The sequence below is a fragment of the Cinclus cinclus genome, chromosome 16 (genome assembly GCF_963662255.1).
Source record: "Cinclus cinclus chromosome 16, bCinCin1.1, whole genome shotgun sequence".
Taxonomy (NCBI): Eukaryota; Metazoa; Chordata; class Aves; order Passeriformes; family Cinclidae; genus Cinclus; species Cinclus cinclus.
The window spans coordinates 7,150,632-7,276,456 of NC_085061.1; the positions used below are offsets into that span (position 1 = coordinate 7,150,632).

The 125,825-nt window shown below is 41.2% G+C and overlaps 6 protein-coding genes and 1 non-coding gene across 12 annotated transcripts; 2 read left to right on the forward strand and 5 right to left on the reverse strand.

Annotated features, from left to right (window-relative positions):
• Positions 1–748: 748 nt before the first annotated feature.
• OTOA (otoancorin) lies at positions 749–33,502 on the reverse strand. 2 transcript variants are annotated; one of them, XM_062503572.1, is made up of 28 exons: positions 33,424–33,502; positions 33,066–33,094; positions 32,945–32,975; positions 32,824–32,851; positions 31,881–31,968; positions 30,319–30,450; positions 29,475–29,710; positions 29,153–29,256; positions 26,650–26,756; positions 26,042–26,181; positions 23,526–23,649; positions 22,945–23,160; positions 22,264–22,431; positions 21,815–21,955; positions 21,166–21,221; positions 20,685–20,802; positions 20,039–20,112; positions 18,701–18,836; positions 17,644–17,834; positions 16,153–16,246; positions 14,882–15,011; positions 11,247–11,434; positions 7,115–7,270; positions 5,554–5,696; positions 5,027–5,163; positions 3,945–4,042; positions 1,907–2,099; positions 749–816 (listed from the first exon to the last, which is right to left on the reverse strand). In XM_062503572.1, the coding sequence occupies exons 1-28, from the start codon at positions 33,500–33,502 to the stop codon at positions 749–751; spliced, it is 3,405 nt and encodes a 1,134-aa protein (XP_062359556.1). The 2 variants fall into 2 exon arrangements, with proteins under 2 accessions (XP_062359556.1, XP_062359557.1); XM_062503573.1 differs by lacking the exon at positions 749–816 and adding an exon at positions 1,313–1,362.
• A 5,168-nt stretch (positions 33,503–38,670) lies between these two features.
• METTL9 (methyltransferase 9, His-X-His N1(pi)-histidine) lies at positions 38,671–56,241 on the reverse strand. Of its 2 annotated transcripts, none has more exons than XM_062503707.1 (5): positions 56,068–56,241; positions 52,397–52,587; positions 50,029–50,238; positions 49,412–49,596; positions 38,671–39,003 (listed from the first exon to the last, which is right to left on the reverse strand). In XM_062503707.1, the coding sequence occupies exons 1-5, from the start codon at positions 56,239–56,241 to the stop codon at positions 38,801–38,803; spliced, it is 963 nt and encodes a 320-aa protein (XP_062359691.1). In that variant the 3' UTR covers positions 38,671–38,800. The 2 variants fall into 2 exon arrangements, with proteins under 2 accessions (XP_062359691.1, XP_062359690.1); XM_062503706.1 differs by having other exon boundaries at positions 38,671–39,006.
• On the forward strand, positions 39,720–45,966 carry IGSF6 (immunoglobulin superfamily member 6). The gene is made up of 6 exons (XM_062503642.1): positions 39,720–39,819; positions 41,388–41,738; positions 42,643–42,743; positions 43,841–43,894; positions 44,476–44,559; positions 45,686–45,966. Exons 1-6 carry the CDS (start codon positions 39,753–39,755, stop codon positions 45,722–45,724), a joined length of 696 nt encoding a protein of 231 aa, XP_062359626.1. The 5' UTR covers positions 39,720–39,752; the 3' UTR covers positions 45,725–45,966.
• A 4,620-nt stretch (positions 56,242–60,861) lies between the features above and the next one.
• On the reverse strand, positions 60,862–75,870 carry LOC134050608 (transmembrane protein 180-like). The gene is made up of 7 exons (XM_062503763.1): positions 75,756–75,870; positions 73,111–73,289; positions 71,662–72,396; positions 68,594–68,748; positions 67,032–67,115; positions 65,855–65,998; positions 60,862–60,994 (listed from the first exon to the last, which is right to left on the reverse strand). The coding sequence occupies exons 2-7, from the start codon at positions 73,261–73,263 to the stop codon at positions 60,862–60,864; spliced, it is 1,404 nt and encodes a 467-aa protein (XP_062359747.1). The 5' UTR covers positions 73,264–73,289; positions 75,756–75,870.
• A 1,136-nt stretch (positions 75,871–77,006) lies between these two features.
• On the forward strand, positions 77,007–89,335 carry CDR2 (cerebellar degeneration related protein 2). Its single transcript, XM_062503741.1, has 5 exons — positions 77,007–77,085; positions 82,292–82,404; positions 86,877–87,025; positions 87,181–87,345; positions 88,468–89,335. The coding sequence occupies exons 1-5, from the start codon at positions 77,007–77,009 to the stop codon at positions 89,333–89,335; spliced, it is 1,374 nt and encodes a 457-aa protein (XP_062359725.1).
• A 2,854-nt stretch (positions 89,336–92,189) lies between these two features.
• On the reverse strand, positions 92,190–116,419 carry POLR3E (RNA polymerase III subunit E). Of its 4 annotated transcripts, none has more exons than XM_062503306.1 (20): positions 116,384–116,419; positions 115,230–115,280; positions 114,447–114,524; positions 112,850–112,965; positions 112,472–112,554; positions 111,609–111,716; positions 111,104–111,153; positions 110,686–110,805; positions 110,052–110,137; positions 108,994–109,038; positions 108,822–108,913; positions 107,981–108,101; positions 106,328–106,409; positions 104,073–104,132; positions 102,953–103,110; positions 102,612–102,676; positions 100,632–101,128; positions 96,067–96,144; positions 95,102–95,164; positions 92,190–92,868 (listed from the first exon to the last, which is right to left on the reverse strand). In XM_062503306.1, exons 1-20 carry the CDS (start codon positions 116,417–116,419, stop codon positions 92,812–92,814), a joined length of 2,046 nt encoding a protein of 681 aa, XP_062359290.1. In that variant the 3' UTR covers positions 92,190–92,811. The 4 variants fall into 4 exon arrangements, with proteins under 4 accessions (XP_062359290.1, XP_062359289.1, XP_062359291.1 ...); XM_062503305.1 differs by having other exon boundaries at positions 95,102–95,227; XM_062503307.1 differs by lacking the exon at positions 115,230–115,280 and having other exon boundaries at positions 95,102–95,227; positions 114,447–114,467.
• A 4,130-nt stretch (positions 116,420–120,549) lies between these two features.
• On the reverse strand, positions 120,550–120,631 carry TRNAL-AAG (transfer RNA leucine (anticodon AAG)). Its single transcript has one exon. It is a non-coding gene; the product is annotated as a tRNA-Leu (tRNA).
• Between the last annotated feature and the right edge of the window lie 5,194 nt (positions 120,632–125,825).

Here is a 125,825-nt window from a genome sequence, read left to right on the forward strand (position 1 = left end):
CTTGTTAATGGTAAAGCTATGGCAAGAAGATAGTTTCTCATAATGACGGAAGATGCAGGTCTTGCTTGTAAGAATTTAACCACTCTGCACTCAGGAATCTCAGAGCCTCTTGATTCTACTGTTCAAGCCGAGCTGACACTCTTTTATCTCTAGCATCTCTGTTGTAAACTCCAGGATACTGAAAATCAAAGCAAAGAAAAATATTAAGTCTTTTTGCATGCCTTGCTTTGCAATTTTAAAGACTAAGGAGAATACTTGAGCACTTAGTTTGCCTAACTGGAATCTAAGCTTCAAGCCCCCCAGTGCTCTTCTTAAATATAAGCCTGTCAAAATGTTAAAATCCAATGAAAGTTAATGGCAATATTCTACTAAATAGAAGTGTTTGTGGAATAAAATCTTATAAACAGCCTGGAACAGACAAACATAGAGTAGAAACAAGAATATGTTCCAAATAACAATGCAGCAATTGATTGGTGTTACATGGAGTTTTAAATATACCTTTGTTATGTTTGGCTTTACAATAAAGATAAGATAAAGTGTTTTCCCTCAATTAAAATCAAAGATAGTCTAACCAAGGTACAAGGCACCTTTGCAATACAGAAAAATTATTCAATAATTGTTATCACTGTATTCAAAGCAGAAAGAGGGTCCCACAGTCCTTCTTCTCTGTTACAGGTGACCTGCACTTCTGTTATAAAGTTATCTCTAACTGAAAATATAACTTACCTCAAGCTCAACACTTGAGGGTTCAGAAAAGAAGGTGCAGTGTAAACACAGCACACAGCCAGATGCCAAAGCCACTCAAACAAGGAGCACCTGGAAAGCAGAAGACTTTATTCCTTACTGTCACGCTACAGCTCAGGCCTAGAAGTCTTATCTACACCACCCCAAAGAGGTGCAGCAAATTCCAACAGTTGAATCCTAGTTACATTCAGCACTTGAGAGATGTCACTTCCAGTGAAACATACACAGCTCCAAAGAGAAGCATTTCATAGGGAGATGGGAACAATGGACAAGAACTCAGGTGATCTTTACCCGGAAAACTCCTCCCTTTGGCAGATCTCCAAAAGGAACAGGTCATACCTGAGAGGGAGCTGGGTTAAGAGCACTTCCCAGGTGCTTCTGGGAAGGTCTGCTCTAATTCCAGCAAGGGCACCATAGCAATTTAGTTCCCCTTACTCCTATTTCAGCACTTCAGCTTCCCTCTCTCTCCTCCAACAGCTTATGTCTTGCTGGTGTCACTGGAAGCAACAGTATTTGCTGTTTGATAGGGATAAGTTCTCAGCATTGTCTTGACTATGTGCAAACTCTCTCACTGTAACACATCCATTGACATTGCCCGTGTGACTTGCCCAGTATAAACTGAAATATGAGGAAGTAAAAGATTAAACCAGTGAAGTAGAGGTCCTAATAGACTTTAATTCCAAATGGGTGGGAATGGCAGGAAAAGCTATTCAGTGGTCCTACAGTCTGGATAAAGATGCTAATCCACCCCAGTACTACCTCCTTTCCCACTTGCATCTCTGCAAACAACATTCTGCTGCACATAATGGTTCTGGCCTGAAGGTCCAGAGATGGATATGGGAAAGAAGGAGAGGGAAGAGCTCAGTGTTTCAAACTACCTTTTATACAAGCTAGTACTTAGCACAGTGTAATGCTACTAGACAGCTGCTAATGCCATCTGACAGTCTTCCTCCATTACCTTTTGCTGTGGCTAAATCCAACATCCTCCTGGCTGTTTGTGTTGGTCAGGAATGTGATTTGAGGCTGACTATAGAAGCTGATTAGTAAATTCACTGTAACCCACCCTCAGAACAGAGGCCTGACCCTGATGCACGCTGTGAGACCTCACAACCCACTGGTGTGTGCCCTTCCCCTAGGCAGGAGCAGGCAGGACTCCACTCACTGCTCTGAGCTGGGGTTTGCCCCTCCTGCAGAGATCCTGCAGTGCTCTGTGTCCCTGGGCTGCTGCTCCTGGCTCCATCCAGTGCCAGCCCCAGGCTCTGGAGCTGTGATGCATCCAGACGCTCCCGCTGCGATCCTGTAACCATGGCGGCGTTCTCAGGGCCCAGGTTTGCTATTTGTTCTGGGGACAATGCCTGGGAGGAACAAAAGACAGAAAAATTGGTTTAGGCTGTCAATTATAGAAAGCAGGTAAGGAATCAGAAATCAGCACTGCCTTGCATTTGGAATGAAGGACAGAAGCCTTCAACATTGTGTTGCTATAAAAGAGCTCAATAGAGCTTAAAAGAATTTTCTGTATTCATCTACTTCCCTGACCACTCATCTATCTGTCACCTTTCTCTTTGATGCAGGGAGCTGACAGCTTGAGAAGCTTTCTATGCCAGCACTGCATTGTACATTTCTTCAATATATTGCTGAAGTTTAATTTTCCAGCCATTTCTTTTCTGATTTGTTCAAAGACTGATGGTATTGTGCAACCTCTTGTGTTTTCATTTATTTCCTCTTATATCCTCTTATCTGCTCCCAAGCAACCTCACTTGAACTTACATTTGACCTTTGATTACAGTTAGCAGTAGAGCAATGAGATGAGAAGACCCCATGCTTTAATCTTATTATTCAATTCTCTCTCTTAGATTGAAAATCTTCCCAGTTTGTTCCTATTAAATATAAAAATTAAACATGGCAATCATAATCTTACAGTAATTATCTTAAATCACACAGCAATTAACCAGTTTGTACAGCCTGCATTATTGGGCAGTTGAATTGCTTTAGATCTAGTTAACATTCTGCAGTCACAAGCACTTTAACCCTCCTACAAAACAAGCTTTTTTTCTTGCAACAGTTCTGCATCCAGGTTCTACTTTGGAAAGACAAAATTCCCCTTGCAAGTAGGTCAGATGATGGAGCAAACCCTTGTCCATTTTTTACTGTCTACCAAGTAGTGTGCTGGTTTAAATGAAGCAAATTCATGGAAATCCCTATAGGTTCAGACATTTTGAATTGAGCATGTTCTTAACACACTTGAAGTCCATAACACAATGTCATTTTTCATAAATCAAAATCTGAATAATTTATACAGCTGCAAAATGAGGCCATAAAAAACCTGTGTAAAACTAAAATCTTTGAATCTTTCAAATACAGAAAACTCTTCCAAAGAGTTTTAATCACTTTTTGTAGTATCATTACTACTACTAACAAAAATGTTGTTTGATAGAAATTCTACAACATGGTATAGAGCTGTTCTGCAGAGAAATAGTTTCTGAAGGACATTTGAGGCTTATCTGAACTGTCAGTGGTACAGTGCACAAGCAGTTAGTGCTCAAGGAGTTTTTCTTTTTTATGGGAGCTGACACAGTTAACTCTCTGTTTAGCTCATGTGTCCATAAGTACACTGCCTGCCTGAGCATCTGAAAGAGACCAGCCCAGGCAGAGCATTAATCTTGTCACTAAGTCAAAGAAAGTCAGGGGCAATGATCTCAGGATCCCTGTTCTAATTTCTGGTCCACATTCAGTACTGCTGTAATTAGATGTAATTCCTCTCTGATCTGTATCTGCCTGCACAATCTGTTTTTCAGAGCTAACACAGGAGAATGGTGCCAGATTTTAGGTTAATAAAACAACTCTTGCACAGTCAGCAGAGAAATCTGTAGCTCTTACAGCATCCTTGCAAATGTTAATAAACAGAGACAAAAATTCAGATCTGAATAAAATTTTGGAAGATACAGTGTCCTTACCCTGTTTTGTGATACTTGCTTTTTCTTTGGGATGCATTCTGAAGGATGAATAAAGCTTGTCTAGCTTATTTCATGGGCATCACAAATACAGATGATACAGCTGAAAGTTAATGTTCCAGACCCTTGATGGTCTCTCACTTAACTGACCATAGAATTTTTTTGCCAAAACACAAAATGCTGCAGTTTATTTATACTAGAGGAAAAATAATAGAAATTTAGTAACTTCTTCAGTAATCAAGCTCTTACTTGGAAAATTTCAGGAGGTATATGTCTTACTGCTGATGGCTGGAAATATGGCATCAAGCTTTTATCAAAAGCTTTTAATTCATCCTCATTCATACCACCTAAAAAAACCCACATAATAGAAACAAAACTCAGTTAATGTTATTTTTATTAAATTTGTTTTGAAGGTAATATAAATTTAAGCATTTACAAAAAATACATAATAGATTGTTTATTCCAGGGTGTCATATAGAGAGATGCTGGTTCTTTCCATGTTTTGTTTCTTTCATTATATTTCAGCATTACAAATCATCTGACCTTAGCCATCTACATGGAATGTACTCTACCTGAATTACTTTATCTTGGAAAAGAGAATTATAAAAACCTATAAAATCATAAGCAATGTTATTAAAGAATGCTCATTCACAGTCTCTTCTGATCCATAGTTAGGGAGCATAATCATGCAATGGGAGTGACTTCTTCACCACTAAAGTAGTTACAGAATTATTATACATAATAATTCCCCAAATTATTACAGTGAATAATTTGGGGAATTATTGACACAGGCATTGGGGATGCTAAAATTATGAGAGTTCAATGTGCAATTAAATGGTAACAGGGAAACCAATCCAGGAACAAAACTGGAGTAACCTCTGGCTCAGGAGATCTCCAAGGCCTCAAGAGCACTCTGGAGAAGGATCATTCCAGGCCAATCCTGCCAGTGTGCTCCTCCCTGGGCAGCCCATTCTTATCAGGCAGGATGCTTGGGCAGCCAGAACACAGCACCTCCCAGGACAGCCTGGTTCACAAAGAGTGACTGGGTCTGGAATCCTGATTGGTTTTGCCCTCCTTGATTTACCCTTTCCAGCTTACAGGACCCAAGTAACTTCAGGCTGTGCTTCCCAAGGTCAATTTGACCAGATTTACAGAACCTTACCACGACTTTTCCTTAGTGCTTCTGAAATTGCTGGATGTTTGTCCCTGCAGGTGACTACCCTGTGGAAGAAATGTCTTTTGCCAATCTAGGAAAACCCCCAGCTAGGTGAACCCATCTCTTAATAGCAGTGCTTCACAACTATCACCATCAGGAGTCGTAGTTTTGTTACCTGCTATAGTACCAATTTCCTGTAAAACTGAGCCATTCCAGCTGGTAGCAGCACCAAACACGGATTCTGTCATCTTCTTAAACTGCCTCAGAACAGGGGTGGTACAAAACAACAGGCCAATTCTTGCAATTGCAGCACTGCAGAAGGTAACAAAGTCATTGTTACAAGCTGCATTTACATGCAGTACTAAATAGGCCTGGAATATACTTAGCCTGCTGTAAAAAGACTGTAAAACCCATTTTCAATTTAAAATATATATACACAAATTGCATACAAATATTTCAGGTTTTGAGCAAAACCCTGGTTTTCTTGATGCAATACTTAAATGGTGGGATATAAATGGCAGAGGAAAACTATAAAAGAACATGCTTTAAAAAACAGCTGCATGCTTTCTGCTTTTCTAAAAGCATTTTAAATGTGAAAAGGACTCCTTTAGGCTCTGAAAATCTTAATGGAACAAAAATGGCACAATAAATTTTATCAATAGAGTTACTAATAAATATTTCATTAGATATAAAATACAGTACCTGAATTCAGCAGTACTTATGGATGTGATTTCTGTGGAGTTCAAAGCACAGAGAATAACTCCTAATCCAACTAAGTCAAAACTTTTTAGTGTGCTGATGGTCTGGCCAGAGTCATTTAGAAAACCTTGCAAAATAGCTCTTGCCTACAAAAGCAGTAAGATAGTATGCATGAACAGGGTAAATACAACTGAAGAGTTTTTTACTGGATGCTTAAAATCTTATCAGAAGCTATGGAGCATAAATAGGTATCCTGAGCCTCCCCAGTGTGTGGCCATGGCCTTCAGGAGGAGCACTGTCACCATCTACATGTGACACTTAAACAGAGCACTGTTATCCAACTACTTGCTAAATGCAAATGGTGTGAAAACACTCTGTACTTCTTCTGCCAGGTCACAAGGAAAGCCTTCAACAGAAGTAATGGTGCTGGATTGCCTCACAGAATCAGTTAAATTGCTACAAGAAAATATAAAATACCTAAGGGGATCAATATGCAATTTTTATTATTTTAATACTCAGGATTACTTGTTTTATTTAAGTGCCATATATGAGTGGTGACCTGTGTTTAGGATTAATTAGGATTAATTTTCAGATATGAATGGGATATTTGTACCAAAGTGCCTTTGCAAGCCAAAGTAATTTAGGATGGTGCTCATTTTAAACTAACCCTTTAAAAACTGAATCCATCTCAAGCATGTCACCAAGGCATCCTCCAAAGCCAGTGAAAGAAACAAGCATCTTCCAAGATTTCCTAATCTATCCAAAATGCTGAGCTTCAACTAACTAGCTTAACTAGCTACCTAAATTTTAGACAACTGAATTTCAGCAGGATTAATCTATTTTAACTAACTACTCTTACTGACAGCAGGAAACCTCAAAAGCAAACTGGTTCTGTATAAAGTCCTCCCAAGTGCTTCCTTCTTATGGTACCCTTCAGAATATGAATCTATTAAACAGATTTGTGATATTCTGCCAGAACTGCCACCATGCCAGCATCTGCACAGTGACAGACCGCTGATGGTGTAGGCCACAAAGTCAGAAATATGCTGCCAATTGCATATATAAATCAAAGTTTTAAACTCTTATTATGAAAGCCCCACTGACATAACTAGAAATATTCAAGGAAAGGATCATGAGAGGAGTGTATTTACTAATAACAGGGCACATCTAGGGCACTGGATGCTGGTTTGGGGCACACGACCTACACTGTGATTGTTCTTAGTTAGGAAGGACTAGTACTCCTAGCAGTAGTGTCTGTTCCAGGGACACTGTGAGAGGAGCTGCTGACCTTTTTCCACTGCTCTGGGCTGAAGAGCACACTCATCCCCACCCCAATTAACAGTGATTGATGCTGTCTTGGCCACCTCCCCAGGGAAGCCCCAGCCAGGCAGACACCAGTGCTGACCTACCTGGCCACTTACACTGGGGTCACAGCTGCAGAAAAGCAGCAGGGAGTAGTGTGGATCTCTGGACCTGTTTTCTAGGCAGTTCCAGGACCTGAGTCCCAAAGGGTGTGAATCCAGAGCCTGTCACCAGGAGTACATTCAGTAACTCACTCACTCACCTGGGTAAGAGTCCACTCTGTTTGCTGACTAAGAGCGGCAACGGTGTCGATGGAGTGCAGGTCCAGCTCTGTGATTTCCTGTTCAGTGAGTGCCAGAGCAATGTGGCCCAGGGAGATGATTTGGTAACTCCTCCAGTCTGGCAGAACCCCCCAAACCTTTAGATGAGAGTCATTATCTGTCAGATCATTATGACTCTTTCTCTATATACCCCATTCTCAAACCCCTTGGTTTAAAAGTCCTAAACCCTGAATACTTTTCTTTGTACAGAAAAGACAGAGATTAGGTATTGCAAAGGTTTTTGAGGTTCTACACCATTAATGATTAGTTAATCTAAAAATGATGCAATTTTTACAGCTTGGACTCGTTAATGAGACAGAATAGGAACTGCTGGAAATGTGGCTGTAGGAGCAAAACCACGAAGAACAATAAAAATGGGAATCTGTGCCTAGATCCACACTGTTATACTGCCAAAAAAGCAGTACCTGGACTACTCAGGCTTCTACTCAGCTGCAATTGCTCCAGGGGACTGACTTCAAGTTGCTTTTGTGACCAGTCACCCTGGCTTAGTCACTGACAAGGAAAGACAAAGTAGAGATCAAGTAATACAGACAAAGAATCAGTTCCCAAAGTTCTGATTTCTAGATTGTGTTCACATAATGTTAAAATAAAAAATAATTTAAACATGTTTGTACAGATACAGTTAAACTTGTAAAGCTTTGTAAAAATCCCAAAGAAATAAGCAGGGGCTCTTTTAAACCAGTACCAGCATATTTAAACTGACAACTTCCCCTGCTTTTAACTTTATTTGTGCTAAAGTTACAGTGATTGAAAAGCTGTCACCGAGCAGCCCGAAGGAAATTTTGGATTCAGGAAAAGTTCTGCCTGAGTTAAGAACAATAAAAGTCCATCAAGAGCAGAATTTTCAGAAGCCAGAACTGTCAATGACATTTGGTTGACAATGGTAAAAGACTGTGGACAGTGGTCAGTATCTCCCCAGATGCAATTGCCTTTACAGAGAAAGACACTACGTTTTGGCAGGAAGAAGTGACTTGTACAAGACAGGTGCACATTAAAAAATGCTCACTTTAAAGCTCTCATGTACTTCAGCAACTCTGCTTTGTGTCAGTGAATACATGACAGGTTTCTAGTATAACACTGTGCTGCTAATTCCAACTAGAAAATTAAAACTAGAAGCCCAGGGCTGGGCTACTGTCTGAGTCAGAAAAGCATTTACTCCATTTTCAGGATAGCTACAATTTAAGTTTTGTTCAAAAAGTTAGAAAGGACAAAGCTAGTGGGGACTTGTTGAAGAGCATCTCTGCAGTTGCCTACTAAATAGTGTTTGCACCACCAGATAGTCATGGAGCTGAACAATCTCCAGAAAATATAAAACTAGAGCTCAGGAATCCAGATCTCAGAAATTAAATACTCCTTACACAGAGCTGGAGGCTCTCTGCTGTTCATACCAATGTGCACATTCAGCATAGAGCAGCCTCAGAGCTGCCAGGGTGTTTTCCCAGCTATTACCCTTGGGTTAAGCATTTGTTTAAGAGATGCATTGCTGGACTTGTACCTCGCAACTGAGTTTCCACCAGATCTTTTATGTTGGTTTTACAATGTCATAAAGGGTCTAAGTCTGGGAAATTTCAATCTTTTCCAAAGAAAATAGATGGCAAAAAGCATTAGCCCAATTTTAAAGCTTTTAATTCTCTAGCTTAAGAGATACATGAAACACGTGCAGGCAAAAACTGTCAAGTATCTGTTTCCTGATCTAGGCCATAAACTACAGAATTTGAAGTACTTCATAAATAGCATCTGACAGTGCTGAGTGAAATCTCAGGCAGAATGATATAAATAACACCGCACATGAAACTGAAACACTCCTTTGTCCTCATTCACCTAGAGACTACAGATCCATACAACTGTCTCTGCTGCAGAGCTGGGAGACCTTCCACTTACAAGTGAGCTAAGCTTCTTATTTTCATTAAGACAATCTGATAACTAGACTTTTTGAATTAGTTTGGAACAATGAGTAGCTCAGGCTTAATGAAACCTTTAATCAAAGATGTTAATAACATACCAGTATCTGTGCACATAATTTCAAAGAGCTTTGCCTGTCCTGTCTCATTTCTCATGCTTCATGCCCAGTGTAACACCACATTGTATTTTGAAATTAATATACAGGAAGTCTGTCTTTGTCTAGAAGAAATCTTTACAAGCACTCACAGACAGAATATACTGTCGTTCAGTGTACTACATATCTGTGTGTCTTTAAATACAGCCAGAAATGTGAATGTATCAACCTTGTTGGCAATTTCCCTACAACTGATAACACTCTCCAAGTATACCAATATGTTGCACTGCTGTAAAGAACCGTAGTTTCCTCTATGTCGGGGGGAGCACTATTTTTATTTTCTTCTAGCATTACATTTTTCCCCTTTTCCTACCAACCTGTGTCCATGTTGACAGAGGGAAGCTGACTTGGGAAGAATACATGTGCTGCAGTTGTCCTCCTGCAACAAGGCAGCAGAGACACAACTGCAGAGTCACCATCTGCTTTCAGAAGCCTGGGCAGTGCCACTTCTCTTCAAGCACCTGCAGTTCTGTCACATTGCAGCTAGCCTGAGGCTGCAGCCCCAAACTCAACCAGCCTAGAAATAAACAGGTCCCTAGGTAAGTGATGAAAGGATGGATCTGAACACATACAAATGATCCCAGCCAATTCACTGAACCCTAAGTGCAGATGTAGCATTGGCCAAAGAAATGGGCAGTCTGAACTCCCAAACAATCAACTGTCATGAGCTGGGGAATTCAAACCCTCTATTTAAGACAGGTTCAGAACAATAAAGAAAGCTTTGGTCACAAGAATCTCTACAGGGTTGTGTCTCTGTCTCCAACCACAACCCCATTTAATATTATACTGTTAAAACACTGTTCTAAAAGCTGGGCTTCACTGCTAAAAATTGCACAATTGGTCTTATTTACCCCAAATCAATCCTCCACTACTGGCTGCAGGTGCTGGTTTAAGGAGATGCTGCCCAGGCTCACGCTGTCCCCTGCTCCTGCTTTCCTCTAGAGATCACAGCCCTCAGGTCTCCAAGCCTCCTGCACTCCGTACTCTGCTCTTGTACTTGCAGCCAACTGCAACTTGTAGATGTTTCCCAACCTCATTCTGTCAGAATGATGTGATGGAACCTAAAAAGGACTTTTGCATGTTGGATCCTTTTGACAGAAGGGAATTACAGAGATGGAAGCAGAGAACAGATAACCTCCAGCAGATGCTGCTGACTGGAAGCTGAAGCCGGACTGGGGGCAGTATCTCCTTCACCTCTTGAGTTTTCTGCAACTAAAACGATTTGTCTCACCACACCCTAAGGCTTTTCCATGCTGAACCAAAAGTATGTTTGGGAATTTGCCTGCTCTCTGGCAGTGCAGGCAACCACAAAGCAGCAAGAGGAGGTCACCCTCAGGGAGAAGTGCAATGGTAACAACAGGGATGGAGCAAAGTTTGACTTCTCTGCCAGCCCACACTGGCTCAGGCAGGGCTGCTCAGAGCTCTGTCGATGCCCCAGGCCCAGCCCTCTGTCCAACTGTGCTCCTCATAAAGACAATTACTGATTGTAGGTGATTACTGACAATGTAGGTGGGTTTTTTCCTCCCTAAAATTTCCCACTGATGGATCTGTCCCTGCCTGTGAGAAGGTGGAAGAAAGAGCTTTATTCAGCCAATAACTGCCTTTCAGTCAGTTTGGGTTTAACCCACTGTAAGCTATATTTAGCATCCATGTAGACAGTTTAACATGCCAAGCTTAATTCTCAGCAGGGCAATCAACAGCCCCTAGTACTGCTTGCTGATTTTTTAATTTATGAAAGTGAGAAGCAAGCAGAAAAGCAATTCAAAAGTAAAAGCACTTCACTTTTCCAGGTGCCAATAGCTCAGAACTACTTGCCTGTTGACTCTAAACAAGGACAATAGTCTTCTATCACCAACTCACATTATTTTTCCAATAAACTATAGATATTCTTGTGGCAGTAGTGACATTGACATAGCACAGTTATTTTAGAACTGCATAGTTCAATAACACCAAATCAAATTACAAATTTAATTTTCCTTCACAGACAGGATAGTTACCTGCTTGGCTTTTTCCTTCAAGGCAGTCAGCTGGGAGCTGTTAAAACCTGAGACAGCCCCAAGAAGTGCCACATTTTTGTCAAAAGTCCCTGGGTCCATGCATTTCAGTTCCTGAACTGACCAAAACACATTTGCTTCTCCTAATTTAATTATTTCATTTGAAGAAGGAGCTCTGGTTCTCAGGCAATCTGAAAAAGGTCAAATAACAAGAGTTTTCATCAAAGAGACAACAAAATAAATCAAAGCAATATTGATATTTAAGAGAGCAACAGACTATGAAAATTAACTGCTGCTGATGTGATATTGATAAATTAATTATTTTGTAATTGAAGAATTTAAAAAATATTTCTATTATTAATGTTCTGGGTATAAAACTAGAATTTGCCTAATTTGCAAGACATTGGTTATATTCTTTGTACTCCAAAGGCAGTGCATGTTGGACAAGAGCAGATATACATTTCAGAACAGTTACAATGCAGGGTGCCACAATAAAACTAAAATATGGATGTGTGCAATAAGAACTACCAGTATCTTGCAAGTCTAATCTCTAAAGGCATCTCTCTTTCAAGTCTAATTCTCTAAAGGCATCAAAACCTAGACAAGGACTTGCTCTGAGGTAAAGCCACCATTTGCTGGGAGCCTTGGTTCAATAGGAGTGAAATGCAAATGTCTGCATTCCTGGTGGAACTTCACCAGAAAGAGCTTCAGCTCAATAATTACATTCAAACAGTGAATCCAACTCAACAGGAATGTAACAGACATGAGAGGTCCTTGCACTCTGAAATGCCTGGTAGAGATCTATGTCTTGTAAGACTTGCCTGACATTTAAACAAGGTGAAGACAGAAGCTGGATGTGTCAGAGAAGCACGGTGCTTGTTCGTTATGTCAAGCCTGTTGTTAAAATGTCAGGATCTAGAGAGGGCTGTTCACTTATCACAGCACTGTTTGGACAGACAAACTGCCTTTAAAAATCTTATTTACAGTCAGGTTCCAGGCCTATGCATTATCAAACCAGACAGTTTCCACTGTGTGTTTTAACAAATCCTAGTCTTTGTTGGCATAATCTACCTCTAATGTTGATGGAAAGCAGAAATAAGAATCCTAATGTGGTTGTTTACTGCTCCCTCTCCTGTCACTTATTAAATAATTATTTAAACCAAATAATCCCTACATGTCTTTGGATACGGTCATTACCAGTAAAGAGCACAAATTTCACAGATGCTGTGCCTCAGCTAAGCTCCCCCAGATAAATAAATTGAGGATGTACAAAGTAGATTTGTACTTTGGAAGGAGGCAGAGGAGGGATTTATTTGTATCAAAGGAAGCTGTAGTAGTGGGTAGAACAGTGAAAAGATTGAATCTGTTGAGCAAATGAAAATGCTGTTCAGCTTCTACTGTACCAGCTGATCTTCTGCTCTCCCTTTACCTCCCTCTTGTGAAGCTGCATTGTTTCCCTTTCTCCTGCTGCAGAAGGTCAGCTTTTCTCATGTAAATACTATCCATGCAGACACAGTGCAGCTCCCTTCCCCAAGTCATGAAAACCTAAGACTTCATGTCCTTGAAAAAAAACATTGATTTTACAATTTTTAAGACACCAGATGCATTGATGCAATTAAAGAGGGAAATACTAAATAGATTTTTGACTTGATGCCACTTTGCTCTTCCTTTCGCTATACATTTGATTTGATGAAAAACATATGTATACATTATAACATCTCAGTGCTTGTGGTGAGAAACCTGAATTATTTCTCCAGCACCGACACTGCTCACTGGTAGCACCTCAGACACACAGTTCCCAAGTTTTGCTTTTCATGTTTCATCTTGCCTTAAGCACATTAAAACCTTTGTTTTTAATCCTGATATAGACATAGATGCAGGAACTCTGTAACTGCTGATTGCTAATGTTATTAACATTAGCTCACAATTGGTTTGTGAGAAATGCAAAATAGCATTGGTGGCATGAAAAGCATCAGTGTTATCATGGAGTAATTTTCATAATATCCAATTTTTTAGTGATTTACAAATCAGTAATTAAACTTCATTCCTTACTGAAACGACTGTGTAAGTTGTGTACAGCTGCTGAGATTATGTTTGGTAACAGAAGTTCAATAGTATGTTTGGGCTGCAGAAGCATTTCTTAGCACAAACAATCCTTCAGCTTCTGGTATCCCAGATTCCCCCCAGCTGAGCTCGTGCACCCCAAGTGAAGACTGAGGAGCCTGCACAGACTTGGAGCCAAAGTATCCTTTCAAAAATACCACCAGCTTCCCTGGCAGGTTTGCATTGGTCTTGCAATGCAGATGAGAGAGCTCTGCAACTGCCCTGGACATGAGCTGGGATGATTAGAGACATCTTTGGGACTCATGTAGATCCAGAGGCTTAAAAAAGAACACAAAAGCACACAGGTAAACTGAAATACTTGCTGCTGAGCCTTTAGTCCTGTGGCCCATGTCTAAAGAAATATGGCTTATGATCTGCTGATTTACTTGTTGAAGGAAGAGTGAATTTCATGCATACAGGTGAACTTAACAACAGTAACACCCTGCTATTTCACCAGCTCAGTCCTGCTTTTTTTAGAGTCTGAGGATCATGTAATGACTCCTCTGATCAACTGAAATCATGTTTTGTTTCAGGCTATGAAAAAACACAACTCTTAGAACTCCCTTTACCTCTCTTTGCCTATGAATACAGCATTGTAAGAGGCAAATTAATTTCCAGAGAAAAATAGCCATCATTCAGAGTTCCTGCTACAAGCAGATGGATCTCCATGGTGGCCCAGGGCTTGCTGAAAGCTTGAACCTCTATTCTGCTCAGCAAAAAACCAAGGGGGAGATTTTCAGAGACAAAGGCAGACAATATCAAACTCCTTGAATATGTTTGGGTCTAAATTCCCATTGGTGCTTTTCAAAAGCTTCCCCCACAGCAGGATTGTTTTCCATGGCACAGGATGGCACAACTTACAAATTCTGCCTGGGTGAATTTCAGATAAGAGAAAGAATAGTTGATATTACAATAATAGAATATTGTCAATGTATTTATCTTATACAAAGAAAATTATCCATTTGGCATCAGAGATTCTAATAGGTTAGTTTGGTTGATAATTAAAATACCTTTTAGATGATCACAAACTTTGTCCATTTGGACAGAAAAAACACAGTGCCACCACTGTCAGATTTAAGAACAGATCAGTCACCATATGCTCATGTCTGGCAAAGGATTAACTACGTGCAATCTTTTGGCACAATGGTAACTTCTCACCTTCACAGATCTTAAATTAAAGGGGTTTCAATTAGATAACAAAGCAAAAATAAAAAAAAATAAAATAAACAAATCCCTCTAATTAAAATAATTTATCTTTTTCCTTTGTGCACTCAGAAAGATTCTAGGAGATGCTTAATTACGCAATCCTGTAATGAAAGTGTTTCAGCATTAGTGCATTATACAGCTCTGATGAGCAGCAGAATGAAGACTCTCACTGTTTTTTGCTGAAAGTCTATAAGTAACTCAATACTTGACTTTTACTGTTCAGCTTCTCAGAATGCATTTGATGACAAAGTGAGACAAAGTCTGCTTGAATTGCACCATCTCAGTCCCAAATGGCAGCACTTAGCAGAGGCCCCCAGTGCAATACTGACCAGCTCTGCTGAGAGACAGGAGGATGCTGCCAGTGCTGTTGGAGACTGACTGGAACACAGCTGATAGAAGCTCTTCAGCTGAAGAAACTGGTCCAACTGTCTTTGCTATTTGTAAAATGATATCTGGGAACTTCAAAAGGAAAGAAAGAATAAATAAGGCTTCTCTCACTTTTAAAATAAATCAATTTGTGGAGAAAGATTTGTGCAGATCTTAGCAAAGCACGGGTTAGTAACTGTTCAGTCTCATCCCATTGGGCATATGCTTCAGAAAAGAGTAACTGGCTGCTACTGAAAGTTCACTGGCACACATTTGCGGGGGAAAATATTAGGAACAAAGCAAATTCTGAGTGATTCTCCCTCCAGTATGCCCTCTCAGCTTCTGGCAACACCTGAGCACTGCCTGATTGGCATCTGTGTCCAGCTCCTCCTGGAGCAATGAGTTCCACCATTTTAATTCAGGCTTCATTTCACTTGTCTTAAATTTGCCAAATAGGTATATGAATTGAGGAGAGGGACCCAACTAAATGATGAGAAATAACTTTAACCTGTTTGCCTTCTTTAGGCTTTTCTGACCTCTCTCCTCCACCCTGCTAGACACTTCTCTTTCCCTTGAAGTGCCCTATTCTGTCTGGTCTATTATAAGCATTATCTCCAGTGGAAAAGCTGCTGACTGTGTTCACATATTTCTGCTGAAATATGAATGAAGAATGAATATGAAGAATGAATCCCTCATTCCAGTATAGTTTACTCCTATGCATAAAAAAATTAAGAGTATATGAACTAAAAAGGGCCAGGAAACTACAAAGTACAATGCTGAGGCCATCAGATACTGTAACTTGTGCTACACTGGCCCCAGGGCAAAGGGTCACATGAGTAAATGCTAATTTGATCAGTATGATTCCATGAATAACAGGATAAGAAACACAGCTTTTATGGTTGGAAGGCAGGAGGATGGAGTAAAGAGCACTCCAAGGTGTAAAGTACTAAAAATAAGTCTGCATCACTATAAATGCCCCCTTTTTTTCCCCATTGTGACAATGCACAATTGTCATTGCACACATGTAAGTAATTGTTTATGGTAACATTACTCTCAAAAAGAAATCTCTTTGATGGAGTCAAGAATATATGAAACATTAACACAGGGTTCCTTGACATAAGAATTATTTACCTAGTTCAGCATTCAGATTACATAATTTAGACTGCATTACAACATTCACAAATCCAAGTTCTAAAATATCTATTACAAATTTAAATTTTTTATAAAAGCATACCTTTTCAGCAAGGACATTTAATTCCTCTTTTGACAGCAGATGTATGAATGGCCCAACATCCAATGTTGTTTCTGCTGTCCAGTTGTTTGAGGAGCTGAAGAAATATTTAGAAAAATTATATTAATAAAGAATGTTACAATAAAAATAATACTACAACTTCAGTGTTTTTATGATTTTTATCATGCAGAAAACACAGACAGTTCTATGCCAATGTGATCATTCATTGTTATAATAATCAGATTTCATTTTCTCATCTCTCTGAGCACAGGGCATTAGTGGAACTCACAATATAATCAGAAAAACTCTTCAAATATGGTGGTGATGGAACTCTCCCTCAACAGTCAAGTGGTTTTAGCATTATAGTGCTTGAACAAGGAGAAATAATTGTTTCTTTGAAAGAAAATTTATCATTTTCTGTCAGTTTATATTGCACAGTAGTCTGCAAAATGGTTATCAAAAGAGAAGTAGAAACATCATCCAAATCTGACAAATGTTAGCCAATTCATTTGGTGGGTGACTTAATAAAGCACTTAGGTGAGTTATTTTCAGTCTGACAGAGCATGCTACTAGCTCAGGTTCCCACAAACAACTTTGCTCTCTTGCTCCACTATGAGAATGTTGAAATATCTTCAAAATTAAATGATACAAAATATAGTAAAATCTTATTTAGCACAGTGCGCCACAACTCAATAAAACTAATTCGTATCCAGATCAATGCAAGGATGGAATCTGCTGGAAAATACAGCTATCCTATCACAGAAAAATGCTGACTAGCAGGAAGCTCAAGAGCATCTAAAGTGATTAGGTGGATCAAGTGACCGACTTTGGGGAGAAGGATTGGTTAGAAACTGTGCATCCAGTCTCCCTTTTCAAATGCAAGATACTTCCAAGGAACAATGCAAGAGAGAAACAGTATATTCTTGCCTGGTAGGATGGCTTTGTTCTTTACATGACTGATACCAGTGAGGTTTCCATTTGCCCTCCTAATCTGAGTTCTTAGTGACACCCAACACTCTGCCCACTCTGCTGCTTCAGATGCTCGAACTTTATATCCCTCTGCTTCTTCTCTACTCTCTCCTATAGCCACAGGTGCTTCCAGTCTTCTTTACATGTCTTCCCACACCAGTACACCAAGTAACCCACTTCCATTTCCCCATTCTTGGTGTTCCTGCACCATTCTCTGCTTGTAACCCCTTTCTCTTGCCAGGGCAGTGAGTCTATTTGCCTGCCCCCCTCAAACATTTAATTTTCTCTCCTTTTCCTCTGGGACTTAAGTCATGCAGGGTGTCCCTGGGGTTGCATTTTGTTCCACAGTTATCACATTACATACAAGAACAGAAATGTCATTCTAGTGGACAGGACCCTGAACTTGGGGAGTGACAGAAGCTGCTTTGTGCTGTTTTCACTGAAGTTCATCTGGGCAAAGCAAATGCTTGGTGTTTGCATGGCCTAACCACCAGCATGACCAAGGTTTTATACCCAATACCTTACCCATATAACTGAAGGAGTTTGTATTTAATTTCAGTCTTCTGCTCATGGTTGAGCTGTTGGCAAAGTTTGAATTGATGTAGGGCTGCTGCCATTGCCTTCAGGGACATTCTGCCACGTAGAAAGGCTGGAGGCAAGTGGCAGATTAGATTTCCAAGGAGATCAACATCATATTCATCAGAAATGGAGCTGTTCTGAAACAAGAAGCATTTGCCCTGTTGGCAGAGCTAACCTTGGCTCTTGCCCTGTACCACTCCACTGCATCACAACTCATTTAAGCTGCAAGGAACAAAACAACAGTTTGCACTGGCAACTTAATCTACAATTTCTGCTGAGACTGACTGCCTTACATTTTTTGTTTTACCAGTCCAAATGGTGAGATTTCATAAGCACTTTTCAGAGCTTTCAGTATTCTTTATTCCATATTGAATCATACATAAAGAATGTGACCACCCAGCACCTGCAGAGCTGGTGCAGTTATGTCTGGCAGCACAGCCCTCATCTGGCCCCTTGCAGCAGAGGGGCCCCAGGCTCTTGCTGTTAGAAGGCTGAGCTCTGAGGGGTTTCTTAACCAGCTGCCAAAACACTGGGGATTTTACAGCTGGTACTGTGTGTAAGGACAGGAATAGCCACAGCCACATCAAAGAACTAGTTTCCCTGAAAAACTGGTGAGTGCTGCAGCGCCCAGACAGCAGAAGTCACAAAATCCTCCTGGTACCACCACTTCTCCCATGGAGCTCCCTGTGCCACAACAGCTCCGCTTGGACTGGCACTACTTGGAGCCAGGGGAACTGCTCCAGGTGCAAACTGGTCAGCTCCAGGCTGCCCTGGCCAGCAATGACATTTCATGAGAACACTTTGTAACTTGCATGGAGTCAAGGAAAATTGCTAAGCAAGCTATAAAAAGGTTTCCTTAAGGGGCAAACAATAAAATGGAAACAATACATAACCCCCCTCAAAAGAATACAGATGAATGGGTGAAGAACCCATGTAGGTTGTGACTCCCTCCTCCTCCTCCATGGTGTCTCCTCCTCTGCTGACCCCACTCAGCCATACCCACCAAGCACTCCTGTATTTTTTGCAGAACAGCATCCCTTTTGTGATGGCTTGGGTTCAGAAGGTCCATTCCAGTCTTCCCCAGACGTTCAAGGAAAGGGACACACAAAGGGCCTGTAATGTACTTCAGGTACTCAGAACTGCAGAAAGAATTCAGAAGGTCTCAGAAGGCAAACCTGACCTTCATACACCCACAACCATATCCATGAAATCTGTGATGATAGAAATATTTACAGACAAGGCTGGACTTGAAAAATCATAAACCAGACAGGCCAAAAAAAAACTTGCAATTAACCCTTGCCTTACTTCAACATCCATCTTCTTCCAGTCCCTCAGGACATGAACTGAACTTCAAAAAATGGCTAAGAATTATAAACAGCTGCAAACAGATGAAAGGGCTCTGAGATGCTTTAACACCATATGAAACAAGGCTGTCTACAGGTCAGAAGCTTTTCCCCTTTCTCTGTTTTATTAGGAATAATTCTCTGGTGAATGAAGATGTGGTGGGTGGCCTAAGAACCACAAGTAGTTTTAGAGTTGGTTTCCTTTTTATCAAAATCAAAAAATCCTGCCAAATTAGACAAAATTATGCTCTTCTCCCCAGAGACTGGCAGACAACCTTTGCAAATAAAGCCACAGCCCACATCTGCACAGGTCCAGCCTTGCCAGGGTCTGTAGGCAACAGCACCAGTAACTTTTGATGGCCCTGAACAACCAACATGCAATTGTTGCCAAATAACTGAGTGCTACAGTTTGTAGGAAGCCTTGCATTAAAGTCTTCCTTTTATTATTTTAGAGCTGTTAAATAGAGTAAAGCCTTTTCAAACTGAATATTTCTCTTACTTTTTACAGTAAAGAAATATTCCACAAGAAGAAGGGTTCTCAGTCTGTTTTATCCCCCTAGGCACATAGAAAGAAAGAGAGAAAGGGCAGAAGAGACAGAAAGAGAAAGTGAGAAAGAGACAAAGAAAGGAAGGAATTAACAAGCTTTACAATTCAGGAGCTCTCATCAACATACAAGTTATTTTTCCTAAGGAAAAAAGCTGTCACTGAAAAGTTTTTTGGTTTGGTCTTATATATCCACTCTCAAAAAGATCCCTAAACAAATAAGCAAACCTAAACCAAATAAGCCTACCTGGGGGCAAAAATCCGCAATTGTGACAAAAATGTGCTGTCCTAAAAGACACAAAGTACAACCAACCTGCACTTGAGACAGATCTTGCCTACAGTCAGTGACCACTTTTTGATAAATTACCGTTTATTTGAATCATCAGTTTTCTTAGGACTGACGAGATTATTTGAAAAGTGCTCAGAAGTTAAGATGGACTAAGACGTAACTCACGGAAGTGCCAGTAGGAGGAAGGGAGGAATGGATGCATTGGAGACTTCCCAAAATTTCCAAGCCAAACAATTAACCTAAAAGCAACAAAAATTTAGGATCTTAAATCCCTTGCAATTTTGAAGAATAAAAAATTTGGCTTGTTTATTGCACCCTATATATAAATTAACATATATAAGACTGTGCATATTATCTTCAGAGAGCATTTTTGTCTGGCTTTTTTTAGTTTTCTTTTCGTAGGCATCAGAGATGAAACATTCTATATTTGGGAACATGAGAACATTTGTATGTTTCTGAAACTTCTATGTATTTCCAAACAGATTACTCATTAATTAAAAAGTCAGAAGGGCTGTAGGAATTTCTTGCAATTTGTAAGTGACAAATTAAATTGTCAAAATGAAGCATGATAACAAACAAATTCACACATAAAAGATTAAAATAAAATATGCAAACACACAAATTGAGACGTACAGGAAAAAAAATCCCAAAAAAACCCAAAGGCAAAATAGAATGAACCAAGTTCTAATCTACCTAACTTGGATATTGGGTAGTATGTTTATGTACATGAAGGTTTTTAGTTTGGTTGGTTTTTGTTTTTGTTTTTGTTTTGTGTGTGTGTTTTTAGGGGGTTTTTTGTTTTGTTTTTTACCTGATAGGGAGAAAGCAGATAAAGATTCATTTCAAAGAATTTAAAGTTGTTTAAAAATATGTCTGTGTCCATACTTTCAATGAGTTGACAAGTTACTCCTTTCACAAGCTGTCCTGTGCTGATAGGAAAGGCAAATTTCAATCTTCAGAATATTTAAGAGGATCTAGTCCTTATTCCCCATGACCCCATCCTAATACATAGTTTCTTCACCTCTCCCATTTCATGTAATTAAAAGGCTCTTGAAAGTGAAAATGCAAACAAATTGAAAAATATAAACTAAGCCTAAAACACCCAAACCTCTGCAATGCTTTGATCCTGATTTTGGTTTTGAAAACCCTTTTTATTAAGGTTAATTATCCTGTGGTATCCAGGAATGAATAAACATAAGGTAATATATAATAACCACGTATTGTTTACCTCGAAGTTGCTCTCATCATAAAACTAGCTTTAAACCCCATTTCAAAAGTGATACAGTCCATACCTTAGAAGATCAACAGGATCGTTCTCCTTGGACAGTAATTCATACAGATACAAAGCCTGAAAATAAAATCACTATAACTAAAGGTAACTTTAGTTAATCCAGTTGTAAGAGACAATAACTATGGCAAGGTTTTTGTACGCTGAGCTCTCTCTTATGTACTCGAAAGGTACTTTGATGGCCCAGCTTGAGCAAGCAAAAGCTTTGGTATCCAGTTTGGCTGAATTTTTTCTTTGCAAGACAAGATATCAGTGACTAGCATTATGGAATGATGATAAACCTGTACATGGCTCACAGCCACGGAAAAACTTAGGGCTGAAGGGAGCTCTGGAGATCATCTGATCCAACCTTTCATCTCTCTGGACAGAGTCAAAGACTTTACATGTAAATGTCTAATATGCAGTACTGGAAAGAGAAAAATCACATGGCAGAAACCTGGGGGCTTAAATTCAGCATATTAATGCTTCCTTTTCCATAGCATTGTCTCATAATGCCTGGGCTCTAAATGCCCTTTGGTGTTTATGTTGAGATATAATTGGGGCAGTTTCTTCCTTTTACCTGTGCTCCTTGAACACAAAGATATTGTACCATTTTTCCAATTCTCCCCTCACACAAAATTGCAGTGGAATGGAAATTGCATAACAATTTTTACCTGGCTGCTCCTTAGTTCTTTTTCTTTCAGCATTGAAGAATTATATCCAGTTAGATTCCATAAACCAGAAAGAGAGACTTCTTTAAAGAAAGCTCCTTGTATATATTTGACTGATGAAAAAAAATCTCCAGATGCAGCTATCTAAAAAAAGAAACACAGAAATACATGGCATTTCTGAATTGATGCTTAGATTTACAGGATTTGCCCTTCTTTCTAATCTGTGTAATATTTCTCTTAAGAGGATAAAGGAAAAACATGACAGTATTAAAAACACAATGAAAAATAAGGAAACGAAGGCCTTCAAAATATACTTGGTGCTCAGAAAAAAAGCAGGAGAACCATTAACCCTTGAACTAAAGGACACATCTTAGTTTAATTCATGCTCTACAGTTCTGGTTACTGTGCTCTTGTATAAAGAGAACCTGTCACACACTGGAGTTTATAATCACCTTCCTGAGGATGCCCTGTTGCTGTGCAGGAGATAAGTCAGACAAGTACTGGGACATTGTGCCTCGAATAATCTGAGCCAGCTCCCTGGGGTTCATGCTGTGGAGTGACTGGGTACCAATTCCTGTCACCAAGGCACCCATTTGGCTCATGTTATAAAATGATAAAACCTGCAGGGAGAACAGCACAAGCAAACAGGAAGTATTATCGAGAACAGCAGATATATTTAAAAGCAAAAGTCAGTAAATAAAGCAAAACCATTCTTGTTAAATACTTAATACATTTCTTGCCTGGGAATACATTTTCTGTGTCTGTCCATGGCTGAAGTTTCTCAGAAGTTCCTTTTCCTGAAGCTTCAACCAGGACCTGATTCCTTGCATTACAGTATATTTGAATATACAGCCTGGGATCTCTGATCATGCAAATTCTGCTTAGGGCAGACAGTGACACAGACAAAATAATATATAAAACTGCCAAATCCAAATATTCAATTCTCTCTATTACTAGAGAATTACTTCGGTATGTACAATCTTGGATGCTTTTATTTGATTTAAACACATTTTTCAGGTCACTAACTAAATAGAATTCTTGTACACTAAACTTTCCAAAATCTACAGTTAATGTTGAGAAGAAGCCATTCTACCTTTCAAAACAGAAGGTAGAAAAACTGTTATCAGATGTACCTTTTCATAAGAGAGATATTTACTGGATAAAATCATAACTTGGCTCTTTGCCCACCCAGAGACTTGGTTTAATGTTGCAACAGCATTATGCACTGCTTCAGGTGACAGAGATTCCAGCTGACTTGAAGTTAGTCCAACCACAGCATCTGACAGAGATCCAAGGGTATCATTCAATGTCTGGTTTTGCACGGCAATGTTCAGGAGTTGAGATTTGAGCTAAATCAAACAAAAAGAGCAGATCGGAAATATAAACCTGCCAAGAACCAGAAATATTTCAATTACCACCCAAAACATTAACTGGAATCTCTGGAATAGGCATTGGCAAATATTCACACACTTCATAAAATTTCAAAAATAGAACTACAGTTGTGAAAGGAATATGGAACAGGAATATGAAACAGAATGAGAAAAGAATGAGCACCCAAAATGGGTTTCTATTATTTGCATTCTCAAGAACTATTTTCCCTTGTTTCTTAAGTCCCAATAATTTTTCACTCATTTCTTTCCTTATTTAAGAAGAACATCCCTCCTTCTCTGTTTCCAGGATCACGCTAGGCAAGAAGAACAAGTGCTGTACACACCTCTTGAACCTCAGCCTGGAAACCTCTCAGCTGACTGCATTTAATCATTTGATGAAGTAGAGTCCGGGCCACAGCTGCTTCCATCTGTTCCAGGTCATCATAAAAGCAAACCAACAAACCCAGCCTATAGAGCAGAAATACATTAGCTCCCTTCTGACATAAAAGGTGCCACTGTTGGGAAACAGAAACACAGCTTGATACCCTCTCCTTGTCATGACAGCTTGAGCCAATTCTGTTTGTTTGGAGTGCCTCAACTTCCAGTCTTTAAAACTTAGCCTGTAATGGGGGTATGGAACATGCCTATTATTCAGCTGAGTTCTGCCTGGATTGCGTGCACTTGAGAATTTACCTGTCCTGGTTCCATTTGTCCATGTCCATGACTTAGCTATCACTAAGTCTCTAGAAGTAACTTGCTGAGTTCTTATCTGGTTTAACTGGATGTTTTTAACTCTAAGCTGTGCTTGGATTTCACGTGTAACACAACCCATTTGTGTTTCAGAGCAGCAGCTGGGACGTGACATGGCTTCTTTATCACTTTAGGATTAAACAAAGCCTGTTGTACTTCACATCAAACACAGGACTGCCTGATGGATGGAGACCTGTGCAGTTCAACACTGCTTAGGAGAAAGCACACTGAGCCTCACTGCCCAGTTGTGCCAGCACAGCAATCTGCAAGGCTGGCTTTTGAACCGAGCTCATTCTCCTTCACAGTTCCCACGCAGTAATATTTAAGTCAACATTTCCATTAACCTCTGTACAGTGCAACCACAGGCATAGTTTTTGGAGGGGAGGAGTACACCACCGTAGGGAAGTGCCTATTGTAGTTGTCCTTCTGGCTTAGACCTTGTGCTTATTTACTGCCTTTACCTGCAGCAGGCCTGCAAAGAAAGAGCTCTGAATTGTGCATCACTATGTCTGTACTTTGAACCCTAAAGTGATGGGGATGAACTGATTTGTAGGAAGCCTGAATCAACTCCCTGTCTCTGTAAACTCTCAGCCTTTGCTGTTATAATTTACACAGAACAAGAACCTCCAAGATATGGCCAAAGCTCAGCTTTCCTGCTAGAGTCCCTGTTTTTTTGCAGTTCAGTGAGACAGGCACAGGCAGAGTCTGGGCAGTTATGTCCAGATGTGAATAGAATCATCACTGGACAATACTGCAGCACTATCACAAATTCAGTCAAATTCTGCTGCACAGAAAGGCTTTTAGTTCCTCCAGTCCCTCAACAACAACCTGCCAGTGATATAACAAAACACTGCTTCAGCAGCACATCTGAATTCATGGGAGATCATCAAACCAACATACAAATCAAAGAAACATCTCTAAGAGCATTTTTATAACAAATAATTACATCCTGATGCATTATTGCATAGCTGCCAAAAGCTCTTCTTCTCCTTTGGGATTAGCAGAAATGAATAACATGACTTCTTAAAAAGTAAAAGCACATTTAAATCAACAGTATAGTTAAAATGAGTAACATAAACTAAGTGTGTCATAAAAATAGAATATATTAAGGATTATGGAGCATGACATTTCTCTCATCTGTGAGAATGTGGCAGCTCTCATGAGTGACAAAATCATTTTTAAGATTTCTGACATTGAAATTTAGAGCGTGGGCATAACTCTTCTCTGGCTTACTCCTCCAACAAGAGCAATGCTTCATGGAAGTCAGCGAGCTGCACTGCAGTAATGACAGGAGCTCTGAAGCCATAAAGCATATTCTCCATTAGTTTAAAACTCCAAGGTATCCCCCAAGGAGACTACAAATAATATCAGACAGCATTGTCTAGGGACTAAATCCATCCATTGATATGACACTGTAAATGTAAATGTGGAATGCAGAGTTTTCTCATGCTCGCTGCGTATTTATGAGTAACAGCAATTTATTTTGTTTTTTTATTATTGTTAAAGTTAGTTCAGTGCAGATTTGACAAACCTGAAAATTCAGTTTCCTGTTTACACACCTAACATTCAAACATTTAAGCATGGCTTATCTCTATGCTGCAAGACAAAGAGGACAGCAGGGCAAGCTTTACACTGCTTCACTTTGTGGCTTCTCTGGTGACACCCACGTCAATTAAAAGCCACTTGCATTCCTGCCTGGCAGGATTTGAGATTTCCTCCTTCAATCCTAACTGTAACATGATTTCTATCAAACACCTCCATGTTTTGTGATTCAAGCAGCCAAGACAACTCGTGTTCTGCTGTCCCAGTTTATTTTGTTGCTCTACAATGTGGTGGAGCTCTGCCTGAGTCCCCCAGATATTGCTGCAGACTTCCTACAAATGCTACAGGCATCTCCTCACTGAGCAGGAGACAAAGCATTAGCTAATCAGGCACACCTCAAAAAATTCATTAAGTAGCAATTCTACACTGTTGCTAAACAGGGCTGGATTTCAGCCTAGATTTTTCTGCTGGAATGAAAAAGCTGTGCCACATTATCAATTTCTATTTTCTCCTTAGTTAGTTGCTCCATCCTTACACAGCCATAAAAGAAAAAGCAAAGCAGCCTTGCCTGTAGATAGTTGAAGTGTTCCTCATATCAAATCCTGATGAGTTTATCCTTTCCAGGAGGGCCTGTGCAAGCTCTGGTGTGATATCATACACCGTGTCCAACTGCTTTGTTGCATTGTCGTAGCTAATGAACAGTCTGATCTGACCAGCACAAACAAAACCACACATCAGCACTGTGAGACAATGAATCCTATAAAGTCTGTGACTGACACTCAAAATTAATTGAGTCTGTTCATGTTATAGAGAAAGGAAGGAGATTTGGATAAACCAGTATTTCTGAAAGCAAAGCTGAGTGAGTGATTTGAGTGATTTTCTGCCAAAATGTCATATAATTTGAGGGTCTTCTATCATTGGTTCCTTTCAGTTGAAGTCACAGAAGTTCAATACAGATACAGATAAATAATTACATATTAACTCCTGGCACTTTAAAATTAAAAATACAGAATTTTGTAAAGAACACATTTATATTTCCCTCTATAGTTTCTCCTTATATTCAATTAATTAAAAATATATAAAGTTATTTTCATGTTTAGGTTTCCATTTGTGTTCATATTGTTTGTAGCTGACATCACTTGGCAATAATACATCCAACCACACTTTGTTACTTACTTCATTGAGACTAATTTTCAGAATTTCTTCTAATGGGAGATGGACCATGTATCTTCCCAAAATCCATAAGCTCTCTGCACTGACCCAAGAAGTTGATTCATTGAACTCTGTTTTGTACAAATAAATACTCACTACAATGTTAAGAAAGTAATTACTTTTCAAATATATTTTACTCAGTATATTGTTATCAGTAAATAATAAACAAAATCTGCAAATCAGAAAAATCCTTACCAGAGAGAGTCAAATTCCCTCCATTTGCTATATTTTAGCACCACACTTTTATGAGTCCATAAATTTTTTAATGAAAATGAAAAAGTGTTTCAAGTGTGTCAAATTTTCTCATATAAAAACAATTAATGTTTTATGTTGCTGAAATAGAGAATGGATAAAGTGTGGGACAGGAAAAATTTACCCAGAAGAATTAAATATGGAGCAGTGTTTGTAAAATTTCCTTTTCCTAATCAACTGTATTATTTAAGAACATCAGGAAGGCATAATACCTTATATATCTTATATATTATTATTGATGATGCCACTTATTTCAGCAATATGCAATAGCAATAATGGAGAAATGAAAAACTGTTCCAATACCTACATGGATATAGGCTGACAAAACCACAAAACACGGCCTAACAGTTAAAAAATGGCGTTCATTTCGTACCGTCCTCCCATGAATTGAAAATGAAATCAAGATCCAAATATCCCTGAGAAAAAACTTATTTATGGAGTCCCTGAGCCACAAAGACTCTTTTCTCCAGGGTGTTGTCATTTGGAAGGCTCAGTGTGGGACACCTCTGTACACCTTCCCTGGCAGTGCTGATTCTTACAACTCTGTTAACATAAAATCATCAGTACACTTTGAGGAGTTTCCAGTGCTGGGAAAAAACAAAACAGTGTGCATCTATCAGAAGCTGAAAGACTCCATTAAGTGATTTTTTTGAAAACACAGATCCAAGCTCCTTAACTGGGACAAGATGATGATCCCAACAGTGTTCTTTAAAATGATATTACCTCCCACTACCCAGAATATTACGAGAGCTGAAAGACATGACAAGAGAGCTAAAGACAAACCAGCAGCATTTCAGGATGTTGACTGTGACCTTTGGCAGAACAGACTTGCAGTTACCAGCGATGGCAGCTGTGATCCCCAAAAGCTGATCCCTATCCCAGGTGGTCCCAGTGCTACCCACATATAAAGTGAATAAATCACCCTCCTGCAGGACTGTTCCTGCACTCTGCTGTGGCCTGGGGAGTGCAGATAAACATGAGGGAGCTTTAGACTTCCAGTCTAAAGAGTGTGCTTGCCCAGGACTGATGGCTCACACTGCCTCAACCAGCTGTGAATCAGCCCACACCCGATGCCCTGGGGGTGGATCCACCACATCTGTGCTGCTTTTGGCATGTGAAGCAGCAGCCAGGGAGGAAAAAGAAGCACAGCAACTCCCAGTCCCTCCCAAGCAGGGTGATCTTCCATGAATCGAGGTTCACTGTTTCAGACACAACCCAAGATGATGTTGAGGGATTTTCCCAGGACTGCTGAGTAGCACCAGGCAAATTCTGTATCTCTGCCTCCCCAGCAATGCACTGGCACTAACATCACCTCACAGCAGCAGCATGAACCTCCTCTCCACGACTTACTGGTTTACTCTAATATTTTGAAATGGCAGGAGGCCCAGGAGGCAAATTTAGCTCCACTGAAGCAAGTGGGCATTTAACCTTTGATTTCTAGGGAAAGAGGAAGAACAGACACATCTCTAAGTCTAAAATGCTCCCAGGACAGCTGTGCTGGAATGTTCAGTGAAACCCAAGCACCGGCTCTGATGGTTCAGTGTCCTGCACAGCCCCCTTGTGGATCCCATCCTGCCTGTCCCAGCTATGGAACAGCTGTTTCAGGCACATTAACCAGGCAAACAGATGTGGAAAAATGCATCCAATCAGGGTAAATGAATTTGGTTTTATCTTGTCCCTTTGCTGATCTAGTTGGTGCCATGTGCTTCCACAACATCTTGCATTTCTTTTGTGTTTTTAAACAGTGCAGTGGACAATGTATCCTGAGCCAGAGCCATTTTTCTCCTCTAAACAGGAGTTCAGAAGAGAACAACATGCTTTGGCAGAGCATTTGGCCACTGTATCCTATTTCAGACTTAGAAACAGTACAGAGAAAAAAGACTGGAGTACTAGAAAAAAAGACTGGAGTACTAGAAAAAAAGACTTTATGTACAGCTCTGTGCAGAACAGAGGAAGAGTCCATTGGTTGGACTTGATGACCCTGGAGGTCTTTTCAAGCCCTAACAATAGCATGATTCTACTCTAGAAGTTCAAGCATCTTTGAAGAACTGTTTGGTGTAACAAACACATTATATTTACTGTGTTCTGCAGTAAAGATATTCCAGACAGCTACTCTTACACAGACCTGTGGTAACTGGGGAAACAATTCAATACAATGGACAGGCCTTTTGCTTTTCTCTTATGATAAACAAGAAGAAAACACTTTGTAACATACCGCTCATGTTGTAAGATTTCTGTAGGATCTGCTTCATCCAGCCACAGAGAGCTCTCTGGGTGCTTGCTGAGGTTCTGTCATAGAGGTCCTTGAATAATGATGATCTAAGTGATACAGGGGCATGTTAGCTCACTAATGAGTTAACTATTCTTCGTTGTTTTTTTTTAATGACACATGGACAAATGATTTAAGAAACAGCATTCTTTACATATAAGCAGAAAGTTGCATCTGGAAAACAGACTGAGACCATATAGCAACCTCTTTTAAAATATTCAGCAAATCTAACATAGTATTAATTGTGTCTGAAAAATAAGTGGCTTACAAGTTTCTGAAAGCATCCTCCAGCAGAAGGTTTGGGAGACTCCCAATGACATCAGGTTGGAGATAGTTGACTGCTGACACACGCAGAACCTGACTCAGGATGTCCACACAGTCCAGGGCACTCAGAACCAAGAAGCATTTATTCAGTGTTACAAGGAACAAGGTCCTGTTTACTCCCGGGCTTTGAAAAATTCTCTCTCTAGTCTTGCCCCAGTCAAGAATAGTATTTCCCATTTCCTGCAAGCAACAAGGTATTAAATTAACATCTCTGATCAATTCAATATATTGTTCATTTTGAGGCCTGACAAAGAGCACTCTATAAAGAATATGATGCTGTTCTCATGAAAAACAGCTGCAAACTTCAGGTTGTTTACATTACTTCAGATAATTTCTTTCTGGTGCTGGCTGGGTAGAGACAGCTTGAATTTTTTAACAAAACCAAAATGAAACCCAGAAAGACATTCAAATGGTTGATTAACAAAATTACTAATTTCACCTTCTTTAGCTGTTTTGGCTCTCCTTCCAGCCACCAAAAAGAAGATACTCCCTGAGAGTAGCTGGCCCTACCTACCTTAGGTGTGTTACTGTAGGAGGGTGAACTCTTCTCTGGAGATGAGTTTCTCTCTACTGATTACAGTGAAAATCCAAATGACTGACTTGGACTTGCAGCAACTTCAAGACAATAAGAGTTAAGTGAACTAAGACTAATCTGAGAGGAAGTCCTGGAATCCAATCCAAGCCAGGTTAGTAACTGCAGAGCCTGCAGTGTGAGTCCTGAAGTCTGTCCCTTTCCATTTATCTAAACCACTGACAGCAGCTTTTTCTTTTCACAAGTGGAAACTCACAAGATGCTCCTTTTTGCTCTTGAAGAGGTACTTCATTGCAGTTTGGAACTGATGCTGATCAAGCTGTTGCAATTCAGACAGTAGTTGCCTGGGCTGGTATAAAAGGTTCTTCAGGTAACTTTTTATGGACATCTGAAGTATAGAAAAATACGTGTAATACACATAAAACTCATACTATTGTACTCTTACTCCCTGAAAATCTGTGCTCAAGGAGAACTAAGTGCTTAGCTCTGTATTATCTGTGCTGCCAGTGATCAAAATAACTATTCTCCACACAAACTGAAAACAAAAAATAATCTAAATGCATTCTGAAAGACAGTAATTTTCAAATCCTATTCTTGGCTTCATGAACAAGTCCTCTCGAGGGAGCTTTTTAACAAAAATGCCTCAGTTTCTCACTTCATAAACCAAGAGTAATAAAGCTTTTCTGCTTCACAGAGTAGAGCTGTGAAAATGAAACTTTTAAAGAGCTAAAAAAAAGCCAAAAAATATCAGGTACTATGTGCATATTACAAAAAAGAAAGGGAAGGAAATGTGCAATTAGATGGGAGGAAAAGTCTCTACCAGGTCATAAGCTAAAAATATTCTCTCTCACCTCAAGCTGCATTACCAGTTAAAAATCTCATGCTTGTTTTGAAAAACTGAAGGAGAATCATAACGTTGGAGCAGAAATAAATGTAAAGCTCATTAGCAGCAGACTGGAGTAAAACCCCTTCTATTTCCTGACAGAATTATTTCATAATTGGTTTGGAATTTGAATTGCAATTGTTCTTTGCTGCCTTTGCTTAATTTGCATTGCCACCACCAAACATTCCTTCATGCCTCGGGGTTCAGCCTGCTGAGAGCCTCAGGCTACCAATAAAATTGACAAAGGGAAGGGGCAGTGGCAGGAAAATGTAGGTGAGGATGAGCTGTGACAGCGACAGGGAGCTTGGGACATGGTTCAAGTACTGTGGAGCTTCATGGAATGCCTGGGGCTCAGGGATGCACAGTTGACACTTCCCTGTTTCAGGGTGTGTAGGGGCGAGGGAGGGCTCAGGTTTCATTAGCTGGGTACAGCTCCACTTAAAGCAGCTCATCACTAATCCTCAGCAGCAGGAGGAGGAACAACAATTCCTGCACCACTTCCACATCGATAATTTACAAAAACAGCATTGAGAGCGGCTTTAAAAGGTGAAGGCATTTTGTAGGATGCTCTGGAGCTTCTCATTCCATAGGAGCAGTGTGAACTACAGCCAGTCAAAATCTGAGAGAAACCCATCATGTTCTGGGGAAACAGCATTTATATACACTCAACTCAGAAACAATGAGCACGAAAAATCCTAATTCTTGCTTTCCATCAGAGGAAAAGCAAAAAAGATTGTTATTATTATTTCTGCCTTGCATACTCCCACAATCTTCAGGGAAAACGACAACCTATTCCTATTTCCTCTTTAGCTGCTACACTATAGATGTGCTAGTTACCTCTATCACTGACCACCTAGCTTTGGCTACAGAGATAGGTTGAGTTTTTAAAATTCCTTTTCAAATAAAAAATTTCATGCATCTTAAATGCCACAAACCTGGAGGCTGCTAAGAGTAAACACAACTTCCTGGGCATGAAAATATGCCATAACTTTTGTAAGCAGATCTGCTGTCCAGACATTAGAGCTGTAACAGAAACCAAGACCAAAAAATGCCAGTAAAATAATATAACAAGTTAAATAGCAGATTACAAGAGTAAAGAAAAAGGGAAACAAAGAGTGATGCTAACACCATAATGACAAAAGTATTCAGCTTTTCATCTAGCCAGAGTAATAGCTGATCTATTTAATGCAATGAAAATACATGGTTCATTGGGGAATGGAATTAATTTGTTTTGCCCATCTAATTTCACAACCACCCACCATAAACTCAATTTCCCAAGGTGTTGCCATACAGTACCAACTCCACGGCATGTGCTTTCTGGCACCCCATTATGCCTGTTCTGATCTGACTGCAGAAAGCACAGGGAGCAACTGCTGCCTTTCCTTCAGCAGAGTCATTAATTTCACTGTGTCTTCCTTACACAGCCACTGATTTTCTCAAAATATGTAGGTGTGGAATGGCCTTTGAGGCTTATATTGCTCTTTCAGATTTGGACAAAATTAGCAAATAATTCAAAAGCCACCAGGAGCTGGAAGATGGGGGATGGAGTGAGACTGAAGGAAGGAGGTGGACAGAAAGTGGAAGTGCACCTAATTTCCTTAAGTAGACATTTGGACACATGTGAGAATTGTTAATTATCAAAACTTCTGAAAACTGTAGCATGTATTTATTATCAGACTCATTCTATATTTTTTTTTCTTTTTCATGACAAACAGGTTTTTCCCTGTTAATAGGAAATAATCCTCCCAGGAGACCCAAATCCAAGTAATCATATGTGCCAATTTCATTCTATCCATAATATTCTGTGGATACGAAACAGATCATATCAGAAGTGCAAGGTAATACTGAAAAATCAAGATGGGGAGAGCAATACATTACCTTTGAAAATAAAGTATATCTAGGAGGGCTGCACATGAAAAATGGAACATAAAAAGTTATGGTGAGATACTGAGTTTTAATTAATTTTAGAAGTGTAAGTGGGAACAACTGTGTACATTACCATTCAGATATTTCCCAGCTATTACTTCCTCCTAAGAAAAAATTACAAATATATGTAAGAAATTTTTTTTTTTAGGTTGTAATATAAAATGTTAGTAGAGAGATCAAATAAAAATACTAACCACAGCTTTGTGTAACAATGGAGGCAAATCTGTAAAAGATTATCCCGTTATTAGAAGTTAATGTTTTATCAATCGTGTTACACAAAAATACATTTATTGTATACACAGAGATTATATATACATCTATAATTTATCTTCAAACATGTAATGCAGTTTTGATTAACTTATTTACAGAAAAACAGTGGGGAAAAAGACTATTCAATAATAATCAGTCTTGGTGAAATTCTCTGCTGGCATAGTTCCATGAAGCCAAGGGAGCAGAGACCATGGTCCCAGTTACTAAACAGCAACTAATTTATTACACACAGCTTTTTCCACGCCACAAAATACACCCCTCAGACAGCAGTTCTGGTCTTACCTTCAGAGTTCTGACTGTGAGTAATCTCAGCATGATTCATTGATATCAACAAGAAACACATCTTCAAAAGCTTGGACATTTCTTCTGGTGTTTTTTAGAATAAAAATATACTTGGATTGAAAAGGAAAATAGGAAGAACAGAGTCAAAAGGCAATATTCACCCCAAACTTTCATAGCTATAAATCAGAGACATCCTAAAATATGGAGTACAGATAGAGATCAGAACAATCCAAAGCTGCTTGCTCCCAAGTTTTTAATTTAGATCTTTTTCTAGGATAGACATACACTTTATGCAAACACAAGTCCATCAAGAGTGTGTGTGCAGCTAGATTTATCTCCCTCTAGCAAGTGGCTCATTTAAATTTCTTCCTTGTAGCACCACTCATTTATCAAGTTAGACTGCACCTAAATATGACTTCAATGCTGTTTTGTTAAAGCAAACAAATCTTTTAAGAGCAGATAAAAAAGAAGAGAAATTGAATGAAAAAATGAAATCATAAAGAAGCTTCAAACAAATCCTAAGCTTCACCTAGCTGGTTAAGCTGCCTACAGTATCACTGCAGACTTGGTCTGTGACCCTCATTTGCAGATCTCGCAACTCAGGGGTGGGACAGCCTGGCCCTGGTCCCATGTCCCTGCAGGGTGCTCCAGGCAAGGAGGGGGAAGGAGCACTCCCCTTCCCTGCTGCCGCATTTGACAAAAAGGGAGAAAATGTCCTCATGCTCCTCTGAAGCAGAGGGAAAACCACACATTTGGGAAATAGAACCTGTCACTTCACCTGAACGAGTCAAAGCCGTGGTCTTTGTACTCACAAGGAGTGTCCCATCAAGATTTCACCACCACCTTGGACACAGTTTGTGTGGAAAGAGATGTTTTGGTAGCTCTTGCTATCCCTGCTGTCCTGTGCTATGCAGCATAAAGATCACTGAAAGATAAACTGTCTGGAAGGGCAGTAATGGGATACCCAGAGCTTTTCACTGGGTTGTCACTGATTCCCACCAGAAAAAAATTGAGTCTCACAGTTTTCTAAAACAAAATGGATGTGTTGCTTTTGGTCTAGTTCTTGAAGGACAAGGATACACACAGCAGCAATGCAAAGGGGTGGAAAGGAAGCAAAAACTGGGCTGGTTTCACTCAGACAGGAGTTTCTGCAGCCACATCCTCTCTGCAGCTCTGAGGGTCATCAGCTGCTTCAATCCACACTGCAGAGAGAATTTTCTGCCCCTGCACCTTCAGCCTGGCCCTCTATTCAGCCTGAGAATCACCACCCCCACAGGTAAAACAACTAATTAATCTGAGATATTAGATTATAATCCACAACATCATCTAATCCACAGATTACAGTGATTTACACTGGGATTAGTCCCTGATTAAAAAAAATTACATGGAGAGTCCAATTGGCCAACTTAGCTCTGACCATAGAGACTTTGTTAGGTGTTGTCTCCCTTCCCCTCATTTCAAAGGTTCATTTGCAAGACATTTAATTTCTACATTTCTTTTCATTGCTGAATTCTGTGCTCACTCTCTTTTTTTCCCCCTCCAAGTTCTCTGCCACGGTTCAAGTTACAGATCAGAGTATTTGATATATGACACCTTTTTTGGACTGTTGAATCTCATGTACCAAGGTACTTTTTATGAAAATATCTTTCAACAAGCCTCCAGCAATACTTCAGTCTATTGCAAATACTTAACTCCAGTCTTGTAACAGGACTGACTCAAACTGACAGATGATGGAAAATTTAAACATTAGACTTCAAGAAGCTATCACCTCTGTCCTGTTCTTACACACAGTGAAACCCCTTTCAGCTACTCTTTTGGGAGCACCACAGTAAATGTCTCTCATTCAGATGTATCTGGTTTCCTAGACAATGAACTTACTTGTGTTTGTTTCTGCCTGTCCCTGATTAATTTTGCAGTAAGGTTTGATTACTCTGCATAGGTTAAATCATGCTTCCAATGTTAGTCCCGATTTAAATTTTATTCCAATTCATTCACTTTGATCAGGGAGTATAATTAAATTAAAGCATGCTAACTTAATATATAAGGAGATTAAATGCTAAGGAAAGCACTTTTTGCATCCGGACTAACTCAAGTGGACAATCAGCAGCTGCACAGAAAGGTCTGCTGTGAAACAGCTGCTCAGCAAGACAATCTGTGCGATGAAGTAGTTCATTTTTTGAGTGAAACAAGTCGGTTTGCAGATCACAGCAACTTCCATAGAGTTCCAAATCACGCTGTGGCGATCTCCCGCAGATCCCATCCAGCATTTCCCCAGAGATCATTCCTCGCACACGCTGTGATGAGATCTCTGACAAGTCACCCTTGCAGGACTCCCAGATCGCCTTCTCCTCTCACTCCCAGAACAGCCACCCTTCCACATACAGAAATCCTAGACATTTTGTCGCTCGCTCCATGCAGTCGCTGCCTTATCTGAAGCTCGATAACCAGAAAACTGACCTCACAATCACAGCTCTTGCAGATAAGCCCTTGAACTGCCGGCGCCCGCCGGCTCTGAGGAAAAACATCGCATGCAGCGGGGGAAGCCGCAAGGGGTGCGGGCTGGAAAGGGAGAGCGAGAAGAGAAGGAGAGCCCGGAACGCTTTACCTGCCTCAGCCGTGCGGCCTCCTCCTCCTCCTCCTCCTCCCCGCACGGCAGGAGCTGGGACCTTGCGAGCGGGGCCAGGCCCAGCGCCGCCCTGCGGCCTCAGCCCCAGCGCCGCCCGGCCCTCAGGGCGGGCGGGAGGGACGGAAAGGCTCCTCCGCCGGGACCGGCCCTTCCCGGAGCGGCACCCGGGGCACTTCTGCCCCCAGGTGAAGAGAGCTCAACAAGCTGTGCACGGAAAACACAGGGCTGGCGCTGCCCTGCTCCCCCATCTCTCCAGCCCAAGCAGAGTATGAACTGACTGGACCTGGGATCACCCCATGGCAAAGAGGGGCCGTGTTTCTGAGGCATGAAGCTGTTCCAACTTTGCTTCCAAAGTTTCTGGCTGAATGGTGCGTTTGCACAGCATCATTTTCCTGCAGTGCAACACACCCAGGGCACCCTGACAGAAGTTTAGTCACGCTCTAGGGCAAAATGGTGCACCTGAGAGCACTGAAGTGCAGCTTGGATGAACAGTCACCCACAGCAGGAGGACGAGGCAGGACTCCCAAACCCAGGAGTAATGGACTTGGACATTGGAATTGCAACTTATTCCCTTAGATGGCATCTTAGAGTATTTGGGGCAATTTAATGAACTGCTGGACTCAAGAATTTATGTGGGCTGTGAGCAGCACTGACTGCACACAAACTCAGGGCCTGCAGGGAAGAAATCCCTTCCCTCCCAAGGAACTCTGGCTCTAGAAATACAGGTCCAGGCACAGTCCTAGGGGTTATTCTGTTTATTCAACAGGACTAAGCATGTGTTTGACCTTGCTGAATTTAGGCTTTGTAGAAAGATTCTCTTCATTATTGGTGTCATGTTTTAATTCCTCATCTCAAGTATAAGAAGACTTGGTTAAATAGAGTGAACAAAGGAGAAAATCATAAGAAAGGGGAAAAAAAAATCCCTATTATTTACATTGCACCTTCTGTTTCAAAACCTCTCAAAGCCATTAGAAACTGAAGTTCTCAGTGACAGGGCTAAAAGATGAGAGACATGCAGTCTCTTGTGTGATTTTTAACATGTGGGATTAAAACACTTAAGTACCTTTGAAGAAGTTTGTCTTACTACATATTTGCTACCTTAACCTAAATTCATGACACATTAAAAAACATTTTCCCACTACTAGATGAGTGCAAAATGAAGGAGGCAGAAGAAAAATTAATGGATTCACTCCAGAGCATACATAGATCATTTTCCCAACAGACAAGTCTGATTGCACTATGCACCAAAATGCAACAGCACATCCTGAAATGAGAATAACAGAGACTAAATTACTGCTAAAAAGTAATTTGAAATTTCAGCAGTCAAATCCCTTGCCCCATACTACATAATACTATTCCACAAAGATGACTGACAACAAAAAGCTAATACATTGGCAGGAGCAATCATTAACCATCAGGCAAAGTGAGTTTGAGGAACACCTAAAATGACATGTTAAGCATCCTACCTGGCAAAAAATCACCAATAATTATAAAAACCACAAAAAACCCCCCTACAACAGATAACTTTTTAGACTCCAGAAGCAATGGAAGTCAATTCTTGCTTTACTTACCTGAGGTTTCTCTGCTCTCTCACACTTGCAACACAAGCACTGCATGTCATACACCTGCCAGGTCTGTACTACTTAGGATGTCTCTAGTTGTTTTAAAGGGAAGTTATATCCCAACTGCCAGAAATTATCCACTTAAACAGTTTTTAAAGCAAGACATGTTAAAACAAATAAAAAATAATAATAATTAAAAAAAAATTATTTAGTGAGGAAAATGTCTCAAGCTAGCTAAACTCTCAAGCCCCTACAGCCTGATCCTCCCAGCCAGTTTGACACAAGAAATTTGCAAGAAACCACCTACAACTTTTTAAAGCTGAAAACATTTGGCAACAACTCAGAGGGTTTGTTTTTAAAGCCATCAATTTAAAGTGCAGTTTTGACAAGCTCTACCATAACCCCTTTAGCTGGAAAATGGCAAAAGCAAAAGCAATGAGGATTTATGAGGCTTTGACAGAGAAGAAAATGCAGGAAACCCAACCAAAAGTGATACATTTTTTGTGCACTGTTATCCCATTAAATAATAATTAAATGCTATTTAAATAAATGCAAAGTTGTGCTGCTACTGAAAGCTTGATTCTCAACACAAAGAGCAGTTGCTGCAGACAAGCATGGCTATAGTTACAAAAATGAACACAAAAGTTAATGCAAAAGTCATCTCAAAAAGTTTATTAGCATGATTAAAAACGTGAAGAATGACAGGAAGAGAGAAAGTAACTTAGCATGGAAGATTATCCATTTCAACAGTTTTATTCAACAAAGCTTGAGAACTGAATGGATAACTTTATTGCCAGATTTTGGTGGATTTCTTTCACAACAGTTCACACTGTATCAGTTTCACCATTATAAAGACTATTGCTTTTGTTTGGATATGATCCCTGTTGCAGGTAAGTATAAAAAATATCCCCCATTGCTGCTGGATTGCAGAATGCAATGTTGGTTTAAGAGCTGGTAAAAAAGAAATTCCTCAGCTGAGGAGTCCATTTAAAAAACAACCTTCCCCTCCCCTCCCCCCCCAAATTACACTACAAAGAAATACATTAGTATTTTGGCCTTTAAATTTCATACATGATATTTACTTAGCATAGCAATCCCAAAATTCCCTCCCTTTAAGTAACCATAAATCAAAACCCTCTTTCAGAGGCTGCTTCTTGGGTTAGATTGTGGAGCTTTACTTCACACAGGCTTACACTGGCTTGAGGACGAAGACAGCATCATCCAGCACGTAGTAGTCATTGTACATGTCACCTTCACAGAGGTAGGGCAGTCTGGTGAAAGCCTCGATGGCAAAACCAGCTTTACTGAAAACTTCTGGCAGGCTGTTCACCTGTTCTTCCCAAGTGTGCCCTTTGATTTCCAAAACTTCTGAGGGCTTTTCCCACTTGCCACCTACTGAGAAAACAGAACAGCTTTGTTTCAATTATAAAGGAAACTTTATTGTACGCTGCATTTTCTTACAAAAAGCATAATTACACTATGTTCCATTCCACTCCACACAGGAGGTTGTCACACTGCTTGTAGACTGTTGCAAGACGAGTTCCAGTTTATCCCTGCTGTTCAAAAGCAGCTTCTTTGAGGTTATCTTTTGTTGCATTTTTAACCAGAGGTGCTGGGAGTTGCTAAAAGGTAACTGCCATTAGTAAGGCTGATGTCCAGCAGACAGGCACAGAGGTAATTACAGAAATTACAGTCAGCAAGTTGAAAATTATGATTTGCTGTGAAGCTTTCACCAGCAGATCACCACATTACAATGGATGGCTACTTTGTGCCTTCAAGTGGCCACCTACCAGCTGATCTGCTACAGGCTGCTTAAGGTCATATAAAGAAGCTGATTAAGCAGTATGCTGGAAAATGTCTTGTTATTTGTTATAGCCAATGGAATAATCTGAAGGATTACAGGTACAACTCTCAGGAGTTCAAAATTTAAAGTTCTTGATTCATTTTCCAAGTAATGTCATCCACAACAAGCAAAAGTTTTCTGGCTCGGTCTGTATCTTTAACCAGTTTCCTAAATGCAGTAGTAAACACCCTTCTAAACAGGAAGCTCTACATCTTGTGATTAAGACAGTTCTGCAAGTCCAAACATTTCCTAAGTTCCTCTTCCTTCAAGAAGATTCATTTCCACAGAGATACAAGAAATGGCATCTTTCAACAAATTAAAAAATGTGCTAATGCTGGTGTTTGACTCGATCCTGTATGGTGCTGGTAAGACTTAAAAAATTTCTTACATCTTCTCATTTAACAGCAGTTAAACAAGATTGAGAGTTTTGTGGTTATGATTTGCAACACAGAAAATAAAAGCAGTGAGAAGCTTTGCTGAAAATCAAGTTAATTTCTGCTATCATCATATAATTTCCAAACTGCTAGCAAATGCTTTTTTCTTCCAAAAGTCTGAAATCCTGCTGTAACCTGTGATTTCTGGGTTAAATCCTGCTGCACTTCCCTGCTTGGAACACTCCAGCGGCAGCCTGGTTTCAGAGCAACTGTGTGCTTGGGAGGAGGGTTTGGGAAGTTCAGCAGGCAGCACCTACATGACCTGAGGCCATGGAGTTCTGCTCTGCAAGGACACCAGAGCCTGTGGATAAGGTGGAAAAGAGAAGGGGATCAGCTGCTGAAGCACAATCTACTGCCTTTCACCATACAGGGTGCAAGTACACCCACAATTTACAATCTTCAGATTGCTGCAGCTGCTGTGGAATGGCTCTAATATGGACCTGACACAGAATCAGTTTCCCTTTACTCCTGTGAAAGTCACAGACACCAAATCTGACTGGATTTAGTGAGAGAAATGGTGAAGGGAGAATACTAATTGTTCACCATGGGCAGGTTTACAAACTGTGTATCAGCAGTAGACTGAGAGATTTCAGGTTATTTATTATCTAGTATGTTATTTTCTGGCAAGCAGAAAAGGATGTTATTTAGACACTACCTTTATTCTCACTGCAATAACCTCAATGCCATAGTTTAAATAACTACACTATTTATTTGAGTAAAATTAAATATACTAAAAGATAATTCACATGGATTTCAATAAGGACTTAAAAAAAAATCTTTCAGACCAGTCATATTAAACCACACATTTTAGTTCCTTAATTAGAATGCTCTTCTCTGATTAACCTTCTTGTTTTCTCTGCACACATTTTAAAATGTCAGAACTAACAAGCACTATTATTCTTAGAAACCCAGAGTCAATATATGTGATGAAGTGGAAGAATGTCTAGGAACTATTGTGAATTCTAATCAGTTATGAAGTTGCTAAATTATAAATGTCTTGATTTATGACATTTCCACTGCCTACCTTCAGCTTGTCTGGCTTGACTCAGACCAGGAACAGTGGAGGAGAGAGAAAGCCCTGCAGAACTGCTCCACTGAGCAACTGCACTAATGTCACACAACATTCACCCCCACAAACATGCAGGACTAAATATCAGGCTGAGATCTGCACAAAGTATTTTTCTCCTCTTCTCCAGTGCCAAAGGAAATATCCACATTGCTTCAGATCAATCAATCTTCTCTATTTTGTCAAAAAATAGAAAGCCAAGCATATTACCCTGTAGATAAAAAGTGTTAAATGAGCACATGTGCAAGCTGTAGGAACTATCTAAAAACACACTTAGCTGAAACCGACCTTAATAATTTCAAGTTTGAGACAGTTGGTTCCTTCCTTTCCTCCCACCTTTCCTTGAATGAACCAGAAGTAGTTATTTTTTCTTTTCAGACTCTACCTTGCTTTTCAGCTGTCCCTCACATCACCAATTGTTCCTCCCCAACAGGTGTTGCAGGTCACTGCCAAGTCACTGTAACACAGCCCCCGACTCAGAAAACAGACTCCTCCATGAACAGTGTGTCCCTAAGTTGCACCTTCTCTGCCTCTGGATGCCCCTCGTCCTCGCTGGAAATCCTGTGGTTTCGCTATTTAACCAACACACATCAGGATTTGTGTACTCCTGAATGCACAGACCATCAGAAGTACAAAGTACATTCAACAAAAAATAGCACCCTACTTGAGATAAAAGATCTGACTGTACATGACAGCGCTGTTTATGTCTGTGGAATAGCATTTTTAGACTCAGATTCACCCCTTTCTAAACAAACAGGAGACGGAACAGTACTAACGGTAACAGGTCAGTTCTTCATTCCTTTTTAATGAAGCATCTTAGAAGAAATTAATTATCTTTTCTAAATACTCTATTTATACTTTCAAGAATGACATTTAAGATGGAAATACCAACAAACCCATTAGGAGTAGTATGACTATATTAAGACGTGATTAGTAAAACCAGAGGGATTCCACAAATAAGCATCTCAACCTCATTTGCTAATTAGGCTGTTCTGTCATATGATGAAGATAACTCTAGAATTCTATAAAAGAAAGAAGTTTTGCACTTGCGCTGTCTAACCACAGTCTACATCCTCTTACATAAAGACTTCTGTGGCTGTCAGAAAGAAGTATCAACAAAAAAATGGGAAGTAGAGAAACCAACATTTAGTAGAAGTACATGCAAGAGAGTACAGGGCCTCAGACCTGGGGATTCACTCTGCCAGCCTGAGAAAAATGTTCCAAACCTTTGTATCACTTGCCTTCTAGTTAAGAAAGTGATGAAACTTCAGTAACTACATTTGAGTTTTACATGCCTAAAACAGGAAAAGAAAAAAAAAAACCAAAAAACAGAAACATTCAGCTGGATTATTACTTTCTTTGTATTCATTCCTTCTTCTAATTCCATTTCTGAACAGAAGTCTATGAGCTTTATTTAGCTATACCTTTACAGGAGCAGAAACTCTCTACCCCTAAAGGAAAGGTTTGTGACCAAAACTAACAGGTCGCCATTGCCCTTGCAAACATATGAGTCAGCAAAAGGAAAATTATCTCACTAAGGAATTTACACTGAAAATTACCCAGAAACATACTGATGGTTTGTGATTTCTTAAATTCGTCATAGAAAGGACCTGGAATGCAGAGTCTTAAAAAATTATATGAATCAGAACTGCCCTTTATTCTAACACTATTTTTTAATAACGGACCAGAGAAGCAGCACAGCAATGGAAAACTCATCTCCATGATCATTGCCTCATCCTCACTGTTCCTGTACAGCTCTGCTGTTCTCACTTCCTTTGTGGTCTACAAGGTAGGCTCAAAGAGATTTTTCTGGTTTTGTTCATTTTGTAAATTGGTGCAGTTTTAACATCTCCATAAGGTGAATAAAAAACACACTTCTAGATTTTATAACTATTATGGTTAAGTTTTAAAGAGAAGGTTGGTTGAAGTCCACGTGCTGCACACACACATCTGTGAATTCCAGTGTGGCACCTGGACTCTCAACAGCAACCACATTTTCTTTTTTCAGTAAAGTGTCTAAATAACAAGGTATTGTGAAGTTAAAATTATCCTGAGAGTACAAATTTCCAGTGAAACTAAAATAATTTAAATTCACATAAAAGTATGTATGAGCTGCAGTAAAGTTACTGCAGACTGACTTCACTTGTCTACTGACTCTCTTCATGTACAGAAGAGAGACCTTGGTAAAATTTAAAAATATCAGAGACTTGGAAGAAGTTTTATGCTTACAGAAACAAACCCATTACAGTCCACATAGTTAAAAGTTATGTAACTACTGCTTTATTTTTTTTAATCTAGAAGAAAATTTGTGTTTAGATAAAAACAAACAACACAGAGCTATAACAGGAATCTTTACATGACAATGAGACTTTGACAGGAGAATCAGAATTTCACAGTCCTTACTGGTATGGTATGGTATGGTATGGTATGGTATGGTATGGTATGGTATGGTATGGTATGGTATGGTAAAATGGCTCTTTCCTGTAGTGACTACTGTCTAAGCATAAAGACAGGACTGGCTTTTTCATTTTTGTTTTTCTTTGGAAGTGAAGGTACAGAGTGAAGAGTACAGTGGGAAAAATTAAACAAGTCTTCTCCAGGAAAAAAAATGGATCTATGATGCCATTGGTTTATTTCTGAGAACTAAGTAGTGTTTCCAGCAACTGCCACTGTGCTCAAAGCAAAAACACTTGCACTAGCCACTACCAGAAGCTGAGAAAAGCTTCACACATGTGAAAACCTCTCTGATTTTTCCAATGGTATAAGCTGATCTAGTGAAACATTTACCTACAAACTGACACTGCAAAAGGGCAACAATTTGAACTACTCTGCTATCTTCTCATCTTATATTTTAATTGCTTTTTCATTTATTTTCCCCCCCTCCAGTTAAAACCAAAGCTGCTAAAGAAATGTGGGAAAGACCAAACAACAGAGAACTGTGTATGTTACCATGCTATTTGCTTTGTCTGTGATTCAAAGCTGTTTCTTCTTCTTCTTCTTCTCTTTTTAAAGTATATGTGATAGCAAATTTATGATTAATTGATGATTCCATTAAAGAAACATTCTGAGCTGCTAAGGCTTCACTTTATATTTGTACAAAACTAGTTATCAATAAAACAGCTAATTTATTTTTACATGTTGGATGCATGGTAAAGTTAATCTCTGTAAAGGCCATCTCTAACACACTGTTTCCTTTAGGTTTTAAGTAAATTTTGTTCAAACTTCTGACAATAACAGGTTTTTACTATTAACAACCTCTACCACTAAGTATCCTTCTACAAAAAAGAAGCCATGCATTTAAACATCCATTAAAGAAGGTGTATATGTTAAGCAATGCAATAACAATGTAATTTAAAACCCTTCTGCTTGCCAAGCGACATGTTTTTTAAAATTCTACTTAGTAACATTCCCAAAGATCTATTATCCATGTTAAAAAAAAACTAAATTAGAAAAGGTAGAAAAAGATGTTTCTCCCTACTGAAAATGTTGCACTGAACCAAAATATTTTCAATTTTTTGCAGAAAATAAATAGCGGCCGAAAAGTTTTTCAAGCAATTGCTCAAGAACTTCAAAAGAAGAGATATGTTCGACACTGCCAACAGCCTGTGAGTATCCACCTACCAAAACCTAAATTTATGGGGAAAAAGAGAAAACAAAAGCTTTTAGGAGTTTACTGTATCTATTTCCTTTAAAGTTGATAGAAATGTAAAACAAGTATTCTGAATGACAGTTAAAGACGTTATAAAGCACTCTAAATGGCCATATTAATATAATTACATATATACATTTATACATGTGTGTGTATACACACATACTTTTTTAAATGTATGCATGTATGTTTAAAATGAAAACTGCCTTAAATTTTTATTTTGTCAAGAAGAGGTCTGGTTCTGTACTGTTTGGTAAAATGCCTGGAGGTATGAAGAGATTATGCTTGAAAAGAACTGCTTTTTCACTTCTTCTTGCTCCATTAACTCAGAATAGGGGATAGAAACATAACAAAACTATTATAAAAGCTCTGTAATATATTTAAAGGTATTTCCCTTCCTCCAGCACACAGAGTCTAAACTCAGTATTCAACATCACTGGGTAAAGCCACAACTTACTCCATCATTCCCAATTCCATCATTCCAAAGTCTTATATGACAGTAATTTTACATGTGCCATGAAAATTTTTAAAAAAACAAAACCAAAACCAAACAACACCAAACCACATAACTTTAGAAATCATAATATTTGCAAGCAAAGAAAATCACTTCAAAATCTTGCTTCTCCTGAGAAACAATGTTAATCCTTTCCTATTCTGAGCACAGAGATCATTCAGAGATGCAAGGAGGAGCCAAATGACACACTGATCAAAATCAAGCACTTCTATATACATTTTACTTAATTTATTTCCACACAGCTCCAATAGTTTTCCTCTGTAATTACCCCTTTAAAGCCTTCAAGTCCCTGCTGACATGACCTGGTCCTTGGTTTGACCATCAGATATAAAAATATGGGCTATGTTTTGCTTCCCTTGTGCTCCCTGGAGATTAGGAAAAGGCAAGAGGGTAAGATATGTGTTCTGAAGCCTGTAAATACCCCATGGACAAAAACAACTGGATAAGAGGGGAGAAAGGATTTTACCAAAACACTAAAGGGATAGAGTTTGCCTCAAAAAAGAAATTCTGTCATTATTAAAAAAAGAAAAAAAAAATCACCTCAGTAATGAAACATTTTTTTCCCTAGGATGATTTGGAAGATGACACTGTTTATCAGAACAGATGAGCACATGCAGCACTTCAGATGTGTTCAACAGTTCTCCTGCAAGCAAAGGACCAGGTGAGGAAGTTAAACTTCTTCACAGACTTCCTTTGCTTTAAAGGGAGAGGAAAAAACCTTGCAGGGCAGTGCTCTTTGGGAGTATGTTCTAAATAGCTCACCAGAACCAAGTCCATTGTACCTTACATCTCTGTTACATATTTCATTTTCCATTTCCAAGAACCCTGGAAAAAACTTCATCTTTGTAAGATAACTGCTGATGCTTCATAAAACTTTACTTTCTAAGTTTAGAATTGTCTTTTTTTTTCTCTTTACATAAACTTTTATGTATTCCTTTTACACAAACTGAGCAATTGTGAAAGATGTTTGATAATTGACAGCAACAGAAAATAAACTTGTTTCATGGGTGAAATCTGGATTTGCTCATGTTAATGGGATAGTTATTGATATAACATTTACAGACCAACAGTAAATGAGCCTTAGAACAGTTTAAACAGAGCAAAACCTGTGTATTAGACAGGCAAGCAGAAAAAAATGACAATATAAACACATGCACTATTCTGGCAAAACTCATTTTGGATGGGAGCATCTTCCAAACCTATTTAGGAAAGTAACTGTCATTGTGAAAACACTGCTCCTCCAATACTAAAATTCACCTGCTAGGCTGAATCTCCCAGTCCCACCATCCCAAGTCAGGAATATCTGGAGAACCACATTTTGCCTTTACAAGCCTATAGATGCAAGCACAAAAAAGAGCTACACCATCCAGTAAAAGGCAGTGTACTTTTTTTTTGGAAGTACCTTTTTCAGCAGTTACTGCCTAGCCAACGTGCAAAATCAGCACTTTTACAAGGTATCTGTTGGTATCAGGCATTTTCCTTTCTAAAGAACAGCTGCATCTTTTATCATAATTTAAATGAAGCAAGGCTTTGTTTAACAATGTAGGGGCATGTCTCACTTCTGCAAGATGAGAACTGACAAACTGAGACAAAGCAAGGGTCCATCTTACACATTACTGTGTCTCCAGCTCAATTAATAGTATTTCAGGAGGATAGAATACACACCTTTGCCTTCTCATCCCTGTCAATCAATCACAAGGATATTAACATGTTCAACAAAGAAATTTCACACTCCCAGGCTCCCAGTGTTCACTACTTCTGAAGTACAGGATGACATTTTTATTTTAGAGAAACTTACACCAGTCCAGTCATGTCCAGTCCAATAAAGACTTTTCCTGTCTGTATTAGGAAATACAAAGAATTCTTCTATGACTCTATGAGACACCTATTAAAACCAAAGTTCTGGTAATACTTGCTCTTAGTGACTAGTCTAATACCTGATGATTCACCAGGCTCTCTTGCCAAATTTAGACACCTGCAGTAACTGCATTCCTGGTTGTTCTGCATGTTGAATTAAGACTGAAAAGCCCCAGAGAGAATTTCTGATTGAGCTCCTCTGGACTCTAGGTGTCACTGTCATTCCACAAAGAGTGAGCACAGATCTGTATTTTAATTCCTCCTCCACCTTGCTTTGTTCTCTTAGAGCAGGTTTTATGTTATTCACATAGACAGCTTCCACCATTACCATCCCATTATACTACATGTAATAACCCAAATAGCTCATTTTGATTAAAATACTTTCTCCACTTCTATCTGTGGATCTATCACTGGATCAAATACCTTACCTGCCCCAATGCTTTTCCATTTGTTCTCCCTCTACAAAATTTAAAAGTTTGACTACATGGGTCCAAGCTAATTTTAATGACCTGCTACAAGAAGTTACTCAAGCAGTGAAATGTTCTCCCCTTTGAATGCTCCAAGTATAATTTTGTTATATATAAAATATATGTACACAACTATTTTTAAAATGCATCATCATGTAGAACAGCTGAGTGAAAATACTGAAATTCTAAAATAGTTTTTGCATCATGAAGGCAGTCTGGCAGTTGTCTGTCTCTTTAGCCCACAGTTAAATTGATCTTTAGTAGGAAAGCTATAACTTTTGTGTGTGCTAATCTATACTGTTAACAGTTTATAAGGGTCCATATCCATAATAGTGGCAAATAGACAAAGTGAGCATGCTTTTAAATTTCAAACATATTAAGAGAACAAAACTGCCTTCAGCAAAGTGACTCATCTACCAAGTCACCATCGCAAATAAAATGATGACATTGGTTTACAAATCATCTTACAACAGCATTTCAACTTTCAACAAGTAGGAATGACTGCATTAAACAATCACAGAACAGGTTTCCAGTCCCTTGGGATTTATAAATCTAATTCTCTATTGTCCTCTCAGTGCATGGTAGGAGATTAATGATGAAGAATATAAACAGGCTTAGAATAGTTTGTTCCTTAATTTACCCCCTTCTGTTGAGCCAGGGAGTTGTACATGGTCTGTTATGGGCTACCCAAAAAATGCAGGAAAGTAGATGTGGGGTGCAATAGTGATTGCCAAACACAATGGCACAGAGTTTTGAAGGCACACACAAAAAAGCATTTCTTATTTTTTGGTTCTAGTATGCCAGTGAAAAACTAGAAAGACACTGCTGGTATCTGGAACTTTAAAGGATTTCTACAAGGGGAAGCCATACTGCTCTGCATTATAGGAACAATAGATTGTAACCAAATATGCTTGAAGTACTTTACAGATGCCTAAGTCAAACACCAAATCTAACTTAAGACACACTACTTTTCAAAATAGTTACAAAATTACAAGCTTAAATACTGTATTTTAAGCAATTCTTCATCTAATGGCATTATTTCTTACACTCATTTTTTCCCTTCTCCCATCAAAATACCACTAGCACGTAAAAAGAAAAAAACAGATCCAGTTTGATGCATTTGTGATTGCCAGAATGTGATTATTTCTGTATTTTCTGGGCATACATGCCTTTCCACAGACAAGTCTTAACATTCAAGGAGAACCAGAACAATGACTGATCAACATCAGCCTCCTGGAATTCAAACTACCTTCAAGGTGCTTCAACCTGAATCCACAATCACAGGCATGTAAAAAGGTTTCTAGTCTCTTTAAAAGTTTAGTCATAAGGATGTACTAATCTGAAAATCTCTCATATATTTCTTTAAAATCCAAACAGGGTAAATAATTGAGTTTTGGCACTGAATTTTACATTTTTATTTATGTTACTAGTACAATGTAAAACCATACAATATTAATAGTTGCTGATACTTTGCATTTGTGGGGGACCACATTTTACTTTGAGATCTCATGTTGGAAAGTTATGTTATGAATTTTCAGGTGGGATTCATCTGAACACTTGAAACAGCTTGACCTGAATGGCTCAATTCAGCATTAGATAGTTCTGATGGTTTTGCTCAACTGATCACTGGAGACACCTGGGGTCACCTCTAGGTAAAAGGCCCTAAGCAGGGACCAGTCTTCCCAAGCTGCTCCAACACAGATGAAATGTGGTAACTTGCAAAACAGGATCTGTGACTTCAATATTTGAGCTTTTTGTTGGTGCCAACAATATATTCTGTGGAGTTAATAAAACAGCTTACATCATATGGCCTATTTACCTATGACTTCATACTTTTGAACATGCCCTCTACTAGTTATTTGTAAAAAATCAAATACAAACATGTCATTTATGAAACGTTTAATTTGGGATATTAGATCCTACAAATGTTTTCTTTACCTGCCTAAACAGCTGTTAATCTGTGCACTTACCATTTTCCACATAGGGGTGAAATGGCAGAACAAGTGCTAGGATGACTCTGCCTCTGGTTGGCTCCAGTACACTTCTAATATCTTTTAATACAGTCAGTGGTTGATCACAGCGATCCAGCAAATTCAAACAGCTGATAACATCATACTGAAACCCTGTGTTTTGCCATTCATTTACACCAAGCACCCTGTGAAAGGAAAGATATACAGTCTGTTAAAGAAAAACAAGCTGATTTCAGACAGAGCTACTGAAGACAAAAATTCCCTGTGGATGTGTTGATAGTGCAGGTAAGACCAACCATTTAGAAAAGAGACAGAAACAATCCCTTCCAGTCTTTTGGAAAAGAAAACCAAATTGGTGATCAGCATGTCTACATGTGCAGCTCAATGAACCCCTACACTGCCTGATAAATATCAGGTAATAAAGTAGACAAAAACCAACACTGGTAAGAGTGATCCTCACATTTGTTTGTTTTTCTTCTTTTGTACAGGCTAACCTTTTCCATAACAATCAAACAATAAAGGAATTGACTGAAAACACTCAACATTCATTAAATTACAAATAGATTATTTTGCTGTAATGTCTGATATAAAGGATGTAGGAATTATTCAGTTGATACCTGTATTTCTTCTTCTGAAGCTGCCATATCATAGTTTCAGACAATTCAGTGGCATAGATTTCTTCAAAGTGAGGACTCATAACTTTAGTGACTTCTCCATCTCCAGCCCCTAAATCGAGAAGTCTGTGGGATTTCCATTCAGGATTTATTTTAAGCAGTCTTTGAAATTGTTCTGGAGAAAACACAAACATTGAGCCCCTTCCCAGCAGCCTAAAATGCAAAAACAAGAAATAACCAATTTTATACAAAATTTAAATGGACAGGTAATGAAGAAATTTAGAATGTGCTTTGGCAGGAACCAGTCCTACATAATAATAGACAGTTACTGCTCAGATAAATTTTAAATCCAGTTCAACTTGCCTTGCACTTGTAAGAGATCAAACACAGAGCCACATGCAGTTACAGTGGTTAAGACTCCAGAAGGAATTTGATTAGGTAAAGGAAGAGCTCATGGGGTGCAGCTCAAGAAAATGATTGCATTAAAAAAAGAAGAAGGGGAAGAGAAGGAGTTGGAAAGATAAAGACTGAACCTTATTTGTCACATCTGCAGATTTCAACCTCTGCCACCTACCTTAAAAAAAAAAGCCCAAGATGAAATAACAGAGGAAATGAAATGGCTGCAGACACAGAAGTATATACAATGAGTGAGGAATAGGATGTGGAACAAGGAGGGAAGACAGGGAACAGAATTAAAGAAAGCATGGAGGTAACGCTGCTGGAGGGACAAAAGAGATTTTTAAAATTCTATGTTACAATGGTTTTTGCTACTATCTGCACTCAACATGAAAAGCTGTGAATAGAAAATAGACAACTCATTAAGGAATTGGGTAGAGGTGACAGTTGGATTCCTTATGGATCAAGTCAATGTCATACCCGCCCATAATTGTTTGAAGACTACACAGTGACACAATTCAGTTGTCATAGCAGAATTCAATGATGAAACAGTCAGAAGAACAGGCAGAGGAAGAAGAACTGGTCAGTAATAGACTGTAGGTAGATAAATACTATTCTTTGAACTCCTGTTGCATAGCAGGTTAAACTTAAAGACAATGAACAAGAAAAAAAACAAACAGGAAAAAAGGTAAACAGATACAAAAAGATTCAAAGAAGAAAAAACGCGAAAAGGAGCTGGCCCAGTAAAGACTGACTAATAAAACCCAAAGAAACAAAAAGGACATAAAGTCATAGAGAAGAAACTAAGCAGGATATCAAATGTATAAAAATAAACAGACTACATCCAATTTAAGTAGAGCCCCCTTGCAGCACACGTGTCAGTCCACACTGTGTAATTGGCTCATAGCTATTATTCCTAACAGCATTATGAGGTGTTATTCAAAGCCCTGAAGAGCCTTTGAAAAAAAATGGAAGAGAAAGGAAGAAGAGACCAAAGGAATCTTTATATAAAGCCACACATAACTAAGAACACCACAGGGAAGCTCATAAAGTCATCTGGGTAGAAAATAAGGAAAAAGACTATTTTTCTAACCTCAGTAGACAGTCCCTATCTTGTAACAGACTGTGCAGAAGTATGTAGCAGAGGTGGGGATACTGGAGAAATTGGCTAAATGTAACAAAATGCATTTTTCATAAAGTCAAAGCTGATAGCTGTTAAACATGTCTGAATGGAGTAAGGTGAGCAAAAAAAGCACTGCCTTGTTTGAAAAAAATACTAAAGCACCATGAACAGCCAAACTCCCCTGAAACTGATGCAGTAAGAATACAAGAATGCTGTTCTATCACCTTATGTTTTCCTGCTTTGCTGATGGTTCATCAGAAGTTATCTGTTCCAGTGCAGCTTACACACAAATTGAAGTAGAATTGTTTTAGAGAATAAGAGAAATGACAATATTCCACATTAGTGTTACCAGACACAGCACTTGGCCAGCTTTGCACTGTTTAGAAATGTGCCATGATTTGCCATGGGCAAGCAAACACTCTCCACTAGGAAGAGTTTTAGGTACAATACAGAACTGTCTGGATCCAGCCAGCACAATCACAACAGTAACTGATAAAAATGTGGCAGTAGGGAAAGGGCAAGGTGGGAGGGGGGAAGAAAGCTAAGGGAAGAGACACAAAGAGAACATTATCTTAGAGGAAAATTAATACAAGTAATTGTTATAAAATGCAATTAGAATCCTCTGTCTTTTATTAATTGCAATTACCTCCTCTGTCCCTCCATACTGGAAATGGTGTTCACCAGTTAAGAGGGCTGAGCATGATGAACACAGGAGGGCATTTCACATCTGACTGAGCAGCAAAGGGAAATTACACATTTTGAAAAGCTGGCAGATCAAGGGGTAGGGCTGAACACTTGAAAACTCTAAATCCAAACTGTATTTAGCTTACCCAAGATCGACTTTTCACTTACCCGTTGATAGATGTTCTAGACATAAAAAGGCTAAAAATAGAGGACACAAAAGAGTGATAGAGCTGGATAAACAGCCAGCCTGACTTCTCAATGCTGTTGTTTAAGAAGATCTGTGTTCCTTGGTCAAGGTAACTCTGGACAAAAATGGGCTGAAGGGATTCAGACAATTGATCAGTGTTGCAGGCATACCACTAGAGAAAGAGATAAAGGATCATTTAAGGAGTTCAGCAATGTAAACTCAGAAGTAGCCAAAATTAATACATACAAAATTATTACCAATGTCCATAAATACAAAAAAATTGCTTTTCCTATAATCTTTCCAACAAACTTCAGGGTTAAATTAACTTAGAATTGCAACAAAGTAAGGGCCAATTACTTGCTAAGAAATAGTGCTTTTAATTTTTGTCTTAATTATTACCCTGTACTTGGAAGATATCTACAAGGTAAATTCCCTAGAAAGCCAACATAGGTCCTCTATGCAAAGTTATATTTAAAAAAATTAAATTTCTTTCTAATGAAGAACATCACTATTATTTTTCACTCTCCTACACTTACATGCAGTTAGTGCCAATCCTTCTCATATATAAAATGCCATTGTGCATGTTTTCTACCATCAAGAATTATTCGCTACAGCAAACACTCACTTATCTTCCCCTTAAATGTTGCAATAATGTTCCTTAATCAGATGGCATCTGGTGTTCATTGTGCAGATAGGGAGCTTTAAGTACCCTAAAGTGAAATGCAGTTTTAGCAGAACCTTCAAAATATGCTTGTGGAAGGATAGAAATTGTCAGGTGGGGAGACTCCCCAAAGATTTAACACACACGTGCTCAGATCCTGATCCCATCACACTTGTCTTGTTGGGAGAGGAACATTCACTCGAGGCAGGTTTACACAGCAGTCAGCACAGTGGACCTTCCAGTCATCACTGGAATGGGACAGGATTCTTGCAGTGTGTGCAGCTGCCCAGCAGCAGTGCCAGCAAGCAGAGGGGAGCATACAGGGCACCAGGGCCCTTATGCCAGATTCATGAGCAGGGGCTCCATCAAACACTGGCCCAAAGAAGAGAGAGGGAAGACCCTGCAGCTGAGCAGCAAATGTACCTGCTTAGCTTTGAAAACCACCTGCATAATGGGTGCATTTCTAGCAGAATCAGGCTCTCAACTGTACTTTCAAACACACTTGTGGGTAGAACAAGTGAGTGAACCTTTCCTCTGAAACACAGATTCTGAGCCTGGCACAGGGATTCCTGAGACTGCTGATTCACCAGTTTAGGTCTCTTCTCACTGCAGCTCAGCACTTGTTAAATTAATCAGCATAGGCCAGTCATTCCCAAAAGGAATCTTTAGTGGCTTCTGAAAAACCACTGAAGTAGCAGCTTGTGTACTCTTTTCATTCAGTTCCAAGAATGTGGCAGAAGCAAATGATCCCAAGGAGCTGAGGAGCAGACTGGGATGTGTCAGGTTCACTCACAAGGCTGCTGCCTCACACCACTGAAAAGGTCTGGAGTGGCTCAGATGATTTACCTTTCACAATGCATTGCCAGTTTCAATCCAGAAAAAAACATTTTCAAAGCCCTGGGAAATAGAGGCTTTGCTCCATAAGCAGTGTGACTACGCCTGAGCTCATACACCTTGGGGTTCTGCACTGAACTCTCACCTGCAGTTCCACTGGAAAACAACAGTCCTACAATTCATGTCTTTAAGACTTCTAAATACTGACATAACCACTGGCAGGATGGTGGTGACAACCAGCAGAAGCTTGTTTCCAAAAATCAGGTGCTGTTCACAGGTCTCCAATTTCTTCTTCTCAATATGGTTTTGGGGGTATAGTGGTATTTGGTCAAAGGTTGGACTTGATGATCTTGGAACTCTTTTTCAACCTTAATGATTCAGTGATTCTATGATATCTCATGGTTAATCTTGCCAATAAGGTTATTGATAACTATGTAGCACTGGTGAATAACAGAAATTCTAACACATTATAAGAACAAAAAAAAAAATCCAAACCAAAACCCCAATCTAAATTTCAAATTAAAAGACTGGTGAAAAACAGCTTAATTCCAAAACTATTTCCTCAGGACAGAAACTGCTCTTGTTTTCCTCCATGTGCAACATATGAAAGGCCACTAATTATGTGGCAGAGTGTGTGTCAATCTCTTACGTATTTTCAGATTGTTGTGCTAAGACCTTTATTATAACAAACATTATTATAAACACTGCAACTCTTGCCTAATATTAGTAAAAGGATGAAAAACTTCTTTTAGATAATTTACATAAAACTAGTTAAGTAGTAAAACTGCAGAGAGTCAAAGTACCAGGTGTCTGTGCATGCAACCCTTGCTTACCCCACAAACTCAGTAATCGTAAATCTTACTAAGTGTACTGAATAATCAACACCTACACTTAAAATCTAGCTCAAATAAACTAGAGATGGAGATTATCCGCTGCAGACCATCTACCTGTGAATGACAGGCACCTTCACAACACATTTCCCTGACCTGTCTTTCTACTACAGCTTTTAATAACACAAGACTTTCCGATTTTCTTTGTTCACCAGAAGGAAATTCTTTCTGTAAACCTGAATTCTGCTTCTCTTTCTACTTATGTCCTGAATGATTCTAAATGCATTAAATTTCAGGGATACATCCACCCAGCAAGATTCTAGATGTCAGAGCCTACCCAGAGCACGAAGAAGGCTGCAGTACTGGATCAGCAGGAAGAATCATGGTCTTCCTTTGTACACCAGTCCTCAAGTGTTTACATCTTCGTTAGCTCAGTTCTGCATATTTAACCTAGATTAAGATGCCAGCTTCCTTCTGCACTGAGTTCTTATTAGCTCTTCTAACTCCTGTCAGATTATCAGCAGCATTTCGCCAAAACACAGTGCAGATCTGAACACACTCCAAATGAAATCTATCACATAACCATTGCAGTCAAGGACATGGCCCATAACTCCTCCACAAGGTACCGACCCATGTGGCCACACTGCCCAAACATAGCACGAACCTTTCATCGCAGTCGGATCACATTGCACCAACTCATTCCTAGTCTGCCACCTCCTACGGCTCCAAGGCCCCTGTGGGAGTCCCAGCTTCCCACTTTTTTTTTTGTTTGTTTTCCTCTACATGCACCGGCACTAATTGCAAACATCTCTGTGATCACAAACCCACCCCCGCCACCAGCACCTGCAAACTTCACTGGAGCGCTCTCACAGGGCTCACCGCACAAACGGGGGGTGTGCATTGAAAAAACGGGAGTGCACATCCACAGCCCGGGGTGCACATCCACAGCCCGGGGTGCACCTCTCCCGGGAGCTGCCCCGGCCCCGACCCTCCCGGGTGCCGGGACAGGCGCTGCTGCCCCCGTCGGGCTCGCCCCGACCCTCCCGGGCACCCCCCGAGCCCGCAGCCCCGGTAGCGCTCCGCAGGGAGGGGGCACGGCAACTTTCTCACGGCAGGACAGAGCAGTTCCCTCTCTTTGTCTGCGCTGCCCGGCCCGCTGCCCCCTCAGCCCGCACCGGGCTCCCCGCTCCTCCCGCCGCTCCCGTCGCCCCTACTCGGCGGAGCTCCCCGGGGGCGGGGGGTCCCTGTGTCGCCCCCGACGCCCACCCCGGCACGGTGAGGGAAGGGAAGGGAGGGACGGGCAGCGCGGCCGCCGCCGGGGCTGTACCTGGTGGTTCTCCCTGGCGCCCGGGGCTGGCTGGCTGTGGCTGCCCATCATATTCACGTAGAGGGACCTGGATAAAGGGCTCCGCAGGTACCGGGCCGGGCCAGCCCACATCGTCCTCCTCAGCACCCACAGGAGCAGGGTGTAGCAGCCCAGCCAGCACAGCCACAGTCTCATGGGGAAGGGGCGCGATCAGCCCCGCGCGCCGCCGCCGCCCCCCCGCTCCATGGCAGCGGCGGCTCCGCTCGGGGCCCGCGCACACGCTCCGGGCGGAACGCGCCGCCGCGGCAGCGGGGCCCGCCCGGACGCCTTGGCTGCGACACGCCGGGGCCTGGCGCGCGCCCGCTCCCTCCCTCTCCCTCGGCAATGGCCGGGCGGGGCCGCGCCGCGTTCGAACCGGAGCGGGGCCGGGCAGGGCGGGCCGGCGGCGGCTCGGCCGGGCCCCTCGGCCGGGCTCCTCCTTCGTCCCCGCCCCGGGCACCGCGGGCAGCCTCGGCGGCGCGGGGACGCGTGCTCGGCGCCGCCCTGTCAGCCGCGCGTGTGCGGAGCGGGAGGCGCGGCCGAAGGACTGCGTGCACAGAGCCCCCAGCCGGCCGGGCCCGGCTCCTCGGGGCTTCTCGTGGCCGGGCCCCAGCCCCTGCATCTCCCGGTGAGGGTGGCGCTGGCAGCCAGACCCCTCCGGGATCCTGGCTTTTACCTGGAACCTCCCACTGATCGCATCCAACCTTGCTTATCCTGGGAAATCGGCTAAACCAGAGCAACCGCAGAATATTGTCAGAGGATCGTTGAGTTCAGTTCATTTTCACTGACGTTTAACCCCCTTGAGGAAAGTTTTTGACTTGAGAGCTTTAGACAGATTTCCACTGAAAATGTTTTGCTTTGTTTTTTTTTTTTTCTCTCCTATAGCTAGATGGCCTAGAATGCCTTTTTTGTCTATTTTTATTTGGCCTGGGATTAAGATGCTCCTTTCCATGCCTATTTTTATTTGTAAATAATGACAAGTTTATATTTTCCCTCCAGGAATAAAACAACTTTGTAATCAAAATCCAAAATGACAAAAGATAAATTTGCTGCTTTTTAAACAGACATCTGCACACAATATAATAAACCAGTCAATAAAATTGCTTCAGGTTAGTTACACAGAAAAACATACCTTTCTTTTATCACATAGAAAATAAAGATAATTGATTGCATACCAAATAAATTAAGGCATTTGCTAGCTTTTGTCTTTGCATTGTCAGTGTACAACCTGGGTGTGTTTTAATGGAATTTTTCAAAATTGCTACCCAGTGTTACATTTGTCGTTAATATTCTGATGCAGTAGTTGTATACTCAGCATATTTTTCTCTTGACAAGCCATAAAGAACTCACTATTCATGCATATTTAGGTAATAATTTTGATGTACAGTCATTTGCATATGAGCTGGTGGAGTTGTAACCAACTGCTGGACAGTCTCAGCAAACCATTTGTTGGTGTAAGTCCAACATTTGTCATTCAATTAGTGTGCTGGAAAGGATTTCCAGAAATAATGGAATCACTGTTTTTTCTGCTTTCTGCTCCACTATTTGGAGAGTGTTTTTTCTTTGTCTTGATGGAAATTTTCTATAACCAATTGAATCTCTGGAGTGGCAAAGGTCCCAAACACACCCAAGGGGTTTAAGACAGCTGCTGTTGCTTTGTGGTGACCCAAGGAGTCTGGCTTCTGGAGCAGGCTCAGTGGCAGGGCTGCCTGGGCTGCACAGCCTCCCATACTCTATGATGTGGATCCTCCATTTTCCCAGTAAAATGCAGTAATAAAACAACTTTCCCTTCTATTATTTAAACATTAGCAAGAAAGGGGTTACCAGAAAAAAGGTAAACACAGATATCTAAAATCCTCTCCCCAATAGGTAACCCAGGAAGCCCAGTTATCCAGACCTTCAGGACAACTCCCCCAAGTCTCAGTTTTATGTTCATGTACCAAACCAGCTGGAATTCTTTTCCCTGCATGTACTACTGAGCCTTTTCCCCGAGCTGGCTTAATTATGCAAGAAAGTGCCTAGAAGTACTCGTGGATATGTGGCTTATCTGAAGTATTCCTTCCCCTTCCTGCTTGTCTTTCCTGCCAGCACCCATTTAGGCTGTGGAACTGTATTCAAATGTAAACATTCCTACCAGCCATGTCAACACAGTACATTCATTAATTACTGAGCAGTTCCAAAATCAGGACAGCAGGAGACTGGGAAGGTGATTTTGTACAAGACCAGAACAGAGGTGGGCCTGTAAGCTCCACAAAACATCATTTTTCCTCACTTAAAATTAAATATGCTTTGTTGTCATTTATTCAATATTTTCACTCTATCACTGACTATGTATTATATTACTACTGTATTAGACTACCATTCTTTAGTGTCTATTGGGCAACATCCTTTTAGGTCTAGCAGACACTTCTGCTTATTGATTCTCAATAAATAAAATTCATTCAGTGTGTATTAAGTTCCATATTCTCAGAATTTATAGAGAAACTTTAAGAATGGGATTCAAGCATCATGTTTCTCCTCCTCTGAGCTTACCACAAAATTTCATATTTTATACTATACACACACTTATAGCCTATTTATCAGTAATGAGACTATTTTAGACACTCTTAAATTATCAAGATTAAATTGAGGCATTTTTCCATCAGTGGGAGTTCAAGCTCAGATACTGTTGGCTAATAAGGAGAGAAAACAGGGAAACCAGCTGTTGCAAGACACTGAACTTTTGCCTTTGATCATCCTTTACTTGATTCACAGCCAAAACCAATCATGTAGGTTTAGCAGAAGATAACAAAGTTTAGTGGGTGACAGAGAAATGGAGAATAAGCAATGTCAGTCTCAGCACAGTGCCAGCCTTCTATTCCTGTAGGAAGACCACCACCCAAATTTAAAGCACTCTTCCAGTCCTCTTTGGGATTGACTGTTATTGGTGTGAAGGCATTTCTCCTGCCCTTGTAGCAAGGGAAATAGGACAGACAAATGGGAGAATAGTGCATAATAAATTTGGAAAATTATTACTATTTTACATATTAAAGAATTTGAATTGTATTTCTCAGAATTTTTTTCTAAACTGATTCTTCAGGCTGTCTTGCTTAGAAATCTTAGATGCATGCTGGCAGCATGCACAATGCAAAAGGGCAACAGCGGCTCTGACAAGACAGATAAGAACCAGATAAGGCAACTTCAAACTCCACCACAGTTCTGACTTCTTCCATTTTAACATAAATCTTCATATTCCTATCAAAGGATTCATTTGGATTTCTAAATATTTAATGATGATCTCCCGCTTTTTCATTCATCGCTTTGAAAGCACTTCACACTTCAAAAAAGGCAAGGAAATTATGTTATTTCTACTCTGCAAATGTAAAAGCCAAGGCACAAATGAATGTTTTTTTCAACTCTGGTATTTCAGATCTCAGACTTCTTCATTAAATTATGCTGGTGTCCACCAAAATGCAGAGCCATTTCTTACACTCCTTTATTTTCCAAGTTAGCTGTCACAGTAGTGTAAAGCCTTGAAAATCTTTTAAAACTGGGATCCACACAACGCTCTTGTACTTTCAAGTGGCACTCCCTAAGAGAGGTGCTATGAAAACTGTGTTTGCCCAGGCAAAACAAAATACAAAAATGCATTGATTGTATTATGCTAAAGGTATTTATCAGTGCACAATTACACCATGGGTATATTGGAAGAATAGTATCAATTAAATGGGAGTACTGTAAACATGCTAATGTGTCTTATCATTACAACGTGTGAAATGAAGAGAAGCCTCAATGTTCCTGAGATTTTGTCCAAAACCCTTTATTTTATAAAAATCACAGGATTCATTTAAAATCTTAACTGATAAGAATTAATCAGAAATTAACTAGCTTCAACTGGATGATTGAGAAATTAACTTAAATTGTCATACACTAAATGAGTTTGTCCATGCAACATCACTGAACAGGTAGAGCATGGTTTAGTAACTGTGTGTGCATGCAGTTGTCCAAGAGCTGAATCCTACATCCACAGACTAATGCTGTCCTTGCCACAATGACATTCTGTATGAAGCACTAACTGTAGGATACCTTCAAAGTTATTTTCCCATTTAAAGCCAGAAAACTGCACTGACCTTCCACGAACCAGAGATCTGGAAAGCCAGTGAGGGCTTATGGAGCTTTTACCATATTGAGCAACACTGAACAGCATGTGAATCCTTTTCTTCTTTAGCCTCACATAGCCTTTCACAGGGTAGTTAATTACTCTTGGCTCTTCCCGTGGTAACTGTCAGATTTGTCTTGATACTGGCCAGGTAGACACCATCTAAATTTTTCTCTTCATCTCCCTGCCATCCATGAAGGATGTCCACTGAGATCTCCCAGATTAATTTCAAAGATCTGCCATTTTATCGGTATGGCAAAATTAATCCACCAGTAAGCTTCAGAAAATACAGTTCCCTTGAATTCCAGGTGCTGGGTAGGATCCCTTTCCCTGATATGCCATATCTTTCCTTCAAATGAGTTAACAGGAATCATTATATACCAGAAATTACTTTAAATTAAGTAATTAAGCATGAAACCCATTAACAGAAAGGATTAACCCATTAAGTGAGCTGGGAAAAACTTGTGTAGGCTCAGCATTAAGGCTGAATGTGACTCACAGTCTATAGAGACTGAAAATGCAGCTTTACTGAAACAGCTCAAACTGTGTTTCATCTTGCAGTTTTGCTTTTTCACATGAAAAACTTACTGAACTCTCCCCTGGTTCAGCAGGAGATGCACTGACCACTGGTTCCATATTTACTGTGGAGCTGCCAGGTGGCTGTTCTGGATGGAAAAGGGAGTCCAGGTCAGGATCTGTAGGACTGCAATGCAGAGGGGAACCAAACAGACCAGGTAGAACATGGCATCATGGAGATCTAAAAACGACCTGCTGAAACAAATGAGAACACAACTTTCAATATGAAGATTAACTTCCATGGTCACTGAACAAGGTATTTTTAAAGCATTCCCATTATAAACACATAGACATGCTATAGAAATACCTTGTGTATTTTCTAATTCTACATACAGATATGTATTATATATTGTTTTCTCTGTCTGGGAGGAACTCAGATAATTAGCACACAAAGAGTTAATTTTAGTATAACCTAAGAAATCCTGTGTACAACTTTCCTGATTATGTAATATAGAAATCAACCTAAGCAAATTTCATCCAATTATAGAACAGAGCATCCAAAAAGCTTTAGCGAGACTGAGAAGTTTGGAAGAAAAAGAAAAGTAGAAAATGGAAGCAAACATTTGAACATGAAATTAATTTATTTGAGTTGAAATCTGTGCTACTAACTACCCACCTAGTGGGTTGTTTTAGTTGCTGAGTGCTAGACAGAGGTAATGACAATTGCAAAAAATTTAGGTGTGGTTTCAAGGGCTGTTTGAAATGTCAAGCCCTATTTAATTTGGTTTTAAAACAAATTATTACAAGGTAATATATGCCATAGAAAGAATACATGTGAAATTAAGGTTTCATTTTTTCTAATGAATGCATGGCATTTACTCATCTAAATTTTTCTAATGAAAAATAAATAAAAGCATCAGCAAATATGAATGAAGAAAGAAAATACAATATTTAAATGAGCTCCCTTTTATGAGCAGTATGGTTTCTGACAGCTCAAAGCATGCATTTTGGCATTCATCTAGTAGCTGGAATCATTATCTACTTGCATTCTGTTAATTATGGGATTCTAATTACTTAAATATCAGGAAAGTCAACTCAAGCTGAGAAACAGCCCCTAAGTGAACCTTCTCTCCACGAGGCAGTTTATGTTCCTTTCTAGTTTTTTTCCTTAGCATTCAGGGATGAGATAAGAGACTCACAGCTATGGACGTGGTCCAAAAACCCTGAAATCTGTGAAAAATACCCCAAACCCTGAGCAGGATTTTGAATAAAACGTAAGAGTTCCTCTGAATCATGAAAGAATCAACTCATGTCTCACTGGGTTTAACAGAAGAAACGTTTGCAACCTCCAACAAAGCCCTGATTCCATGCTTAGTGCAGACACAGGCTCATAAACAGCACAGTTTGTCTCAAATCATGTACGTGTTAACACTACATAAGAAAACAAGAGCCCCCAGGCTCACAAGTGAATCACTTCATCACTCGGGCAATTGCATTTATGACTGGAAGTGCTCACTAGCAGGCCACTGGTCCATAGCCAGTGTTTATTGGCAGTGACAATAATTTACCATTTGGAGTTGTTTACTGGCCTGTGCCCAACTGCATTTCCAGTGCACCTACAGGGGAAGGAGCCCACATCATGCACAGCTCTGGCACAACTTTCCCCAGGGACTCCAGGCAGGAGCAGTTACACAGAGCAGATACATTATTTAACCACCTAACAATGAGAACAGGACTCAGACACAGCTAACAGGATGTTGGGGCTTGCATTTGGCCTGTTCTGCACACTAAAGAGGATTGCAGATTTCAGTACTAACATTATTCCATCTTTACACAAAGAACATCTGCAAAATCCCTCATACTGTGCAATCCTGATTTGGTTTCACTGGAATGATGCTGATTTAAGGAAATAATACTACCTATTGTACTGTAAAACCTCAACTTATTGCAGGAATTATGAAGAAATATCTATAAGATACAAAAGAAGGAATGGGAAAATAATTCATTAAGGGACTGGGATAAATCAAGAGCAGAGCTTGGATTTTATCACAATTACAGCTGAACAAGCAACTTCAGAAATTTCCACTTCAACTTTTTTTTGCACACACAGGAATAAAACATAAAATGTTTCCCTAAACAGCCTTAAAATCACTCTGAACAGAATGTCAGGCAGTTCAGTAATTCGATATGAAAGCATTAACAGTTTAAAGTGCCTTCAATAAATAATAAAAAGTTGCTGCCAAGTAACTGTTCTGAAGAATGAATTTGAAAAGCACTCTCAGGAGAAGCTGGTGGTAGTTGCAGTGGCTCTCCAGAAGAGTGAGGGTTTTTTTTTCCAGAAGAGGAAACTAGGCATCTTTTCCATAGCAAATAATAAAAAAAAATCAAACCAAACTAAAAAAACAAAACAAAACAAAACAAAACAAAACAAAACAAACAAACAAAAAAACAAACAAGAACAAAAAACATCTCAAGCCATACAGGGCACGTACTGCTTCGCTATGATGACGGAAGAAAGGAAAAGTCAGGACACTCCATTCTGCAAAGTATTGCTCAAATATTAAGGATATTCAAAAGCACTTCCCATGACAAAGTCCTTAACTTCTGTGTAGTAACCACATTTCCTAAGGATGTGGCACAACGTGTGAGCAGAGGGGAAGGATCACCTTTGCCCTGCTGGCAGGACTTTGTCTAATGCAGCCCCAGGTACCATTCCTGTCGAGACCCCCAACCGATGGCAGCGTGACCCAGGTTTGTGTCATCCCCAAACTTCCTGAGGGTCCATCCTGCCCCATCATCCTGGTCATTAGGAATGCAGCCCAGGCAGGCAATATCCACTGCCTTCCCCTGCCCACCAGATGAGTCATTTAACTGTAGAAGTTTATCAAGCTGGTCAAGCATCACTTCCCCTTGGTGGAGCCATGCTGGCTATTAGTGATGATTTTATTGTCCTTACTGTGCCTGGAGATTTCCAGGATTAACTGCTCCATCATTGTTGCTACAGTTTAACTCTGAGTTCAAGAAAAAGTAATAATTGTGAACAAAATAAATTATTAAAAATAATTCAGAATGCAGCAAATAGCATATAGACTGCATATTCTATCTTGTCCCAGCTGACAACATTTCTGGAAACTCTTCAGACATACTTATTTAGGGCCCAAACATTTTGTTAATGCAGAATAAGGTCCTCTGTACTATCTTCACAATTCACTGCCACTACACCTAATAAAGCAAATTCTTTCCAAAACACTTAATAGACATTGCTAACTTTGGAGAAGGAGCAAGGACAGAGCTGAGATTGTACTGGCATGGGCCATAATACTTCATTTTATATAATTCACATGTATGAAATGTTGGTTTTTTTTTTCCCCAAAACCAGTTTGGATGTATTTTAATCTCTTGTATTTATTTCCTGTTTGTCCTCAAACAACTTTGTCCTGGGGCAAGTGTATTTTAACTGTCTGCCTATGGCTGAAATATGAGATCAGCCAATAGGTTTTTAATATCTATAAGTAATTTTAGCTCAGTCAATGGTCTGAGTACATTGCCAAGGGCAAACTGACTCCCTAGAAACAAATTTGAGTTTTCTGGTCTTTTTGTGTTGTGTATTAACCCTGTACTCCATTTGCAAGCAAAGGAAAACCCATTCTCACACTACATATACAGGAAACACAGGGAAACTGCTTCATATTTAAGAAATTATTTTTGAAAGGATAGGCAAGCCAATATATTTCAGGTGCTCTGATTCACTGGTCTCAGCTTTGTATGTTTTATGCTATTCCTGGCCCAAGTGAAACAAGTAAAATTTCAGTATTACTCAAGTGAAAACACATATTTTATAGATTGAACATTCCAAGTATTTCAACTCTCTGTATAATAAATTTATTGTTGCTATAATCCAGGGGCTATTTACCAGACAAAAAGGATTTATGACTCCTGTGATTTAAAATCCATCCACAAAGGAATCATTTCTCTGATTGAAAGGGATCACAATTGCAGTTTTTATGTTTCAAATCTGAATTTCTCTGAATCATCAAAATGAATATATTCAGCCCTCTCATATCCACATCCAGTTCAACCTACCACCTTCTACAAAAATCACTCATTATAATGAGGTTCATGTCCTCTTTACATCATCTCACTGGCTAACTACAGAATGCATTAAAATAAGCTGTCCTCACACATAGCCTGAAACTTAAGCTGCCTTTGCTTCTGTCTGGATGCAATTCTAAAGACCACCTGTTGTTCTTTTATGTCATGTATGTCCTCATATATTTCTTTAGAAAATTCCTCAAATACAGAATATCCTCCTAACCTTAGGTGACACATAACCAGACCTCTCTCCTTCAGGATCTATTTCCACAAAAGCTCATATAAAATCATGTTTATCTGTTCCTTTAGATTTTACTAAAAGTTTAGGAGAGCTATGTAGCTCCCAGGATATGCATGTTGTTCCCTCAAGTAAATCCTAATCAGGACTGATTTTTCCATTTAGCCCTGACTTCTGTTATCCCTTATGTTGCCACTTCCTCCTAACAGTCAAAAATACAGCCTGTGACCCTTTCAGTGTAGTTATTCTCTGTAAATTTATCTTTATAAAAGCCTACACATGTCCAACTAACCAGCGACCACAGCTTTATGCTGTATTAAGGTCTCCATGGACTGCAGTGAAATCATTAGCATTAGAATGGTAAGGAGTACTGGAGCCAAAATTATACACTCCTACTCCAGGCAAAAGAAGATCTGATTAACATTATATATGATATATTTAAGGAAGTAGGTTTATGAGGGAAATAAAATGCTGATGCCAGGACAACATGTATCTTCTATTAGGTGATCTCAAACATTTTTTAATTGCAAAAAGCCAGGGGATGAAAGGATACATTTCCATGTATCCTTTGCTTTTCAAAATTAGGTAGATACCCTCATGTATATTGTTTGATAAATTATTTACTCTTTTAAAAACTTTTGTTCTTCTACACAGACAAAATTAACTGATAAATATTTTTAAAGTGCTTATGTTATTGAAGTGCAGTTGATACAAACTAACTGATCAGTGTTTTTTAGATTACAGGAGTATTTAATGTTATTTTCTAAGATATAAAGTGAACTCACCTTATATCAGGATGACCAGGTACATTATTCAGGTTATAATATCCATAATGATTTAGTATTGTAACCACAATCATTGGAGCCAAAGATTGGGCAGGCTTGGTAAATAAAGCATTGGTACCAAAAACCATAGAGGAAAGTGGTAATCTAAAATATATGGGGAAAAAACAAATTAATGCACAACACAAACTTATTAGTGTATTAATTAGAATCATGATTTTAGAAAGCTTGAAATCCTATTAATATACAAATCCTAAATATCATGATCCTCAGATTTATCTAGTTCACACATTATAGCAAACAGATCTACTCTCATAATGAAATTTAAATTTATTTGGAAATTACAGGCTACAAACCTCTGCAGGGGGTGTGTGTGTATGTATCTATATATGTAAGTATATATAGATATATATACACATATACATAGACACAGTTTGGCCCCAATTCTGAAGTGACTTGTACTTAAATTCAACTTTGTGCTCTTTGAGTAATTACTGAAGTTAAATTAGACTGAACAGTGCATGAAGAATTAATTATGACTGAAGATTTTGCATGCATGGGCCAGAAAATGAGGCAATTTTTAACTCATGAAAGCAACAGCTCTTCCCTTTGAGGGGCAAGTTCTTTAACAGGACTGAATTTACACTTACATAACAATTGATGGAACCAACAGGAAGTTATGTGAACTTTGATAAAAATCTAAAAGATCAGTGAGTTGCAATATGCTATTCTGCAGCAGGTTTTATCACTTTTATTTCAGAGAGATAAAGGAACCAGTTAGACTTTGAAATCTGCACTTTACCTAGCATAGGCAAAGCTTTCTTAACACCTTTTCCATCTTGAAAAAGCCTTATTCAGAAAATTCCATAAATGATTATAGATGTATCGAGTTACAAAGTAATTCAATTGAAGCTAAGAAAAATAAAGACACAAAATTTGGAAGGACTTGGTTTATATTACAGTATAAGAAAAAAGAGAAATTACCTAATCTGTTTAAATTACTCTACTGAAGTAACTGCAGGAAACTTTACTCAAGTTCTGATCTTCACTTATGCTAAGCTGGTCTCACAAAAAGTACTTCTGTATCAAGATCATTTACTGTCTTTACTTTGACATAATTTATTACCAATGAGTAACAAGGCAGACAGCATGTTTAAAAAAATGGTAATGACTGACATACCTCCTCTTGTGCTTTGTTAAATCTGCATCAATTATATCTGCCAAAGGCAAATTGAACAAGCTAAATGAAGCTTGCACAATTACCCTAAAGAAAAACAAAATATTGAAGATGTTCATAGTTCTCATACTCACTTTATAATGAAATTGAAACTGACATTCTAATACAAACACATGAGCACTGATATTCTGAAACACACAAAGCTGAGATGATCTTCAAAACATGGTGATCTATCTGAAAGCATTACCAGATCTGTTCTTAGTTGAGAAATAGAAATTAATATGCAAACCTAAAGTGAGGTGGAGTTTCTTTTCTTTTTTTTTTTTTTCTGGACATTGGTTTAAAAGGTCATGAATACTTTGACAATAAATTTACATTATCAGTAAATGTCATTTAAAATGATCAAGAGAAAAGAAACACCTCAGAAAAAGGGAAAACTGTAAATTTGCTCTTGAAATCTGGAAAAGACGATCATGTGGAAGATAAACTTCAAAGTGGAAGAATTAGAATAGAAAGAATAGTTTACATGCATTCCTGTATATGTATTTACAGTATATATAGCTGTATATGGATATGCATTTAAACACACACATACAAAGCTGACTCTTAACAAATAGCCAAATGAAACAATCAACTCAAATATTACAATTTCTGTGTCTTATTACGTTTTGGGTGTGATGAGCTTTTACTAACAAGGTACTTTGAACAACTAGCACTTTAAACATACAGTCTTTAGATACCTCAGATTTTTTCTTGGAGAAATCAAAACACATCTTCATCACTTAAAACATGCAGATAACAAAATTCAATTTATTATTCACACAATTCAGTGTTAGAGTAGCCCACGACTGCAATTCTGAAAATAAGAATGCAAAAGGAGGTGGGGATGGAAAGACAAAGGAGGGCAGGAAAGAACATGTAGAAAGACAACAACAAAAGAGAACACGAAGAAATAAAAACAAACTGCTGTAACAATATTCTCATACAAACAGCTCTTTAAATAAGGTTTTCCATGTATCATTATATACTTATGTGAAAACACTAGTGCTTGGCATCTTACTGCTGAGCACCAGTGGAAATGGGACTCTGTGCTGGTGACCCAACAGGCCCCTGAGTTACCCATCTGTGCCTGCAGTGCAGCACACAAGTGTTCCTGCAATACAGGGTGAGGTCTGAGCTTTTCTAGCAAATAGCCCCTGGGGAGTTCCTCTGCTGAGCTATTCCATGTCTGTGGAAAACATGAGATTCTCTTTCCCTTGCATCTGAGGTAGAGTGACTGGAGCCATGTGCCTGCAAACCATAATTGCTGTTTGCACTTTAGGCTTTTTTATTTCAAGCAGAAAATAAAAGCTGAAACAGAATAAAACTAAAGCAGGGGGAAAAAAAGGGGGGGGGGGGGGGGGAAGAGAAAAAAAAGCTGTAACTGGAGTTTCAACTTTTCTGATAAGTGAAACAGAATGAAAACCATGACAGTAGAGGTAGAATCTTCATGGTAATAAAAGCAAGTGTCTACCTGTTAGAAGTATTTTAGCTGTGTCTATGAAGAGGGGAGTGGATTTACTTACATGTTTGTTGTGACATAAAATGCCAGCAGATAATAGTGTTCTTGCCCTAGAAGACACATGACAGCAGCAGCTACTCCTTCATAGTAAAAGGAAAACAAGATGATTCTGTAATAACCAAACTTCTTCAATGAAGCATGACTGAGAAGAACAAGGCACTGAAAAGATAATATATACACATACAGGATGAAAAGATACATTACAGTGTCTCAGCATTAAGAGAGCTATAAAACACAGACTGACATAATTAATGCCCTTTAAAGAAAAAAACCCAACCAATGAGCCTTTCTAAGAAGTTCAACAAAATAAAAAATAGAACTTGAACAAAGACAATTCTCTACTCATTCTATGCTACCTCTACTAGGTACAGTCTCCTCTCACTCACAAACTAGCCACTCAGAACTGCTGTATTCTGAGGGAAACTGTTTCCCACAATGACTAACTATTATTTAATGCTCATGATCTTTACTTTTATATATCCCTTATACACACTGCTTTGCAGTATGATAACTGTAAATCAAGGATCTTGCCATTTAACTGCTGATAAGATGTATTTTCAGTATTTGCTTTTTCATTAATATTACTATTTTCATTTATAGACATTTATAGAAATCAAGCATGACTTTTAAGTTGGCAAAGCAAGCTCACCAGGACAGCTTTAACTAAGCAAGTTAGAGGCTTTCCTAGCAAGCAGAGAAAGGCAGAGGCCAATGCTTGTGTATGGTTGAGTTTTAATTTTGCCAATCTTGGCAAGGAATAGATTCTGAGAATCTAGTGACTGGCTAACTCATGAAAATGATATTAAGTGCTGATTATAGTATGAACAAAATTTAAGTTCTTATACATTTTTCTCACTTTTCACTTTCAGTAGGACATTCTATAATGAATTATGTTCTTTTTATTATATGGGCCTTTGTCACTACCTACATGGTCCTCATCTCTGTCACAAATATATAAACTGTATAAAGATCCACATTTCTCCTTACTTCTATGTTACAGAGATGAACTGTGTAATATTCAGATGAAGAACAGGAAAGAATTTTCCTTGTACAATTGTTCCCACACTGAACTGCTTTAACATAACAAATAAAACCAGGATGCTATGGTCAGACAAAGATTACCATGGCAAATGCTATTGTAAAAAAGCCCAAGATCTCTACTTGATCAGGGAGGTAAAACAAATCTGGAAAGCTGGTATAAGAAAAACATCTTGTTATAAGAAATTTAAAATATACTCCTCCCCCTGACTGTTTTCAGGGATCTTGCTGAAAAGTGCCTCCACTAGAAATACTAAGGGATCATTTAATGCCTGCTATTGTAAACACCATGTTCCTGTCTCCCTGTAATTGCGAAATAACCCTGTCTCAGGAAGTACTTATGACTTAGAAAATTCCTCACTACTTGCACGTCTCTAAGACTGTGTTTTTGTAAGGAAAATACAAACAATGATGCAAATTCAAAGTTGTCTATGTTACAGCAACATTTTCCTTGTGGGCAGGTTGTATTCCTCACATCCACTACTAAAAGGAACCTAAGTCAGAAGCTGAATTCTAGTTTAGTAGAGGCCACTGAAGCAGAGTTCATAAAAAGGAGCTTTATTTTACAAGGGTCGGGTGTTTTTCCAGTAAGTGAAGTTCAGGACATTGCCATCAGAGAATTATCTTATTGTATTTTGAGCTCAAAGGGACAAAACCTGAGAAAAATAAGGTCACAGCAAACCCTCTACGGTTCAGTGACCTTCTAGACAAAGAGTCTCTGGGGACCAGAGAGAAAGGCATTTTCTGAAAGATAGTTCTTTTCACACTGTCACACCGATTTTATCAATAAAAGTGATTGCTATATATTAAATGTAAAATTATTTAAGCTTTTTGACTTTCTGTAGCTTCTCATTTATTTCCAAAATTCATTATCTAACTGTCTGAGGTACAGGGGAAAACCCCAAAACTATTAAATCTGTGATAAGGACAAAAGTTGAAATTATAAAAAGTTAGGAGTTACAGAACAGAATGTATGTTCAGGATCTGTGCGTTTTATATGCAAAAGCCAAAATGGGAACTGAAATTGAGCTGTGAATTCCAGTTGCACTTTTATTTATCTTCTTATACGCACTACTTATCAAAACCCATTACAATTGAATGAATACAACAGCCTGATTTTAGAAGATTCTGAACACCAGCAGCCTATGATGAATGTCAGGATACTCATATTTTGAGTATCCTGACTTTCAACATCCAACAAGTAAACACAGAGAGAGTTTTTAAAGATCTAGAGAAAGAAGTAAGAAAGCAAGGAAAATAGGAATTTTTTTATTTACTGCAGACAAGTATGGCCACATTCTGTGGGATATACTTTTGCTGCTTTTCTTGTTCTCACACATTACTCTTCTGGGTTCTCTTTCTCTTATCAGTTCATTACTCCTGCTCTCATCCTTGACTGGGCTCTTAAAAGTACATCTCTCTTCCCTGTAAGTACTGCTGGCCAAGAGACCAAACAACAAAATAAATGGCAATGTCTTATTCTCCAAAAGCAGCTATTTAGAGTTTTGTTTGGTTTTCATGACTGAGATGCCACATATTTTAACAATGCTTTTCATACTGTATAATTTTTTCTTGTACTGTGTGCAGCTTATTTCAGAAGCTTCCTGAAGAAGAGCTTAGTCTTTCATTTGTAATAAACAGTTTTAGAAAACAAAACAAAACAGAATTCAGAATTCTGTAGATTTTGCTTTTTGGAATGTTTGATCTTGGCCATGTTTTTCATTCCTTTATGCTTAGGTATTATAAGCACTGGAGGAGGATACGAAATACTCATTCCTTGCCTACTCATGTCTCGCATTGTTTTTTAAACAGATATTCTACCAGCCTCTCTGTCTGCTCTCTCTACCTCTTACACCTGATCAGCCTGCACAGAGGTATCTTCTTCCCCTAGAGAAATGGGGAATGAAATTCAGTACTCATTTTGGCCAATGCCTTAATGCCAAATACAGCATTTTTTCAAGTGTTAAATAGATACTGTGAACTACTTAGACACCAGGTTTTCATATTTAGAAATAAAGAAGTATGACTGCCTACCTGAGGACAAATAAAACCTGCTCCATACATGATACTTCTTACTGAGGAAGAAAGGACGTCCTTAGGAATAAGATTATCCGCAAAGATCATCATAAAATTGTTGTAGAACGCTAGGTGGAAGACTTGGAAGAAGTTCATTGTTACAAAACATAGAAAGTTCTTCTCTGTCATGATCTGTTTGGTCAGTGAAACTACTGAGGCCAAGGAGAAGGCTCCATCACTGTTTTCCAGATTAGCATCCTCTGTATGAATTTCTCTGCGCTCGTATTGACTTGTGCTGTATTTACCTGTGCAACACATACAGGCTGTCGCTAGCGCCGCGATCAAAACGGTGAAAGCCTGAAAATAAGCAAACTTTTCCATGTTATCCGATAGGAGCCCACAAAAGAGAACGCTCGTGGATCCGATCAGCGTCGCCACTTGGTTGTACTTGATGAGGCGCAGCCTGCTCTCGTGCCTGGGGGAGCTCTCGGCGAAGAGAGCGCACTGCGCCAGCAGCACGAAGGTCAGCAGCCCGTCGAAGGCGCAGAGCGCGACGGTGAGGTGGAGGCCGCTCACCCAGTCCCCCTCCTCATAGTGCCTCCAGGGGAACCACGGCAGCAGGAAGGCCAAGCCGTACAAAGGGGCTCCGTATAAAATCGAGAACTGGCGCCTGGCGCAGCACTTCAGCCTGGAGTTGTCTTGAATGTACCCAAAAAGGGGATCATTGATAGCGTTCCACACCATGAACACAACCTGCCACAAACGAGGGAGTTTGTCACTACTGTCGTGCTTCTACAGAGGTTACACGAGCACAATATTTGTTTAAAATAAACCTCTATTCATAGAAAAGCTATTCAGGTCAAAACAAGCTCCAAGACAAATTCTTATCGTTATTCATAGGTTCATAGAAATTCTGAAAAGACAAGATGAATAAGCAGGTAGGTGACCAACTACATGTGAAATAAACTGTGCCCAAGACTCCACTCTTTCAAAACCTTATCTATCTGGGCTTTCATCCTGCAAAGCTCAGATATTATTCTCACAGCAAGTTAATTCGAAACATGAACTGGCCCATTACTTTCAGGAGACCATTTAGAACAAGAGTTACTCACACAGATAATGACCTGCAGGATAAATGCAATATTTAAGGACTTAAACAGTTCACAGGAAAGCACTAATGTCAAACTTATCTATGGAGCTGAGGTGCAAGATCAGTTCAGAAAATTACTTCAAGCTATCAAACAATTAATTCAGCAATTAAGTCTGGAGATTTTTACTTTATAGACTGTAAACTATGTGCTTTATGTGTAAGTTCCGTTGCTTATGGATTAACTTAAGTCAAAGATAATTTACTGTTAATTAATTGCAATGATGCCAAAATTAATCTGTCATTAAAATAATCACTTTATTGTAATAACACTGACTCATAGCACAACATGGTAATCAAAATATTCCATTGTACATTACCTGTGCTATATGAAATGCTGTTTCTGAAATTTTGTATCGGTTTAGGAAAAGCTTAACGTAGTAGAAATTAAAAATGCTGTTCATCATTCCAGCACCTAAGGTAGTCATGGAATATGCCAGTGCATTAGAATGAATTCCCCAAAGAATCTTCATCTTCCAAGAGTACAGCTTTCTTCTTCCTCAGGTTACAAAAGAGAATTACAACAATTAGTAGAATAATTTTTCAAATTAAAATAACATGGGGGATTTGCTTGTTACAGAGGTGCAGAAATGGATTATTAGAGGAAAATTTTCCAATTCTTTGTTTTTTAAAAATTGGAAACACATTTTACTGAGTTATAAGACATGAAGCCCAAAATAATAAGATATTAGGTGACATTTCTAAGTATGATCAGTACTTAAAAGTCAGTGGAACAAGTAGATAAAAATTTAAAAGATACCCTTCCTAACTGATGTATAGACTCCACTTAAAAACCTGCTATTGCAAACACTCATCTTGGTATAGAGTTCAAAGTATTGCATGCATTTTAGATCTTTCTTGCTAGCTATTCTGAAAATTATGGACTGTGTTGGAATGAAGTGACTCAACTCCTTATGTATTCCAATGCTATGAATGTCATATGCAGAGTGCACACAGGCGAATATTTCTTTCAAAACAAATACCAAGTTTTGCCCTTCTATTCTAAAATACTAATTGTTAAGAAGTCATGGAATCAATATTTTCACCTAATAAACCATAAAACAAAACACATTTAAATTAACATTTTCATGCTATGAAGACTGAATGTAAATAAAATGTAGCAAGTAGAACACAGAGAATTTTATGTATGCCCAAATAACAGAGATTCAGCCCAAGAATACGGATTTCTTTAATCTATTAATCAGGTATTCAGCCAACAAATTTTTAAGATGCTGCTCTTTTCCATCATTACCCTTAACGTGTTTGGTGTAAATGATGCCATGAAAAGAGACAGCTCCAGGGAACCTCTATCTTTTAAAGTTGTTTAATAGGTGCCTAAAAGTAGCCCTTAACCATAGTTGATTCTATAAGCCCAATATATAATTACTCCTAGGTATCTGTTTTTAACCGAGGCTCTATTCATTTTTACACCTGTTGAAGGAAGCTGTCCACTAATAATTTTGATACCTCCAGTTCAAATTTCAGTCTTACTATGCAGAGATTTATAACCTGCTTTACATCAACAGTTCACACTTTGCTCCTCTGCATATTAATAATTTTACTCTAAATGCAATTTTCACATATCCATCAAAATATCTACTTTGAATATCTGCTTGATCAGCAGCTCTATAAGCAGCTCCCTGAACTCCTCATAAAAATAACCATGGAAGAAACAGGAAATGAAAGCCAAGGCTGTTTCCAGCCTTCCTGTGGTTTACAAGGCAGCTGAAGAGAGGCTGCCATGCAGGAAGGGAGGAACTTCCCAGTCACTGGGCAAGGACCACACAAAAGCCACAAATCAGGTAGGGACTGGGTAAAATGGCAGAGGCAGTTTTTCCATCCCCCAACAAGGAGAATGAACTCTAGAAGAGCAAATAAAGTGTGAATGCACTTTTGAATATATATGTAAGATGCTGGGATATGAAACATGACACAGTAGGTAACTTCCTTCTATAGCTAAAAAAAGAATCAAGCTGACAAACAGCTGGGACCCTAGGATTTGTTTTATTAAAGCCAATTTATTTCTAAGAATATGACTGACGTTTTTAATATTTGAGAATGACCATGATGTATATCTTCAAACTTATTTTTTTACATTTGTAAAGACAATACCATTTTCAGGGGATGAAATTTTGTGTTTTTGTAGCTAGTTTGGTTTCACAATCTTTTACTGAGAAACCTAAAATGAAGAAAAAGGTTATTGAAAAAACGGAAATGTTAATTTTAAAAAATAAGTTTAATATTAATATGAAAGTCATTACAATGAATATGTTACTGGCAAGAGTCCCATTTGCTTTTTCAAGCCTTCACAAATATACTAAATGAAATTATTTATGTAGTAGGTATTAGGGCTTTTAGAAAGGTAGACATTTCACCTCTGTTTCTACCTGGAGCACCCTGCACAGGTGTTCAAAATGGAGAACTGGGAGACTACTTTCCTTCAAATTCTACAAGCACCAAGAATAAAAGTGCTTCACACTTACATACCAGCAGTCATTTCTAAATTGACTTGATTCCTTCTGACACACACATACAAAAAAAGTCCCCTCAGTTTCAGAAAATTTGAAAGATATTTGGAATTTCTTCAACAAAAATCTTCTAACAATGCACAAACTGGCCTTCAGTACCCTGACTAATTGTAATGTGCAGGATCTGACACAACTCTACCCTAATTGGTACATCTGGTCCTGCACCTTGTTTATGAAATAGGTTCAATTAGAAGTTGAGGTACCACACTTCCTTCCCCAGATGTTCCCTTTAATAGCACTACAATGAAATCATGCATGACCATACCCTCCCTCTTCTTAATAGTCAGCCTTTATATTGAGCAGGTTAAAGCACAGGCGCACATTTTGTGAGTCACAGAAGGCAAATCGGTTTCAGAAGTTTCTAGTGGTTACACCTGTGCTAATACTCAGAGGCCGAAAGAACAGGGTGTTCGGGCTGGTGAGATGCAGTGTGACACTACCTGCGTTTCTCCCAGAGCAGGATGGCAATTGTTAAAAGAAATGAGAACAAGAGTCTAAAGAAGAAAAGCGGTTCCGATAGGTAACAGCAAACGCTGCCTGAGGCGCACTAGCTGAGATGCTGCTCTGCCGTTCTGGGTCCCAAACCGCTGGGCAGTGCTCACAGCCCTGACTGCTGGACACACAGATTTTCCTCATCCTTCTGACGTGACTGACACCACATTAGGACGGAAGCCCGAATAAACGCGCTGCTGGTCCCGAGGGGCAGCACTGAAGGGAAATGCTCGGGGGTGCCCGCAGAGGCAGCCGGGCTGTGGCGAGCGCTGCGGGGCTGCGCTCCTGCCAGGCGCGGGGCTCGGGGAGCTTGCAGGACTGCACTTTTGGAAGGGCTCATCTCTTAAGAATGGTGAAGTTACGCTCGTTTTTCTCAGCAGGTCCTTGGACAAGAAACGCGGCTCCCTCCGCTTTGTGCAGAAAAGAGGGGAGAGCGAGCGGCGGCCGCTCGTCCGAGGTGCGGGGATGGAGCCAGCCCTTTTCGGACTGCAGGCTCCCCGCTCCGCCCTCCCCTCCCGCACTCCGGCGGAGAGGCGGCCCACACCTGGACACCACACCGAGCCCCTCCTCACGGGCTTTTCCCTCAGCGCTCCCAACGCGGGGCAGCTACGAGCCCCGGCTTTCCCTATGCCAAGTCGCAGTGTCCCACTCCGGGCTGCGCCAGCCCTGTTCCGCCGTAAGTTGCGGCCGGCATCCCTCAGCAGCCGCTCCCCGCCATTAACGCCCCCGAGCACCAGCGACCACCGCCCCTTCCACAGGCACCGACCCACCTCTTCTGACGGGAGGCCGCGCACCGCGGGGCGGGCCGGGGCGGGGCACGGCCCCACAGGACCGCCCTCTCTTTGCTCTCATTGGCCACTCGGTATGAGTTCACCTTGTGATTGGTGTAGCCTCCTTTCGATCTGTGCGGCGGGCGGCTGGCCATTGGCTGTCTGCCGGCGAGGCGAGGCAAGGCGAGGGTTCTGTGTTTGAATCGCGGGAGGCGGGGGCGGGCGGCGGCAGCAGTTGCCACGTTGCCGCCGGCGCAGCCCGGCCAGAAGGGGGAGAGGTTCGGCAAAGTCCGGAACCGCTCGGCAATGGCCGGAGGCGGCTGCTGAGGCGGGGAGCGGCTGCCAGCTCGCTCTGCCCCACTCGGCGCAAGGGGGATCGTGGGGTGGGCGCCGCCGGCTCAGCCGCCCGTGAGGGGAAGGGGCGCGATGCTGGCCGACAGTCTGGTGGAAGAGTTCGAAATCCGCGAGGATGAGCCCTGGTACGACCAGCAGGACCTGCAGCAAGGTGAGCCAGGGCGGCCGCGGGGGGCGTGTGAGGAGGGTGCGTAGCGAGCCGGGTGTGTGAGGGAAGGGGCCGTGGGGAACGCCGCGGGGGTCAGGGAGGGGGCCGCGTTGGGCGGGGCGTGTGAGGCGAGGGGCTGTGGGGAGCCGCCGGGCGCGGGGCGTGTGAGGGAAGGGGCTGCAGCGAGGAGAGCGTGTGAGGGAAGGGGCCGCGGCGGGCGGCCAGGAGGCAGCGGCACCGCGGCGATGAGGGGCGCCGGGAAGGGCGCTCGGGGGCCGGGGGTGGTGGGGCGGCGGCGGGCGCGTCCGTCGTGCCGGGCTCGGAGCGTCGGAGCCCGGGATCCCCACACGGCCGCGCTTCCCGCCGCCGCCGAATCGCTGTCACCGGGAACGACTGCGGCCGTCTTTGTCTGAGGGAAGGAGGTGCGGCAGCCGAGCGGAATGGTGCCGGGTTCCCTCTCCGCCCGGTGGGAGGGAAGCGGCTCCTCGAAAAGTTGCAGCTTTCACGGAAGGTGAAGGTGCCCGGTTCGGGGCAGGCGCTGGAAGCACCGGGGTAGGATGCGCTATTGCGCCTTGTTGAGTTCTTTGTAAGGGCTTCCAGTGGATGAAGTTGTAGTTGTAGCACTGCTCGATTAGTTGCAGGTTCCTTATTAAAAACTCTTGAGGTTTTCTTAATAAAATATCAGATAACTCCACCTCAGAAATATACATGCATAGCTTCTGTATGTAATTTCATCAGTAGGTCTTAAAACAGTACATGCGAGAGGTAAACGCTGTTCATTTCACAGATGAGAAAGGAGCCGCAGGAATACAAGTATAATTGCACTAAAAATCTTGTAACAGGCATGATATGGAAAGAATGTGCAGTTTCCTTAAGAGCTTAGTGGCATTTATGACTGGTATTTACTTAAGTTACTTAGTTCTACTTTTTGTTCTTAATCCCGAGTTTGTTTTGAAAGGCCATCTGAAAGCTGTGGCTTCCTGCAAACCTCCTCCAGTCTTGTGCGTTTTGCTTTTATGTTGAAACACATTAATTCTTGGGATTGGAGTGTGCTGCTGTACTGTAAACCATAGAGAATGCTAAGCACTATTCACACTGAGATCAGGTATCTGACAGCAGAAACTCTTTTTGAGACGGTACCAGGTCTCTCTAATTGTATGCTAGATAAAATAGCTAAATGAAAGCTGTATTTAGGTACTCCTCCCCCAAAATTGATGTTTTCCTGGCTCTAGGATACAAACAAATCAGTTGAAATAAGATCCTGAAACTACAGTTTGCTGTCAAAAGGAAGAGAGTGAAGAGAGTGATTCAGTGATGTTTTTACCTTGTCAGTTTTTATGGATTAGAAGACCTACAAAGAGACTTCACAATGTATAACGACTGACTTCTTGTCTTTTTGGTGTTTCTCTACTTACATCTTTTAATTAAAATGAGTGAAATAATCACCAGTTGACTCTGCTGTCACCTTTTAAAAAACATTCCATTCTAGAGGTTAGTGTGTTTTGGGGGTTTGGTTAACATGCTCTCAACACGTGGACAGTCTTTTTCTGGGGATTCTCTCTTTACAAGCCTAAATGGAGTTCATGAATAGCCTTGCCAAAAGGAAAAGGAGGAAAATAAAACGATGGGCAAGTTAAAATGCAAAGAAGAAATTCCTTACAGGAGTGTTTTTTAAACATTGTACTCTATTTGTGGTCTGTGAAGGATACTACTCCTCCTGCTGCTGAGGCTACAACACACGGATGTGTGTAAACAGGGTAGTAAGAGTGCTTATCAAGGTCTCCTGAAACTCTTCACAACCCAAACAATCAGTGTATGTTTAAAAACTGATGAGTATGATTATGAGAACCTAGGTTGTAGAACATCAGACAGCACCCTGAAACAAGCTTGAAGTCCTTGTCAGTTGGTCTTTGAAACTTAAAATTAAGGTAGGGGTTTTGGAAAACCTTGATAGTTTTCACACATACCAAAGATTTTCGCCTTGAAAGTAGAGATGGGCTTTTCTGGCATACTGCTCATAAATAAAGTGCTCATGGAATTCTTGTAAGGATGGAAACAGCCATCCTTCTGCAATGTTTTGCTGAAGTATGTTGACCTTTAAAAAAGAATTTTTTTATATGGACTGCACTTTTTGCATCCTTGTGTTACTTGCTTTTATAAAACAGATGGTATTCTGAATACAGAATAGGAAATATGAAACTAAGTAGGAAAAGTTCCCATTTTTCAGTTAAGTAAGCTTACACTAGGCTTACTTACACATCTTGTGCAATTAGTACCTTTTGCTGTTCAAAAGAATGGGCTTAATTTTAGACTGAAAATTCTCTGAGTAATTCTGTTAGGTGGGTTATGAAAAAGAAGAGAAGGATTTTGATACTGGTTTTACCTTTTTTTCAATGATGGTAATGCAGTCAGAAGAGATGGTGAAGCGCTGGTAAGTGAGGGCTGTTCTACATCACAGAAGACATCCTTGAAGTCTTATTTTGAAGATTTCTGATGGTGCTGTTAAACAACAGTACAACTAATCAGATTTACTAAAATGAAGGTCTTTAGATCTGCACACATACGCATTTTGCATTATTAAAAACCTCTCTGCTTCCATCTTTATGGTGAAAAGGAAAAAGGCATGTCTGTCAAAATTTAGCTGTTGCTTTGCATAAATTTACAACAGAAAACGTAGTTTTGCTTCTAGTGTTCTACCATAACGCTCTCCAGAGAAATGTAAATTAATACTTTCCATTTTGTATCTGGAAAACATACATGGCACATCTCTGTTGTAAAATTTGCTCTTTACAGGGCTTCTATGTACTTGACAATGTAGAAAAACGGATGCAAAAAATTCAGAACTTTAGAAGAGGTGAAATCATTTCAGTACCCGCTTTCTCTAGAGTTAAGGTTTTATTGTATATTCCTGAGTGCTCCCACTTGTATTCTCCCCCTCACAAACAAATTGCCTTAATTATAAAAGTGTTTCTCCCACAGTAACCCATTTGTGCTTCTGCCAGTCTAACAAACAGAATGAGTGTGAAGTAGGACATGAATTCTGTTATTCACCTTGTATTCCAAGTACTGTGTGGTATGTGCTATTTGATTTAGTGGATGAGGGGGCATTTAAGAATGAAGCTATAAACTCCTAAATGTACTTAAACATGAAAACAAACTTTCACTTTGGGAGGGGAAACAGTAATAATTCCATTATGCATTATATCTTTAACATAATCCTAAATCCTCTCTAAAGATATTATTTTACTCGATTAAAATAATAGACTATTTAGTCTTTGCCTTGAATGATGCTAGTATTGTTTTAAAGATGATGGCTCCTAGTAAAGATCTGTGCAGTACAAGAACTTGTGAAGCAGAACTCCATTTTCTATAGGATAATGAATTCATTGAATTTGAAGACTGCAGTATTTTGTAACGAAATAGAACAAACAGTTTGGTGTTTGACTGGGAGTTATTCTGTCCATGGGTAAACAATGTGCAATCTCTTTACCAAATGGGAAAAATTTAAGCAGGATGCCTTGAGTTTTCCTTATCCAAATATTTTAAATCCTCCTTTGTAAGGAGTGGTGCTACAGTGAAGAAGCAATGTGAAGATAAACTCCTAAGTATAGACCAGTATGCCTTATACCTTTTAATTGTACATCTTTTGAAACTGAAGAGCTCCCATGCAGTGGGATTTCTTTTCAGCAATTTTTATGGCATTTATGTTAAGAATCTGACCTTAAGGTAGGAAACAATGCATCGTGGCTGTAAAGAATGTGTAAAGATTAGCACAGCTGTTATTTTGCCAGAACTGGACATCTACAGCTTCATAGACAAATATTTGTTCTGATTTGTCCTTGTAAATCAAATTGGGCTTTGGCTTACGTGTGGAGATGGAGTAATCATGTTGGACAGGCTGCCAAACTGAAGGGTTAGCACAAAACAATGTTGGAACAGTATTGTATGTATTACAGTTCCTAGCTGATAAGATTACTGAGAGGGGGCAGGAAAGAGTAGCATAACTTGTTAAAAAAAGGGCATCACAATCAAATGAAAGTAGAATTATTAATGTGTTTGCTTCTCCAGCTGTAACTACTGATGATGGAATATGTCTCCTGTTTATTAATTTAGGGTTATGCTTCTTGATGGGACTCAAAGTTTTTCTTGTCTTTTCTTCTCTTTCTGATTAATGATACATGTTCTGTGTGAGAACTGACTAGGTGGTATTGCATGCATGCAGGTCATGGGTCAGGTGATGGGAAGGAGGTGGAAAATGAGAGATTCCTAGAGATCTGTTCGATCTTTGAGGTGTAGTACCCTCCACAGAATAACTACCATTTTAGCATTAACACCAAGATTTATTACTTTGTGACATTATGTTAGCTTTTAAATTACTTACCTTTCAATGTAATAATACAGAATATGTAGCACTTCTGATGCTGTTGAGCAAATATCAAGCTTCCCTCTAGAATAGAGCTGAGTGTTCAGGTGACTTATTTCTTAATTTGCAACAACTACAGTCACTGCACCCTGGAGGTGATTGAAGATGACTGAAGTGAAATTGAGATTAAGTGCCCGAGAACAAATGACATTTAAAGCGATGTTTTGGAGCACATGAAACAGTTCTTGTCACCTGGGTTTATGAACTTGAAAAGCAGAATAGCTGCAAGTCTCCATCAGTTTTATGTCTTTTGATATTATTGTTTCACCATAAAAAGCATCTGAAACTTTCATTTAGCACTTTGATCCTGAGTGACCTGAACTCTGGTAGAGAGGTAATGGGGAAGAACAGTCAAGTCAGTAAAGAGTTCATCAGCTTTGGCCTGGGTCTAGACTGATGAATATTTACCATCTATTCTGCTGTGCTTATTCTTCTGAGTGCTGTAAAGAGGGGGAAGCCCAGGAGACCTGAGGCAGAGCTGGTGCAGACTGTGCACGGTGTGGGAGGTGAACATGGCTGGGTGTGTCTGAAGGGCCATGGAGGAACTGAGGAAGCTTCATGACATAAAAGCATCTCTGGGTCTCAGGGCTGACTTAGGCTCACATTAGAGATGGTAGATCAGTGTTCTACTTTGGTATAAGCTAACTCCCGTGTTGGGTACTGGAGATAACTTGGAGCAGTTATAACAGCTGTAAGAAAATATGTCAAATACTTGATAACAGGCTTTAGAATTAGATTACCTCATTGTTTCTCTCACTTACATGCAAACATGATTTCTTTGTTTAGATCTTCACCTTGCTGCTGAGCTTGGGAAGACACTACTGGACCGTAACACTGAACTAGAAGAATCCTTACAGCAAATGTATGCAACAAATCAAGAGCAATTGCAGGAGATAGAGGTAAAATATCTAAAGGATCCCCATGTGAAAGCAGCTAGACCTGCAACATACAGTGTATAAGTTAAGATCTGAATTTCTTGAGCTCTAATGGAAAATACTGAACAATCTTTCACCACTTCTGCTCTTTTGAGAATTTGAGAACCAGTGTAGGGGGCTCATACTTAGAACTGTTTTTGTGATTACCAGAAGCTTTGTGCCACTAAATGTTGGATTTGATTTGTTTAATGACAAATGACTGGTATTCCTCAGTTTTGTACAGAAAAGATACTTCAGTTATTTTTATTGCTAAATGTTGCTGAACTTGCCAGGTAAAATAACATTTAATTATATGATGATAAATACATTAATAATTTAAATATTATGTGAGAATTTCAGTGATTGCAGCATTGAAATTTAAATTCTGGTAAGTGCAGAAGTGAGATTTAAGTAAAATCTGAAGATATGTACTTCCAGTAAACTGAGCTGTGATAAAGGGAGCTAAAGTCTATTTCAATGTAACAGAAACCCTGCAAGGACAAAACCCCCAACAAACAACAAAGAATAGACAAAAATTCCCACTTAAGTAGTATCTAAATATAGGCTATAGTGGATATATTTTTCCATATTTTCTGGGGGAAAAACCCAAAAACATGACCATCCTTTCAAAACCACTCATCTTTAGATAATAGAGTGGAAAAAACTGGCTATTTTTGGCAATTTTTCTCTTTTTTTTTTTTAATATTGCCTGTGTTCTTGCAGACCTAGCATTTGTCAGCATAATGAGATTTTTTTTTCAGCTATTAGAGGGTAGTGCATGGTCTCTAATAATTAAATTATTAAATATTCAGGACTTTGCTGACTGACAACATATTGAAAACATAGTCATTGGTTCTGGTGTGAATCACAGGGAACAGGCTGTGACTGGTATGTACCAGATTTTGACAAAATCTGAGTTCCTTTGTTCTAGCAGTACTACAGAGATATGCATTTTGTACAGCTGCAACTTCAGACTGAAAACGCTCACTATTGTAGTGGCAACAGGTAATTGAAAGAATCCTAACCTTGATAATTACAGAATTAGAGGTGTCTTTAAAGTAGTTAACACAAATGTAGCATTTTTAGTAAGTGATGAGTGGTTTCTGAGTGCAGGTTTGATTTGTGGGTGTGTTTTTAGAAGTTACTTTTGTTTCGTACCTCATCTATTAGCTCTTTCTTCTGTTATGTGCTAACTATAATCTTTGTTATCCTGTTCATTCTGAGATACAATGGTTGGAATGGCTGATATTTATATTACTGCCACAGCATTAGAATGTGTATTTACTTATCCAGAGACTGAAAATACCTCATTGCCATGAAATAATTTTTATAAAAAGATCAGTTGTTAAGGTGTTGAGAGGACAAACACTTCCAAGGTACTATACAAATACTGTACACAAGGTACTTGTATGAACAACCATATTTAAGAAAGTGTTTAGCAGAGTTACAGCCAGCACACCTTCTGAAATAACACACCAGAACTTTGTGATAGGCAACTAACCTGGCTGATCCAGTGTAGCTGCTTAATAAGCAGATGTATTTTAACACTATCTAGAAATGTGGAAAATACATTATTGCTAAGCTACATTGATTTACAGAAATAGTCTAGTGCTGTTAAGAATGCAATATCCTATTGGTTTAAGCCAGTTTATTTGCTTAAGCTGTTCTGTTGTTTCAGTGTTTATAGATGACGTAAGAGACCTTCAGCTCCAGAAGTGTCACAAATGTCCTTCCAGCAGTGATCTATGGTTGGCATGTTGCAGGGGCAAGTGCATGTGTGGTCAGACAAACTCTCACATGACAGATCGATTTTTTCTCTCAATGTCTTGCTCTACCAAGTCTTTGGCAGTACTGCTTTTTGAAGGCTTTATCTGATAACTCTTCAATCTTGTTCCTCCTCTCCCTCAAGGAGAGTGGGAGAATGCCCCCACGAGAGTTCTTTGTGATGCTTCTGATATATAAATAATGCCTGCACCTTTTCTTTGCCCAGCTTGTTCAGCCAAAGACTGTATTTGTATCTGCTGCAGTAACATGCTGTATTCTCAGTCCTGTCTCAATCTTTGCTCTTTCCTCAATGCCATTTAGAAGTGTAATAGCAGCACAAAATATTTCTTCCTTAAAAGAAGTTTCTCTTGCTTCTGGATTTCTGGCAGAAAAGGGAAAATGAACCCCTTGTTCAAATACCCAGAGAAACTCTCCAGTTGAGGAACTGGATATATTAGCTTATTGGCACAAGGAATTGTTACACAAATTCACGGAAATAAATGGGAATAAAATTTGCATATGCAAGGGGTAAAGCAGTTCAATCTATTATTTTCATACCAGCATTTCTGTCTCTTGTGGGATCACAGGATACCTGTGCAAATAATATATTCAGTCTCTATACCTGATTTTTCCCAGTTTTCAAGTGCTTGTCTCTCTAACCTACATGTGATCTTTCAACTGTTCCTGTAGCTACTCTGTTGAATTTCTGTACTATCTTTTTCAGTGCAGTATACCCATGTAAATCTTTGGGACCTTTTTCCTATTAATTTGGATCTTACCAGTACCAAAGTCTAGAATTGGCAGAAAACCATTCTGAAATACGGCACTTCCTTTTCTGCACTGGAAGGGAAGGGTCAAAGGCTGCAGTGTACTTAAGATTACATCTCATATTAAACACTGACACAAACATTTTACAACTTTGCATCATTATATCTGACCTTTGTGCTGACGTGTGCCACTAACTAATCACTATAGTAATAAATAAATAGTAATAAAGAAACAGTAATAAAAAATAAATGCAATACAGGCTACATCCTTCCTGAATCAGTTCTCAGCACTCAGGCATTGGAAATCCTGACACTCTCCAATTTTCATGTGCTAGAATGCAAGGTGCTGCTTCATGTTAGTTGCTCGGTTGTTCAATTAAACATGAACTTCTAAAATATTTATTACATCATCTTTGGTGGTCTGGTTATGCCAGGTAACTGGACACCAGCCCTGAAGATACTGGAGATGGAAGATGGAGGAAGTGGTGCTTCAACCCTTCCATTCATCTCAAACATCTACAAAAGCCCATTGTAGTAAGAGGCAACATCTCTTCAGGCACCAAAGCCTTGGCTCCTGTGCTTGGGCACACTTGTATTGCTGAAGAAAGTCTGAGGATCTCCAGCTCCTTCCTTCAGCTATAACCAATAGGGAAAGTTAATCTGAAATGGGTCACATTGAGATTCTACTGCTAATCTATGTTCTATTTTTGTGTAAATCCTCTGTCATGTGTGCACAGGCTACAAAAGGATCTAGCTAACAGCTATCATGTTGATCTTCTAGAAGTCTGCATGGAGCAGTTACTAGTCCTAGATTAACTTATTATCTGTTCTTAAATTGCCTAAAATGTAAACCTACCAATCTTCTAATGAGGTAAAAGGTTAAGTAGAATATTAGAAGTTTTGAGTATGTAACTGGCCTATGTAAAGAGAATTAATTCTGCTGGAGTTTGCTGGATGTTCCTACTTGAAGTTTAACTTTAAGACAGTAACATGTAGCAATACAGTACATATTGTAAGATACAAATTCCATATAAGAACAAAATATTTCAGGTTTAGAGGGTTAGACTCAAACAGAAAAGAACTGTTGCATGTAAATGCTCATGTCTAGGGTGGGAGAATATAAGACTTTTTTTTAAAAGAGATTTAGGTGATTGTGAACTGCTTAGACTAAGAATTTCAAGCTTTCTGACGTTATTCAGGAAACTAAACAGTCTGTGTAGTTAATTGTAAAACCCAAGAGGATTAAATTGGGAATACTTCATGTGAGGCTTTATTTTTTAAAAAGGCTAGGAGACCTTTGTTTGGAATTAGAGTAACTGGAATAATTCCCTGTGAGTCATTAAAGATTTGAATTCAATAACTTGATTATACTTCCTGACACATATTAGCCCACATAGTGTCTTAAGAGTGAACACAACTTGAATTCTGCTGTGCTGAACCTAATTCTGCTTCAGACTGGAAGAGCTTGGGTCAGCTGAAAGTACATTTCATTCTGGACAGTGCTACCCAATATTTCAGTTTTAATGCTGAGAAAGCTGTTGGGTCAACACAGTTTAGAATTTTCTGTTGGAGCACACTGCAACCTTTAGGACACAGTGGATAGGTAAGGGGTGTGTTGGAGCCTGAAGGCTCTATCAGTGCTGACTGCAGCACAGCCCCGTGCAGAAAGCACAGATAAAGACAGCTGGCACCATCAAACCCAGCTCCTCCAGGTAAGGGCTGCTTTATCAGCCTGGGGTGACCTCCATGACAAAGGCAAGCTGCCTAGCTAGTTACTGATAGTGTCTCTTCAGCTTGCCAAAGCAAACATGGAAATTTCAATTTGGAAAACTTGGGAGTTTCTCTCTGAATGCGAACAAAAATGCAGTATAGGAGCTGTAGCTTGTGTTTCAAGAGTAAACCAGTAACAGCAGAACTGTCTTGCAGTACCTCACGAAGCAAGTGGAGCTCTTGCGGCAGATGAACGACCAGCATGCAAAAGTCTATGAACAGCTGGATGTGACAGCAAGAGAACTGGAAGACACTAATCAAAAACTGGTTGCAGAGAGTAGAGCTTCACAACAAAAGATAATAAGGTAACAAACTCTTACAGATTCCCTCCCCCTAGCTATTAATATCAATAAGAGCAGTCCAGGTGTATTTGTGTAGTTACTGGGTGTCTGTCTAGTGGTGTTCTACAATACTGGCAAATTGAAAGGTTAGTTTTATTTAAAGGTCTTTTCACCTTTAGCTTGACAGAGACTATTGAAAGTCTACAAACACACATAGATGACCTGCAGCGACAAGTGGAAGAACTGAAAAAGCCTGGACGGGGCCGGATGAGCCAGGAGAGATCTGAGCAGCCAAGATCAATGCACAGTTTCTCGTGTTTGAAGGAGCTGTATGACCTCCGCCAGTAAGACTTTTTTACCTTGCATACTAAAGAATACCAAAACTATTTTAAGCAAAACCTTAAACCTAAGACACGAGTACAGATACCAGACAAGCTGGAAAAAAACTATTACAATGATATTCACACAATTGGCAAAGTATCTCTGCTGTGTAGTGCTGTCATTACTTCTGGCCTGTTTCTAGACCACACTGGTATTGGTGCTCCACTTTCTCCCCAAAGCCAGCCATATAAATGGTAGCCTAGAAAGCTTTCAACAGTTTGCACCCCAGTGTTTTCCGTCAGATAAAAGCAAACACACAGATAATCTGAAAAACAAACTTACCAAATGCAAAATATTTCTTGTAACTTACTCTTTCCTTGCATGTCTATGGATGTTGCATTAGCTTTTTTGGACTTAAGCTGATTAAAGTGACACCTAAGCTGTGAAAACGGTGCTTGGGGTGCTGGGCTGCCTTTTAAATGTAAACCCATTTGACTCAGCTGAACTGCATTAGTGGGACCATTGGGACAATCACCTGGTATAAGCTCAGACTAACTACAAGCCTAGAGGGCAATTTTGTAAGGGAAGCACCTCCACAGACAGAACAGGCTCTTCTGTCTACATGGAGATAATAGTCTAGAATAAATCATAAATCCAAACAGAAGTTATTTCTTGACAATTCAAAAGATAAGTGGCTCCTTCAAGCTGCCAAAGGCTTGTGAAAATACCAGTCTCCAGTGATGCTTTGTCAATTATGAAGCTTGTTTCTACATCAATAGTGACAAAGTTACAAGAGTGGAGTGCTGTAGAAAACATCAGTGTTAGAAAGTACTGCATGGTACAGGGAGGCAGTTTCAAACTTGTAATTTAAACTTTTATTTCTCAATGAGCTTGTCTGTAACATGAAACTGTTAACAAACTTCTATTCTGCCTAAGCTGCGAGCTTGGTTTGATGGCATGCAAGTCCTAACAAATTCTGTTCTGATTGCTAGATTGGCTGATTGGTTAGTGCAATGGCCCCTGCTAGTATTCTGAAGTGTGTTAGCACACAGTTTAAATACATCATTAGTTACCCAGGACAGGAAAACTTTAGGTGTGGTCAGCTGTACTTCCTATGTTTGATAATCCTTATTTTGTTTCTGCAGGTATTTTGTTTATGATCATGTCTTTGCAGAAAAGATTACTTCAATGGATAGTCAGCTAAGTCCTCTAGAAGAAGAAAATGAGAAATTAAAGAAGGCAGTGACAGTTCTGCAAGCCCAGCTGAGCCTAGAGAAGGAGAAGAGGGTAAGCATGGAAGAGGAATACAATCTTATGGTGAAAGAAAACTGTGACCTGGAGCGGAGGCTGGTCGATACAGACTTGTATCGGGCTCGTGCGGAGGAACTGGAAGCAGAAGTAGCTGAAATGCGACAGATACTTCAGTCTGAAAACACGCTCCATAATGCAGAGAAATTGGTGCCGGAATCCTTCTTCATTTCCTTCAAGGAATCTCTAGACAAGGAGCTTGGTCAGAGCCTGGCAGATGATGGACTTCTGACAGTATCGGAGCTTGAGAAGAAGGCACTGAAACGGAGCAGCAGTGAAAGCCTCCTGAGCAGTGCTGCCGGGGCAGACATTCTCAGGGGCCATGAAGAAACGTGTATTAGGAGAGCTGAAGCTGTGAAGCAGCGAGGAATCTCTGTACTCAATGAAGTTGATGCTCAGTACAATGCTCTGAAAGTGAAGTACGAGGAGCTTTTGAAGAAATGTCAAATGGATGAAGATTCTTTGAAACACAAGGCTGTACAAACAATGAAGCAGTATTCCAAAGACCTAAATGTGGGGAACACCCAGTATGATCTTTCAGCTAGCAATCAAGAATTCACAATTGCTGAGCTCAGTGACTCTTCCACAAATGCCCCCCCTGAATATAAAGCACTATTCAAGGAGATTTTTAGCTGTATCAGAAAAACAAAAGAAGAAATAGATGAACACAGAGCAAAGTACAAGACTCTCTCCTCTCAGCCATAACCTTATGTGTTAGTCAAGAACACACTTCATATGAATGTCAGAAGACCCCTTAAACAGATGTGTGTCTTAAGCACTCCAAATGAATGTTTTGGATTGGCTGGTAGTCCTGTAGTTAACAAGCTAGTTAGTTTTCAGCTAGATTCCCTGTTTCTGTGTAGCAGTAGATTTAATGTTTAGCACTGTTGGACAAACTAGTGGTTGTAAAGTAAACGACCATCATAGCTTAATGCTACACTACTACTTCATATTACACTTCATCTCTGGCCAGAGCAGTGACTGACACTTATTTCCTTAGTCCTTTTCGGAAATAACAGAGCTAAGAACTCTGAATCTCTCACAGAAACCAGATTAAAGCTTTCCTTTGGTTCATAGGGATGATCCAGCCCTGTGACTACACTGATGTAGCAAATGAACAAAAGCAAAGCCCCAACCAGTCCCAGGGGCAGCATCTCCTCAGCTCCAGGAGGGGAGCAGTCCAGCCATCTTACTTTGGCAGGGTGGTGGAAAGCTATGCTTGCTTCAAGCCAGTACCACGTTTTCATAATCACTAAGCTCTCCCACAGATTAGTATAAATGTTTTCCTACTAAGAAAGGATTTGATGTAAAGTTTGTGTGGCTTTTTAGATACGGTTTCCTTTGTAGGGCACTTTGTCTTAAGGCAAGATACTGTGAATTGACTCTTAAGTGTTATTTGGGACCTAAGGTTCTCTGGTGGAATGTCTGCAAAGTACATTTTTATGTGTATTTGGAAAGTTAGAGAGTTGTTATTTAGCTATTTAACTTTAGAAGTAGCGTTGACATAGTGGAGTAGCTTTTAATGTTGCATACCACAAACTCCAAGTGCTTGAAGAGACAGGCCAGGTAAAAAACCTTATATTGTTTTGTCTGTTGCTTCCAGTGTTGGCCTCTCTGGACCTATTCCATGCTGCCTGGGGGGTGGGAGGATGGACACTATTGCCAGCACTATCCTACTGAAAATGGGACCACACTCCTGTTCTCCCTCTCTTTTTCCACTGCCTAATAGTAATTAATACAGTACTTAATTTCTGAAAAGTAAAGAACATGGAGAAGGTTGTTCTTTGGAACAATATGAAATTAAGAGGAAGAAAAAAAGGCACAGTGAAAGGTGATATCCTTGTCCTTGAAAAGGGTCTCATAGCTTAATGTGGCCAGCAGTTCTTGGGAAGCAGCTTCCTGCTGAGTTGCCGTGAGGTACCAAACCCTTGACCCAGAATGTTGACAGTTCCTCAGCTTTAGTCCAGCTGCTGCTGCTGCAGCTCTGCTGCCTTATGCTGTTCTCTGTTCAGCTTGTCCTTCAGGTGCAGTATTAAGACTTCATGTTGTGGGAGTCTCTCTAAAACATGTATTGCAGTCTGAAAATTATTTAAAAATGGGAATCTGAATCTTCTGAATATTTTTCTAAGCAAATAAATAATCCAGTCGAGCTACATGTGTAAGTAGTAATTATATCCATCTGTGCCAATCAGGAAACTGAACTTGGTGCAGATGGCACCTGCATTATCTAGTCTTGCCATCTTTCCTACAGAGCTCAGATGGAGTTCTCATGAAATTTGTATTCTAGAAAAGCTACACTACATGGAAAAGAACAGGTCTGTCTAGGGCAGAAATCCAGATGGAAGTAGTTTTTCCTCGTGGTTTTTGTCAGTTCTGCTCAAAAAAGAAGTGAGGGTGGCGAAAGCAGAAAAGCTGCTCTGCAGTGAGGTTACTGTCCTGTCACTGTGTGCCCCTGTCCCACCCTAGTTTGGAGACTGGAAAGCAGTAACCTGAGAAGGGCACAAAGTGGTTCACTACCAGTTCCTTACCACTTCAGGGATGGGGCAAACCACACCTGCTGGGCAGAAGACGTGTAAAAGCAGTTCCAGATTTTTTTGGCTAAATAGGTGATCTTCAGTGGTTTATTACTTCTGGCTAATTCAGAGCAGCTCAATAGGAATAATTTCTATGCTTTAAAATACCAAAAATATTTCCTCAGAACTTCTTGATTCTTCTGTACCGTACTTCCCCCTTGGCTACCTGTGCCATTGCTGAGCTCTGGCTGTCCTGCCAGGCTGTGCAGTAAATCCCTCCAGGCTGGGCTCTTAGAGCTACTCCGAGAGTGCAGCTTTCTCAGAGAGCTTTCCAGCCACAGGCACTGGGTCAGTGCCAGCCAGGGCTGCCTGACTACAGAACACATCCCAGTTTTATTGATGCAGTTAATAAACTACACTAACCTATTAAGTAAGGAAGACTTCTAGCCATTCAAAAATAGCCATTTTCCACCAAAATGTGAAATGCTGTAAGTATGGTAACAATATTCTTAGCCAATATTCTTACCTGGATTAACTACCTTAATCCTCTTATTTTGGTCAACAACTCAACTCAGCCTTTTCTGAGCATAAGTAGATGAAATCAATAGAATCCCCTTGAGCTCCTCGTGCGATGGAAGCTGCAGCAGAGAACAGGAGCAGCAGTGACTGCTGTGCAGTGCCCACAGCCAATGCTCCTGCTGGTACTGCAGGTAAGGCCAGCTCAGGACAAGCCACCAGGGCTGGGTCCCTGTCCCTGCTGCTGCACAGCCCAGGGAGCTCAGGGACCGCACTGCACTTCGCTCTCTGCCTCTCCTTCCTCCCCAAGCCTTCAGGATGCAAAAGGAGCAGGTGCAGTTTCTTGTTCTTGGACAAATACAAGGCAGGGTAGAGTTGACCTTTGAGATAAATTTTTATTTAAAAATTACACAAAATAGAGGTTTTACATGGTTGCTGTGTGGTAACTACAGCTGGATGCCCTCTGTTACCTTACCTTGCTCTGTCACATACAGTAATGCACAAAGTTCCCCAAACCAACCCCACACCAGTAGAAGAAATCTAGTTGTTGTTCCCCATGTTTCAGATGCAGGTACTTCTCCAAATAACTCATTTCACAGATAACAGGTGAGAACAATGGTTATGTAGTACAGAGTTCACAGACAGCAATTTTGTTCCCCCCTCCCAAGCCTGACATTCCCATGAACATGACTACCTGCTCTTTATGAAGAGGGCTCAAGGGCTATGACGATGCTCAGACTAAAGTATGAGCATCCAGGGATTTAACAAAAACTGGGGTGTCTGTAAACAAATTTAATTTATTGGCATTACTTACAAAATAAAGTTTTAGACCATGATTTTCCATCATGTCTGTGTCACTATATTGTTTTATTTTTTCATAATGAAACAGAAGGAGAATTGCAATACATTAGAAATCCCAGATTAATCAAGCTGCAGCCAGGGTCCCACAGTGCCTTCCCGGCGGCTCCGGCGCCTCGGAGGCCATGCAGACTCTGAGTGCGAGGATGTCGGCGGCTGCCCGCAATGCCCACGTGCCCCAGAGCAGCTCAGATCCCGCTCTGGCTGCCGAGGCCACGGCATTGCTCCAGCTGTGCCACCCGCTGCGGGTTCCTCTTGTGTCCCCGAGATCACCCGACACCACTGCCACCACTGTCAGGACTGCACCGTCCCCTTAAGATACCACATTCCACCGTAGCTCACGCAGCAGTCCTGGGGAGACAGGGAAAGGCTCTGTTGGGCTGCTCAGGGCGTGGTGGAGGCACCATCCCTAGAGGCATTTAAAGGGTGTCTGGATCTGGTGCTGGGTGATGTTTCATGGTCACAGTGGTACTGCTGCTTTGATGGTTGGACTGGATGATCTCAAAGGTCTCTTCCAACCTTGAAAATTCTATGATTCTAAAGTCCATAAGTCTTGGGAAAACAACTGGCAGGCTCTGGGACAATAAACATGATCAGTACCAAGCCCTTCTCCAGTGCACAGGAGAGAGCAGAACCCAGGGCACAGAGTATCCCCACCCTGAAGGACAAATGGCTTTAACAGAGGGCACACACGGCAGGGGGGAGGCTGAGAGCCACAAAGGGACAAATGATGCCAAGGCAGTGAGGAACAGCAGCGGCTCGTGGGGGAGAACCTGGGGCTCGTGCAGAAGCCAGCTGAGGGAGGGAAGGATGTGAGAGGGCTGGAGGAGCAGGAATGGAGGGGTAAAGAGGGACTGAAGCTCAGGGGAGCAGCGGAACAGAGCAGGAGAGTGACGGCAGTCACTGGATCTGAAGCCTTTTAAGAAACGCTTTGTATGATAATGAAAATGTCAAACCTCAGAGCCCTGCTGTGACCACACGTGTACTATGCTTACGGCATGAGAGCACCTCAGCGAAGGAGTGCAGGAATTGGGGTGTCTTGGGGCTCATTTCCTTGTTTCTAGTAGGTGACCACGCTGAGCTACCTGCTTCCCTTTTGCTCCAACCTCCCTCTTAGGTAATTCAACACAAGCTCAACTACTACTGCAGAACTCTGGCTGTGGAGCTTAAATGTATCTTTGTTTCTGATATCTTGGGGCTCGTCCATAACAAAAACAAACCCAGAGGTTAGAAAGAGGGTTTGCAGACTGATCTGCAAATGCAAAAATACAAACCCTGCCAGTCTGTTCCTCTGTGTATAAAAATGAGCACAGGCAGATGGGGAAATACGAGTCAACAAATCCAATTTCACTCGAAGTAGAATCCAATCTCTTGTGGCTTAAAGAAGCCAGAGAATCTTCCCATTTCATTAAAATCACACTTCTAAATTTTATTTCAGAAACAAAGCTGATTTCCCCTATTCCTGAGACAAATGTATTCAAGGAAGTAAAGCCTGCCACAACAAGGCTGGTCACCCACTGACTTAGTGACTTACATAAAAACAGTGCCTGATGACTTTATGGACAAGTGTTTTTTACAGAAATAGGTTATCTGTTAAATAGCAACAGCATCATGAAAAACTAATGGCAGTACATTGTCTAGATGTTCCAGGAGAGCTGATACTTGAGCTCATGTAGTCGCTGACAAATCTCCCAGCACAGGAGCCAAAGGAAATACTGTCTAGCAGGCAGAAATGTCTGAGCTTACTTTACTGCTAAGACGACCAGGTTCTTTCAAGCAAGACCAGTTTGTTTATTATCACAGCAACAGATCTGTAGTTCTTCAAAGATGCTATTATTCATTTGCAGATCACAATGTAATGAAGTACTCAAGCACTTGTCTTATTGAAGTGGGTGAGCAAAGGCCCAGCCACAATGATTAAAGTATTACATTAGTTGGCAACTTTCTGCTTGGCCATCCTGCACCTCTTTTAAAGTCATGGCCTGTGTGGTCTGTATTTTATACCTTACACTTCTTGAGCAAGTAAATGGTGCATCTTCAAAGAGAGATGAAAGGATTCAAATAAACATTTGCAATGAGATGCATTAACTACTACTCTGCCTGCTGGTTTTGGCCTGGGTTTTGCTCTGTGCAAAGCTGCACATCCTGCTAGAGAATAAAATGCGCTTCCTTCTGAACACGTGGCACTTGTGCTCTTCAGCATGAACCAGCAACAGTCAGTTGGTAACTCACAGACTGGGCAGAGCCCTCCCACCTCCTTAATGTTTAATTTTGCATTATTTAAAAATAACTCAAGTATCGGCATTTACTACACTCTATTGTCTGCTGCTCCAAGATGACAGAGAGATTTGTTTCAATAATAAAAAATAATGTGTGAGCCATTGCTCCTTGGAGGGAAAGAAGAACGAGACAAATAAAATCTTCAGAAAACAAGCTGAAACACAGGCTTTGTCCATATCCCAACAACAACTGTTCTATCATCCTTATCATTTGTCAGTTCAAGGTAAAATATAATCCTTTGCTCAAATCAAGCATTAAAAGTCATGTATTAATTGGATCAGACCCAAAGTGAACAGAAGCTTACCTTTAACACTCTATCCACCTCCTGCTTGTTTAGATCCTCCCCACACTCCTGACTCAGCTGGTTCTGGATGACATTCCTGCGCACTCGGTAGTTTTTCGAAAAGAGTTCAAGCAAAACTTGGCGATGCTTTAAAAGAAAATGTCTCATAAGTACACAGAGAACAATTATTCCTACCTTTCTATCAAAATTGCACATGCCTTAGTCTGTACAAAACATTCCCTGAACTACATTAGAGGATTCTTGCTTCATAATCCTAAAACGATCATCCCATATATTCCTGCTTTCCAGCAGTGCCTTATCCTTCAAGGGCTCTACAGGGGTCCCTCCAAACCTTGTGGTCATACCTGCTCCTGTTCTGTGACCTGGGGCACCCCCAAAGGTACAAAAACACACTGAAGAATGCATTGTAATATATTCCTCTCAAATGCTTCTATGGGAGTTCACATCACTCCAGGCAACAGGTTGCCTGCCTAGTGCTTGCCTCTTTCCTATAAAAATGTATTCAGTTCATGGAACTAGGAATTGCACTGCCCATCCACAGGTCATTAGGCATCTTCCCTTTCACCTTGTTTATTCTGACAGCAGTTAGAACTCAGCAGATGCTCACATATGCTGTAATCATTTCTTACTCTTGGGTAGAAAGAGATAAAACAGATATACCTGTTAATTTCTGGTTAATGTTGCATTACCTTCAAAAGGAAAAAAAACCTAGGACTGGATCCTGGTCTGAGGCCTGCGTTGGAGAATCCTTTCTTCTCACAGGTTCAGAATAGCCACTGAGCTCATTACTGACATGATTACCAACATGTTATGAGCTTTCTTTCAGCTGGAAACAAGTTGGTGTTGAAAACGCCAACAAAGAAAGAGGAAAACTATCTGCTGCACCAGGTCCAGAAACATGTAGGCAAACAATGCCAAACACTCAATAAAAATATAGTGGGGAATGTGATTTTTTTTATCTTTACCTGATCATAAGTGTCACCAGCTTCCCAAAGTGCATAGACCTTTAGCTCATCTGGTGAGGCAGCAGTCTGTGGAGGAAACTGAGAACAAGAGGCTGTTAAAAATAACCAGCTATTTAATGAGGTCTGCTTAATGATTTCATGGTACTGTATCCCTGGACACGCATTACTGAATCAAAACCCTGGCTCCCATGGAATAACAACTGCTGAAACAACCCAACTGCTGTCCCACCCCAAGTGATGCCTTGGCTCTGGCAGCCCTGTGCCTGCTCAGCACCTTTTCAGAGCCCCACTGACAGAGCAGAAACATGGTCTGTGTCACACCTGTGACCCAGGGAATGGGATGACCACCATGGCACCCTGAGGTGCCTCAACGTGCCCAGGTTTGACTGATGGCTCTGGTAAGGGTGGGACAACCTGCACAGGGGCACTGGTGCCACATCTGTCACATACCAACCACAGCTGGGCTTTCAAGGGAAGTGCTGCACACAATGGAATCCCATGAACTGTGGTGCATGGGGACAGTCTCCCACTGGTGGAGGGTCGACCACCACGTACCAGAACAATCCCAGGGCCTGGACCTCGACGGTATCCCATGGCAAGGTATCTGTAGATTTTTCCTGTCAGCAGTGTTTGCTACCAGACCATCCAGAACAGTACTCAGCTGACAGCACTAAGTGCATTGCAGGGTCCTTCTGGAGGTTTTTACCTTTACAGTGGCAGGTTTTACAGACTCACTCTATCCTGCAGTTACTTGCTTTACTAATCCCAAGTCAGCATTACTGAGAAGCAGGTGCTTCTGCTGTATTGCCATCTCTGTTTTGGGGCAGACTACAGGACTCCAGAAGACTGAACACTGACAGACAGTGAATCAGATATTTTCTCATTTCAGGCTCCAAAACTGACAGTGGTTTTGCGTGTTTTGTTTTTCCCCTATGTGCCAAGCTAGAGAAACACATGCATTTTTTCTGAGGCAGAAGCCTCACATCCCTGCAGAAGGGAAGGAGCACAACTGCCTCACCCCCCCCCCCAAAAATAAAACACCATCCATTTGTCTTAACATTTCCCTTTGGAGCAGTGACTAATGAGCACTGCTGGAATACGCCTTCACTTCTGACATGTCTCTTCCTGTCTGTCACTAACGATTTATTCCTTGCTAACTGCCCAGACGACCTAAATCAATCATCTATGAAAAGCTAACAAGCCAGTCCCAACTGTTCCAGCATCTCACAATCCTAGCTGCTGGTATAAACCAATCCTTTCTTCCCAGCCTCCCTCACACCAGCCAAAAGACTTGTGCATGGCAGAGTGAAAAGATCAGCATTTCCTTTCATGCTCTGCCTCTGATCTTATTGCAAAGGGGAAGGGTTTTGTCCTGTGGGAGCTGCCTAGTGGGATTAGCAGCTTTGACTTTCAGGTTAGTCCAAATGGCTGGAATATAACAAGGTTTTACACTTGGTTTAGAGCCAGGATTCAGGTTGACTAGGCTCACAGTACCTGACATAATTCTCCACCCATAAGGACACTTGCTGAGGAATAATCTCTCTTGTAGGTTTTCAGAAGAGATAAAATCAGATACTCCAGCTTCCCTCCACACAATAGCTGCAGCAGGAATGGCAAAGTGCAGCAGGGCACGGGGAGCACCCAGGTACAACCTGCGGGACTTGACAAAGTGAGCCAGCACAGCCCTGGAGTGCAAACTCCTCCTGCCTCAGCCACAGGGCTGAAACACAGCTGTGTTTTTCCAGTCATTCTGTGAGGAAACAGCTTCCAAACAAACACAATACTTAGTTGGGAAGAAAAACGCACAAATCTCCTCCTTCCAGCCTGCCTTCCTCTGCAAACTGCTGCCAACAGCTCCCTGCTTGCTTGCTCCTGTCACACAGCCTGGCCACGGGAGTGGGAAATGCCATGAGGGATTCTTCAGAGAGACACACAGCCCAAACAGCTTCACTGCCTTCCCATCTGCTGTCCCTTTGCTGCTTTATGCCACCTTGATCTCCCCAGCCTCACCTTGATACAGCTCTCAGCTACCTTAAAATCCTTTTTAAAATATTTGTCCTGTGCCCCTTCCTGCTCTAGGCCCCTGGAGCAAGAGCAGGGCTCTTGGGAGATGAACTCCCTGCTGCCCCAGGTCCCAGGGCTGCCACGTCCAAATGGAACCTCTCAGGGAGGAGCCCTCTGCTCTGGGAAGTGTCTCACTCCAGCACTGAGCCAATGCCAGGCAGCCTCATGTTATAGCTACACCAGATGGAAGGGGCTGAGTGTGCCAGAAAAAAAAACTTATCAGCTGGAGTAATCCTAAAGGTAAACTGTTAATCTCACCTCTCAGGGAGCCTGGCATTGGTACCAGTCTGGAGGGCTCTCTGTGAGGGCAGGGCTGCACTCTCCTCCTGCCAGCCCAGCCAGGCAGGATGCACACAACAGTTACATCATTTCCCAAGGCCTCAAATATATCCTCAAGTTTTGGGCAGAACCTTGCCACTCCACAGGCCATGGGAAGGGAGCCACGGCAAGAGCCACTCACCCTCCAGCCTGCAGGAAATGGGTGTAGATCCTCAGGAGCCAGAGCCCTGCACAGACATTTGCCATGGGGTGGGAGAGTGGCTCAGCCTGTGCAGCTCAGGGCCCAGGCACTGAGTCCTGCCTGCCCAGGGCCCCTCTCCCCTGTGTCTGTCCCCTCTCCCATGGCAGCACCAGCCCAGGATTTGCTCTTTCCTGGCCTGTGCTTTTCCCTCCCGCTTGATGAGGCTACAAAGTACAGCAAGCACAGCACCCTGCAGGCATCCCCACGGCCTCAGCTGCAGCCAGAGTGGCCTCTCCTGGCTCCCCACAAACACTATTTATCTCATGCCCCAGGTGCTGGTGGTCAGTTCTGTAATACATCCTGCATTCCCCTGGTAAGGTTTCAGTTGCCATTTTCAGCCACATGTTTTCTATAATAGGTACATGCTCAAGCCAAGAGTGTCTTCACCCTACACAGAACATCATTTTAATTACTTCAGAACATTGATTTTTATCACCAAAGCACTTCCAATTACAGAAAGCTAATGAGTAACTATGAAATCCCACGCTTAACAACCCTCCAGGCTTTCCCTGAGCTCAGGAGCCCTTGTTGGGTTCTGACAAAATTGTCCAGGGGAACAATCAAGAAACACCAAAGTGTCAGAGCCTATGCAAAGAGTAAACCCAGCCCCAGCACCTCTGCCATCTGCGCAGAGCATCAGGGGAGGCTCAGGGGCAAAGATTTACATTGACAGCAGTACAGGCTCATACACAAGAGCTCAAGTACTGAAGCAAATTCTGAGTCAGGAGAACTAAAACATGCAACAGTCTCCTCAAGAAACATTCCAGGGACCACTTCTACACCTCTGCAGCTCTCCTGTGACAGGGATTTCCACACAGAAGGAAGCTCCTGGCCACCTCTCTTCAGCAGGATTTTATTTTGCTCTTTGAAAAGAGAAACTATCTCACTTTCACGTCTCACGTGGATTTCCAAAATCCCCAAATTTCCAAAGCAAACAAGCCCCAGCCCCAAGTAACAGAGCAGGAATGACCTCAGCTGTTTACCATCAGCATGGCAGAGGCATGCATTACACCAGGTGCAGGGGAGAGCCTGGCCAGCACTGAGACAGTTCCAGGTAAGCAGCACCCCAGGACCTGGAAACTGGCAGGAGAGGAAGCAGAAAGCACCACAATTGGAGCTCTCCCTAGTGACATTTCCAGGCTGTTACTTGGTTCCCAGGTGCTGCAACATGTACTTTGCACACGACTGAACCTGTTCCTGCTGCCCCCAGCAGCTCCCATGCTCCAGGCTCTCCCAGCCCTCCTGCTTCCTGCTCTTTTGAGCAGAACTGATCCTTCTCCTCTCTTCCAAAATGCAGCTGTTCTCAAGCTCCTTCTGCTTGTAACCCTATCAGCAGTGCCAGATGTCTGGTAAAATTAATTTCCTTTTAGGCTGTTTCCCATGATGCCAGATTCCCTTTGCTCTCCTAAGCAATCCACTGTCTTACAGCCCTGCTCTGTCTCATGCAATCACACACGTCATTTCCACACAGACAAAGAAACAGACACCTCCACAGTCTAGGAGGAAACAGAGGGGCCAAGGAAACCTGCTGCAGATGGGCTTTGCTTCCCAGAGGCTCTGCTGGGTGTGCCCTGCTGCTCCCAGACAGTCAATGTCACCTTTCCTCTCTCAGCTGGGTCCCTGTCCCTGAGTGAAGGAGCTTGTGCAATTCCAGGAAAGCTGATGGGAATCTGGGACCGCCTTAGATCATGTTAACAGGAGCAAGCTGGGACAGCAAATCACTGTGACCCAACAGCCTGGATGTGGAAATAGAGCCCCAAGGACAACGGGGCAGAGAGGGCAGAGTGCAGAGCCTGCTGGAAGCAGGACCCCCGACAGAATTCCAGCAGCTTCAATACATCTAATATTAGATAGTTACTCCAAGCACATATGTCCTTCTGGTCCACCAGCCCAGGACACAGATATTTCACACCTCAGATGTTTAACTGCCCCCACCCCCCATCCCTCCCCAAAAAGCACACCAAGGGAAAACCATACTTACAGGCACCAAAATCTGTTTGCAGCCAGTGTCCAACACCATGTCTTGTAACATTTTGTCTGAAATGCCACTGAACAAGGTATGTCCTGGGGGCAGACTGGCTAAGTGAAGGTTAAATAACCGTTTAAGCTCACTCAGGGTGAGTACAAATTGTTTCTTAAATGTGGATGACACAAAGGCCTTCAGTTCCTGGGTGACCCTGTCGATGCAGCCCCCAGGCAGGTGGCCATTCACAGGGTCCATGGAGCCCTGGGCTGGGTGCAGGCCATTGACCAGGCCGTTGTTCAGGCCCTCGTGGGCTGAGGTATCCATGGGCTCCTCCACACTCACAGGCTCCTCCTTAATGCGGATGTTGGGAACATCCATCTTGGCCGAGGTGTCGTTTGATTTCATCTCTGCCTTCTGCTTCTGGAACTCCTTCTCCAGCTGCCCATAGTTCTGCTTGACTTTTGCTTTAGCCATGTTGACCCTTTGCTCCCCAGACACCAGCAACGGATGAGCTGGTAAGAAACAAAAGGTACCATAAATCTCAACAAAGCTCATAGTGAAATAAAACCAGGAAACATCATCTGCTTATGAAATCTAAGGCATAAACCCAGTCTGTTAATTAGATTTTACATTAGTTTTGGGGGGATTTTGCTGGCTTCTTGAGGACAGTGCGTGTTAGTTTTTCTAAAGCCAAATGTTTGGGGAAGGATGTTCCAGGCAAGGAATCCAAAGCAAAGTGTGTTTGTTCAATCACCAGGGTCTTTTCCACAATTCAGGAAACCAGGATGCAGACTGCTTACACATTTGGCTTGTAACCCAAGTTGTTGGACTTCTCAGTCAAACAACTCTTCTTTTTGTCTTTTAGATTCTCTAGTGGCTGGTGGGGCTGGTGCAAACCCTGCCAGAGGCAGCACCAGAATGTCACCAGGTACAGGGAGGAGTGTGGAAGGGTTAACAGTGAACCTGAACACCCTTGCAGCATGAGGTGCACAGCAGGAGAGCTTGAGACCCTCTGCTTAGTGTTATTAACCAGTAATGAGGAGAAAGGGACAGGCAGATCTTTCCCATGGAATCCTGCACTTCTTCCTCTGTCCACACCCAGCCATCCAAAGGTGAAAGGAAGGGGCATGTTGGCAAGAGAGGAATCCAGTCCTTGCCAAAGCAAGGAGTGCAGTGTTTGAGGCACACATGCTGTTATCTTCTCTGCTGTTAGGCTCACGAATCCTCTCCAAATAACCCTACAACTAATCCTTCTGAGCAGATCAGACACAGGGTATTGAAATGGATTCATACACTCCTTTGTCAGTTCTGCTTACATTCCTCAATTGCTCCAGTGTCTGGCACTGAGCCAAACGTCCAGTTAAAACTCTGGAATCTCAAGTTTTCACAATCTTTTGGGATTTTGGAGCAGCTACTTTAATACTCTCACTGGCATCCACAGTGGAGAAAGATGTCAAAAAAGGGACAGCTTCACACCTCCTTTCAACCTCCTGTCATTACACTGTCCAGTAATTGCCTGGCCCTCAACCACACTAGAGAGCCCAGTGCAAACCAGGGAAGTAAAAAATCACCTCATTCACATTAAGCTGCATTTACATTAAAATGAGAGGTGAGAATTATTTGTGCACTGGCCCTGTCTGTTCTCCCTTAAGGAGCTGGTTACACCCCACAAGCTGCCTTAAATGAGCAAGTGGGTAAGAGAACCAGCTGATTTTACAGCATCAAACACCAAGTCCCCAGGGCCACAGACTCCTCCTGGCTCTGCTACAAGGATGCCACAGTAGCTGGCATCACTCCAACTTCAGTGACATTAGTACAGACCAAGATCTGTCTTACATACTCCAGAGGAAATTTTAAGAAAGAAAAGTTATTAACCAAGACCAGTCTCCACCAATTCAAAACCAAAGAGAAACTCCAAAACATCACTCAGGAATATGGATGGGTGGATGAATACATGCAAGTGCTTCAACACGATCCAAGCACAATTCTATTTACCTGACTGCACCTCTTGTTTCTTTGGTGTCAAGTGCTCCTTCAAGAGATTATAGACCTTTTCTAATCTGAAAGACAAAGACACAATATTCCAGGACAGTTTTAGTTGTTATGTCTGCATTCAGCCATGCCAGCTTTAGCCATTAGCTACAACATTCCAATTCTCCAGGGAGCCAAGAACCAGGAATGACTTGAGTGATGCAGTAGCACCCCCCACCACACCTGGGCACTGTGAGGGAGAAACTTGGAGGCAACACAGATCAGATTATCACTATCTACAGAACCTTGGTACTAATAAGTTCTTTGCTTTTAGCTTATTCTCCAAAATACAGTAAACTATTTACTTGGCCTGAATGCCCATCCACAGCATCTGTTGCCTCTGAACTATATCCGGATGTTTCTTTACAAAATCTTCATCATAAGGGAGCATGAACTCCCAACCTTTGTTTATTCTTGCCACAGACATATGCTCTAGGAAGTCTTTCACATCTTCTGGGCAAAGCTAAAAGAAAAAGAAAAAGCATAAACAACATGGAAGTCAGTTTACATAGGACAGATTCAGCAACGAGCACTGCGCATGGGACAAGAGAGCTGGGCTGATTTGGTGTATATGGAGCACCTCCATGGGCACACACCCAGCTAAGTCAGAGATACTCATCCTGCTCTGCAGCACCAACACTTTCACACACTGTTAAAAGCCCAGGACTTCAGAGAGCAGTGGTGATTAATCACCCCAGAGTCAAATAGCTCATGGCATGTTTTGCAAAGAAAAGGGAGTTTCCAAACTGAGATGAAAAGGCTCTATGGGGAAGAGAAGCATATTCTACAATGTTAATCTTATGTTAATCAATGTTATTTTAGAGCTGCAGGCCAGACATGCTGCACCTACACATGCCCAGCTTTTGTGTAGCACTGGTTCTTACATTTCAAAAATAGATGGTCTGTGCATAAACTGACTCATGCTGTATCATTTTAGTGCATTTTAAAGAATTTTGGTTTTGTCCTTTTGACTTAATGTTTCTCATTCATTTCCCACTTTTAACAGAATGTTCAGGTGCCTGAGTTGCTTTACAGTTTCTACTCAATATTGTAACTGGTAAATGCCAACAGAAGAGTTGCTCTTAAGACACCCAAAGCAGAGCAGCTACTCTGGGCTGTGTAAGCCCCTTCAGTCAGCTCAATTCAAACTGTGCCCAGCTTTCCACTGAAACACAAGAGAGGACATGATGCATTCCAGTGGCTCAGCTACAAGGCCAGTCTTGAAGTTGTGGAAACTCGCGGGAGCTGCTCAGAATGTTTTTCTCTAGAAAGAGTATTATCTGTACCTGTTCCAAAGAGAGAGCACAGCAGGCACTGTGAGAGCAAAGGCTTGCAGCAGCATCCACCATCTACACCCACATAACGCCCAGCAGCATTTGGCCAAGTTATCACCTTTGGATTTAGGAAGAAAAGGAATCCACTCACTTTTGTAACAGCTGCTACTTCCTTTCTCACAACCCAGCGGTCCTGCGTGAACTTCCACATCTAGGAAGGGAACAAAAGAGGAAAACCTAATAACTGCATGTAGCAGTGGGATTACTGAAGTTGTAGCAATGACCCTGTTCAATGATGTTACCACAAAAATAGAACCTCCATTCCTTTCAAGAATGCAGAACTAAGTGATTCTCAGCCAGCTAGAGAAAAAACATTTTCTGGCTCCTTCTGTCCTCAAACGGCCATGAACACAGGACCAAAAGCTTTGAGAGTCCATGGTGTGCCTTGGAAAACTTATGACTACAAAAGCTATGAGGCATCTCTTGAACTCAAACTCCATTTAGTTTCAAAGCAAAAAAAAAACCCACAAAAAAACAAACAAACAAAAAAATCAACAAAATCACTGCAGTGATCCTAGGACCCCAGAAGTCACACCTGAAGCTCAGCTTCTCACATACCTCACCATCAGCCTAGACATACTCTCAGATAGGGGCATGTGGAGGCTGATGACTGCCTCCTCTTGCCCTTCAGCAGCACAGAGCCCCTACAAAGTGCCTGTTCCCTTCTTCCACCCCTATCACAGTCACTTACAGTTATGCCAAGATGTCCTGTCGTTCACACACTGTTCCCAGGTAGGGGACAGCCAGGTGCTCTGCACAGAAGCTCCTGAGGTCCAAATCCTGCTGAGGACAGGCTGACAGGACTTGGGCAGAATACTGCATGAACATGACCTTTCATTTCTTCCTGTCTCCATTTAAATAAGCTACAGCCTCTTTTAGTCTGTGTGCCTTAATAATGTTAAGAATCCAAAATCTCATTACTGACAATTTCTTCCTGCCCTACGTCATCCATGCCTCCTCCTCTCCCATTCAGCTTCTCTCTGCCCACAAACACACAAACCAAACCTGCTCACTTTAGGGCACAGGACATTCCTGTTTTAAAGCACAAGAAGGCCATACATGTTTTTTGAACTTTCAAATTACTTTACACAAATTTATCCAGGAAAATGAAGTTCACTTTTTAAGCTAGAACACATTTTCTCCACAAATGTGATGCAGCATTACATACTATTTCTGAGTTGCAAAACCAGACATTTCTCTTTGTCTGAAAGCCAGAAATATTGATCCTGTCTATTTCTTAATATTTTAGCTTTTTCCTTGTGGTAGTATTAATCAGCAAATTATTTGCCTTTAAGATCAACACAGATCCATTTCCAATGGAAGGTATATTTGATGTAATTCAAATGAAAATAATGTATTTTTTAAACCTAAATCCCTTACTTAACTGAGCATAATTCTGGTCCCTGAACTTTATGCACGACATGTCACCTAATCTGCTGTGTCCTAAACACTTATGTCACTGGGTCACACCTGAATCCAGGTCTCCATATGGCAATGTCTTGGGCAGACATCAAGACAAAAAGAAAAGTCAGTTTCAATCATCATCAGTTTGATCTTACAGTAGTACTGTAATACCCTTAAAGTCTCTTTCTTAGCATTCTCCTGTTCAGAGCTAAACCTCATGTATAAACTCTGCAAAAGCAGTAAGGTCTAACTGAAACAAATGAGAGCTGTGCACTCATCAGATTTACTCTAGTGGGGCGGAAGCCATAAACTGATTATGAACTTAGAAACCACTTAGGAACTTAATTCTTTCCATGGTTAGTGAAAATAAACACAATGCAGAGGTTGCTCCTTTTTGCTGTGGTTATGTGTGTGTTTACAAGACCTGTATTCATTTAAACTTCCATGTGCAGCTACTGCTCACAAAAGGTGCCTGAGAACAAAGTCCTTTCACTGATTAGCAGCCCTAGGGAATAAAGTTCTTTTAAATATCAACAGTGCATGCTCAGGGAGCACAAGGCTTACCCACACTGCCCTCCTGAGCCCTCAGTCCTGAGCCCATGGAAACAGAGCTGGAGAAACAAGCACTTCATTATCTAGTCCTGGCTGTTCTGCAAGCCCCACATAGTGAGGGTAATGTGATAGTGCTCAACAGCATGTGTTAGAAAGGGATGAATGCTGCTAATGACAGATGATCTGAACCTGCCAGCCAGACACAATGTGAGCCTACACCAACACTCCCACGGCACACTTGTAACAACACCTTCAAGATTAAAGCACAAACAACTTCCTTGGAGGAAACCTCTCACTGCAGTAGAGCAGAAGAGTTTTGCAATGCTGTGGCCTCCCAGACAAGCTTCACCTGTGTTTTCCTTTAAAAGCAACAAACACTTTTATACTTACAACAAAATCTCTCCCTCTACAGAGCACTTCTGCAGGAACTCCACTATGAGGACTAGAAGTATCTTTCGGGTAGAGAACATCACTGTTAATTAAAAAGGTAGAGAAATTATTTACTAGGTACTCCAGAAAAATAGCATTAGTGAAGATTAACATAACAAACATGCCCTCCCTGTTCTGCAGTTAAATGATAGCTTTATCCAAAGCATGGTTTTCATTAAAGGCATTAATATTGGTGTAATTATACCACTGAATTATACTAATGCAGAAAGGCTTAGACCAGCAAAGCACAGACTTGTGGCAAGCAGGTGTGTGCAACACAGCTACAAGCTTTGTTCTTGCAAAGCCTACCCTCCCTTGGGTCCATGTAAACAAGATCAGAATGATCCTAAGAAGTGCTTAGGCTAGCCTGGTATGCAGCCTTGAAGGCAGCATTTAGCCAAAATGCTGATGTATGGGAGAGTTTTTTTATTTCCTTCCCAGCAATCAAGGGTTTAACAGAACAATATTACAAAATGCCATACTCGAACCAAGAAGCCTAAGACCAATATTACTGTGTGTCCTTGTGTGCTTGCAGGGCCAGCTGATGATGTGTTACCAGGCTCTCCAAAGCCCCACAGCAACTCAGGCTCATGATCTTAATCCTACTCAGGCCAAAGAAATGGCTCCCCACTCTGTTCAAAGCTCTGATGTGTGCTGCCCTGTGCATAAACACCCCATCCACTACAGATCCACACATCTTCCTCGCACTACTAGCAAAGAATCAGTTATAACCTAAGAACAACCTGAATGCTAATATACTGTCTTTTAACTTTGCTCCCAGCTTTCTCCTGTAACAGCAGGAGGGACAGCAGGGTTGCTGTAAAAGCTGGTCACATTGCTAATACAGGCATGTACTACAATAGCTGAAACATCCTGCTGGCACACTTGGACTGGCAGCGGATGCCATTCGTCATAACACAGCTATCCCAGTGACTGTAAATCTCTGCATGCAGGGATCCAACCAGGTAAAAAGAAATCATAATGCATTTCAGACTTCAATTCCCAATAGGATGCTCTATCCTAATAAACAGGAAGATGATACAGACTGCAATTCATGTAGTATACTTTGTACCCCCACGCTTGAGTTATTGAGTAATGCCTTCTAGAGGGTACTTTACAGCTGACAAGAGCAGCATCCACTGATGAACAGCAATGGGACTACAGAGAGATCCTTACAGAACTGATTTTTGCTAAGAAATACTATAGCTGACGCTGGTTTAATCTTCTGTGTTTCTATTTGATGCTGATCTCTGCAAGAATTCAGAACAGCTCTCTCACAAAAGAACGTGAGCGCAGACATCAAAAACCTGTCATAACTCAGATGTAAACACAGATTACATCACTGCTCAGCCATAATCCCACTTGGGACCGGTACTAAGGCATTATCTTTTCACAGCAACCCTCTGGATATGGAATAGCTGATTGCACTGAGAAGCAGACAACAGGAAACCAAAGGCTTGCAGAGCTGCGAGTTGGGAGCAGGAGTGCTTTGGGCTGGGAGGCCGGGCACGCAAAGCCCGTGGTCCCCGAGCGGTCCCAGTGCAGTCCCCGAGCGGCCCCGGTATGGTCCCGGTACGGTCCCGGTACCGTCCCCAGGACAAAGCCCGGCCGTACCTCTTCACCACCCAGTTTCCCTGGACCAGCAGTGCCACCTGCTGCACGCAGCGCAGCACGGCCGTGGGGTCGGTGCCCGAGCCCAGCAGACTCAGCAGGTTGGCGAACGGCATCACCTTCACTGCAAGGCAAACACAGGGTCTCACATATCACTCACACACCCAGGAACGGGGATGCGGGGTCTGCACGGACAAAGATTTATCTTGGGGAAAGAAACAAAGCCTTAGTTTTACTCAGTTTTACCCCCCCCCTGTGCTGTAGGCATCATCCGTTCTGAAAATATCTGCTAGTGTTGCAGCAGAGTTGACTGGCTGAACTGGTCACAAATTAATATACTAATAAAATCATATTTTTTAGAAAAACAACCTGTGCCTTTGGCAATATCTGTAAGCAGAAACACTTGACAAGGCAGGACACTCCTGAGGCAAAATCCTCCGGATTTGCTCGCATTAGAGAGTAATCTTAAAGAGACAAAATTCCTACGTGACACCCATGCAGTGTGTATTGTTAAAAACTCCCCAGAAAATGCCAAAGTGCAGGCTGCACATGCTCAGACCCCACATTCCATGAGATACTTGCTGAAGTAAGTGTATACAGAAAGCTATCATCAAATTAGAAATTTTTCTAGTATGTGTAAATTGATGGCAAGTGTATCAATAGTCAGATAACTGTCACTGCTCTTTTTCAGGGAAAGGCTTGGGATTTAGATTCTTGAGAGAATCAGAGAGCCAGACTGTCTGTCTGGTGGGGTGACAGAACTGGTAATACTGGGGAAGGCAGGTTATCTGAGGCAACTAGAAGTCACAAAGTGAAGTGCAAATGTATTACAAAAGCTACAAACCGTTCTTCATCAGGATCTTGATCTGATCAGCAAGGGGTAAAGTTCTCAGCTGGGCCATAGACAGCACATTGCTTGGAGCCATTGGTTTGTCACTGCAGATAAACAGATTTGCAGTCCATGAAAAAGAGAATCTAACCAAAATGGGCTTTGAACATTATGTACAAACACTTACTTCTCTTCCTCTACACTTGGAGGCATCAGCATCATTAAATATTCACTAGAAGAAAAGGAAACACATTATTTCAAATACTTGTCTTGGGACTTGCCAGGTTTAAGTACAGTAATTTCTCACTTAGAGTAAACCTGCTTGTGTGAATCTACAGAACAAACATTAGCCTGAAAAGAGCTCCCCCTTCCACTCCCATCTCCCTAGAACATGTAAAAGCTACTGACATTCATCTGCCCAAAGAGAGAGTATGAAGTAAATGTGGGTCAGAATCCCAGCTCTTTTGTACAGCAGAGGTGTCCAAGAGGATCTGCACAAGGAAATACATTAAACACAGGTGCTCTGACAGCCATCAGCGGGGTCATACAAAACCCCACAAAGAGAATCAGGCCAGCAACAAGCAACATTTCTGTCCCACCCATACAATTACCATTGTCTGTGAGAAAGAATCAGATCCAAAACTCTTCAGAACACCTACCACTGATTTACTGATGCTAAATATTAAGAAAAACATGCCCACACCATTAACCAGTCAGACTCTACCACTTCACTGTTACTAGGGCCATGGCTGTCTCAGATGACAGGGAAGCACTGACTGCATTACGGAAGGCTCCTGTAGAGCTGCACTTGCTAAGAAACAGACACAAACACCTTTCAAGTAGTTTCAGTTGTCCCCACAAATAATAAAGCAAATCTTTGTAAGATTTGCTAACAATAGAAGTTATTGGCTTCAGAGTATTAATTTATGTTTACCAGAAGAAGCTTTCGTTTTAATTTTCCTTCACAGTATTCACAGTCCAAATAATGTACGGTTGTGATAATGTACAGGAAGCTACAACCCTGAGTAAAAACAAGAGGTTTTAATCTCCAGGGTACAGGGAAACAAAGAAGGCAACCTCAGTAAGATGAGAGCTAGTTTGTTTCTCTATCTTTTTAAACAATTCAACTTGTATCACGAATAGGATTTTCAAAGAGCAGATTTTTAAAGAATATACCTGCTTATTACTCTGAAAATAATCCCAACTAATGAATGCTATTTCTGCAGGAAAACAGCAAACCATTACCTGGGAGATTTAATTAATTCTGTGTTTTCAGCAAGGCCGTGACCTTGACTAAATAAATACTGGCGCTCATGTTCTGAACGGCTATCCTGGAGATAGGGAAAAAACAAAAGCCATCATCACATACTGAAAACATACAGAATGCCAGAGAGCTGGATTTCTCATTCCAAACTATAACCACCCTTGTCATCATTACACCACTGAAGTGTTCCACCTTGCTAACAGATGTTTTGCTTTCACTTCCTTGTATGATGCACATGTGGAAATAGTTCCCTTGCTATGCCTTTGAAACCTCCTGACAGACATGCACAAGTCACCCAAACAAGATTTCTCACACCTGACTGAATGAGTTTCCCAAGTCTTTCACAAAGTCCAGTTTACAGTCCAAGACCCAAGTGATTCTTACACTCAGACCCCACTATATATTTGTCCAGCTCTCAGTTCTGAAGTGTGGAGACCTCAAAGCATTATCCAGCAGAGGAGATACAGAGCACTGCAGGATCTGCTCCAGCCTACAGACCTCCTCTTCATTATCTTTTGACGATTCCCTGATTCCCATGGGCATGGATTTAAAAACAGTTCTGGACTTGGCAGAGCCTTCAGGCCCAGATAGCCTCAGGAGCCAGCACACACCTACCTTCAAGCCATAATAATGCAGGTGAACCCAGTGCTCTTCTGCTTGTCTTTTCTGCAGGAACTCATAGGACTGAACACGTCGCTGTCGAGCTTGTTCAGTTTCAGGGCGGGAGAATCGGACCTAGAGGATTTGGGCATCATTCAATACAGCCCCAAAAACCCTTGGAAAAAACCCATCTGCACTATTGATTTGGTGTATCACTAACAAACTAGGGGCCCCAGCTCCAATGAATCACCCCTTGCTCTCAGTGCCATCTTTATGCCTGTGCAACAGGGCCAGTCCTCCTGGCCTCCCCCATCCAACCCCAGGGTCAGCAGGACTAGCTGAGGTTTGCTGTCCTTTCATTTCAACTCTGAATTGTCAAGCTTTCTTGTGAACTGTTGCCTGAACCAGCATAAAAAGGAAAATTTGGACATACAGTAATTTGCTTAACATCATCTTCAGCTTCATCCTGGGATGAATCACCACCTGCCAGAAACCACAAAAATAAATACACCACTGCAGTGAAAGAACCAAAGCTAGTCTGGGGGTCCATGCAGGAAGAAAGCAAACTGAGAACTCCATATGCATGGGTTCAATCCCAGCCTGCCAAACTATGCCATGTATGACAGCACCACACTGCTCCTGTGACAGGACACCCTGTTGCCATGACCTTTCCAGTGGCAGTGGTGGCACAGTCCCCACCACCACCCTTTGCTACTACCCAGCACCTCCCATCCCCCCTCTGCCAATACCCCCCATTGTGCCCATAAAAGCATTCAGGTAAAAAAGAAACCAAATCAGTAAACAATCTGAGAAATGGCCTAATGATGGCTGTGTTGCAAGAATAAACACCTTCAGAACAGAATCAGTTTTATCAGCCACATTATAGAGAGAACTTATATCTCACCTCCCCTAAGGAAACACAATTGTGGAGAATTTACCTTCATTAGCAGCTTCTCTTTCTCGGTGTTTTGCATCAGCCTTGTCCAAGTAGGTAAAGCTTGGCCTCAGCTGAAGAATTCCATGTAGTGGAGTCAAGTGAAGTTCACCTGAAAAAGAGAATTAATGTCAGTTAAAATTGATTTTTTTCACTGCACAAGGACACAACTTTTCATTATCTCCCTGTCTCTGTAAAGCCACAGCTTCAATTGAGCATAAATATTTAATACAGCAAAATGTAAAAAGAGACTGAAGTGAAAAATTTTTCATCAAGGGGGGGACTTGATGAAAAACATTCATTGCTCAGGGGACTTCAAGGGAATATGAAAGACCAAGACCTGTTTCTGTTAGTTTGCCTTTTGTGTTGAAACCAGATCTTGTAGAGAGCCACATTCTGGCACAGGCCTGACCCACAGTCCAGAAGACCCCTAGTAAAATAGTCATCACTGAAAACAATCTACATATTGTCATCTCAAATGACCACCAGGCCAAAATTCTGTGATGGCCTGGGCAGTCAAGAGAGGGATGAAAAGTGCTGAACAGGAAAATGAAACAGACAAATTAGATTAAGAAGGCAATATAAATAATAATGATAATTTCATGCTACAAGTGTGTATTATTTCAGGCCACCATGAACTATCAAGACTCTGGAGGAATCTACAAACCCTGGGTGTTCTTACATAATATTTACAATTCTGCTAGACCTACTCAAGGACTCTTGGGACACCGACAAGGAAAATTTTCCTTTCTTAAAAGACCCATCAGTGAATTAAAACCTAGGTCAAAAAAAAGATCAAATAGGACTTATCTTAACACTGAAATGAGTATGTTTCACTGATGTGAGGGTTAAGCAAAAGAAACTTACCTTTTTTATAAACAGCAGCTGCATAGCGGGAAACATTACTGGCAGCTTGGGAAGAGCAGAAAGTTTGCTTGTCCATCAGCTTCCTGCAGACAGAGGAGGGCAGTGAGAGGCATTTCACAGGCAATAAGGTATGCAGGTGCCCAAAGTATGAAAGCACCAATTCTCAAAATGGACTCTCAACAACTGCATCAGACAAATATCCATCACTTCTGCAAATCTGAATTTATGATGCATCCCAAAAAAAAATGTAGGCTACTCTCAAGAATACTTGCTACAGAACAGTGTCCAAAGCAGCCTCTGTAACTGTACAGCCACTGGTGGACACACAGATATCTGTGCTCACCCCAAAAAGGAAAGGAAGGCAAAGGGGACACCTACGAGGAATAGGTGCTTGTTTCATCTGTGCATGTGCCATCCACGTTGAGAGCAATCTGCTCTCCCTTGCTGCGACAATAGTTAGGGTTCAAAGTATCAATGGCCATTTCGAGTTCAACCTAAAGAATATCAGGGAAAGACAGCTAATTACATTAAGTACCATGGCACAGCCCCAAACATAATAATTAAAACCCAATCCCACACTTTCAAACATTTCCACAGGTTTACAAATTTAAGTACATAAGCAGCATCATTCAAATCCACAGGGCAAATCTCACACAGAGTTGAACAGCACATAGATGGGTTTGGTACAGTGAGGTCATTTAAACAACAAGCTGGAGATATATAAACTCCCATGGACATGAATGGGATCAGAAAAAGCAGAGTTCTTTAGGCAGCCCAGATACATGTTCACTTTGCTGGAATCCTTCCATGACACTATCAGTCTAATGTACTTATCAGTACAAATCAGGCGCATAAGCAACCTCCTTCAAGCATCTCCACCACCAAGGAACTATTCAGAATCTCTCCTAAGATGGATTTCCTTCTAGTTTGGCTACCAAGAATACAAAGTAACTCAGTCCTCTTCAGAGGCAAAGGCCTCGATTCTGCTAATTCGACACTGCAGCACTTAGCACTGACTTCAGTCACTCCTGACTTTCACATGTCAGAGCACTGTAACAAACATCTCTAGTTATAAGAAGAACTATCCCCCCCACTTCAACTTTAAATTTCAGACCAATGTCCAAAAATAAGCATTCTTCTGCATAATATTTCTATTTATATACTATGACAATACAGCACATATTCTTCTTCAGGCTGTGTCAAAGCCCTTATAAATTTGTGTATCACAGCTACCGTCTTATTTTTTCTTTACCTTTATGTTATTCATAAACTGTGCTAGTTTCAAGTCCCTGGATGAGACAGCATATTTACAAAGGTTTGCACAGGGCTTACACTGCAAATGTTTGCTGAATTTAATAAAAGACTTCATGAACACAACATGCATTCTAACTCCAAAGTTCACTGAAGCACTTCCTTTAACCATTTCCCAGAACCAAATTCTAGTAACACAGACATCTACCGCTGCAGTTTTTAAATAAGACACTGGAAAGTAACAGTCAAAGGTCTGGGATACATTTTCAAGCAAGTGTAATGATTCTGGCTTTGGCTATACTTTACCTGTAGTGATTTCAAAAGGACTCCTCATGATTCACTGCCAGGCAAAAGAGAAATCAAGACTTGCACTGACACTGAAAGACAGAGGATGGCTCCAAGGCTCAGTCCTTCTTCAACCCTTCTCTGAATACTGTAAAGACCTTTTTATTCAAACTCTTTTCACACAAGCATCCACAGACTGAATGAGTGATTCTGTTTTCTACTGAAATAGTGGCTTTCCCACCATGACTTGTAAACTACTTTTATTCTAAACTCTACCTTACAGACACAATAAAAGACTCTCCATACCTTCAAGCACAGAGATCTGGTCCTACAAGTAGCTGCATGGTTAGTACAGCTCAAGAGCACAATGTGCTTTTCTAAAGTACATTTTGCACATCATAAACAAACTTTTACAGACTGGACTCAAATGATGACCAACCTTTTGCTGCTTTGGTTTTATCTTCGCTGATAAATGTGTAACATCATCGTAGGTCATGGAAGCTGGGCGAATGGGATACTGGAAAACAGATCGTTTTATACACCCCTCTTCTTTCAAAGATCAAAGAATTTCACAGAAAGTAACTTAATTTCCCCTCACATGTAGATCCACTTGCCGGATCTCAGAGACAAGACACCAAGAAAAAACATTAATTGACTGATTTGTGAGTCATCAGGGGATTTGGGAGCATGACCTAGAAAGTTTGTTGTTTTCCTCCAAGCCCACTGCTTTTGTCACTTCACAGCCCTCTTCCTGCCCCTCACACACCACAATAACCTGTGACACAGGAAAATAGTCCCACATATTAGACCAGCAGAAAAAGAAAACATTATCCCTCAGAATCAACTCTCTGTAGCGTTATTAGAAGTAAAATATCTGTGGGTTTATACAAGTAAATGTTATCTTAGAAAGTACAGACCACATGTTGCTGGTCACAAGAGCAGACCCAGATTCATCCATATGGGTCTCTCTTCTGAGCCCTCTGGGAACCCTGAGAGGACAGTTTGGTGCCCCAGTGAAATCACCCAGCCACAGCAGCATCCTGCTAAAGCTGCCAGGTCTGCAGCACACCCACAGGCCCCATCACCACCCAGCCTCACTCTTGCCTCCAAACTGAAACACAAACGGGTTTCTCTATATCCAAGACCTTGGCAGACTGAAGCTCTAACTTATGCTCTTTGCATTTATTTTAAACAATCACTGCATAAAAGTTAACTGAAATACCTGAAACAGATACAGCTTCTCCAGTAGACTTCTGGCCAGGAACACGTCAATCTAAAAAGCAAAACAAGTAACTTTCATGAGATGCCAACTGTAATAAAAGAATAACCCCTAGAGCTCAAATACTGACAACATTAGCTTTTCATTATGAACTCTAATATAAAACAGATTTGTGACTCTCCTGTCAGAAGTTTCCTCTCTGCTGACTTTGACATGAAATTCTGCAGTTGGCCTTTTTAAAAACTAAACCTAAAAATCTCACTACAAAGAGGCAGCAGACAGTGGCTCTAGCTGTTTTTCCTCTCTAAGGAAACTTAGCAAACAAATGTGAAAGAGGATTTTTTTTCCTCCAACGATCTGAAGCAAATCTGTTATCATTATTATAGAAAGAGGAGGAAGTTCTCAGATTGGCAGCACGACTGAAAGGTAAGAGTGTTACTGGTATTTTGGCATAAAATCTTTCTAATTTAGACAAGACACACCCACATCCTCAAGCTCATTCAACATTTGCATCTCGCCATCAGAACTGAAAATGCACAGATGTTTAATGAATAAGACATATGGAAGCTGCCATTTCAGATACACTCCTAACAACTGCCACTCCTTTTCTCATGGCTTTTCACCTTCCCTGGATTCGCCCTTCTTTGTGCTTGTGGTATGTAAAATCAGGTATCAAGTGACAAGACACTGGCTACTTCTTGGGACACAGCAGTCCTCTAAAGAAGTCCGGACTCAGAACACACCTCCTAACTTCAGCAGAAGGCATGGTAGATTCATGTTTAACAGATCACATGTTTAACTCATCAAAGTCATTCCAATGTTTTCAGCTCCCAGAGACATGCAGTAGAGCTCGCTGGAAGCACACAATGGTAGAACAAAATTCCGTACCTTCTCTTCTGCCATGGACAGATTACAAAGGGTGAAAAACCTGAGCTGCATCTGCCAACAGAGACAAGACTACTCTGACAAAACAGATACCATGAGCCATATACTTGGCCCATAAAACAATTCTTTGTACAGTGCCAGCCATTGATTATCAGACAACCACTGATGCTGATGACACATTGTTTCAACAATACAGGAACACTGGGAACTGTAGTAATAAAAATAATAAAAAATTCTCGTACACAATCATTGTTGCCACAATGCACTTTTACCTCTTGTATAATTGGATCATCTTCTTCATTTGCCATGCTAGGCTAAAACAAAGCTTTTTCTTGGCTTATTCCTTGGCACAACCTGAAAGGAAACAGGAATGTCATATGAATAATGTCACACCCCACATGCAGCCTAGACTACCGTTCAAGTTAACCTGGGTCCTTTCAGTGATAATTTGATAATGTATTTTGAAGGAATGCATATGCTTGCATGAACAGGTGCCTGATACTCAACAACAGGTAAACTGCTATAACTTTTGTGGAAGCTGCAGTTGTTAAGAAAGCCCTGAACCAGCCTTGTAGGGAGGGGGAGATAGCCTTTTGCACTTGCATAAAGTCTATCTTTTTTACACTGTAACAGTAACAGGTAGAAGGTGTTTTCCAGCCACAACTGACCCTGCAGGGTCACTGTTTTGGATATTCCAGTCTGGGAATACCCTGATTTTATTTCATCTACCTGACAAGCTGCAGCCTTGTCTCTTGACCTGCCATTCTTCAGACTGTGCTGCTAAATGAGAGCTCCTGAACACACTGCTCTGCATTTCCTGGAGTCCTTCAAATCCAGCAGAACAGCAGATTTTTCTTCATAACTACACTGACTCCAATGAAAGTAAGTCTCTGATATTAACTGAGGACTGGATACTCTAGCACAAAAGTTCATTATGTTTAATCCAGTGCTGGAGTCAGTGTCATGCCTGGTTCAGACAACTGAATAAAAAATGATCTCTCAGCTAAAGCAACAATAGTTTTTCCCTGCCGAAATCAAACAAAAGGATTTACAAATTATTTGGGATGGCACTGCAACAATGTTAAGACACTGTTAATCAACCAATACTGGTCAAGATAGGCATACAAAAATAAGACCTCTCACAAACTGACAAAGGAAAGCTTTAGCAACAAAGATGATCAGGCAAAGAAACAAGATCTGTGTTCAGGAACTCTCCCTCATTGTCCTTACTCCTTGAGGACAGCTTGCTTCTTTGCTGGACCTCCTATGGAGGAAGAGAAAAAGAAACAAGCAGCACCCAGGATCAGCTGGGAACCGAGCAGTTTGGAAAGAAGGAACCCAGCATCCATGTTACATCCAGAATAATGGCTTTTTTTTTTTCAAATACTAAAGCCACCATACAATTTAGGCAGCTCAGTATATTTCAGCTGCCATACAGGCTTCTCAAATATCACACTAATGTACACACAGTTATCTAAGAAACCTTTCAGAGAAGCTAGACATTCTGGATAGAAGTGTTACTAACATCCATTCAGGCTTACAGTGCTTCTGCCATTCCACCTAGAAAGAGAACTCTGTATTTTTTACTTACAGACTCTCTGCTTCCCAAAACATGTCCCTCCCACTACTGACCTGGCATTTTTAATTTCTTTATGCACCAGCATATCCCACTGTGTTTGTACCATACATATGTATTTGCAAATTCATGACTTGGTATTTTAGATTCCTATCTGAAATAGTTTTGTAGAAATGCAAAATACCTTCACAGCCTTAACCACAGACTGGGCTGTGAGCAAAACCCTGAGTATGTATGTGATATCTGACTGATATCAGTGTTTTCTGTGATAAGGCACCCAATTCTTCCCAGAAATACACACAAATATGTTTTAAAGAAATGGGATTTGGCACTTCCATTTTTGCTTTCCCCACTCATGTCCCCTACGTGGCCCAACACCTGACAGTTCTGTAGACATGGAAAAACTGCAGTTTGTATTCAGCACAGAGCTGATGGTGGGAGGATGCCCAAGATGTGTGAGGACATGTGGTAACACCCAAAAGGTGGGACACTTGGGTCCAAACCCTCCTTCCTCACACCCCTGAGAGACCCAGGAACCATCCTTCCCTTCCTGACAGCCTGCATGCCAAGCATCTGTTAGGCTTTTTCTCTCTCTCTCTCTCTTCTGAGAAAGTTATTTCACTTTTGAGAAGAGAAATTAAAATTCCCTGGGCTAAGGGAAGGACCTTAGCCTGAAGGACCTGGTCTCTGGTCCCTCACTGAACACTGCTTATGCAATTAAACACAAAATCTCTTTGTGAATCCACCTGTCACTACTCAGGGGAAATGACGTATTACAGAAACTACATTTTTTTTCTTAGTCCTGTAAAGACAAAGCATGACTGCAGATCCTTTTACTGGAAAGTGAGACTGACACATCTATAAATAGGAAGCAGTGTGTCCCAGCACAACTCATGCAACTGGAAGAAATCCTCTGAATCAGAATGAAGGCATGCAGACACAATCCTATGTCTGATACATATACATACATAGAGTGGTGTTAATTTCTACATTACTCATATACATATATCTATGATACCATAAGAGTTACAGAATGGAAACATACATTAAGACACAGCAAATATGGTTAGCGGGTTCAAACTTCTTTTGCTAGAAGTGTTTTCTTTTAAGAGGGATTTTCCTTTAAGGTGCAAAACAAAGTATCATGTGAGTTATAAGTGTGAGTTATTATCTCACAGGAGGGCAAGAGATATAAATCTCATTTCTCCTGCAGTGACCAATGCAAGGACCAATCCATGAAACTGCTCATCAGCTGCCCATAACTCTAAAAATCAGTGATGAAGCAACTGAATCCTGTATCTCACTCTGATCTTAGAAGGGCATTTGAGTATTAGAGACTTAATTTTATTTTACTACCAAAGACATAAATGTAACTGTAAGAAGGTAAATTGCAAACCCACACATCATTTGACACACAGCTGTCTAGTCAGGCCTGCCAGAAATGCTCCAGTATTTAATTTTTACCTAAATTTGTCAGTAATAATGAACCCCCAAAGTGCTAACACTGAAACCTGAAATACTCTTCATATAATCTTGCAATGCCAAGGAAAGGCCAAGAATTCATGCTGGATCAGTGCCTGAAAGTATAAATGCTGAAACAGCACCGTGGGAAAAGTGCCATCTTCCTGAATCACTACCACAACTAACTCTGGCTCCCGTGCTCCTCTAGAAGGGGTTCTGAGCAACCCTCTTGCTCAGAATGACCCATGGCACACAGTAAAATGGAAGCTGCAAAAAGAATCTGAGGTACCTTCCATACATTTTACAGCAACTATAAGTTTGACCCAATTACTTGCTTCATTTTCTCCTCGCCTGCAAGCAGCTTTGCACAGTCATCTTCTGGCAGTGAACCCAAGAGGGCTCCTCTGCACCAGGACCTCTCTCTGGAGGTGATGTCACCGAAGCAAACCTTTGGGGTTTAACAGATTATGCATCATGCATAAACCTTACTTTACCACCTCAACACGTGCGTAGCGGGGGACGCGCCAGGCCTGCGGTGCCAGGGGCAGGGGTCACTCCCGCCGCTGCGTGACTCTCCCGGGGCAGGTCGCGGTGCCCGTCCCGTGCTCCCCGTCGGACGCGGCTCCGCACTCCTGGCGCCCGTCCTCTCCTGACACGGCAGCCCGGCAGCGGACGGGTGCGGGGAAAGGGCCCCGAGGAGAGGCCACAGCGAGCCGCCCAACCCTCCCCGACCGCGGGGACGGACCGAATCCCCTCGGGCGGCACGGCTGGGCTGGGCTGCAGCCCTGCAGAGCCGGTGCCAGGAAGGGGCAGCCGCTGCACATCGGGGAGGATGCACCGAGCCCTTCCCAAGCTGAAGGCGCAGGGCTGCGGGCCCCGGCAGGACCGGCCGGAGCCGCCGCTCTCAGCCCCGGGAGGATCGGCCGGCACCCCCGGTGCTGCTGCTGGAGCCGAGGGGCCGCGGCTGCGGCCGGACCCCGCTCGCCCCTCCAAGAGGCCCGGACCGTGCCGGGTCCTGTCACGGCGTTGCGGCCCCCGCGCCTCCGCGGTGCTGAATCCTCGCAGTCTCGGCTCCGCCGTCCTCCCCGAACAGGTAGAGCCCACCCCAGCCCAGGCCGCGCTCCTACCCCGTCACCGCCCGAAGGACCTCGGCGCCGGGGCGGCCCCGGGAGGCGCAAAAGCAGCGCGGCCCCCCCGTACCTGAGTGCGGGGCGGGCGGCGGCAGCGGCGCCGCTCCCCCGCTCCCCGGTTCGGTGGGGCAGCGGTCAGGCAGCCGCCATGTTGGTGGCCCCCGGGCCGGCACGTGGGGACGCGGCGCCTCCTCCTACCCACAATGCTCTCCCGGCCGCGGCCGCCGCCAGGGGGCGATGGCGCCGGCCCGCGGCTCGAAAAAAACACTGCTGGCAGCGGTGGGATTCGAACCCACGCCCCCGAAGAGACTGGAGCCTTAATCCAGCGCCTTAGACCGCTCGGCCACGCTACCACGCTGATTGTGTGTGCCCCTTCGCCGAGCTTTTACTCCAGACCAGCTTTTTCCCTTCCTTTTTCTCCCATATTTCTCCATCCCCAGCAAGCGCTCTGCCCACGCACCCTTTACTAAAATGCGGGGTGGGGGGTGTCCTTTTCAGCCCGTCTCCAAGCAGCGGCACTTGCAGCGGCGCGGTGCACCCAGGGACGGCCGGGCGGGAGCAGCTGTGCCCCAGCTCCCCGCGCCGCGCCCGCTGCCACGTGGATGCCACGGAGCAGCACAGCCGCCTGCGCGGTACGTGTGGCATCGCCCGGACACCCCCCTGAAAGCCTAAAAAAATGTTCTAAAATTCTAATTTTCTGTTGCAAAGCCGCAGCTCACTGAATTTACAAAGTGAAAAGTCAACAGTTTATGGCTGGGGGGCTTTTTGCTTATAGCACAGGGATCAGCACTCAGTACACTTGTGCAAACGGGTGGTAGCACACCTCAGCTGCTGGTGTTCCATGAATGTGCCCCTGGGAGTCTCTGGCCACATTTTGCCTGAAAGTCTGGTGAGTTTTCTTAAATAATTAATGTTATTTTCACCACTTAATTACAACTGAAGGGCTGTACTTTAAGAAAAATTTCAGCTTCTCTAGGGTAAGGCCACAAAGACTTAATGCAGCTTAATTCTGTCCTTGTGGCAGTTAATTTAAATAGTATAGAGAAAATAAACCTGCTGGAGCCCTGCTGACAGCATCATTCAACCCTTTTCCTGGCACCTCCCACAGCCTGTCCCTGCAGCACACAGCAATGCCAGCTCTCTTTCCAGGGAGCTGCTGAACATGGAATCAAGGAATAGTTTGGTTGGAGTTGGAAGTGTTTGAAAAAGGTCGGATAGTGTAACCCTCTGCATTAAGCAGGGACATCTTCAACCAAATCAGGTAGCTCAGAGCCCTGTCCAACCTGACCTTGAATGTTTACAGGGATAAGGCATCCACCACCTCTCAGGGCAACCTGTGCCAGTGTTTCAGCACTCTCATTGTGAGAGGCTGCAGCATTGCAGTCTTGCTAAAAATTTCATTCACTGCCTACAAGTACTGAGGAATAACAGCACACACATGTAAACATGAATAAACTCCTCTAGTGCTGCTGCAGTTTCACACCCTCAGTTCAGTGCCTTTTTAGGATGCATGGTTTTTTAAGAACAGAGAGAACAGACTGCAGAGCAGCAGAACAGGTTCAGGGAGGAGAGAAGGCAGGCAGACCTGAATTAGCTTCACACGTCAAATCACCTGCAACCTGCTTAGGCAGAAAAGTTTAGGCAGAGTCAGTTTTAGCAGTCTCCAAGCATGTATATATGTGTGTGTGTGTGTGGAGGAGGCTGCATGGAACATTCATTACAAACTGTTCCTTACTGTGTAGGCTGATCAGTCCCACAAGTTCTTTTGCCCAGGCAGTGCAAGGTACCTACACCCTCCTGAAAAGTGCTTTTTTGCTGTCACAGCTGAGCTCAGCATCTGTGCCTGGCCACAGAGACATTTCTCCTGAGCACCAAAGGAAACCCGTGTACCCAAGATTATTCACATCAGCCATGTGTGACACAGACGGGGGTAAGGGCACAGACTGTCTCTTGGGGGTAGCAGTTGGGTCACCAGTTTTTTTCATCTCACCTGTGCAACATCAATTATAACGATGGGACCTTTTCCAAATTAAAAAAGAATTAACATAGAGGAGAACTCAAACTATAACACAAGCTACCAGCCTCATTACATTGTTTTCCTGGCACAGGATAGCAAGGACCCAACACTCGTATTGAACACTCCCAGACTAAGGGCCAGGCCAAATGGTTACAAAGCCCTGAGCGTCCCCACACAGGAGTCAGGTCCATCAGAAGGGGCAACTGAAAGATATCCCTGAACTTAAACCTGAAAATCCCCTGACTCACCCCTGGCAGCACTGCCCTGCATCCATCCTGAGAGGTTCAAATGAAATTCTGCCTGTCCGAATTCAGATGAGAAGTTCTGATTTAAGCCATTGTAACTACAGCTGGCTCTGTCAGCGCTCATTCTACTCTGAGTGAAATTACATCTGTGGGGAAGAGAGTGAGATTAAAATTAGTCCCACAGACCAGTAACTCAGAAACAGGCAATATACTTATTTACACTTTGTAAGTTGCAAGAGTTTGCTGTCTCCATGGTTTCTGAAGAATGCTATTCTTACTTTGTTACACTTGCTCAACATTCCATCTCTGTGACAGCAGTTATATCTAAAAACTACACATGCTGTAAAGCTAGAGCAGCACCAAATTTCACCATTTTTCATCTTAGTGATTCTTCAGTGCAGAGGCCCAGATGGTGCTTTTTTTGTTAGGAAATTCTGCTATATCACAGTTCTTTTGTTAGAGGATAACTTCACATTGTTTAAACAACACAGGTATAAGAAGTTCCACCTGTCTAAATAAAGCAATAAAAAAGCAACAAGAGCTCCCTTTTCAGCAGTTTGAAAGGACCTGTATCAAACATTATTCTGTCACAGAAAGGGAAAATAAATCACAGCAAGATGACAGTGTATCATTAGATGCTGTATCCCACCTCAAATCACAGAGCCCAGGACATTCCAGCCCATTCTCAGGACTAAAGGCATAGGGAAGCCTTTGTAGCACCCTGCAAATAAGCCCTCCTGTCCTTGTATTTTATCCTTCATTGGTTACAGACACTACATGTGTAATCAAATGCAAATCAGAGAGCACATCAACCATTTTGTTTTCTGGAAGAAAACAGATTGTGTTGCTCCACACCTAATAATTTCCTCCTGGTTAGTTACTTCTGACTGTTGAAGGGGAATGAAATCAGGAATAGAATATACAAACAACAGAGGATTTCTGGAAGCTTGCAATAGGAGGATTGAATTTTAGCAATTTATAAGGAAAAAAAAATCCAAAAAACAAAAGCAAACGCCCACAAGCAATGACTATAACTCCACTAAGAAAAGTGACAAAAAGAACAATTTTATTGACTAGCCAGAACAAACCCAGACAAAGTGAATGAGAGGACTAAGCGATGCAGGCAAACACTGTTTGTCTGACATACAAAGACTTCCATCTCACTGTCCTTACCCAAGCAATATTCCCACTGACATCTGGAAACACTGAACCCAGGTAAATTTGGGCAGGCTGAGCCTCAGATTTATTTTCCCATTTTTAAAAAATACAGATTTTTATTTATTCATTGTGAATAGATTAAAAATACAGTATAAAGCAATATCATTGCAAAAGTCTTTGAAATATACAGTTTTTCCCTTCAAAACAATGTCACAGAATAAGTTGCAAATATTTCTGTAAACAATTTCCATTTTCATATAATTGACAGTCCCATTTATTGAATGTCCAAATCATCTGATACACCTTAGGACACAAGGTAGTCTTCATCACCAAAAAGTAGTATTTGCAAACAAAGAATTAATAACAATAATTTTCGCACTGAATTGTGTGCACATTTACATACCAGATCTACACAGAGCTGTCAGCAACTACTGAATTTATTTACTGAAATTAATCTACACCAAAAAGTGTCAATGATTATACTCTATATCCTTTACATGCTCATTTTGGACAGGCACTTTCAATCTCCTCCCTACATGGGTAGTGGTGGTGTCACACATGCTTCCGTCTCAAGAAAAATCTCAAAGATTTGGCATCAACACCTTATAAAGGAAACAAATCCTTTTGTCTGATTTTGCTATAGTCCCCTGTATAGGTTCTGCACAAAACAGACCACTCAACTGTCTTCAGAGGCAAGTGGCTTCACGTTTCATTGACAGCTGATACCTTAATGCTATCAACTGAAACAGCAAAAAAGGCCACATCCCAGAGAGGCTTTAGGCATCTAAAGCAGAACTTGGGATAGGTACTGAAAACATTCGTCTGAATTGCAGTCTTCTGATTCTATTTCAGCATGTTAGGTACAAAAATATTATGTCAAAAAATCTGGTCATTTTAGTACCTTACTACCTACGACCAACTGAGATTGAGAAATGACACATTCCTCTATTAACGGGTGAAGAGCTTAATCCTCACTCTCAAAACAAAACAAAAAAGAAAAAGGCCATGGGCACTACTTTCCCAGGACCTCTCTAATCTAGAGCAAAAAAGATGTTGCCATGTGTTGCAAGGCTGCCCACAGCTACAACTGCCTGGTGTTTACAGCATCAGCCAGAAGCACAACATCCAAGGGTAACTTCACCTTCCCTCCTAGAAGGGATTCAAATCCTCCCTTAACCCCCAGGGGTTCACCTCTTTTAGACAGTGGCAGTTGTTACTGACATCACCCTTGAATACTGTCTAAACAGCAATTCAAGATGCACTTGTCATAAAAAAAGAGAAAATGGGAGCACAAATTGATTCCAGTGAAAGGCACCTGCACAGGAAAGGAAGAACTGATTTCTGTTCCCTGAACAGTTTCTGCGTTTTACAAGAAGTTCATATTCCTTGGCTATGCATGCAAGAAATCCTACTTGATCTTGCATCATCTCTTAGCCTGCTTAGCTTTACATCTGGTTTAAGATCTTGGGTGAAGTGGTGAGCATTACAGCACTTCACAGGGGCTGCCCCTGTGAAGTGCAGTCAATTTACATCACAGAAGACTGCAAGGCCAAGGAGGAAGAAGCTTCCATTTAAATCTCCTGCAAAATGACTCTTAACCACAACGAAGGAATAGGAACAGCTGCTGTACTGTCCATATAAATGGCACAGCAGCTTTGGAATAAAAGACTGGATTTGAAGAAACTTATCTCTATGCAATGATAATTCAACCACCACCAGGTATTTGTCCTCCCCTCACTGGTTAGGATTAGGCAGAGAGGACACAAAGTCAAGTGTTTGGGGGTAATACTGTTTTCCCTTTCTAATCAGAAACTCTAAATGGCATTTGCAGGTAAAATACCATTTTAAAATAGACTTAAACCATATAAATTGTTTTCTGTACATAAAAATAGGTGAATCAACATCTCCTAACCTCTTCAAACATCCATCTGGAAATGGTGAAAAATGTGGTTTTAAGTGAGATCATCTTGCTTCACTGAGATTTGAGATGCCACTGTAAAACTAACTTCAAATTACCCATATATTACAAATCTTGCTACTCTACATCATTGGACAAATATAAGAACAGTAGAATTTTATATGACTAAACTTTTATATGGTGCAAAATGTGAAAGTGAGAGAGGTAAC

What these genes read in the sequence shown, in the direction of transcription:
- OTOA (XM_062503572.1), bottom strand. Translation starts at nt 33,502, where the DNA reads ATGTCCAAGCTTTTGAAGATGTGTTTCTTGTTGATATCAATGAATCAT. An exon ending in TTACTCTTAGCAGCCTCCAG is followed by an intron (nt 30,451 to 31,880) that starts GTTTGTGGCATT and finishes TCTATACTTCAG; the next exon opens with ATGTCCATAAAAAGTTACCT. An exon ending in GCAAACCCCAGCTCAGAGCA is followed by an intron (nt 817 to 1,906) that starts GTGAGTGGAGTC and finishes TCTGCTTTCCAG; the next exon opens with GTGCTCCTTGTTTGAGTGGC.
- IGSF6 (XM_062503642.1), top strand. Translation starts at nt 39,753, where the DNA reads ATGGCATCTTTCAACAAATTAAAAAATGTGCTAATGCTGGTGTTTGAC. An exon ending in CTCGATCCTGTATGGTGCTG is followed by an intron (nt 39,820 to 41,387) that starts GTAAGACTTAAA and finishes CCTCCCCAACAG; the next exon opens with GTGTTGCAGGTCACTGCCAA. An exon ending in AACAGTACTAACGGTAACAG is followed by an intron (nt 41,739 to 42,642) that starts GTCAGTTCTTCA and finishes ATAACGGACCAG; the next exon opens with AGAAGCAGCACAGCAATGGA.
- METTL9 (XM_062503706.1), bottom strand. Translation starts at nt 56,241, where the DNA reads ATGAGACTGTGGCTGTGCTGGCTGGGCTGCTACACCCTGCTCCTGTGG. An exon ending in GCGCCAGGGAGAACCACCAG is followed by an intron (nt 52,588 to 56,067) that starts GTACAGCCCCGG and finishes CTCTTTCTCTAG; the next exon opens with TGGTATGCCTGCAACACTGA. An exon ending in TCTAGAACATCTATCAACGG is followed by an intron (nt 50,239 to 52,396) that starts GTAAGTGAAAAG and finishes TTTGCATTTTAG; the next exon opens with GCTGCTGGGAAGGGGCTCAA.
- LOC134050608 (XM_062503763.1), bottom strand. Translation starts at nt 73,263, where the DNA reads ATGAAGATTCTTTGGGGAATTCATTCTAATGCACTGGCATATTCCATG. An exon ending in TTTTATGTCACAACAAACAT is followed by an intron (nt 67,116 to 68,593) that starts GTAAGTAAATCC and finishes GTTTTTCTTTAG; the next exon opens with GGTAATTGTGCAAGCTTCAT. An exon ending in TTAACAAAGCACAAGAGGAG is followed by an intron (nt 65,999 to 67,031) that starts GTATGTCAGTCA and finishes CATATATTTTAG; the next exon opens with ATTACCACTTTCCTCTATGG.
- CDR2 (XM_062503741.1), top strand. Translation starts at nt 77,007, where the DNA reads ATGCTGGCCGACAGTCTGGTGGAAGAGTTCGAAATCCGCGAGGATGAG. An exon ending in AGCAATTGCAGGAGATAGAG is followed by an intron (nt 82,405 to 86,876) that starts GTAAAATATCTA and finishes ACTGTCTTGCAG; the next exon opens with TACCTCACGAAGCAAGTGGA. An exon ending in TCACAACAAAAGATAATAAG is followed by an intron (nt 87,026 to 87,180) that starts GTAACAAACTCT and finishes TTTCACCTTTAG; the next exon opens with CTTGACAGAGACTATTGAAA.
- POLR3E (XM_062503305.1), bottom strand. Translation starts at nt 116,419, where the DNA reads ATGGCAAATGAAGAAGATGATCCAATTATACAAGAG. An exon ending in GTAGAGGGAGAGATTTTGTT is followed by an intron (nt 104,133 to 106,327) that starts GTAAGTATAAAA and finishes TTCCCTTCCTAG; the next exon opens with ATGTGGAAGTTCACGCAGGA. An exon ending in AGGTGGATAGAGTGTTAAAG is followed by an intron (nt 92,869 to 95,101) that starts GTAAGCTTCTGT and finishes CTGTCTCCCCAG; the next exon opens with GACTGCTGCGTGAGCTACGG.